This window comes from Triticum urartu, chromosome 7A (genome assembly GCF_056163025.1).
Source record: "Triticum urartu cultivar PI428250 chromosome 7A, HENAU_Tu73, whole genome shotgun sequence".
NCBI classification, from domain to species: Eukaryota; Viridiplantae; Streptophyta; class Magnoliopsida; order Poales; family Poaceae; genus Triticum; species Triticum urartu.
Window position 1 is genome coordinate 16584787 of NC_141879.1, and position 144179 is coordinate 16728965.

The 144179-nt window shown below is 45.3% G+C and overlaps 5 protein-coding genes and 2 pseudogenes across 7 annotated transcripts; 2 read left to right on the top strand and 5 right to left on the bottom strand.

Annotated features, from left to right (window-relative positions):
- The first annotated feature begins 17541 nt into the window (after positions 1-17541).
- LOC147956999 (uncharacterized) lies at positions 17542-18586 on the top strand (annotated as a pseudogene).
- Positions 18587-34106: 15520 nt separating this feature from the next.
- Positions 34107-43162, top strand: LOC147957000 (F-box protein At3g49450-like). The gene is made up of 3 exons (XM_087531539.1): positions 34107-34501; positions 42398-42404; positions 42740-43162. Exons 1-3 carry the CDS (start codon positions 34107-34109, stop codon positions 43160-43162), a joined length of 825 nt encoding a protein of 274 aa, XP_087387665.1.
- Positions 43163-67783: 24621 nt separating this feature from the next.
- On the bottom strand, positions 67784-68941 carry LOC125530606 (F-box protein At2g16450-like; annotated as a pseudogene).
- Positions 68942-71335: 2394 nt separating this feature from the next.
- On the bottom strand, positions 71336-85988 carry LOC147957001 (uncharacterized). Its single transcript, XM_087531540.1, has 5 exons — positions 82824-85988; positions 82573-82656; positions 82406-82463; positions 79646-82320; positions 71336-71932 (listed from the first exon to the last, which is right to left on the bottom strand). The coding sequence occupies exons 4-5, from the start codon at positions 81980-81982 to the stop codon at positions 71336-71338; spliced, it is 2934 nt and encodes a 977-aa protein (XP_087387666.1). The 5' UTR covers positions 81983-82320; positions 82406-82463; positions 82573-82656; positions 82824-85988.
- Positions 85989-86413: 425 nt separating this feature from the next.
- LOC125521380 (disease resistance protein RGA5-like) lies at positions 86414-95529 on the bottom strand. Of its 3 annotated transcripts, none has more exons than XM_087537998.1 (8): positions 95163-95529; positions 94628-94809; positions 94291-94549; positions 93533-93758; positions 93300-93423; positions 92732-92944; positions 91738-92651; positions 86414-88915 (listed from the first exon to the last, which is right to left on the bottom strand). In XM_087537998.1, the coding sequence occupies exons 2-8, from the start codon at positions 94790-94792 to the stop codon at positions 86884-86886; spliced, it is 3933 nt and encodes a 1310-aa protein (XP_087394124.1). In that variant the 5' UTR covers positions 94793-94809; positions 95163-95529; the 3' UTR covers positions 86414-86883. The 3 variants fall into 3 exon arrangements, with proteins under 3 accessions (XP_087394124.1, XP_087394123.1, XP_087394125.1); XM_087537997.1 differs by having other exon boundaries at positions 95225-95528; XM_087537999.1 differs by having other exon boundaries at positions 86431-88915; positions 93533-93755; positions 95225-95527.
- A 6065-nt stretch (positions 95530-101594) lies between these two features.
- LOC125523048 (uncharacterized) lies at positions 101595-102599 on the bottom strand. The gene has a single exon (XM_048688084.2). It carries the CDS (start codon positions 102582-102584, stop codon positions 101595-101597), a length of 990 nt encoding a protein of 329 aa, XP_048544041.2. The 5' UTR covers positions 102585-102599.
- Positions 102600-135286: 32687 nt separating this feature from the next.
- Positions 135287-138288, bottom strand: LOC125523979 (F-box protein At5g49610-like). Its single transcript, XM_048689052.2, has 2 exons — positions 138154-138288; positions 135287-138065 (listed from the first exon to the last, which is right to left on the bottom strand). Exon 2 carries the CDS (start codon positions 138017-138019, stop codon positions 136838-136840), a length of 1182 nt encoding a protein of 393 aa, XP_048545009.2. The 5' UTR covers positions 138020-138065; positions 138154-138288; the 3' UTR covers positions 135287-136837.
- Between the last annotated feature and the right edge of the window lie 5891 nt (positions 138289-144179).

A 144179-nucleotide genomic window follows, 5' to 3' on the forward strand; every position in this document is an offset into this window, starting at 1 on the left:
CTCGACCCATGAAGGGTGCACCATGATCGGCCTTTGCCCGGGTGTGCCCGAGCAGCTTAGGATCATGGAGACAAGCTATCGAATCCCATTATAGCTTGTGCTTATGAGACGAAAGTCCATGCAGTCTTTTTGTCTACATTGCTACTCTTATACCTTTCACATGAGGTTTGCATAACATGTACCACAGAATCATCAAATATTAAGCACTATTTCACGCACAATAAAAGGTGTCCTATCCCCGTACGGCACAGAATAGGGAGTGTTGATTGCAACTTGATGTAGCATCTTCACCCCCCCTCCCCCCCCCCCCATTGTACCATCATATAAGTATTTGTACAGAATTCCATCATATGCATAGTAATTTCGTCAATTCTATATGTGTGTGTTGAATGACGAGTATTATATATATATATATACATATATATATATATATATATGTATGTATGTATGTATGTATATAATGTATGTATCTTATATGCATATGTGACTTTAAATTTACATGTTTTCTTATTATAATACGATATATCAAATTACCAATATTCGGTTGTACTTCGGTTATCTGAACTCTTACTTACAAGGCACATGTAACTTAGTAGTACTTTTGAGTAAGGAAATATTGCCTACTAAACTTTTTATTATATAGTAGGTAAAAAAAATTTACCATGAAATTGTATACACACCAACTTAGACATTTATATGTATAATTAATTTAATATATTTTTTACAATGATTTTTTCATGTTTGAATTACTTTTAGCAAATTTCTTTGTATACAAAAAAACTATCCAAGCATGCCACTAAGATGATATGTTCTACCAAAATACGAGAAACAGAACAATTTGACTAGGATAAAAGTGTCGTGTAGTGATGAGTAAACATGCATTTATATATAACTAAAAACCGAGGATAGCAAGAAAGGACCTGGTTTGAAGAGCTAGCTTCAGCATCTGAAGCAGTTTTGGGTTTTTTCGTCAGTCTATCTTGTTGGAGACTTTTCTGTTTGTCCAACTTCTTTTGGTGACGGATGTACTCCATGTCATCGAGGATATATTCCATGTCATGGAAAGCGGATTTGAGACCCTTTACCATCCCCTCGAAGAATTCTCTATGATGAATGTCCTCTACTGCTTCTATGGTAAGTGCCAATTGAGGGAGAACCTCTGTCAATAGCTCATGAAGCGTCTTTTCTTTGTCATATCTGAAGTTAGCAATGGCTTTGTTCAGAAGCTTGGAGATGATAGGCGACATGATCCATCCTGCAATGGATATGCCCCATCCAATAGCTTCAACCGCCATTGAGGCTTTTCACTTTTTAGAGCTAGGAGGGAAGACATAGAAGAATTAGGCCATGCTGAGACAGCCAACCCACGAAATGGCTACGCATGTAATATGAGAACCGGGCCAACAATATTCAGAGTTGTGAGAAAAATTCGCCAATACGTAGGGATAAGCAACATCACATGTACATTAATTAGCTATAACCATAATGTAATAGATGTGGGAAAGTACTACCAACCCCGTGGAAGGAACTTAGACAAATTAAGCAAAGGAAGCAACTTGGCATGCACACAAAAAAATCAACTGAGATAGATGGATGCTTGAACTAATCACGGAGCATATTACAAACAGCTACATGCCACCTTGGTTTTTTGCGGTGCGTGATACGTCCAAAAACATCACCATAAAACGGAATAGAAGAATTCATGCATCAGACTGGCAGTGAACAGGCACAAGCATATTAGGACAAGAAGATGATTATATTACTGCTGGTGACTGCCTCGCACCTATTCACCATGAACACACTTTTCAAGACCGATAGCAAGAGAGACGAGGAAACCAACAGGCTACGAATGAAAATGAACCGAGTGTGTCACGAACGTACAGGGTTCGATAGACTAAATGAATTCGGATAGAAAAGAAAATACCTTAGCACTCCAATAACCTGAGAATCGTGGATGTCGGTGTGCTCTGTTCCGGCCTCCGGTAGTTTCCGGCGTGGGAGCTGGCTAATGAGAGGAGCAAGATTTCTACGGAGGAAACATTTCTGGAAAAGGCTGGGATCTGCCGCCCCGGCCGGCGGTGGTAGAATGAAGCAGTGGTTTTGGTACTATTATTGGTGCTTAGTTGGTGGAGCGAGACAAGCAAGGTAGGAGTTGGCCTGGGAATGGTTTCGGTTCTAAAATGGGTAGGCTTTGCTCGGGTAGTCGGGTGGGAAATAGGCTCGGTGTTTAGATCTGGAGTCATTGAGTTGTAGGGTTCCCACGCCCAAAAGTGATGGCCTTATTTTGTTTACTCAAAAGTGCTCTGCAAAGACTGCTTTTCATGTCATGATCATTTTTCATACCTGCTGAAATAAATTATGCATACCCTCCCGTCATAACAGACCAACTTGCAGGGAGCTTTAGGCTGGCAAAAAAACTTTGACTTACAAAACTGTTACAAAGGAAAATAATCCCACGAGGAAAATATGCCGAATATATATCCAAAACCGTGTGCTAACCACTAAGGTTTTGGTTGATAAATATGCAAGAAAGGGGGCCTTGGTCTAAACAATCTCTCCGTTGGAGAAAATGTACCAGGCGCAATACCTGTGTCCTGACACTTTAACACATAGGAGGGCTGGTTGCTAACATACTAACGACGGGTTTGGTTCGGCAAAAAAGGGGGCGGGTTCCAATTACATCGATTTCCAAAACCATAGCTGCCGTTTGTTTCGCACACGGCGTTTTCCGCAGCAGCGCTTTCTGATACATCGCTTCAGAAAATCTAAACCACCCCTTGCGGAGGGGATTAGAGAAACGGAACTCGGCCGCACCAACCGAAAAAAGAACGTATTGCGTAAAATTAATCACGACAAAACAAGAGCGTTTGCTGGGCCGTACCGAACACGTCGTAAGTATGAAGTACTTTAAAATAAAACAAATGGCAAACAGAGAAAAAATTCACAGCTTTCTAATCCGAAATCGCCGGTTCTTCTTGTATCTTCTATTTATATAGTTCTTTCCAATCACCCCAAATTTTATTTCTAGAACCATCTCGTACTACTAGAACTGATTAATTGAGTGTGTATAGTCTGAATGTCTCCACGAGCAATGTGGAATTCACCCGCTCCAGACTAGCCAACCACTCCTGCTTTTGGCCGGGTTGTGACTTTACTCGATTTGTGTGACTATTCTTGGAGATGTCTAATATAGTACTAGTAGTATGGCTATGTATATATACTAGTAGTACACACATACGAGGCGTCGACTTAGAAAATTTCCGCCCATGATCCACTAAGTTCACACACAACTATTCAAACAGCTACTACCTGCTTTTTTTAGAACGAAGGCTTAAGGGGAGCCCGACTTTAAATTAACAAAGCCATCAACCGGCCAGGGATTACACAAGGCCATCGTTACAACCACTAGACAGCTGCGAAAAGGAAAAGAAAAAAAGCAGCGGGTACATAGTGTTGCCGAAGCAGCTTACACCGAAGACTACAAGCCCTATAGGGATAAGCAAAATAAGCACTAGCTAGAAGTCGATGGAGTCCCCCAAGAGAAGTAGATCAAGCTGAACAAAACGGAGGGGTTCTTCATACGGAGACAAAGTCCAGCGATGGTCGCATCCTCATCTACACCGAAGGTGACACCTTGTTCGGTCCGCTCCTCTCCAATCCAGAAGGGACCCCTGCCCCTCGCCTTGGCTCGAAAGGCGCCGGACCGCTGGAAGATGGAGAAGCTCACCCTAGAGCCAGGATTGGACACGATGCCGGCCACCATGGGAGGTACTCAACCCGACACAGCGCTGCACGAGGATAACCTGACGAATTGCCACACCGCAGGTCTCCGCTACCACCACCAAGGGAAGAAAAAACTGCGCAAAGGCACTGACACTGAACAAACGAACAGCGAGCAGGATGAAGCAACCTTACAGGAAGCAGATCAAGCCCGTATGGCTAGGCTCCATGCCCACACCACCGCATCAAGTTGCTGCTAGCAAAAGAGGGGAGCCCTCTCCCCTCCCTGCCCAAGAATGGCGCCAACCGGCGAGCAAGCAAGCAAGGATCCGGCGAGCAAGCCAAAGCAGAGCAACACTGCTACATAAACAGAGCACCAAGCTTCATCTCCCTCGCTGCTGAGCAGCCAACCCGACACCCACCTCACAGCACTCTACACACTCCTACCATGCCCAAGACGACACCTTCAAGAAGGTGGCGACGCACGTTGTGCCGTTGCCGTCCAGTCTTGGAAAGACAAGGGTTTTCACCCGGGTCATGGAGTAGGAGGGAGAGGGAACGGACCTCGACGAAGCCTCCGAGGAGGAAAAAGGCACCTGTCTGTGTCGCCGACGCCGTGGCTGGAGACCCAGCCAAGAATTTCTCCCGGTCCAGTTCCGAAGCTCCAGGCAACCCCACCAACCACGGATCCGGCGTCTTGAGGCCGCCGGCGACCACATCCGGCGAGGAGGAGCGCTCTAAGGGGAAGTGGGAGCCGCCTTCAGATCCAGGCGCGAACAGTAGGGGGCAACACCCACGACGCCGCTCGCCGCAGAAACGGCGCCGCCGCACCACCCGAGGCCGCTGCCTCGGCGCCCGAAGCCCTCCGCGAGGAGCGAAGCAGCCAGATCCTCGCCGCCGCCGTCCTGGGCGACCACGCGGGCTTCGCCGGAAGCCTCCTCGGGCGGCGGCGAGGGAGGAGGATGGGGGGGGGGGAAGGGGGGCGGCGGCTAGGGTTTTCGTCACCACCCGAGTCACCCCGAGCGGAGCGACGCGGGGGCCGGTTCTACCGAGCGGAATAAATCTCTCCGTTTGCAGGTTACCTGGAAGGGCCTTTGCAAGGGCCAGCTACTACCTGCTACCACCTTGGGTGGTACTTTGCAGTGCATGATTCGTATAAACAATAATTTTGACCATGAAAGGCAACAAGAGCATTAGTACAAGGACATCATATATTATTGTTTGCGACTCACTCACACTTGTCACCATGATCATTTCAAGACGGACCAAATAGGAACAGTGTGCCAGGAACAAATTTTCAATTACACACTTCCAAGAACCAGTCGTCGCGGAGGATGAAGATCTCCGGGAGACTGCAGAGGCTGACAAGGGGAGAGGTGAACGGCATAGCCACGTCGGAGTTGCCTGAGGGCATGAGCTCGATGGCTCGCCTCTGGTGCTCCTAAGCGGGATGTGGCTCAATTGGGGAAAAGAACATACCTGGTTCCTAGTAGTCCAGACGTCTGGACTTCCCTCGATCGTGTTTTTTTTGGCAGGGTGATGACTTAAAAAGAAAGTACCGGCTAGCTAAATAGGATATCATCTGTAGACCGAAAGACCAAGGGGGTCTAGGGGTCGAGAATCTTGAAGTTAAGAACAGATGTCTTCTTAGTAAGTGGCTGTGGAAACTGTCTTCTGAGACTGATGCCACGTGGGCCCAAATCCTTCGTAGCAAGTACCTCCACACAAAAAAACTTTGTCCCAGGTTACAGTCAGGCCGGCCGATTCGCCTTTCTGGAGAGGACTGATGAATGTCAAACAGTCCTTTTTTAATAGGACAAAGTTCATTATTGGCAACGGTGCTAATACGCGTTTCTGGGAGGATAATTGGCTAGGAGAGACACCCTTGGCCATTCAATATCCGTCTTTATATCATATTGTTCAACGGCGTGAGGTGTTCGTTGCAATGGTATTTCAATCTATCCCCCTTAATATTCAATTCAGACGGTCGCTTGCGGGCAATCGTTGGGAAGCTTGGCTCCGTCTAGTTAGGAGACCGATGGAGGTTCAGCTTTCTCAACAACCCGATGAATTACGCTGGAAGCTGGTTAGGTCTGGAGTATTCATAGTTAAATCAATGTATATTGATGTTATTAATTTGTCCTCCATTCCTACCTCTAAGTATGTTTGGGATGTTAAAGTACCTTTGAAAATAAAAGTGTTTATGTGGTTTGTCCATAAACAAGTTATTTTAACCAAGGACAACTTGATAAAGCGTAATTGGACAAGACCTACTAGGTGTAGTTTCTGTGATGGGGATGAGACGATTAAACACCTCTTTTTTGATTGCCCGTTAGCCAAAGTTCTTTGATGGACGGTCCACATTGCTTTTAAGATTACTCCACCAAATTCTGTCAATGCGCTATTTGGGACATGGCTTAATGGGGTTGAGCCTGACTTAGCGAGACATATTCGTGTTGGAGTTTGCGCCTTGTTGTGGACTATCTGGAATTGCAGAAATGATTTGGTCTTTAACAGAATATCACGTATTCACTTTTTGCAGGTTATTTTCCGAGCCACGACACTGATCCGTTCGTGGTCGCTACTCACTCAGACGGAGGCCAGGGAGCATTTGGTTACTGGATCTGTCCGCTGGGAGATGGTAGCTCGGGATATCTTCAACCGGTTTGGATGGCGGTCATGTAATAGGATAGACAATTAGTTTACCTATCTATATTTAGCCAGCCGGCTGTGGCATTTTTTCTTGGCTAGTTGGTGTTTCTAGCCCTTTTAGCTCTAATAGGATAGACAATTAGTTTACCTATCTATATTTAGCCAGCCGGTTGTGGCATTTTTTCTTGGCTAGTTGGTGTTTCTAGCCCTTTTAGCTCTGTGTGAGCTTTCCTTTTTGTTTTGTCAGTTGGAGACTTTGGAACCTTGTTGGAACCTATTTATTTGGTTAATAAGATGTCCGTATGCATCACTCTAATGCAGAGGCCGGGGAGTCCCCCCTTTTCGAAAAAAAGTAGTCCAGACGTCTTGAGCGTAGCTGACTTGATGGCTGGTGGACCCGCCTCTAATCTTTGCCTGAAGCCCATCGTCACCTGACTGACTGACTCATCGGTTGTTAGCTGCTCTGTTTCAGCACTGCCTTGTTCTGCTTCAGGGAGCAGGCCCTTGACTCACAGTGTTCAATCTTGGATGAAGCATTTTGGCAGTGTCACAAGCTTAGAGGCGTCTCCTACTTTAGGGGAGAAAGTAGTGTTAAACACGTCAACATGTCACGCTACATGATAGGCGCATCTACTGGAGATAGTTATGTTGTTAGGGTCAAATGTGAGACACATTAGTCCCGGTTTGTAACAGAACCGGCACTAATGTGTCCATTAGTGCCGGTTCCAACGGCTAGGCGGGAGGATCTCTTTAGTACCAGTTCATGGCGAACCTTTAGCACCGGTTCGTGCAACGAACCGGTACTAAAGAGTGTGGTGGCAGGATGTAGTCAGAGTGGGGCCCCTCCAGCACCTTTAGTACCGGTCCGTGACACGTACCGGTACTAAAAGTCGTCCTATATAAACCTTTCGCCCACCCGCACTCTGTTCTTCCCCCTTTTCCCTCTCCCTCTCCTCAGTTCTTCCCTTCTCCTCTCGAGTTCATCACAAAATTTGCCCCAAATTTGTCAAGATTTGCAGGCCCCCATCCATTCAAATGATCACAAAGGTTAGCAACTTTGTCCTTTCATCTCTCATTGCTAGATTAGCTCTTGCATTGGTTTATATAGTGATTAATTGTGGGTTTTAGTAATTTGGGAGGAATTATATGTGGTAGTATTTGATTTATATGCAAACTGAGGTCAAAATAACACTTAGTTTGCATATGTAGGTGTGGTTTACTTAGTGCTTTCTAAATCTCCATCGTAACCACCGTCGATCGCCCGCATCATCCCGTCGCCGGCACCACCTTGTGGTGAGCCTCTTGTTCATGAAATTTTATATAAAAATTGATGTTTCTGTGATCTGGATATATAGTTACTCGTATAATTATCTTACCCGTACGTTGTTTGTTATACATAGTGCCATGGTTTTGATATCCGTCCCCGTCAGCCCTCGTCCTTGTTATGATTCGGATGTGGTATATTCTCTTTTAAAACTACTTGCATTTCGTGTTTATGACAAATTATGCCCATCAAGTTGACATAGATATTTTTTCTACGAGGTATGTGAACCGGAAATTCCAACCGACCCTATTGTCGAGAGGTTAAATTTAGTTGAAAGAGAAAACGAGTACTTGAAAGAAAAATTGAAAAGAATTGAGGGGGAGAAGATGGAATTGGAGTTGCATGTTGCCGATGTCGTCGATGATCACAAGATAAAGATGGAGAAAATGCGCTTGAAGATTAGAAAGATTAGAAAATATGCCATCGATAGTGAGGCTTGGTATCATTACGCTGTTGGATCAATTGTTACCTTAGTTGCGATCTTGATCGCATTTGTTGTTGCATTTAAATGCTTTAGCTAGAGAGTTATTTGTTTGTTGCATTTAAGTGTTGTATGAACTTTATGTATTGTATTAATTTGGTGTTTTCGGTGCTGTGTATTGAAGATGAGTCGGCAATGGATGTACGATGACCGATGCTCTCCCGAGTTCATTAATGGCGTGCATACTTTTCTGCTTGTGGCTGAGGAAAACAAGCGGGCGGATGGTTTTATGCCTTGTCCATGTGCTGGCCGTAAGAATGGTCATAATTACTCTACGTTAAGAACCATTCACGTCCACCTGTTTGAGTCCGGTTTCATGCCCCACTATAATGTTTGGACCAAGCACGGAGAAAGAGGGGTTGTGATGGAAGACAATGAAGAAGAAGAGGACGACGACAGCTATCCTGGCCATGGGTTCCCAGAATACGATGATACAACAATGGGGGAAGAAGCCGAGCCGGCAATGCGGGAAGAAGCTGAAGAAGAGGCATCAGATGAGCCCGTTGATGATCTAGGTCGGGCCATTGCCGATGCAAAGAGAAACCGTGCAAGTGATTTGGAGAAGAAGAAGTTGCAGCGCATGTTAGAGGATCACAAAAAAATGTTGTACCCGAATTGCGTAGGTGACAAGAAAAAGCTGGGCACCACACTGGAATTGCTGCAATGGAAGGCAGAGAATGGTGTATCTGACAAGGGATTTAGAAAGTTGCTGGTAATGATAAAGAATATGCTTCCAAAGGACAACGAATTGCTCGAGAGTACGTACGAAGCAAATAAGGCTGTCTGCCCTCTAGGGTTAGAGGTGCAGAAGATACATGCATGCCCTAATGATTGCATCCTCTACCGTGGTGAGTACGAGGATTTGAATGCTTGCCCGGTATGCGGTGCATTGCGCTATAAGATCAGCCGCGATGACCCTGCTGATGTCGAGGGCGAGCACCCCAGGAAGAAGATTCCTGCCAAGGTGATGTGGTATGCTCCTATAATACCACGGTTGAAACGTTTGTTCCAAAACAAAGAGCATGCCAAGGCGATGCGATGGCACAGAGAAGACCGTAAGAAAGACAGAAAGTTGAGAGTACCCGCTGACGGGTCGCAGTGGAGAAAAATCGAAAGAAAGTATGGGAAGGAGTTTGCAGATGACACAAGGAACGTATGGTTTGGTCTAACTGCAGATGGCATTAATCCTTTTGGGGAGCAGAGCAGCAACCATAGCACCTGGCCTGTGACTCTATGTTTGTATGACCTTCCTCCTTGGTTGTGCATGAAGCGGAAGTTCATTATGATGCCAGTGCTCATCCAAGGCCCTAAGCAACCCGGCAACGACATTGATGTGTACCTTAGGCCATTAGTTGAATAAATCTTACAACTGTGGAATGGAACAGGTGTACGTGTGTGGGATGAGCACATGGGGGAAAAATTTGACCTAAAGGCGTTGCTGTTCGTGACCATCAATGATTGGCCTGCTCTCAGTAACCTTTCAGGACAGACAAACAAGGGATACCGCGCAGGGGCGGAGCCAGGGTGAAAACTGAGAGGGGGCAAAGATGTATAGGAATTTTTTTAGGGAGATAGTGTAAGAACTAATGGCTAAATCATTTATAAAAACTAGCGACACAACTACACAAGCATACATATAGTGCCTAAGAAGAATAAAATATCATATATTTCCTTATAATATAATTTCATCACACATAATTACGATAAGCTCATCGCCAAAGTAAAAGTAAACTAATCATGACCTGGTAAATTGAGAAATATCAATATGCCATTTTTTAGTCTTGAATACAATTTATGGCATGCAATTTGTAAGAAGAAAACATGTAAAATTTAGTGAGAAATAATCTTGAGCGTATCACCTCATTCTGTTTCGTCCCACTCACGATTTTTTCCATGGAATTGTATAACTATCACCTCATTAGGGATAATATACAAAATTTTCTTTTCTACAAAGCAAAGGAAATATGTACTTCTCTTTCTTTTAGATGGATTCGTAGAAAGTTAGTTCAAATCAACAAAATTCATGGGTGTTGCCAGTTGTAGATTTTGCCAAAAAAATTCTCTTCATTTAGCTCCCCCTATCAATGGTGTTTTGGTCGACCAGGCGTCAACATAGTTGTTTTTCCTTATTTTCTCTTCATTTTTTTCTTTTAGTTTTTTACCTAGTTTCCCTTTTGATAAAACACACCACCATGTCTTTTTTTTCTTTTACCCGATCTATATGAAATCGCAGAAGCACCTTGCTTGAATCGTCAAAAGTAAAACTCACTGATTTCCAACATGAAAATTGGATAAGAACACTAATTTAAAAATTGGAACAGAAGATTGTAAAGATGAACTGAACCTAGGGCTAGGGCTGACCTTTGATCAATTAAAGGCGCAAGGAGCAAAGAACGGCCACCGGCTGGGCAGCGTGTACATACTTAGATCGACGGCGATTACCGGAGATCGAAGGCGAGCTGGCGAGGGCGCGTCACATCTTGTCTGGCCGACTGGGTGGAAGAGACAGGTCACAGGCGGCGGGTCGCGTCCGGACTCCGGCTCACGCGATTCACGAGCGGAAGGCGACGCTTCCGCGTACGGAGTTTTGCGAAGCCTGCCTGCTGGTAGTTCGTACGTGTCCAAGCCATATGGGCTGACTTGTTTCTCTTTTTCACATACGGGCTTTGTTTGGAAATAACCAGGAAAAATAAACGAGTGGGGGAAAAGAGTATGGGTTGAGTGGGGGCAAGGCCTTGTACTATGGGCCTAGTATTAAGGGGGGCAAAAATCGAGTGGGGGCATTAGCCCCCACTGAGCTCAACGTGCGTCCGCCCCTGATACCGTGCATGCACGCACTGTTTGGACGATACCGACAGTATATATTTGGCTACCTGGGACATCGTCGATTTCTTCCGAGCAGGCATCCCGTAAGAAAGAAAGGCAAGCATTTCAAAGGTGAGGCGGATCACCGGACGAAGCCTCGCCACCGTACTGGTGCTGATGTACATGATCTGGTCAAGGATTTGAAGGTGGTCTTTGGAAAGGGTCCTGGTGGACAACCTATTCCGAATGACGCTGATGGACGCGCTCCCATGTGGAAGAAGAAATCTATATTTTGGGACCTGCCCTATTGGAAAGACCTAGAGGTCCGCTCCGCAATCAACGTGATGCACGTGACGAAGAATCTTTGTGTGACCCTGCTTGTCTTCTTGGGCGTGTATGGAAAGACAAAAGATACACCTGAGGCATGGGAGGACCAGCAACGTATGCACGAAAAAGACGGCATACATCAGGGTCATGCAAGCTACGCTCTTACCAAAGAAGAGAAGGAAATCTTCTTTGAATGCCTGCTTAGTATGAAGGTACCGTCTGGCTTCTCGTCGAATATAAAGGGAATAATAAACATGGCAGAGAAAAAGTTCCAGAACCTAAAGTCTCATAACTGCCACATGACTATGACGCAACTGCTTCCGGTTGCATTGAGGGGGCTTCTACCGGAAAACGTTCGATTAGCCATTGTGAAGCTATGTGCATTTTTCAATGCAATCTCTCAGAAGGTAATCGATCCAGAAATCATACAAAGATTAGAGAATGATTTGGTGCAATGTCTTGTCAGTTTCGAGTTGGTGTTCCCACCATCCTTCTTCAATATCATGACACACGTCCTAGTTCACCTATGCGAAGAGATTAACGTTTTGGGTCCTGTATTTCTACACAATATGTTCCCCTTTGAGAGGTTCATGGGAGTCTTAAAGAAATATGTTCATAACCGTGGTAGGCCAGAAGGAAGCATCTCCAAGGGCCATGAAAATGAGGAGGTCATTGAGTTTTGTATTGACTTTATTCCTAACCTTAAGCCGATTGGTGTTCCTGAATCGCGGCATAAGGGCAGACTAGATGGAAAAGGCACGCTAGGAGGGGAACAAATAATATGTATGGACGGACATTCTCTCACTGAAGCACACTACACAGTTCTACAGAATTCCTCCTTGGTGGCTCCGTATATGGATGAACACAAGAATTTGCTACGCTCCAAACACCCGGAGTGGTCTGATGACTGGATTACACGTGAATAAACTAGGAGTTTCGCCAGCTGGTTGCAGACACGTACTATGCATGACGCCTCTATTGAAGATGACATGTACTTGCTGTCCCAGTTACGATGTTCGAATATAATGACTTTCAAAGGGTACGAGATAAATGGTAATACATTTTACACGATCGCCCAAGATAAGAAGAGCACCAACCAAAACAGTGGTGTCCGCTTTGATGCAGAAACATATTATGGTTATATACAGGACATATGGGAACTTGACTATCGACGTGGTTTGAAGGTCCCTTTGTTTCGGTGCAAATGGGTCAATATGACACGAGGCGAGGTAACGGAAGACCCGCAGTACGGAATGACAATAGTGGATCTCAACAATCTTGCGTATGCAGACGAACCATTCGTCCTAGCCAATGATGTGGCACAGGTTTTCTATGTGAAGGACATGTCTACCAAGCCGAGAAAAAGAAAAGATAAGGAAGCGAATGCATCGTACGATGAGCCAAAGCGGCACATAGTTCTTTCTGGGAAGAGAAACATTGTGGGAGTGGATGACAAGACAGGCATGTCAGAAGATTATGAAAAGTTTGATGATATTGCTCCATTCACAGTGAATATTGACCCGAGCATCCCGTTAAATGATGAAGATTTTCCATGGTTATGGCGCAAAGGGACACACGCGAAGAAAAAGTTTCACACCCAAAGATCTCGGATGTGATCGGCTTCACTATCATCACTTTCTTCTGTGTTTCACATCCAGGAGGGAATCTCTGTAATAGTTAGGGTAGTTATGTGTTTTGGCATTTGAAACGCGAAGAAATTTTATGTGCAAACAAATTCTTTCATGCCTTTACTGATTTTTAGAGTTAAGTTATTCACAAACTAGTGATTCACACTAATTGCAAATAATTCAAAATTTAAAATATTCAAATTTGAAAACTACGGGCACTAACAGAAAGTTTGTAATTTTTTGTACCTAAAGCAAAAATATTCGCAAATAAACTCTAAATACAGAAAAAAAAGCAACTCAAATAAATAAAGCAAAAAAATAAAAAAAGCCCGCCTACTGGGCCAGAGCGGCCTGCATACGACTAGAAACGCAACCTATTGTTGGGCCAGGATGCAGGCCCGCAATGGCCCAGTAGGCCCATAGGGCAGCATAGATCATGTAGGCCCAGTAGGCCTGCTTTGGAGAGGTGCTCGAGAGAGCTACTGCACAGGGGGTTATAAACCAGTGCGGACGCCCCTCGCCTAGCGAGGTGGGACTAAACTTGCCGCACCGTACCTGCGTCAGCGCACCCCCTTTAGTACCGGGTCGTGGCACCAACCGGTACTAAAGGGGGGGTCTTTAGTACCGGTTGGAGCCACCACCCAGTACTAAAGGCCTGCCCTTCCCGCCGCTTGGCATGGCCAAAACAGGCCTTTAGTACCGGTTGGTGGCTCCAACCGGTACTAAAGGTGCCTACTATATATACAATACTTTGAAAAATTTCATTCTCCCTCTGTTTCTTCTTCCGTTTCCCCATTGAAGCACCGCCCGCCCCGATCGATCGACGCCCCCGTCCCCGTCGTCGCCCCCGTCCCCATCACCGCCCTCGTCTCCGTCGCCGCCCCGAGCCCGTCCCCGTCGCGCCGTCCCCGCGTCATGCCCCGGCCGGTCGCCGCCCCCGGCCGTCGCCTCGCCGTCGCCGTCGCCCCGCTGTGAGCTCTCCCCCTCTAACCCCTCTGCCTTGCCCCCGGCGGCCACCATGGGCGCTGCCCCTCCCCGAGCCCATACACACACACACAAGCATGATGAACACACACACACACACGTATATATGTATGAATGCATGTATTTATTAGTATATACGTATTTTGTATGTTTAATTAGTTTAGATTTTTTAGATTATTATTTTTTCACTAGTATATATATATATATGAATGCATGTTAGATGGATATAATTAGTGTTTAATTAGTATATATGTAGGAATTTTTTAGTGTTTTTATATAATTAGTGTTTAGATTTTTTAGATTATTATTTTTTCACTAGTATATATGTATATATGTATGAATGCTCTGTTTTTTAATGGATGTATAGAAGTTGTTTTTTCTGTTTTTAGTGTTAGATGCTTAATTAGTATGAAATAGCATATAGAATTTTGACATATGCAATGATAGCATAATTAGTGTTACATTTGCATATAGTATTTGTTGTCGACGATGCCCGGCCCGCATCCTCGCCGTCGACCCGTTCGCGACGACGTCCTGCTTCAGAGGACCCATGTCCGGGACTGGGCTCCGCCGGGCTGGCACTGGGAGGTGCTGCCTGGAGGGGCATGCCGCTTGATGAGGAACCCGGCCCCGGGTCCCGTCGTCGACCCTGATCTCCTTTGGTGGCGTTCGCGTGGGCCACTTTCGGTGCGGAGGGAGCCGGCCCCGCTGGAGGTGGTACGTCGCCGTGTCAGGGAGGAGGACGAGCACGTCCATCGCTACATGGTTGCGTTAGAGGGCGGCATGTTCTCCAATACCTGGCAGTTTTTTTAGGGATCTCACTTGAGCTATGATCCTGTGAGGGTTCCTTCTCTTTGGGTGTCCACCGCCCGCGCCGCAGGAACCACGAGTGGCCTAGATTCTTCTATAGTATTCGATCTTTATTAGCTACCTAGCCAGTGATGTATTCGATATATAATATTCGAGACGATGTATTCAAGATTATATATTATTCGAGACGATGTATTCGAGATTATATCTATTATTCGAGACGATGTAATTTGAATACGAAATTGTTTTGTATTTCTTTTGGATTAGTTAAATAAAAGCTATGGCGGACAACACCGGCAGAGAGGGAGAAGAGACCCTGTTTGATATCATACGCCATCCTCGCGGGCCAGATGATGATCAGAATGAAGAAGATTATGACGGCTCCGAATTTCTAAACAACACCGGGGAGGGTGAAATGATATTCGATCGCGACGACCGAATTGATGAAGTCATGAACTATGATTCTGATGATGACGAAGAAAATGTTGATCTTGAAACAACAAAGACCGGCGAGGTATATATATTTATATAAGCAGGCATCTGGTGATCATCACATGTTTTAAATGACTTGAAGATATATTAACGAATTGATCTTTCTTCTTTCAGCCATCCGGATCGAGCAAATCTTCAGCAAACAAGAAATGAGGCCCGAACAAAAAGTTGAAGGAGGGCGTAAAGTACAATATCGAGGCCATCAAACCTAATGGCGAACCATTAGCGCCTAAGAAGATTGCGAACATGTTCATTCGTCAGTGCGGAGTTCTTGTGAAGGACCAACTCCCGATCTCCCTTGAAGCATGGAGAGAGCCAGCAAAGCCACGTCCAGATGTTACTTTTGTCGACGACAGAAAAAAAGGTCTGCTTTGGGAAACTCTCATGGAACATTTCACCCTACCAGATCATTTCACAGATGCAGATGTGGAGAAAGTTAAGGACGCTGCTCTTAGGAAGATGACGGTTGCATTCAACAACCACAAGAATCGTGTATGGGACAAGTACGTCAAGGGAGGAAGGAAGACTCCAGTATTCGAGGGAACACTAGAGAAGCAAAGTGCTCATTGGGATGATTTCGTGAAATTCAAGGATTCAGAATTAGCTAAGGTCGAGAATAAACAAGAAGAATGCCAAAAAAAGGATAAGTTCCATACGCTGGGGCCAGGTGGCTACGCGGTGGCAATGCCTAAGTGGGATAAGTCTGAGAAAGAGATGGAGGATGCAGGTGTCACTCCGGTTACTAGGAGCTGGGCCCCCAGGTGGAGGACTTGGTTCTATGCGCATGGGGGGGAGAGTTGGACCCGAAGACATGCAAAGTTTCGAAGAAGGCATGTCTGAAAGGAGCCGAAGATAAGCTACTTGTTGAAATAGAAGAGGCTCGATCGGGGGTGTTCCAGCCCAACAGAGAGAACGACGAGCTTACGCGTGCCCTGGGAAATCCTGAACACCCAGGAAGAACACAATGCTAGGGCGCTATTCCGTGGTTTGAGGGGTTTTCAGACTGGAATGCCGACTACAGAACCCGTGCGAGAAAGAAGATTGCGGAGGAGAAGAAGAGGAAGATGGAGGAGGAGCAGAGGAAGCTGGATTATGAACGCCTTCAAGGCCTAGAATCAGTGCACGCGGACTTGGCAGTCAAATTCCAGTGGCAGCAGGAGAAGATCGACTCACTTAGCCAGCAAAGGGGGTCTCAGAAGCTGCAGCAGCTAGCGGATGATCCAGCATTGGATAGCACCGCCCCATCCATGCCGAGAAGCAGCGTGGGTTCTGCCCCGGGCGACGCAATGCTGGATAGATACCCCGTGGATGACATCATGGAGAACACTAACTGCGAGCTACACTTCAAAATGAAGAATATATCCATGAAGGTGGCGGACGCCGTTGCTTTTACAATACCCCCCGAGGCAACCTTCCATTTCAACCGGATTCCAGCGGGCTATGCTCGTGTCTTGGTTGATGAGGTGGTGGACCCATATTTGGGGCTACAGCTTGACATTCCTAGAGGTGACGACGAGCACACATTGTTAGGGTATCATGTTTATCTCATGTAACCTTTTAGCTCTAATAGGATAGACAATTAGTTTACCTATCTATAGTTAGCCAGCCGGTTGTGGCATTTTTTCTTGGCTAGTTGGTGTTTCTAGCCCTTTTAGCTCTGTGTGAGCTTTCCTTTTTGTTTTGTCAGTTGGAGACTTTGAACCTTGTTGGAACCTATTTATTTGGTTAATAAGATGGCCGTATGCATCACTCTAATGCAGAGGCCGGGGAGTCCCCCCTTTTCGAAAAAAAAGTAGTCCAGACGTCTTGAGCGTAGCTGACTTGATGGCTGGTGGACCCGCCTCTAATCTTTGCCTGAAGCCCATCGTCACCTGGCTGACTGACTCATCGATTGTTGGCTGCTCTGTTTCAGCACTGCCTTGTTCTGCTTCAGGGAGCAGGCCCTTGACTCACAGTGTTCAATCTTGGATGAAGCATTTTGGCAGTGTCACAAGCTTAGAGGCGTCTTCTACTTTAGGGGAGAAAGTAGTGTTAAACACGTCAACATGTCACGCTACATGACAGGCGCATCTACTAGGAGATAGTTAGGTTGTTAGGGTATCATGTTTATCTCATGTAACCTTTTATCTCTATCTCCTTTCTTAATCTCCAAGTTTGTAATCTTAACCGCATGTATGTGCTGTTATGGGAGGTGCGCCCCATCTATTTAACACTAACCCATCGGCCTGAGCAAGGCAAGACGTTCCGCTAGTTCGCACATGGTAATCAGAGCCCCATCTCTTCCCATCTAATGAGATCCCATCTACCCAAGCCTAGCCATGTCTTCCTCCTCCCGCTCCTCCAAACCTACCGTCAATGGACAGGTCACCGAGAAGCTAACACGCACGAACTACGTGTTGTGGCGCACGCAGGTCACTCCCCATCTGTGTGGCGCCGGTGTCTTCGGCTACGTCGACGGCATCACGCCGGAGCCGGCCAGGCTTCATATCACCAAGGACAAGGATGCCAAAGAAAGCTCTTCGCCCAACCCTCTCCACCCAATCTGAGTCCGGGAGGATCAACAGGTGTTGGGCTACTTGCTGAGCACCCTCTCAAAGGAGGTGCTCGTCACGGTGACCACGGTCACCACGGTGCACACGCTCTGGACCACGTTGGCAGGTATGTTTTTGTCGCAGTCCATGAGCCGTGTGAACAACATCAGGACGACGCCCATCAACGCGCAGAAGGGCAACCAGATGGTTGTCGCCTACTTCGCCTCGCTCTACGGCCTCGCCGATAAGCTTGCACCTGCGGGAAAGGCCATCCAAGACGACGAGCTCATCTCCTACATCATCCACGGGCTCAACGTCGACTACCAGCCCCTCGTCTCCGCCCTCGACGCCCGTGTCACACCGGTCTCCCTTGACGAACTCTACGCCATGCTCAGCAACTTCGACCAGCGCATGGCCTAGTTCAACCACTCGGGCGGCGGCTTCCGCTCCTCTGTCAACGCCGCGGTGCGCGGCCGCGGTGGTGGATCATGTGGCTGTGGCTCTTCCCACAACAAGGGGAGATCTGGAGGACACGGTGGTGGCGGCAACAACGGCGGCGACAGCTCCAACGTCCACTCCAACGCATCCCGCGGTCGCTGTGGTGGCGGTCCAAATCGGTCCCGATCAGAGATGTCCCGCTGCCAAATTTGTGGTAAGCCCGGGCACACCGCGAAGGATAGCTGGTATCGTTATGATGAAGAAGATGATGACTCCCAAGATGAAGAAAAGGTGGCTGCCGCAGCTGATGGATCCTACGGCATCGACACAAATTGGTATGTTGATAGTGGTGCCACTAATCACATAACCAATGAACTTGGGAAGGTCACGATGAAGGAAAAGTACCGTGGCAAAGATCACATCCACACGGCAAGTGGAGAAGGTATGCAGATTAGTTACATTGGTCATTCCATTTTTCGTACCCCTCATCATCCAATTCATCTTAAGAGAATCTTTCATGTCCGTAGTGCTGCTAAAAGTCTTCTCTCCGTTCAAAGAATTGCCATTGATAATCATGTTTTCCTCGAATTTCATCCATACTTCTATTTGATCAAGGACCAGGCAACGAAGAAGCTTCTCTATCGAGGTAGTTGTGTTCGAGGGCTTTACCCGTTGATTCCGGAGCTTAGGAGACTCAATAAACAAGCCAATGGTGTTGTCAAAGTCTCGTCAACACGGTGGCACAATCGATTAGGACATGCTGCTTTTTCTTTAGTCGAAAGATTACTTAGGAAAAATAAACTCCCATTTATTGGTGAGCGCAATGTCGAAACTATTTGTGATTCAAGTCAATGTGCCAAAAGTCATCAATTACCATATCCAATATCTACTAGTGTTTCTACCAAACAACTTCAATTAAGTTTCTTTGATGTGTGGGGTCCTTCCCCTACTTCTGTTGGTAGACACGAGTATTATGTTAGCTTCATAGATGACTATAGAAAATTTGTATGGATTTACCTCCTCAAAAAGAGATCCGATGTATTTCAAGTTTTTCGAAACTTTCAAGCCTTGGTTGAACGAAAATTTGCTAGCAAAATTATTGCAGTGCAATCGGACTGGGGGGGAGTATGAAAAACTAAACTCCTTCATCCAAACACTTCGCATATCACACCATGTTTCGTGTCCTCATGCTCATCAACAGAATGGCTCTGTCGAACGTAAGCACAGGCACATTGTTGAGGTTGGGCTAGCTCTCTTGGCAGGGGCCTCCATGCCTCTCAAGTTTTGGGATGAGGGTTTTCTTACCGCTTTTCATATCATCAATATGCTTCCTAGTCGAGTCATCAACAATGAAACTCCGGTAGAAACACTTCTTCACACAAAACCAGACTACAAATCCCTTCGTGTTTTTGGGTGTGCTTGTTGGCCCAATCTTCGCCCGTACAATAAACGCAAAGTCATGCTCCTCTCCAAGCAATGTGTTTTTCTAGGGAATAGCCCTCAACGCAATGGTGTCAAGTGCTTAGATGTGTCCACTGGTCGCGTTTATATATCTCGTGACGTTGTTTTTGACAAAACAAAATTTCCATTCGCCACTCTACATCCAAACACCGACGCTCACCTTCGAGAAGAGATTCTCCTCCTACCCACTCATCTCACCAGTATTGATCAAGGGGGTCCGAATTATGATGATCAATCGTTGACTAATCCTGCTACTAATGGTGTGCATGAGTTTCCTAATGATGCTACAAGAGAGAACATCCAAAACAATGGTGAAATCAGTAAAAAAAACGCATCGGCTGACCCATGTTTCATGTGTCCGCATCTGGGAGGCAAATCCTCCTCGGGATCGGCTCTGTAGTAGTAGCCCAGTCGATCCTCCTCGGGGTCCGCGCCGGCAGGTGCGGTAGATGCGCCAGAGACAACGCCCGCCGACCGTGTCGCTATCTCCAGCCTAACGCGCGGCACACGTCTCCTCTCCAATGGTGGCGGCTCCGCACCAATCCTCGCCCAGCATGCGTCAGCACGCGGCTCATCGGGACGGCGAACGGTTCCGCGGCCAACCGCTTGTGTACAAGCGGCGTGACCCGGTTCGCCAACCTGGCGCGGGTCCCAGGCCTGACGCGGGATCCAGCGTGGACTCCAGCACGCCCACGCGCACGTCCACACGCCCGACCGGTGTCCGATTCGAGGCGAATATGCCATCATCAGCCAATGATGAGGCCCCGGGTGTTGGGTTTCGTAGTAATTTCAAAAAAATTCCTACGCACACGCAAGATCATGTGATGCATAGCAACGAGGGGAGAGTGTTGTCTACGTACCCAATGCAGACCGACTGCGGAAGCGCTGACACGACGTAGAGGAAGTAGTCGTACGTCTTCATGATCCAACCGATCAAGCACCAAAACTACGGCACCTCCGAGTTCAAGCACACGTTCAGCTCGATGACGATCCCCGGACTCCGATCCAGCAAAGTGTCGGGGAAGAGTTCCGTCAGCACGATGGCGTGGTGACGATCTTGATGAACTACAGCAGCAGGGCTTCGCCTAAACTCCGCTACAGAATTATCGAGGAATATGGTGGCAGGGGGCCCCGCACACGGCTAAGGAATAGATCACGTGGATCAACTTGTGTGTTTCTGGGGTGCCTCTGCCTCAGTATATAAAGGAGCCAAGGGGGAGGGGGGCGCCGGCCAAGGAGGAGGGCGCAGGAGGAGTCCTACTCCTTCCGGGAGTAGGACCCCCCCCCAATCCAATTTCAACTAGGATTCCCAAAGGGGGAAAGGGAGAGAGGGGGGCCGGCCACCTTCTCCTAGTCCTAATAGGACTAGGGGAGGGGGGAGGTGCGCAGCCACCTTGGGCTGCCCCTTTCTCCTTTCCACTAAGGCCCATGAAGGCCCATATGGCTCCCGGGGGGTTCCGATAACCTCCCGGTAACCCGGAAAAATCCCGATTTCACCCGGAACACTTCCGATATCCAAATATAGGCTTCCAATATATCAATCTTTACGTCTCGACCATTTCGAGACTCCTCGTCATGTCCGTGATCACATCCGGGACTCCAAACAACCTTCGGTACATCAAAATGCATAAACTCATAATATAACTGTCATCGTAACCTTAAGCGTGCGGACCCTACGGGTTCGAGAACAATGTAGACATGACCGAGACACGTCTCCGCTCAATAACCAATAGCGGGACCTGGATGCCCATATTGGCTCCTACATATTCTACGAAGATCTTTATCGGTCAGACCGCATAACAACATACATTGTTCCCTTTGTCATCGGTATGTTACTTGCCGGAGATTCGATCGTCGGTATCCAATACCTAGTTCAATCTCGTTATCGGCAAGTCTCTTTACTCGTTCCGTAATACATTATCTCACAACTAACATATTAGTTGTAATGCTTGCAAGGCTTATGTGATGTGTATTACCGAGAGGGCCCAGAGATACCTCTCCGACAATCGGAGTGACAAATCCTAATCTCGAAGTACGCCAACCCAACATCTACCTTTTGGAGACACCTGTAATGCTCCTTTATAATCACCCAGTTACGTTGTGACATTTGGTAGCACCCAAAGTGTTCCTCCGGCAAACGGGAGTTGCATAATCTCATAGTCATTGGAACATGTATAAGTCATGAAGAAAGCAATAGCAACATACTAAACGATCGGGTGCTAAGCTAATGGAATGGGTCATGTCAATCAGATCATTCAACTAATGATGTGACCTCGTTAATCAAATAACAACTCATTGTTCATGGTCAGGAAACATAACCATCTTTGATTAACGAGCTAGTCAAGTAGAGGCATACTAGTGACACTTTGTTTGTCTATGTATTCACACATGTATTATGTTTCCGGTTAATACAATTCTAGCATGAATAATAAACATTTATCATGATTATAAGGAAACAAATAATAACTTTATTATTGCCTCCAGGGCATATTTCCTTCAGTCTCCCACTTGCACTAGAGTCAATAATCTAGATTACACTGTAATGATTCTAACACCCATGGAGCCTTGGTGCTGATCATGTTTTGCTCGTGGAAGAGGCTTAGTCAACGGGTCTGCAACATTCAGATCCGTATGTATCTTGCAAATCTCTATGTCTCCCACTTGGACTAGATCCCGGATGGAGTTGAAGCGTCTCTTGATGTGTTTGGTCCTTTTGTGAAATCTGGATTCCTTTGCCAAGGCAATTGCACCAGTATTGTCACAAAAGATTTTCATTGGACCCGATGCATTAGGTATGACACCTAGATCGGATATGAACTCCTTCATCCAGACTCCTTCGTTCGCTGCTTCCGAAGCAGCTATGTACTCCGCTTCACATGTAGATCCCGCTACGACGCTTTGTTTAGAACTGCACCAACTGACAGCTCCACCGTTTAATGTAAATACGTATCCGGTTTGCGATTTAGAATCGTCCGGATCAGTGTCAAAGCTTGCATCAACGTAACCTTTTACGGTGAGCTCTTTGTCACCTCCATATACGAGAAACATATCCTTAGTCCTTTTCAGGTATTTCAGGATGTTCTTGACCGCTGTCCAGTGATCCACTCCTGGATTGCTTTGGTACCTCCCTGCTAAACTTATAGCAAGGCACACATCAGGTCTGGTACACAGCATTGCATACATGATAGATCCTATTGCTGATGCATAGGGAACATCTTTCATATTCTCTCTATCTTCTGCAGTGGTCGGGCATTGAGTTTTACTCAACTTCACACCTTGTAACACAGGCAAGAACCCTTTCTTTGCTTGATCCATTTTGAACTTCTTCAAAATTTTGTCAAGGTATGTGCTTTGTGAAAGTCCAATTAAGCGTCTTGATCTATCTCTATAGATCTTAATGCCTAATATGTAAGCAGCTTCACCGAGGTCTTTCATTCAAAAACTTTTATTCAAGTATCCCTTTATGCTATCCAAAAATTCTATATCATTTCCAATCAGCAATATGTCATCCACATATAATATCAGAAATTCTACAGAGCTCCCACTCACTTTCTTGTAAATACAGGCTTCTCCGAAAGTCTGTATAAAACCAAATGCTTTGATCAAACTATCAAAACGTTTATTCCAACTCCGAGAGGCTTGCACCAGTCCATAAATGGATCGCTGGAGCTTGCACACTTTGTTAGCTCCCTTTGGATCGACAAAACCTTCCGGTTGCATAATATACAACTCTTCTTCCAGAAATCCATTCAGGAATGCAGTTTTGACATCCATCTACCAAATTTCATAACCATAAAATGCGGCAATCGCTAACATGATTCGGACGGACTTAAGCATCGCTACGGGTGAGAAGGTCTCATCGTAGTCAATCCCTTGAACTTGCCGAAAACCTTTTGCGACAAGTCGAGCTTTGTAGACAGTAACATTACCATCAGCGTCAGTCTTCTTCTTAAAGATCCATTTATTCTCAATTGCTTGCCGATCATCGGGCAAGTCAACCAAAGTCCATACTTTGTTCTCATACATGGATCCCATCTCAGATTTCATGGCTTCAAGCCACTTTGCGGAATCTGGGCTCACCATCGCTTCTTCATAGTTCGTAGGTTCATCATGATCTAGTAGCATGACTTCCAGAACAGGATTACCGTACCACTCTGGTGCGGATCTTACTCTGGTTGATCTACGAGGTTCAGTAGTATCTTGATCTGAGGTTTCATGATCATTATCATTGGCTTCCTCACTAACTGGTGTAGGTGTCACTGAAACAGTTTTCTGTGGTGAACTACTTTCCAGTAAGGGAGCAGGTACAGTTACCTCATCAAGTTCTACTTTCCTCCCACTCACTTCTTTCGAGAGAAACTCCTTCTCTAGAAATGATCCATTCTTAGCAACGAATTTCTTGCCTTCGGATCTGTGATAGAAGGTGTACCCAACAGTTTCCTTTGGGTATCCTATGAAGACACATTTCTCCGATTTGGGTACGAGCTTATCAGGTTGAAGCTTTTCCACATAAGCATCGCAGCCCCAAACTTTAAGAAATGACAACTTTGGTTTCTTGCCAAACCACAGTTCATAAGGCGTCATCTCAACGGATTTTGATGGTGCCCTATTTAATGTGAATGCAGCTGTCTCTAGAGCATAACCCCAAAACGATAGCGGTAAATCAGTAAGAGACATCATAGATCGCACCATATCTAGTAAAGTATGATTACGACGTTCGGACACACCATTACGCTGTGGTGTTCCGGGTGGCGTGAGTTGCGAAACTATTCCACAGTTTTTCAAATGTACACCAAACTCGTAACTCAAATATTCTCCTCCACGATCAGATCGTAGAAACTTTATTTTCTTATTACGATGATTTTCAACTTCACTCTGAAATTCTTTGAACTTTTCAAATGTTTCAGATTTATGTTTCATTAAGTAGATATATCCATATCTGCTTAAATCATCTGTGAAGGTGAGAAAATAACGATATCCGCCACGAGCCTCAATATTCATCGGACCACATACATCGGTATGTATGATTTCCAACAAATCTGTTGCTCTCTCCATAGTACCGGATAACGGTGTTTTAGTCATCTTGCCCATGAGGCACGGTTCGCAAGTACCAAGTGATTCATAATCAAGTGGTTCCAAAAGTCCATCAGTATGGAGTTTCTTCATGCGCTTTACACCGATATGAACTAAACGACAGTGCCACAAATAAGTTGCACTTTCATTATCAACTCTGCATCTTTTGGCTTCAACATTATGAATATGTGTATTACTACTATCGAGATTCAATAAAAATAGACCACTCTTCAAGGGTGCATGACCATAAAAGATATTACTCATATAAATAGAACAACCATTATTCTCTGATTTAAATGAATAACCGTCTCGCATTAAACAAGATCCAGATATAATGTTCATGCTCAAAGCTGGCACCAAATAACAATTATTTAGGTCTAATATTAATCCCGAAGGTAGATGTAGAGGTAGCGTGCCGACCGTGATCACATCGACTTTGGAACCGTTTCCCACGCGCATCATCACCTCGTCCTTTGCCAGTGCCCGCTTACTCCGTAGTCCCTGTTTCGAGTTGCAAATATTAGCAACAGAACCAGTATCAAATACCCAGGTGCTACTGCGAGCTCTAGTAAGGTACACATCAATAACATGTATATCACATATACCTTTGTTCACCTTGCCATCCTTCTTATCCGCCAAATACTTGGGGCAGTTCCGCTTCCAGTGACCAGTCTGCTTGCAGTAGAAGCACTCAGTTTCAGGCTTAGGTCCAGACTTGGGTTTCTTCTCCTGAGCCGCAACTTGCTTGCCGTTCTTCTTGAAGTTCCCCTTCTTCTTCCCTTTGCCCTTTTTCTTGAAACTAGTGGTCTTGTTAACCATCAACACTTGATGCTCCTTCTTGATTTCTACCTCCGCAGCTTTCAGCATTGCGAAGAGCTCAGGAATAGTCTTGTTCATCCCTTGCATATTATAGTTCATCACGAAGCTCTTGTAGCTTGGTGGCAGTGATTGGAGAATTCTGTCAATGACGCAATCATCTGGAAGATTAACTCCCAATTGAATCAAGTGATTATTATACCCATACATTTTGAGTATATGCTCACTGACTGAACTGTTCTCCTCCATCTTGCAGCTATAGAACTTATTGGAGACTTCAAATCTCTCAATTCGGGCATTTGCTTGAAATATTAACTTCAACTCCTGGAACATCTCATATGCTCCATGACGTTCAAAACGTCGTTGAAGTCCCGATTCTAAGCCGTAAAGCATGGCACACTGAACTATCGAGTAGTCATCAACTTTGCTCTGCCAGACGTTCATAACATCTGGTGTTGCTCCAGCAGCAGGCCTGGCACCCAGCGGTGCTTCCAGGACGTAATTCTTCTGAGCAGCAATGAGGATAATCCTCAAGTTACGGACCCAGTCCGTGTAATTGCTACCATCATCTTTCAACTTTGCTTTCTCAAGGAACGCATTAAAATTCAACGGAACAACAGCACGAGCCATCTATCTACAATCAAAAAGCAAGATACTATCAGGGACTAAGTTCATGATAAATTTAAGTTCAATTAATCATATTACTTCAGAACTCCCACTTAGATAGACATCCCTCTAATCTTCTAAGTGATTACGTGATCCAAATCAACTAAACCATAACCGATCATCACGTGAGATGGAGTAGTTTTCAATGGTGAACATCATTATGTTGATCATATCTACTATATGATTCACGCTCGACCTTTCGGTCTCCGTGTTCCGAGGCCATATCTGCATATGCTAGGCTCGTCAAGTTTAACCTGAGTATTCTGCGTGTGCAAAACTGGCTTGCACCCGTTGTAGATGGACGTAGAGCTGATCACACCCGATCATCACGTGGTGTCTGGGCACGACGAACTTTGGCAACGGTGCATACTCAGGGAGAACACTTCTTGATAATTTAGTGAGAGATCATCTTATAATGCTACCGTCAATCAAAGCAAGATAAGATGCATAAAAGATAAACATCACATGCAATCAATTTAAGTGATATGATATGGCCATCATCTTCTTGTGCTTGTGATCTCCATCTCCGAAGCACCGTCATGATCACCATCGTCACCGGCGCGACACCTTGATCTCCATCGTAGCATCGTTGTCGTCTCGCCAATCTTATGCTTCCACGACTATCACTACCGTTTAGTAATAAAGTAAAGCATTACATCGCGATTGCATTGCATACAATAAAGCGACAACCATATGGCTCCTGCCAGTTGCCGATAACTCGGTTACAAAACATGATCATCTCATACAATAAAATTTAGCATCATGCCTTGACCATATCACATCACAACATGCCCTGCAAAAACAAGTTAGACGTCCTCTACTTTGTTGTTGCAAGTTTTACGTGGCTGCTACGGGCTAAAGTAAGAACCAATCTCACCTACGCATCAAAACCACAACGATAGTTTGTCAAATAGACTCCGTTTTAACCTTCGCAAGGACCGGGCGTAGCCACACTCTGTTCAACTAAAGTTGGAGAGACAGTCGCCCGCAAGCCATCTATGTGCAAAGCACGTCGAGGGAACCGGTCTCGCGTAAGCGTACGCGTAAGGTTGGTCCGGGTCGTCTCGTCCAACAATGCCGCCGAACCAAAGTATGACATGCTGGTAGGCAGTATGACTTATATCGCCCACAACTCACTTGTGTTCTACTCGTGCATATAACATCAACATAAATAACCTAGGCTCGGATGCCACTGTTGGGTTTCGTAGTAATTTCAAAAAATTTCCTACGCACACGCAAGATCATGTGATGCATAGCAACGAGGGGAGAGTGTTGTCTACGTACGCAACGCAGACCGACTGCGGAAGCGCTGACACAACGTAGAGGAAGTAGTCGTACGTCTTCACGATCCAGCACACCTCCGAGTTCGAGCACACGTTCAGCTCGATGACGATCCCCGGACTCCGATCCAGCAAAGTGTCGGGGAAGAGTTCCGTCAGCACGACGGCGTGGTGACGATCTTGATGAACTACAGCAGCAGGGCTTCGCCTAAACTCCGCTACAGTATTATCGAGGAATATGGTGGCAGGGGGCACCGCACACGGCTAAGGAATAGATCACGTGGATCAACATGTGTGTTTCTGGGGTGCCTCTGCCTCAGTATATAAAGGAGCCAAGGGGGAGGGGGGCGCCGGCCAAGGAGGAGGGCGCAGGAGGAGTCCTACTCCTTCCGGGAGTAGGACTCCCCCCCCCCCCCCAATCCTATTTCAACTAGGATTCCCAAAGGGGGAAAGGGAGAGAGGGGGGCCGGCCACCTTCTCCTAGTCCTAATAGGACTAGGGGAGGGGGAAGGTGCTCAGCCACCTTGGGCTGCCCCTTTCTCCTTTCCACTAAGGCCCATGAAGGCCCATATGGCTCCCGGGGGGTTCCGGTAACCTCCCGGTAACCCGGAAAAATCCCGATTTCACCCGGAACAGTTCCGATATCCAAATATAGGCTTCCAATATATCAATCTTTACGTCTCGACCATTTCGAGACTCCTCATCATGTCCGTGATCACATCCGGGACTCTGAACAACCTTCGGTACAACCTTAAGCGTGCGGACCCTACGGGTTCGAGAACAATGTAGACATGACCAAGACACGTCTCCGGTCAATAACCAATAGCGGGACCTGGATGCCCATATTGGCTCCTACATATTCTACGAAGATCTTTATCGGTCAGACTGCATAACAACATACATTGTTCCCTTTGTCATCGGTATGTTACTTGCCGGAGATTCGATCGTCGGTATCCAATACCTAGTTCAATCTCGTTATCGGCAAGTCTCTTTACTCGTTCCGTAATACATTATCTCACAACTAACATATTAGTTGTAATGCTTGCAAGGCTTATGTGATGTGTATTACCGAGAGGGCCCAGAGATACCTCTCCGACAATCGGAGTGACAAATCCTAATCTCGAAATACGCCAACCCAACATCTACCTTTTGGAGACACCTGTAATGCTCCTTTATAATCACCCAGTTACGTTGTGACGTTTGGTAGCACCCAAAGTGTTCCTCCGGCAAACGGGAGTTGCATAATCTCATAGTCATAGGAACATGTATAAGTCATGAAGAAAGCAATAGCAACATACTAAACGATCGGGTGCTAAGCTAATGGAATGGGTCATGTCAATCAGATCATTCAACTAATGATGTGACCTCGTTAATCAAATAACAACTCATTGTTCATGGTCAGGAAACATAACCATCTTTGATTAACGAGCTAGTCAAGTAGAGGCATACTAGTGACACTTTGTTTGTCTATGTATTCACACATGTATTATGTTTCCGGTTAATACAATTCTAGCATGAATAATAAACATTTATCATGATTATAAGGAAATAAATAATAACTTTATTATTGCCTCTAGGGCATATTTCCTTCACTGGGATCCTCTGCGCCAACTGGAGGCGCTGCTCGCCACCAAACTGCCATAGAAGTTCCGGTGGGAGCAGATTCTGCTGCAAGGGTTCCTGGTCCGGTATTCTCTATGGCTAGTGATCCGGCTGCCGCACTGTCACGACATACACGACTATAAAATGGGGTAATACATCCTATTAATTATAAACACATAACCAAATATGATATGGTTTGTTCTACAGGTGAACCAGGTGAACCACATAGACTTGAGGAAGCACTTGGTGATGAAAAGTGGAAGAATGCCATGAACGAAGAATACATGGCACTTAAGAAAAATAAAACTTGGCATTTAGTTCCCCCACAACAAGGTAAAAATTTAATTGATTGCAAGTGGGTATTTAGAATCAAAAGGAATCTGATGGAACTATTGATCGCGACAAAGCTAGGCTCGTTGCAAAGGGTTTTAAACCACGGTATGGCATAGATTATGAGGACACGTTCAGTCCGGTTGTTAAAGCTGCCACCATCCGTCTTTGTTTGTCTATTATTGTTTCCAGGGGATGGAGTCTCAGACAACTTGATGTACAGACCGTGTTTCTTCATGGTGTTCTGGAAGAGGAGGTATATATGAAACAACCTCTTGGGTTTGTAAGCAAAAGTGTACCCTCTTATGTCTGCAAATTGGACAAAGCACTCTACGGCTTGAAACAGGTGCCAAGAGCATGGTACTCTCGTCTCTGTCACAAAATGCAAACACTCGGTTTTGTTCCTTCGAAGTCTGATACCTCTTTGTTCATCTACAACAAGTCCAATACATGCATATTTGTCCTAATATACGTTGATGATATTATTGTGACAAGCTCATCTGATGAAGCCATCACAAGACTTTTGAAAGATTTGAGTGCAGATTTTGCCTTGAAGCATGTTGGAGACTTGCATTATTTTCTTGGGATTGAAGTAAAGAGGCACAAAGATGGACTTCATCTCTCTCAATAAAAGTATGCAATTGACTTGGTAAGAAAAGCTGGCATGCAAGGTTGTAAACCTACACCTACTCCACTATCCAGCTCAGAAAAATTATCTCTCACAGAAGGAACCCTCTTGACTCAAGAGGACAACAAAAAATACAAGAGCTTGGTAGGAGCTCTTCAATATCTCACTCTTACCAGGACTGATATTTATTTTGCTGTCAATAAAGTATGCCAGTTCCTTCATGCACCTACAACTGTTCATCTAACTGCTGCCAAACGGATAGTTCAATATGTCAAAAACACATTAAGCACGGGTCTAAATTCCAGCAAATCATCTTCTACACTTGTCAGTGCTTTCTCTGATTCTGATTGGGCAGGTTATCTTGATGATAGACGCTCCACTGGTGGTTTCGCTATTTTCTTTGGACCCAACTTGATATCATGGTGTGCTCGCAAACAAGCTACAGTCTCCAGGTCCAGTACAGAGGCAAAATATAAGGCTTTGGCAAATGCCACAGCTGAAATTATATGGGTTCAGTCCATGCTAAAGGAACTTGGTATAAAGAGTAAACAAGCTCCATGTCTGTGGTGTGATAACCTTGGTGCTACTTATCTTTGAGCTAATCCAGTGTTTCATGCCAGGACCAAACACATTGATATAGACTTCCACTTTGTGAGAGAAAGAGTTTCTCAAAAGCATCTTGACATTCGTTTTGTGCATTCCCGTGACCAAATTGCAGATGGGTTCACAAAGGCATTGCCTGTCAAGAGCTTTGAGAACTTGAAGTATAATGTCAACTTAATGCAGTTGTGATTAAGGGAGGGTGTTAAACATGTCAACATGTCATGCTACATGACAGGCTCATCTACTAGGAGATAGTTAGGTTGTTAGGGTATCATGTTTATCTCATGTAACCTCTTACCTCTATCTTCTTTGTTGATCTTCAAGCTTGTAATCTTAACCGCATGTATGCGCTGTTATGGGAGGTGCGCTCCATCTATTTAACACGAACCCGTCGGCCTGAGCAAGGCAAGACATTCCACTAGTTCGCACAAGTACCTCCTTCTAGCAGAATCTCCTGTCGTTCCCTTGTAGAGAAAAGAACTGTCAAGTTACAAAATAACAGATGAATTACAAGCTACTCCCGCCGTCTTATATTATGGAACAGAAAGTAGAATTGTCATCCTGTGCCAGAGTGTGTACTCCCTCCGTCCGGAAATACTTATCGTAAAAATGGATGTATGTAGAATTAAAATACGTTTAGATACATCTATTTCTCCGATAAGTATTTCTGGATGGAGGGAGTACAACATAAAGTAGATCTTAGCGACTATTTTGAATTAATTACAAGGAGAGGGGAGAAAGGGTGGTAGTATTTTGGTGACCACGAACAGGTTGTTAGGGTGGTTAGCATATTTTCCTCTTATCTTTCTATCCTCAAACAACCTCATGTAATCTTTCCCTATGGTTAGCTTGTATCTCATGACAGAGTCAATGTAAACATGCGGGCCGCCATGAATGGCAATTGAGACCCTTGATAACCTCTTTACAGGAAGGAGTAGAACACAAAGTAGAATTTTTTCATCCAGTGCAAGAGTGTGTACATAATAAAGTAGATCTTAGCGAGCCCTTTAGAATTAATTACAAGGAGAGGGGAGAAAGCATGCTAATATTTTGACAATAACACAAGGAAAAAAAATAAATGATTAAGGCAGATTCTACTTTCTCGATTTGCCCTGCATTTGAGAACTTCATTCCTCTCTGTAATTTGCTATGATCTTTCGATCACGGCGGGGTTCAATTCAAACATTCCCTTTTTCCATTCAAGTTGGCTAATAAAAGAGTTGATGCAGGCAGAGAGATACCCAGTATTATACACAATGGTTTTATGATTGGGACGGCATGCAGGTGAAGAGGTCAATATACTAGACTTGTTAATATAGACAGAGATAACCAGAGTGTTGTAGGATCATGCCATCCGTCGTAGGTTGCTTGGAGGACATGAAATTTTCACAGCCTGCAACTTTGCTTCAATGAAAAGCTATTAGAAATCTATCAAGATGACCCTGAAAAGCAATAAGCATGTAAGCAAACATAAAAAATGAAAGGACATTATCCACATGAGCATCATTGCATCGGCATAACTAAATAACCAACCTGTGAAGCATGCACTTCTGATATGTCCATCTTCAATGTGTGTTTTCATCCAACTAAATAACTGCTATGAAAAACTCATCTTTCTCAACATTTTTTGTGTAGCACTTGTATGTAAGACAAATGCTATAACCATTTGCAGCCGAAAAGAATGAATTCTCATGCGACTTCCATGACATTACACTCTGAAACGAGAAGAGCACCTAAAATTATATTATGCATTGTCAGTGTTGGCCAAGTCATTGACAATACTTATTCCAACTAAACAGACTCTAATTGTAATAGCTACAATCTTTAAAATAGATAAAACCATATGCAAAAGCAACTGTGGATGGCAGAGAAGTCCATCTGTCCATGGTTCAATGCTGACTATAAACATGTACCCCACATAATACTAGCCCATGTTGGCCCATCTCGGGCTCGACAAATGGTTTGCCGAGTCCCTGAAGGGCGGCCCTCGACAGAGTGGGCTTTGCCTGAAGGGTTCGAGTACTCTTAGCCGAGAACTACACTTGGCAAAGTCCATGTCAAGTGGGAAACGGCTTTCGCCGAGTTTTTCTGTTACTCAGCAAACTCGGAAATTCCATTAGTGAGAGGAGGCTCTGCAATACTGAAATAAATATTTGAAAAGGTCTTGTCACCTTAGTGTTAACATAAGCAGAGGTGGCCGGACAAGATCATGATAATGTCCATTAGGAAACCTACAACTATTGAAAAAGGCTTTCGCCCCGTTTTATATATAAAGCAAATAACCAGAGCCAAACGAGTTTTTACAAAGACACACCGCACCACACAACACAACAAAGAGTAGCACACGAAAGACGGAACATAGTATGAAAGGGAAACCTTCTTTTTTTGCGGGGAGAAAGGGAAGCCTTCAACCAGTAAGACTCGGCTACTTTTAAAACTAGATTGATCTACAATTTACATAATTGAGGCTAATCCTAGTCATTACTCTACACTTAGCAGCACGGCAGATTACTACCTCACATTGCTGACTAATAACCAAACAACTTGTGAGGACAGTTGATGAATAAAGCTTGCCTCCTGGACGGGAGCAGAAACACTGGAGCAAACCCACCTATATATTAATCAAGGTTTTGGTTACCGAATGAGGCAATTTTACCGAGGGGGACTGGTAAACATGGTTACCACGGTTACCAAGAAATACCCAGAATATTTTGAACAAATTTTATAGTTGATTTTTTATTCAAATAAGTGAAAGAACAAACATTCGAACCAGAGACCTCTCAAAAAAGGAACTAGGTTGCTACCAACACTTTAGAACCAAATCTCATGGCATTAATTGGATCCTATGTACTTTATTATAAATTGAGCATTTAAATTCAAAAGGTTAAAAAATGGTATTTTTTGCTCGGTACGGGGATTTACTGAGGGGCACGGAAATACGTGGTAGCCATGGGAAATCTCGAAATTTTGACTGGTAACGAAAACCTTGATATTAATACGATCCCAAAACCAGGCTACAGAGAGGACGATTTGGTTCTCAAGAAAAAGGTTCTTGCCGTCTCACACATCGCTACATGAAAATAGATGGTGAAAATAAATGGTTCAAATACGAAAGATAATCGATGCCTGAAATTTCAATAGGGAAATGGATGTTTAGTTTATGTGTGTAAGAAAAAGAGAGATAATCGCCAAAAATCAACTACACCGAGATTGTGCAACAACATAAAACTTTTGGGCCAACCCTCGTTCGTTCCCGTCTTGTTGTTCCACACCAATCGTCCTCCCAGAAGTGAAGCGCGGCTGGCCGCCGTCGCCGCCCTAATCCAAAATACCACCATAGGTAAGATCACCACCGATTACTTTCTGTTCGACTTTTCCCACACATATCGATGATTTCCTCTCTCTATTTGTAGATCCACCCGACACGTCCTAACCCTGTCTCCCGCTTCTGATCCATGGAGGAGGCGGAGAAGGAGATGTTCGAGAGGAACACCAAGTCTAGGCTGGAAAGCCATCCAGGGCCGACGGCGGAGGCGGCAGGCCTGCTCAGCGACGACCTCATACTCGAGATCCTCTCCCGCCTCCCGGCCATGTCCCTCTACCGCTTCAAGTGTGTCTGCGTGTCCTGGAGACACCTCATCGCCGACCCCTCCAACCGCAAGAAGCTGCCCCAGGCCATCGCTGGTTTTCTCTACATGAGAAGGAGCGGCCACTACTTCGCCAGTGTCTCCGGCGACGGCGCAATCCCGTTTGATCCTTCCCTTCCTTATCAGCAACATAGCAAGTACGATGGCATAGTCCAAGTGGACGCTCACAATGGCCTCCTTCTCTACTACCGCTACACCAATATGTGGATGCTACCTCTTGAGCATTGCGTTGGATTTCCCCGAAGAGGAGAGGATGATGCAGCAAAGTAGCGTAAGTATTTCCCTCAGTTTTTGAGAACCAAGATATATATCCAGTAGGAGGCCACGCTCGAGTCCCTCGTACCTACACAAAAACAATAGCTCCACGCAACCAACGCGATTAGGGGTTGTCAATCCCTTCACGGTTACTTACGGGGGTGAGATCTGATACAGATGAAAGATAATATTTTTGGTATTTTTGGTATAGAGATGCAAAGTGAAAAGTAAAAAGGCAAAGTAAAAAGCAAGCAAGATTAAAGTGATGGAGATTAATATGAGGAAAATAGACCCGGGGGCCATAGGTTTCACTAGTGGCTTCTCTCAAGAGCATAAGTATTCTACGCTGGGTGAACAAATTACTGTTGAGCAATTGACAGAATTGAGCATAGTTATGAGAATATCTAGATATGATCATGTATATAGGCATCATGTCCGAGACAAGTAGACCGACTCCTGCCTGCATTTACTACTATTACTCCACTCATCGACCGCTATCCAGCATGCATCTAGAGTATTGAGTTAAAAAAGAGTAACGCCGTAAGCAAGATGACATGATGTAGAGGGATAGTTTCATGCAATATGATAAAAACCCCATCTTGTTATCCTCGATGGCAACAATACTATACGTGCCTTGCTACCCTTTCTATCACTGGGTAAGGACACCGCAAGATTGAACCCAAAGCTAAGCACTTCTCCCATGGCAAGAAAAACCAATCTATCACTGGATAATTCGAAGAGACTTGTAAAGATAACCAATCATACATAAAAGAATTCAGAGAAGAATCAAATATTATTCATAGATAGACTTGATCATAAACCCACAATTCATCGATCTCAACAAACACACCGCAAAAAGAAGATTACATCGAATAGATCTCCACAAGAGGGGGAGAACATTGTATTGAGATCCAAAAAGAGAGAAGAAGCCATCTAGCTAATAACTATGGACCCGTAGGTCTGAGGTGAACTACTCACACTTCATCGGAGGTGCTAGGATGATGTAGAAGCCCTCCGTGATGATGGCCCTCTCCGGCGAAGCTCCGGAACAGGCCCCAAGATGGGATCTCGTGGATACATGAGGTTGCGGTGGTGGAATTAGGTTTTTGGCTCCGTATCGTTTGGGGGTACGTAGGTATATATAGGAGGAAGAAGTACGTCGGTGGAGCAACAGGGGGCCCACGAGGCAGGGGGGCGCGCCCCCACCCTCGTGACCGCCTGTTTTGTTCCTTGGAGTAGGGTCCAAGTCTCCTGGATCACGTTCGGTGAGAAAATCACGTTCCCGAAGGTTTCATTCCGTTTGGACTTCGTTTGATATTCTGTTTCTCCGAAACTCTGAAATAGACAAAAAAACAGCAATTCTACGCTGGGCCTCCGGTTAATAGGTTAGTCCCAAAAATAATATAAAAGTGGAAAATAAATCCCATTATAGTCCAAAACAGTAGATAATATAGCATGGAGCAATCAAAAATTATAGATATGTTGGAGACATATCAGGCATCCCCAAGCTTAATTCCTGCTCGTCCTCGAGTAGGTAAATGATAAAAAGAGAATTTTTTATGCGGAGTGCTACTTGGCATAATTTCAATTTAAATATTCTCAATTATGGTATGAATATTCAGATCCGAAAGATTCAAGACAAAAGTTCATACTGACATAAAAATAATAATACTTCAAGCATACTAGCAAAGCAATTATGTCATCTCAAAGTAACATGGCGAAAGAAAGTTTATCCCTACAAAATCATATAGTTTAGTCATGCTCCATTTTCGTCACACAAGAATGATCTCATCATGCACAACCCCGATGACAAGCCAAGCAATTGTTTCATACTTTAATAATCTCAAACTCATAAACTTTACGCAATACATGAGCGCGAGCCATGGACATAGCACTATGGGTGGAATAGAATATGATGATGGGGGTTATTTGGAGAAGACAAAAAGGAGAAAGTCTCACATCAACGAGGATAATAAACGGGCTATGGATATGCCCATCGATTGATGTTAATGCAAGGAGTAGGGATTGCCATGCAACGAATGCACTGGAGCTATAAATGTATGAAAGCTCAACAAAAGAAACTAAGTGGTGTGCATCCAACTTGCTTGCTCATGAAGACCTAGGGCATTTGAGGAAGCCCATCGATGGAATATAGAAGCCAAGTTCTATAATGAAAAATTCCCACTAGTATATGCGAGTGACAAAACAAGAGACTCTCTATATGTAGAACATGGTGCTACTTTGAAGCACAAGTGTGGTAAAGGATAGTAACGTTGTCCCTTCTCTCTTTTCCTCTCATTTTTTTATTCCTCACTTGGGACAATGCTCTAGAAAATGATGATCATCACACTTCTATTTATTTACAACTCAATGATTACAACTCGATACTAGAACAAAGTATGACTCCATATGAATGCCTTCGGCGGTGTACCGGGATATGCAATGAATCAAGAGTGACATGTATGAAAAATTATGAACGATGGCTTTGCCACGAATACTATGTCAACTACATGATCATGCTAAGCAATATGATAATGATGTATGTGTCATGATGAACGGAATGGTGGAAAGTTGCATGACAATATATCTCGGAATGGCTATGGAAATGCCATAATAGGTAGGTATGGTGGCTGTTTTGAGGAAGATATCAGGAGGTTTATGTGTGAAAGAGCGTATCATATCACGGGGTTTGGATGTACGGGCGAAGTTTGCACCAACTCTCAATGTGAGAAAGGGCAATGCACGGTACCGAAGAAGCTAGCAATGATGGAAGGGTGAGAGTGCGTATAATCCATGGACTCAACATTAGTCATGAAGAACTCATATACTTATTGCAAAAATCTACAAGCCATCAAAAACCAAAGCACTACGCGCATGCTCCTAGGGGGATAGATTGGTAGGAAAAGACCATCGCTCGTCCCCGACCGCCACTCATAAGGAGGACAATCAAACAACACCTCATGTTTCAAATTTGTTACATAACGTTTACCATACGTGCATGCTAGGAGACTTGCAAACTTCAACTCAAGCACTTCTCAAATTCACAATTACTCTACTAGCACGACTTTGATATTATCACCTCCATATCTCAAAACAATTATCAATCATCAAACTTTTCTTAGTATTCAACGCACTCAAAAGAAAGTTTTACAAATCTTGAACACCAAGCTTATTATTATTATTGAGCAAATGACCATTCTATTAAAGACTCTCAAAATAATCTAAGTGAAGCATGAGAGATCAATAGTTTCTTTAAAACGAATCCACCACCATGCTCTAAAAGATGTAAGTGAAGCACTAGAGCAAAATTATAAAGCTCAAAAGATATAAGTGAGGCACATAGAGTATTCTATCAGATTTCAATTCATGTATGGCTCTCTCAAAAGGTGTGTACAGCAAGGATGATTGTGGCACACTAACAAACAAAGACACAAATAATACAAGACGCTCCAAGCAAAACACATATCAAGTGGTGAATAATAATATAGCTCCAAGTAAAATTACCGATGGAAGTAGACGAAAGAGGGGATGCCTTCCGGGGCATCCCCAAGCTTTGACTTTTTGGTGTCCTTGGATTATCTTGGGGGTGCCATGGGCATCCCCAAGCTTAGGCTCTTGCCACTCCTTGTTCCATAATCCATCAAAAGAATTTACCCAAAACTTGAAAACTTCACAACACAAAACTCAACAGAAATCTCGTGAGCTCCGTTAGCGAAAGAAAACAAAAGACCACTTAAAGGTACTGCAATGAACTCATTCTTAATTTATATTGGTGTTAAACCTACTTTATTCCAACTTCTCTATGGATTATAAACTATTTTACTAGCCATAGTTTTATCAAAATAAGCAAACAACACATGAAAAACAGAATCTGTCAAAAACAGAACAGTCTGTAGTAATCTGTAACTAACGCAAACTTCTGGAACTCCACAAAATCTATCAAAATAGGAAGACCTAGAAAATTTGTTTAATGATCAGCAGCAATTGGAATCAGTATTTTATCACGTTCTGGTGATTTTTAACAATTGTTTTCGTGAACAGAAAGATTCTAGAAATTACAGCAAGATCAAATGACTATCATCCAAGAAGATCCTATAGGTCTAACTTGGCACAAACACTAATTAAAACACAAAACCACATCTAAACAGAAGGTAGATGGATTATTTATTCCTAAACAGAAGCAAAAACAAAAAAACTAAAATAAAATTGGGTTGCCTCCCAACAAGCGCTATCGTTTAACGCCCCTAGCTAGGCATAAAAGCAAGAATAGATCTAGGTATTGCCATCTTTGGTAGGCAATCCATAAGTGGCTCTCATGATATATTCGTATGGAAATTTTATTTTCTTTCTAGGAAAGTGTGTGCCCTTCTTTAATGGAAATTGAAATCTAATATTCCCTTCCTTCATATCAATAATTGCACCAACCGTTCTAAGGAAAGGTCTACCGAGAATAATAGGGCAAGAAGGATTGCAATCTATATCAAGAACGATAAAATCTACGGGCACATAATTCCTGTCTGCAACAATAAGAACATCATTAATTCTTCCCATAGGTTTCTTAATAGTGGACTCCACAAGATGCAAGTTTAGAGAGCAATCATCAAAATCATGGAAATCTAGCAAATCACACAAAGTTTTGGGAATAGTGGAGACACTAGCACCGAAATCACACAAAGCATAAAACTCATAATCTTTAATTTTGATTTTAATACTAGGTTCCCACTCATCATAAAGTTTTCTAGGGATAGAAACTTTCAACTCAAGTTTTTCTTCATAGGATTGCATCAAGGCATCAACGATATGTTCGGTAAAGGCTTTATTTTGACTATAAGCATGGGGAGAATTTAGCACGGATTGCAACAAGGAAATACAATCAATTAAAGAGCAACTTTCATATTTAAATTCCTTGAGATCCAATATAATGGGTTTAGCAACATCTAGATTTTTATTTCTTTCAATCCCATGTTTATCAATTTCATCATCAAGATCTAAATACTCCGAATTTTTGGAACGCCTTCTAGGTAAAGGAAGATCATAATCAGTTTCATCAAGATCCTTATTGCAAAACAAAGATTTAATAGGGGACACATCAATAACTTTTAGATCTTCATCTTGATTTTCATAGGAATTGGAATAACACGCTTTAATAAAGGCATCTTTGGAAGCACGCATCCTAGCGGTTCTTTCTTTGCACTCATCAATGGAAATTCTCATGGCTTTGAGAGACTCATTAATATCATGCTTAGGAGGAATAGATCTATGCTTTAAAGAATCAACCTCAAGAGAAATTCTATCAACGTTCCTAGCCAAATCATCAACTTTAAGCAATTTCTCTTCAAGCAAAGCATTAAAATTCTTTTGTGAATTCATAAACTCCTTAACACTATTCTCAAATTCAGAGGGCATCTTAAAATTTCCATAAGAGTTGTTGTAGGAATTTCCATAATTATTAGAAGGATTACTAGGATAAGGCCTAGGATTAAAATTCCCTCTATACGCGTTGTTACCAAAATTATTCCTACCAACAAAATTCACATCCATAGATTCATTATTATTTTCAATCAAAGTAGACAAAGGAATATCATTAGGATCAGAAGAAACACTCTTAGTAGCAAATAATTTCATAAGTTCATTCATCTTTCCACTCAAACATTGATTTCTTCTATCGCATGCACTTTTTATTAGTAGATATTTCAGTGTGCCATTGAGAATATTTAACCATTATATTATCTAGGAGTTTAGTAGCATCTCCTAAAGTGATTTCCATAAAAGTGCCTCCGCGGCCGAATCTAAAAGATTTCTAGAAGAAAAATTCAATCCGGCATAAAATTTTTGTATAATCATCCACAAGTTCAAACCATGAGTAGGGCAATTACGTAACATTAATTTCATTCTCTCCCAAGCTTGTGCAACATGTTCATGATCAAGTTGCTTAAAATTCATAATGTCGTTTCTAAGAGAGATGATCTTAGCGGGAGGAAAATACTTAGAGATAAAAGCATCTTTGCACTTGTTCCAAGAGTCAATACTATTTTTAGGCAAAGGAAAAAACCTAGCTTTAGCACGATCTCTAAGCGAAAAAGGAAATAGCTTCAATTTACAATATCATTATCGACATCTTTCTTCTTTTGCATATCACGTAAATCAACGAAGGTATTCAGATGAGTAGCGGCATCTTCACTAGGAAGGCCGGCAAATTGATCTTTCATAACAAGATTCAACAAAGCAGTATTGATTTCACAAGATTCAGTATTGGCAAGAGGAGCAATCGGAGTGCTAAGGAAATCATTATTGTTGGTATTGGTGAAGTCACACAATTTGGTAGTATCTTGAGCCGTCGCGACAAACAACCAATCCAACACACGAGCAAGCAAAAAGACGAACGGGAAAAAGGCAAACGGAAAATAGAGGGCGAATAAAACGGCAAGGGTGAATTGGGGGAGAGGAAAACGAGAGGCAAATGGCAACTAATGTAATGCGGGAGATAGGGATTGTGATGGGTACTTGGTATGTTGACTTTTGCGTAGACTCCCCTGCAACAGCGCCAGAAATGGCTCGTTGTCGGGAGTCAGATCTTGACTTGACTTCGCGTGAGCCTCGCCGGCAACGGCGCCGGAAATTCTTCTTGCTACCTCTCGAGCACTGCGTTGGATTTTCCCGAAGAGGAGAGGATGATGCGGCAAAGTAGCGTAAGTATTTCCCTCAGTTTTTGAGAACCAAGGTATCAATCAAGTAGGAGGCCACGCTCGAGTCCCTCGTACCTACACAAAAACAATAGCTCCACGCAACCAACGCGATTAGGGGTTGTCAATCCCTTCACGGTTACTTATGGGGGTGAGATCTGATAGAGATGAAAGATAATATTTTTGGTATTTTTGGTATATAGATGCAAAGTGAAAAGTAAAAAGGCAAAGTAAAAAAGCAAGAAAGATTAAAGTGATGGATATTAATATGAGGAAAATAGACCCGGGGGCCATAGGTTTCACTAGTGGCTTCTCTCAAGAGCATAAGTATTCTACGGTGGGTGAACAAATTACTATTGAGCAATTGACAGAATGGAGCATAGTTATGAGAATATCTAGATATGATCATGTATATAGGCATCACGTCTGAGATAAGTAGACCGACTCCTGCCTGCATCTACTACTATTACTCCACTCATCGACCGCTATCCAGCATGCATCTAGAGTATTAAGTTAAAAACAGAGTAACGCCTTAAGCAAGATGACATGATGTAGAGGGATAGTTTCATGCAATATGATACAAAAACCCATCTTGTTATCCTCGATGGCAACAATACTACACGTGCCTTTCTGCCCTTTCTGTCACTGGGTAAGGACACCGCAAGATTGAACCCAAAGCTAAGCACTCCTCCCATGGCAAGAAAAACCAATCTAGTAGGCCAAACCAAACTGATAATTCGAAAAGACTTGCAAAGATAACCAATCATACAAAAAAGAATTCAGAGAAGATTCAAATATTATTCATAGATAGACTTGATCATAAACCCACAATGCATCGGTGTCAACAAACACACCGCAAAAAGAAGATTACATCGAATAGATCTCCACAAGAGAGGGGGAGAACATTGTATTGAGATCCAAAAAGATAGAAGAAGCCATCTAGCTAATAACTATGGACCCATAGGTCTGAGGTGAACTACTCACACTTCATCGGAGGGGCTAGGATGATGTAGAAGCCCTTCGTGATGACGGCCCTCTCCGGCGGAGCTCCGGAACAGGCCCCAAGATGGGATCTCGTGGATATAGAAGGTTACGGCGGTGGAATTAGGTTTTTGGCTCCGTATCGTTTGGGGGTACGTAGGTATATATAGGAGGAAGAAGCACGCCGGTGGAGCAACAGGGGACCCACGAGGCAGGGGGGCGCGCCCCCCACCCTCGTGACCGCCTCTTTTGTTCCTTGGAGTAGGGTCCAAGTCTCCTGGATCACGTTCGGTGAGAAAATCACGTTCCCGAAGGTTTCATTCCGTTTGGACTCCGTTTGATATTATGTTTCTCCGAAACTCTGAAATAGGCAAAAAACAGCAATTCTGGGTTGGGCCTCCGGTTAATAGGTTAGTCCCAAAAATAATATAAAAGTGGAAAATAAAGCCCATTATAGTCTAAAACAGTAGATAATATAGCATGGAGCAATCAAAAATTATAGATATGTTGGAGACGTAATAGTGGACAGAGAACGATTTCCCTTTTGTGGTGTGCAATCCCACGACTGGAAGGTGGATGGAGCTGCCAACTCACCCGCATGCGGGGGTAGACAGATATAGTCATACGATAGTTCTGGCTTTTGATCCAGCAGTCTCATCCCATTTCCACATTCTTCGTTTTGAGGACAGGTTTCAGGAAAATTGCATCACAGGAGTCAACATCTACTCGTCGAGGACAGGAGCCTGGAGTCATATGGAAAGGGGGATACCAGAGAAATTTGATCCGTTCTTCTTGAGTAGATGGGTCTTTGTTAGTGGGATACTGTACCTGATGGCCAACCATGTCGATGTCAGCGATGACTATGTGTTGCTGGGGGTGGACATGGAAGGGAAAGTGGGGAAGACCATCCGTGTGACCTACGGTGAACGATTTGCTACACACTGAGCATTTGCTATGATTGGATGGTCGCAGGGCTGCTTACACTATGCTATAGCTTCCCTCGACGATAACAAGCAAATCTCTAGGATAGAACTCTGGTTCCTCCAGGATTGTGATAGTAAGGAATTGGTGTTGAAACATACTGCCAGCTTCAATATGTTTGTGAGCATGATCGGGCAAAACTATAAGGTGGCTGGGATTCATCCGGATTGCGATATCATTTTCATGTATTCATATGGAGTGGTACCTTCGTATCATACAATATGCGAAATCAGAAAGTTGGCTGCATATTTGATATCGCGAAAGGCTGTACACAACAGTTTCTAGCCTATGTTCGCTGATGCAGATGGGCAGTAGCTTTACCTTCAAGCCACGCCTATGCTACCTCCAAGAATTGGGTCTTCTGTCAGCTGAAGTATTCGTCCATTGATGCGTGTTTGCCAATACTACGTCGGTGTTTCCCCCAGAAGAAGAGGATGATGTAGCATAGCAACGGTAGGTATTTCCCTCAGTAATGAAACCAAGGTATCGAACAAGTAGTAGAACCAGGCAACAAAACGTAAACAACCCCTGCACACAAATAACAGCCACTCGCAACCCGACGTGTTAAAGGGGTTGTCAATCCCTTTCGCGTAACAGCGCCAGAAATTGGCACGGAGACGGGAAAAATTTGTAATAGATTGAAATAATAGATCACAAATAAAATAAAGTGCAGCAAGATAATTTTGTATTTTTGGGTTTAATATATCTGAATAAAATGCAAAGGAAAAGTAGATCGCAAGGCAAATATATGAAGAAGAAGACCTGGGGGCCGTAGGTTTCACTAGTGGCTTCTCTTGAGAAAAATAGCAAACGGTGGGTAAACAAATTACTGTTGGGCAATTGATAGAACTTCAAATAATTATGACAATATGTAGGAAATGATCATTACATAGGCATCACGTCCAAGATTAATAAACCAACTCCGGCCTGCATCTACTACTATTACTCCACACATCGACCGCTATCCAGCATGCATCTAGTGTATTAAGTTCATGGAAAAACGGAGTAATGCAATAAGAACGATGACATGATGTAGACGAGATCCATTTATCTATATGGCGTTAGATATAGATCTCATCTTTTTATCCTTGGTAGCAACGATACATACATGTCGGTTCCCCTTCTGTCACTAGGATCAAGCACCGTAAGATCGAACACACTACCGGGCACTTCTTCCCATTGCAAGATAAATAGATCAAGTTGGCCAAACAAAACCCAAATATCGGAGAAGAAATACGAGGCTATAAGAGATCATGCATATAAGATATCAAAGAAATTCAAATAACTTTCATGGATATAAAAAGATATGACTGATCATAAACTCAAAGTTCATCAGATCCCAACAAACACACCGCAAAAAGAGTTACATCATAGGGATCTCCAAGAGACCATTGTATTGAGAATCCGCGAGAGAGAGAGAGAGAGAGAGAGAGAGAGAAAAGCCATCTAGCTACTAACTACGGACCCGAAGGTCTACAAAGAACTACTCACGCACCATCGGAGAGGCACCAATGGAGGTGGTGAACCCCATCCGAGATGGTGTCTAGATTGGATCTGGTGGTTCTGGACTCTGCGGCGGCTGGATGAATATTTCGTCGAACGTCCTAGGGTTTCTGGAATATTTGGGTATTTATAGAGCAAAGAGGCGGTCCGGGGGGCACCCGAGGTGGACACAACCCACCAGGGCGCGCCTGGGCCTCCTGGCGCGCCCTGGTGGGTTGTGCCCCCCTCGGGGCAGCCCCCAGGTGCAACCAGGGCCCATTGCCTTTCTTCTGGCTCATAAAAAATCATCGTGGATTTTCGTGGCATTTGGACTCTGTTTGATATTGATTTTCTGCGATGTAAAAAAACATGAAAAAACAGCAACTCGCACTTGGCACTATGTCAATAGTTTAGTACCAAAAAATGATATAAAATGACTATAAAATGTTTATAAAACATCCAAGATTGATAATAAAACAACATGGAACAATAAAAAATTATAGATACGTTGGAGACGTATCAGCATCCCCAAGCTTAACTCCTACTCGTCCTCGGGTAGGTATGTGATAAAAAACAGAATTTTTGATGTGGAGTGTTGTTCATCTAGGCATATCATATTCTTTTCTTTATAGCATGGACATTTGGACTTTTATGTGATTCAAAGCAATAGTCTAGTTTTTTCATAATAATTTAGATACTCAAGCATATCAACAAGCAACCATGTTTTTCAAAATATCAATGCTAAAATAAGTTATTCCTAGCCCATCATGCTCAAACATTGATCCATTCATGAAACACACTCGAATATTAACTACACCCAATACTTGAGCACGATCTTATTGCCTCCTAGTTGGTGCTTTTGTAAGAGAAGATGGAGACTCAAATTCAAAAATAAAAATTGCATAAAGTAAAAGAAAGGACCTTCGCGGAGGGAAGTAGGGTTTTGTAGAGGTGCCAGAGCTCAAAGCAGAAAATTAGAGATAAAAACATTTTGGGAGGTGTATCCATCCCAAAATATACCAACAAAAACGACTCAAAGTTTCGAACACTTTACATGCTAAATATGCCATAGGCGGTTCCCAAACAGAAAATAAAGTTTATTCCTTTTCCCACCATTTGTTTCACTTTCCATGGCTAGCCGTATCCATGGGTGCCCTCCATACCAACACTTTCCAAGGAATTTATTATTAGACAACATAAAGTAAATATTTTTTTGCATTTCGGGACTGGGCATCCCTAAAACCTTTGCCTTACTCTCGTGCAATGACAAGCGAACAAACACTCATCTTGAGAATAACACATCCAGCATGCAAAATACTAGCCACCCGTTACCGTTTCGCGAGCGAAACAAACACATAAAAGAGAAGTTTATTTTGAAAATTAGAGATGGCACATGCAAATTTGCTTAGAACGGCAAAAGAATACCGCATATAGCTAGATATAGTGGACTCATGTGGACAAACTGGTTTAAAGGATTTTGGATGCACAAGTAGAGGTCATACTTGGTGCAAAATGAAGGCTAGCAAAAAGATTGAGAAGCGACCAACCAGGAAACGAAAAATCTCATAAGCAAACATTAAGCATAATTAACACCGAATAATGCACCACAAGTAGGATATAATTTTCATTGCATGATTATTGACTTTCGTGCATGCATAGGGAATCACAAACCTTACCAACAATATTCTTACTAGAGCACAATTACTCATGAACATAACTCACATATCACATCATCATATCTCAAAACTATTACTAAGAATCAAGTTTATTTTGTCCAAAGATCCTCATGACATTTTCTTTTTCTTTATCCTTCTTGGATATCTATCACTTTGGCACTAATTTTCATGTGTTGCTTTTCATAAGTTCAAACAAATATAAGTGAAGATCATGAGCATAACTAATTTTCTTTCTCTCAATATAATTTAAGTGAAGCAAGAGAGAATTTCTTAAAAAATTTACGAACTCTCAAACAGATCTAAGTGAAGCAAGAGAGAATTTCATCAAAAATAACAAAGCACACCATGCTCAAAAAGATATAAGTGAAGCACTAGAGCAAGTCCTAGCTCATAAAAGATTTAAGTGAAGCATAGAGAGCAATTCTAACAAGTCATGATATAATTTTAGATCTCTTAAGTAGGTGTGTCCAGCAAGGATTGATGACTTAAAACACAAAGTAAAACAAGCAAAGACACATATCATACAAGACGCTCCAAGCAAAACAAATATCATGTGACGAATAAAAATTAGCCTCGAGTGAAATACCGATAGTTGTTGGAAGAAAGCGGGGATGCCACTCGTGGGCATCCCCAAGCTTAGTTGGTTGCTCATTCTTGGATAATAGCTTGGGATGCCGGTGCATCCCCAAGCTTAGCCTCTTACATCATTCCTTCATCCATCGTAAGATAACCCAAAACTTGAAAACTTCAATCACACAAAACTCAACAAAACCTTCGTGAGATCCATTAGTGTAAGAAAAATAAATCACTACTATAAGTTCTGTATCAAACCAATTCATATTTTGTTTTTGTATTATATCTACTGTATTCCAACTTTTCTATGGCAAAAACTCATCAAAGAAAACCATAGAGCCATCAAAATAAGCACATAACACAAAGAAAACAGAATCTGTCAAAACAGAATAGTCTGTAGCAATCTGATTTGTTCGAATACTTCTTGAACTTCAAACATTCTGAAAAACTAGACAACCTGGATAATTTGTATATTGATCTACTGCAAAAATAATTAGCATTTTATCACATTCTGGTGAATTTAAATAATTTTTTTCATGAGCACAAAGTTTCTGTCTTTTTCAGCAAGATCAAACAACTATCACCCAAGAAGATCCTTCTACTTGGCACAAACACTAATTAAAACATAAAAAGCACAATCATAACAGTAGAATAATTGTGCTAACATACAAGAACAGAAAGTAAAAGGCAAAAATAAAATTTATTCATTGGGTTGCCTCTCAACAAGCGCTATAGTTTTACGCCCTTAGCTAGGCATAAAGCCAAGATCTAAGTTTTGTCATATTTGTTCTTCTTAATCTTCTTGGGGGTATTTTTATCTGGAGCCTTTGTAAACACAACGTAAAACATATTATCCATAGAAACCTTAGCAGTCCTTAGTTGATTTTCATCATAACCCCTTTGATTTCCCGCAACAATCCAAGAATAGTGTTGATTAACATTATTAAAAACTTGTTGGATTATTTCTTGAATGGGAACCTCCTTTTTAAGATTCTCATCAAAGATTTTATTGTCCCCAAGCGAATGCCTTAGTTCATAGTCACTATTGTAAAGAATTTCATCTATCACAGGCTTTTCACGATCCATACCATAAAAATCAAAGATTTCCCTAGCTTCCTGAATTATGTAGTCAAACTTGTTCATAAGAACGAGAGTGGCCAACTTTTTGGCTCTAGGGTTCTTTATTACGGGGAGCTCAAAAAACAATATTTGCAAAGTAGGATGAGTGCGGATAAATTTAATTTCAAGTTTCAAAACTAGTGCTGAAATAGCATCCGCATAAGATCTAGTAGTTTTAAGTATAGGAGCATCATCAAGACTCAGATTTCCAACACAATTGAAAAATTCTTGAATACGTTATTTTCCCATAACGTTCCCGTGCCCCAAGATAAAAAATTTAGCATCTAGATTGCTTGTATGTCCTATCTTATGAGTCAGGCCATCATATGTTGGTGTCATAGCGAAACCACTCATGATTGCAAGCAAAGGATAGATCTAACAAGAAAATGGCGAACAGAAAAAGAGAGGCGAATAAAACGGCATTTTTTTGTTAAGTGAGGGAAAATGGCAAATAATGTAAATTACGAGGAGATGAGATTTGTGATTAGGAACCTGGTTGTGTTGAAGATCCTCCCCGGCAACGGTGCCAGAAATTCCCTTGATGCATGTTTTCCAATACTATGTCGGTGTTTCCCCCAAGAGGAGAGGATGATGTAGCACAACAACTGTAGGTATTTCCCTCAGTAATGAAACCAAGGTACCGAACCACTAGGAGAACCAAGCAACAAAACGTAAACATCCCCTACACACAAATAACAGCCACTCGCAACCCGACGTGTTAAAGGGGGTAGCAATCCCTTTCGGGTAACGGCACCAGAAATTGGCACGGAGATGGGAGAAAATTGTAATAGATTGAAATAATAGATCGCAAATAAAATAAAGTGCAGAAAATTAATTATGACGATATCTAGGCAATGATCATTACATAGGCATCACGTCCAAGATTAGTAGACCAACTCTTGCCTGCATCTACTACTATTACTCCACACATCGACCGCTGTCCAGCATGCATCTAGTGTATTAAGTTCATGGAAAAACGGAGTAATGCAATAAGAACAATGACATGATGTAGACAAGATCCGTTTATCTATATGGTGGTTGATATAGATCTCATCTTTTTATCCTTAGTAGCAACGATACATACATGTCGGTTCCCCTTCCGTCACTGGGATCAAGCACCGTAAGATCGAACCCACTACCGGGCACCTCTTCCCATTGCAAGATAAATAGATCAAGTTGGCCAAACAAAACCCAAATATCGAAGAATAAATATGAGGCTATAAGAGATCATGCATATAATAGATCAAATAAACTCAAATAACTTTTATGGATATAAAAATATATGACTGATCACAAACTCAAAGTTCATCTCATCCCAACAAACACACCGCAAAAGATTTACATCATATGGATCTCCAAGAGACCATTGTATTGAGAATCAGCGAGAGAGAGAGAGAGAGAGAGAGAGAGAGAGAGAAAAGCCATCTAGCTACTAACTACGGACCAGAAGGTCTACAAAGAACTACTCACGCATCATCGGAGAGGCACCAATGGAGGTGATGAACCCCATCCGAGATGGTGTCTAGATTGGATCTGGTGGTTCTGGACAATCTACTGCTGTTGGATGAATATTTCGTCGACCGTCCTAGGGTTTCTGGAATATTTGGGTATTTATAGAGAAAAGAGGTGGTCTGGGGGGCACCCGAGGTGGGCACAACCCACCAGGGCACGCCTGGGCCTCCTGGCGCGCTCTGGTGGGTTGTGCCCCCCTCGGGGCACCCCCCAAGTGCAACCAGGGCCCATTTCCTTTCTTATGGCCCATAAAAAATCATCGTGGAGTTTTGTGGCATTTGGACTCCGTTTGATATTGATTTCCTGCGATGTAAAAAAACATGGAAAAAACAACAACCGGCACTTGTCACTATGTCAATGGGTTATTACCAAAAAATGATATAAAATGATTATAAAACATCCAAGATTGATAATAAAAAAGCATGGAATAATAAAAAAAATTATAGGTACGTTGGAGACGTATCATCCATTACTTTAAAATCTGCTTGAATCATGCCGCTCAATTTTGTGGTGCTTACACTCCTGCTTGCCTGGTCTTCAATTTAGAGCAAATGCCTAATAAACCTATAGATTAAGCATAATGTCATTTCGAAGAATATTGCTATTTTTGTTCTTATGTGCCTAGCACTGGCTGTTGCTGTTGACATGCTTGTATTTCTTCCATAATTATACTGTAAGTAGTCGTCAACCCGTGCATTTCCACGGGCTGGTGATTTAAAATTTTCTATTAATCTGTATTTTGAAAAACTATGCCTTTTTTATATATGGACCACTATACTTGATAGATATTCTAAGAATATACCTGTGGAGTCACAGTGATTTTCATCAAGATGTATGCATATAAGTTAAATGAAATCATCATGTAACATCACCAAACTAATATGCTAATTACACGAATCACGCTATATTGCTAAAAGTTCTCTAATATGAAGATACAATCATGTGTGAATAGTTTCCATAATCATTGTTTATTGGTCTCATTTGGGAAGGACATAGAGACGCCGAATATATTGCTTATTTTTCTGATGTATAGGGTATGACTTTTTATACTTGTAACTTCTCAAAGAAAATTGAACAATAAAAATTCTAGATATTCTTGCAATTTTATTTCCATTTCCCAAATTATTTCTCGTGTATGCTAATATATCTAGAATGATATCGTGAGGCAGCCTGCTACCTTATAATGGAACGGAGGGAGTATACCTCGTCTCAGAGCGGAATCGATGCAGAGCCTGCTACCTTAGCGGACGCACGTTGAGCTCAGTGGGGGCTAATGCCCCCACTCGATTTTTGCCCCCCTTAATACTAGGGCCATAGTATAAGGCCTTGCCCCCACTCAACCCATACTCTTTGCCCCAACTCGTTTATTTTTTTCTGGTTATTTTCCAAACAAAGCCCGTATGTGAAAAAGAGAAACAAGTCAGCCCATATGGCTTGGACACGTACGAACTACCAGCAGGCAGGCTTCGCAAAACTCCGTACGCGGAAGCGTCGCCTTCCGCTCGTGAATCGCGTGAGCCGGAGTCCGGACGCGAGCCGCCGCCTGTGACCTGTCTCTTCCGCCCAGTCGGCCAGACGAGATGTGACGCGCCCTCGCCAGCTCGCCTTCGATCTCCGGTAATCGCCGTCGATCTAAGTATGTACACGCTGCCCAGCCGGTGGCCGTTCTTTGCTCCTTGCGCCTTTAATTGATCAAAGGTCAGCCCTAGCCCTAGGTTCAGTTCATCTTTACAATCTTCTGTTCCAATTTTTAAATTAGTGTTCGTATCCAATTTTCATGTTGGAAATCAGTGAGTTTTACTTTTGACGATTCAAGCAAGGTGCTTCTGCGATTTCATATAGATCGGGTAAAGAAAAAAAAGACATGGTGGTGTGTTTTATCAAAAGGGAAACTAGGTCAAAAACTAAAAGAAAAAAATGAAGAGAAAATAAGGAAAAACAACTATGTTGACGCCTGGTCGACCAAAACACCATTGATACGGGGAGCTAAATGAAGAGATTTTTTTTGGCAAAATCTACAACTGGCAACACCCATGAATTTTGTTGATTTGAACTAACTTTCTACGAATCCATCTAAAAGAAAGAGAAGTACATATTTCCTTTGCTTTGTAGAAAAGAAAATTTTGGATATTATCCCTAATGAGGTGATATTTATACAATTCCATGGAAAAAATCGTGAGTGGGACAAAACAGAATGAGGTGATGTGCTCAAGATTATTTCTCACTAAATTTTACATGTTTTCTTCTTACAAATTGCATGCCATAAATTGTATTCAAGACTAAAAAATGGCATATTGATATTTCTCAATTTACCAGGTCATGATTAGTTTACTTTTACTTTGGCGATGAGCTTATCGTAATTATGTGTGATGAAATTATATTATAAGGAAATATATGATATTTTATTCTTCTTAGGCACTATATGTATGCTTGTGTAGTTGTGTCGCTAGTTTTTATAAATGATTTAGCCATTAGTTCTTACACTATCTCCCTAAAAAAATCCCTATACATCTTTGCCCCCTCTCAGTTTTCACCCTGGCTCCGCCCCTGGAGGAGGATCCAAAGAATCCAGTTAAAAAGCCAATGATCAAGGCTTATGCTCTTAAGAAGATGGTTGAGCTATGCAGGAGGTGGAAGAATGAGCTGAAATCATCGTTTGTCGACCAAGACAAGACTCCAGAATTTATCGGCCGATTTGAGAAGATCAAAGAGCAGTGGACCGCATTTGTCACCAAAAAGAAATCTGAGAGAGCAGTGAAGATGTCGGCGACAAAAAAGAAAAATGCTGCAAAGAAGAAGCATCACCATTGCACGGGGTCAGGTGGCTACCTGAAAGCCCGGCTGTTGTGGGACGAGGCTAGAATGACCTCATTGATAAAGGGATCGAACCTGATACGTGACGCTGGCCAGACCATTGCAGGACTTGGTTCTTTGGGGTTGGGGGAAAATTCGACCCTGTCATAGGGAAGTGCGTTTGGACCAACGAGCAGCTGAACACACTCATCGAGAAGCTTCAGGAGTATATCGAAAAAGCGCAGTAAGGGACGTTTGTTCCGGACAGAGAGAGCGACGAGCTCACAGAGGCCCTCAGGAATCCTGAGCACCCCGGGAGGACATGAGGCACGCCAGGATCCCTTTCGTGGAAGGCTGGATTTCCCAACGCAGGCAGTTACGAACGCCGTGAGAGGAAGAAGAAAAAGGAGTTGACCCAACTATAGGTGCTGCACGCAAGGGTACAAGCGCTAGAGGAACGAGACGCAGTTCACAGCATGCGACCTGCCGAAGCTACACCCGAAGCTACCCGCCATCTTGGCCGAGAAGCAGCGTGGCTTCCACGGAGCTGCTTCGGCAGCCTATCTTCACGGCTCCTGCTAGCTACCCCGTGGATGCTATCACGGAGTCTCAGCATTGCCAGCTTATGACGCAGTGGATGGAATCAAGGCGGCTGTTGGCTCTGTTGCACCTCCTGAACCTGGCGCAACTTTTCACTGCCAGCCGATTCCAGAAGGATATGCTAGGGTGATGGTGGATGAAATCACAGAAGGATTTGAGGACCTCCAGCTTGTCCACCCTACTGGTGACGGGGAGACTAGGCTGGGTTCTTGTCTGAAGACTCCATGCCTATGGAGGAAGGAGCTCACCAACCTTCCGAACTGGACGCCTCCGCCTCCTCCTCCTCCTCCGGCGAGTCAGGGCACTCTGCCTCCTCCTCTGCCTCCTCCTCCGGCGAGTGATCAGGGCACTCAGCCTCCTTCGGCGCGTGGCGGCACTCCGCCTCCTTCTCCGCCTGCGCCGGCGCGCCCGAGCAGCCAGCCTCCTCCTTCTCCGCCTCGTCAGCAAGGGCGGAAGAGACCCGCCGCCGCTCCAGCTGCTCCGGCGCATCGTAGTCCTTCTCCTCCGCCTCGTAAGCAAGCACGAAAGAAGACAGCCACAGCCGCTCCGTCTGCTCCGGCGTCTAGCAATACAGCCAGAGGCGGGAGGCAATACAGATACGGTCCATCTCTCAAGCCTCTAGAGAAGTTACCATATGAGAAGACCGAACAGGAAAACGCAGAGATCTGTCAAGCCCAAGTGAACGACTTCTTTTAAGTGGTGAAAGCAAAGAGACATCCACCTCCGGAAGAGAAGGTAGATCCGGTGAAAGCAAAGCGCACTATCGATGCCTTGAGGAAACTACCAAAGTCACCGCCGAAAACCAACTATGAGCGCGTTACTGAAAAGGTATATATCGAAGCGGAGCGGTCGGGAAGTACTAGAAGTGATCTAAGGTTAAAAGAACGACGAGCAGTTGGGAAAAAATTGCCCAGCTCGGCGAACAAGCGAACCAATCGTGCCCCCCGCTCAATGTGTCTAGCGACATCGTAGTTAATGCTCCAGGGATGGTGCCCGGTTATAAAAATCTTGGAGATTACCTGCGCGACGATGTACATTATGATTTCTTGGAGGTGGATGAACACAGATACGAGTACGGGAAGCCTCTCGTCAAAGATGAAAAATCTCTAACAACGATTATGCGAAGATTCCATGATTGGTACATGAAAACCTGCAGAGAGTCTGGGGGGACGAATACTTTGTATCTGAGAGTTAAAGAGGAGCACCTCCTCGTTGGAATTGATCTGTTGTATGTTCCATTTGAGGAGTTCTTCTAGTTCGTCAATCAAAAGGCCCTCGATAAATTAACGGTCACTTGCTACTGTCTGTAAGTACTACTTCTGTCATTAAGTCTCTATATATAGCTCAGCTCTTTCATTGCATGTATTTATAATTATCCTCACTATATTATGCAGATTGAAGATCGTCGATTGCAGAAAAGCAGAAATGTATGATATTGGTTCATTAACACAAATCTCATAGATGAATTTCAGGTTAAAAAGAGCGCCAAAGATGTCGAGGCCAACTTGCTCAAATCATTGCTAATAAATCAAAACAAAGATTTAATACTCTTTCCTTACAACTTCGAGTGAGTGTTACTGTCGTGTGCATATTCGGTTTCCCTTATTACTCGAGCGAGGTTATAGTAATGTAATTGATGACTTATGCATGCGTGCGCGGCTTCCACTATATTCTCCTGGAGATTAAGCTTGAGCAGGGACTAGTAACCGTCTTAGACTCGAGACGAAAAGATCCCGAGACCTATGCGGACATGACTAAAATTCTCAACAAGTTCAATCGATCATTATCGCACCATATCGGCAACTTTTTGTTCATTTCCTGATATCTCAAGTAATAATTATTTTCTTTGTCTTGCAGGGTTTGGAAAAAGTTCACCGCAGAAGCTCCGGGACTGCCGAAGGAGCTGCGATATAAATACCCGAAAGTAAGTACTACTAGCTAGCTAGTTCCGTGCATCTCCCGTTGATCGTAGCTACTTTCATCAATGCCATTTATAATGCTTCATTATCAGTTTGATTGACCTCTATTTCTCGTAAAGTGCTTGTGACAGGAACAAGGGAATGATTACTGTGGATATTACGTGTGCGAGTTCATCTACAACGCGACTTATAAAGATAAGCGGGGCTACTCTAAAAGACAATATGAGGTGCGTAAGCAATAATATTCACAATTTCATTTTAATACACCATCATTTCGGTTGAGTTTCATTCATATATATGTATTGACCCCCTTCTTCAAATTAGTTATGGTAGATGCGGAATGAACTCCTACCACAACATCGCATGAAAGCAATTCAAGAGGAATTGGCGGGATTCTTTCTTGACCACGTCATCAATAAAGCCGGAGAATACCATGTGGAACTTGAGTTCAAATGCTAGGGGATTGTAAGACATCTTACATATTGTATATGTATGTAGCCAGTAGCGTCAGATAGATAATACGAAAACTTGTTGTTCAACCAATCTCTCGGAGAAGGAGAGGTCGATCACTTCTCTCGGTATGCATGACGAACTTCTGTACTTAATGGTTTCCTTCATTTTCTTACTAGCTAGAGTGTCGAGGGCCTCTCTATACGTATAGTACGTAGCGTCGACCAAGCACGGAGATAAGAGAGGACACTTCTCTCTATTAATTAATTAGCTACCTGACACAATATATGAAACACCTTAACAAACCATACAAAACCCCCAAACCCACCCCACCCCCTTTCAGAAAAAAAAACAAAAACCCTAGCCCCTGAGCAGCTGACGCATGGATGCCTATTGGTCCTGGTTGGTGCCACAAACCGGGACTAAAGGGCCTCCTGCCTGGGCTCGCAGCACCGGCCACGTGGAGGCCCATCTGTCCCGGTTAGTATAAGAACCGGGACTAAAGTCCTAGGGCATTAGTAACGACCCTTTAGTCCCGGTTCCCCAACCGGGACAGATGGGCCTTATGAACCGGGACAAATGGCCCTTTTTCTGCTAGTGGGTGATTGTCATTTGATCTTGCTGTAAAAAACAGAAACTTTGCACGCACGAGATTAGTTTTCATAAATCACAGAAACGTGCTTTTCAGTTGATTTTTTTTGCAGTAGGTTAATCAAGAAATTACCCAGGACTTCCTAATTTGTTAGAACTTTTGGAGTTCCAGAAGTTTACGTTTGATACAGATTACTACAGACTGCTCTTTTTTTTTACAGATTCTGTTTTTCGCGTGTTGTTTGCTTATTTTGATGAATCTATGGCTAGTATCGGGGGGTATGAACCATAGGGAAGTTGGAATACAGTAGGTTTAACACCAACATAAATAAATAATGAGTTCAGTACAGTACCTTAATGTGGTGGTTTGTTTTATTTCGCTAACGGAGCTCATGAGATTTTCTGTTGAGTTTTGTGTTGTGAAGTTTTCATGTTTTTGGGTAAAGATTTGATGGATTATGGAACAAGGAGTAGCAAGAGACTAAGCTTGGGGATGCCCAAGGCACCCCGAGGTAAAATTCAAGGATAACCAAAAGCCTATGCTTGGGGATGCCCCGGAAAGCATCCTCTTTTGTCTTCGTCTATTGGTAACTTTACTTGATGCTATATTTTTATTCACCACATGATATGTGTTTTTCTTGGAGCGTCTTGTATGATTTGAGTCTTTGCTTTTTAGTTTACCACAATCATCCTTGCTGTACACACCTTTTGGGAGAGACACACATGAATTGGAATTTATTAGAATACTCTATGTGCTTCACTTATATCTTTTGAGCTAGATAATTTTGCTCTAGTGCTTCACTTATATCTTTTTAGAGCATGGTGGTAGTTTTATTTTATAGAAACAATTGATCTCTCATGCTTCACTTATATTATTTTGAGAGTCTTTTAAAACAGCATGGTAGTTTGCTTTGGCTATAAAATTAGTCCTAATATGATGAACATCCAAGATAGGTACAATAAAAACTATCATATGAAGTGCATTGAATACTATGAGAAGTTTGATTCTTTATGATTGTTTTGAGATATGAAGATGGTGATATTAGTGCTAGTTGAGTAGTTGTGAATTTGAGAAATACTTGTTCTAAAGTTTGTGATTCCCGTAGCATGCACGTATGGTGAACCGTTATGTGATGAAGTTGGAGCATGATTTATTTATTGATTGTCTTCCTTATGAGTGGCGGTCGGGGACGAGCGATGGTCTTTTCCTACCAATCTATCCCCCTAGGAGCATGCGCGTAATACTTCGTTTCGATAACTAATAGATTTTTGCAATAAGTATGTGAGTTCTCTATGAATAATGTTGAGTCCATGGATTATACGCACTCTCACCCTTCCACCATTGCTAGCCTCTCTAATACAGCGCACCTTTCGCCGGTATCATACACCCACCATATTCCTTCCTCAAAACAACCATGATACCTACCTATTATGGCATTTCTATAGCCATTCTGAGATATATTGCCATGCAACTTACCACTGTTACGTTTATTATGACGTGCTTCATCATTGTCATATTGCTTTGCATGATCATGTAGTTGACATTGTATTTGTGGCAAAGCCACCTTTATAATTCTTTAATACATGTCACTCTTGATTCATTGCATATCCCGGTACACCGTCGGAGGTATTCACATAGAGTCATATTTTTTCCAAGTATTGAGTTGTAAGTAAATAAAAGTGTGATGATCATCATTATTAGAGCATTGTCCCAGTGAGGAAAGGGTGATGGAGACTATGATTCCCCCACAAGTCGGGATGAGACTACGACTAAAAAATAAAAATAAAGAGAAAGAAAAGAGACCATAAAAAAGAAAAAGGCCCAAACAAAAAAATGAGAGAAAAAGAGAGAAGGGGCAATGCTACTATCCTTTTACCACACTTGTGCTTCAAAGTAGCACCATGATCTTCATAATAGAGAGTCTCCTATGTTGTCACTTTCATATACTAGTGGGAATTTTACATTATAGAACTTGGCTTGTATATTCCAATGATGGGCTTCCTCAAAATGCCCTAGGTCTTCGTGAGCAAGCAAGTTGGATGTACACCCACTTAGTTCCTTTTGTTGAGCTTTCATACACTTATAGCTCTAGTGCATCTGTTGCATGGCAATCCCTACTCACTCATATTAATATCTATCGATGGGCATCTCCATAGCCCATTGATACGCCTAGTTGATGTGAGACTATCTTCTCCTTTTTGTCTTCTCCACAACCACCATTCTATTCCACATATAGTGCTATGTCCATGGCTCATGCTCATGTATTGCGTGAATATTGAAAAAGTTTGAGAAGATCAAAAGTATGAAACAATTGCTTGGCTTGTAATCAGGGTTGTGCATGATTAAATACTTTGTGTGATGAAGATAGAGCATAGCCATACTATATGATTTTGTAGGGATAACTTTCTTTGGCCATGTTATTTTGAGAAGACATGATTGCTTTGTTAGTATGCTTGAAGTATTATTATTTTTATCTCAATATTAAACTTTTATCTTGAATCTTTCGGATCTGAACATTCATGCCACAATAAAAAAATTACATTGAGAAATATGCTAGGTAGCATTCCACATCAAAAATTTGGTTTTTATCATTTACCTACTCGAGGACGGAGCAGGAATTAAGCTTGGAGATGCTTGATACGTCTCCAACGTATCTATATTTTTTTATTGTTCCATGCTATTATATTATCTGTTTTGGATGTTTAATGAGCTTTATTATACACTTCTATATTATTTTTGGGACTAACCTACTAACCAAAGGCCCAGTGCAAATTGCTGTTTTTTGCCTATTTCAGTGTTTCACAGAAAAGGAATATCAAACGGAGTCCAAACGGAATGAAACCTTCGGGAGAGTTATTTTTGGAACAAACGCAATCCAGGAGATTTGGAGTGCACATCAAGAAAGAAACGAGGAGGCCACGAGGCAGGAGGGCGCGCCCCCACCCTCATGGGCCCCTCGTGGCTCCCTTGACTGACTTCATTTGCCTATATATATATACTCATATACCCCGAAAACATCCGAGAGCACCACGAAACCCTATTTCCACCGCCGCAACCTTCTGTACCCATGAGATCCCATCTTGGGGCCTTTTCCGGCGCTCCGCCGGAGGGGGAATCGATCACGGAGGGCTTCTACATCAACACCATAGCATCTCCGATGATGTGTGAGTAGTTTACCACAGACCTTCGAGTCCATAGTTATTAGCTAGATGGCTTCTTCTCTCTCTTTGGATCTCAATACAAAGTTCTTCTCGGTTCTCTTGGAGATCTATTCGATGTAATTCTTTTTGGGGTGTGTTTGTGGAGATCCGATGAATTGTGGGTTTATGATTAAGATTATCTATGAACAATATTTGAATCTCCTCTGAATTCTTTTATGTATGATTTGTTATCTTTGCAAGTCTCTTAGAATTGTCAGTTTGGTTTGGCCTACAAGATTGATCTTTCTTGCAATGGGAGAAGTGCTTAGCTTTGGTTTCAATCTTGCGTTGCTCGATCCCAGTGACAGAAAGGGAAATGACACGTATTGTATTGTTGCCATCGAGGATAAAAAGATGGGGTTTATATCATATTGCTTGAGTTTATCCCTCTACATCATGTCATCTTGCCTAATGCGTTACTCTGTTCTTACGAACTTAATACTCTAGATGTATGCTAGATAGCGGTGGATGTGTGGAGTAATAGTAGTAGATGCAGAATCATTTCGGTCTACTTGTCGCGGACGTGATGCCTATATACATGATCATGCCTAGATATTCTCATAACTATGCACTTTTCTATCAATTGCTCGACAGTAATTTATTCACCCACCGTAATACTTATGCTATCTTGAGAGAAGCCACTAGTGAAACCTATGGACCCCGGGTCTATTTTCCATCATATTAATCTCCCGCCAACGTGTGATTTCTAGCGCCGTTCTTTTATTTTGCAATCTTTACTTTCAATCTATATCATGAAAATACCAAAAATATTTACCTTATTATCTCTATCATATCTCACTTTTGCATGTGGCCGTGAAAGGATTGACAACACCTTTATCGCGTTGGTTGCAAGGTTCTTATTTGTTTGTGCAGGTACGAGAGATTTGCGTGTAGCCTCCTACTGGATTGATACCTTGGTTCTCCAAAACCGAGGGAAATACTTACACTATTTTGCTGCATCACCCTTTCCTCTTCAAGGTAAAACCAATGCATGCTCAAGAGGTAGCACATTACTCGATGAACCCAAACCGCCGAAAACCCCCAACTAATGAGCACCTGACGCAGGAAATCCCAGTTTACCCGGTCGTACGCCTTCTCGAAGTCTAGCTTCAACAAAATGGCCAGTTCCTTCGTGCATTTGAGCTCATGAGCTATCTCCTATAGGGCAAGCGGGCCCTCAAGTATGAACGCGGACTGGTTGCGATTGATCGTACGATGCGCTATAGGGCCTAGGTGCGTTGAAGACGCTTTCGCGCAAATTTTAAATGGAACGTTGATAAGCGCAATAGGGCGAAAAAGTCTAATGTTATCGGCCCCAGGGACCTTAGGAATAAGAGAAAGGACTCCAAAATTATGACGCGCTATGTCTACCATCCCATGCATGAACCCGTTACAAATCTTGAAGATTGGGCCTCTGAGGAGAGGCCAGAATCGCTTGAACATAGCCACCGGCCATCCGTCCGGACCCGGAGCCGTGTCCGATTTCATGCTCATCAGGTCATCATCAATTTCTTTAGGGAGGAAGGCGAGACCCGGCTCATCATTCTCGTAGTCCAGGACTCGTTGGGAGGCGTCCCACACGTCCGCGCGCAGGCCAGCTCGCTGCACCTCGCAGGACCCCATCAGATTGATGTAGAAATCATACACGTGGTGCGTGATCTCCTCTTGTCACAGCAACAACCCATGTTCTGACTGTAATATGAGGATCACACATTTCCTATGGCGCGCGTTAGCATAGGCATGAAAGTACTTAGTATTGGCGTTGCCTTTGAGTGTCCATTTCAGGCCACCGCGGCGTCACCAATACTCTTTCTCCGCATGCAGCAACGCCTCGACCTACCCCTCGAGAGCATAGCGATGTGCCCATTCCTGTTTTGAGAAAGAGTGCGCATCGGCCTCAACATCAATCCGCGCGATCTCCTCGATGAGCGCCGCCTTAAGCGCTTTGTCGTTCCTCCCTTGGTTTGTGCCCCATCCCTTGAGGCTTGCTCGAAGACGGCCCCCGACCGCGTTCTAGAACTCCATCAGACCCCTATGCGGACCTACCTGTCGCACGCAAGACCACCATCGCACCGTGAAGACGTCCTCGAAACCTGGCGTTTCCAACTAGGCCGTCTCGAAGAAAAAGTGCGGGCTATGCCATAGTCCATCCTCCCCAGAGGTGTACACCAGAGGAACGTGGTCAGACCCAATACGGGTTTCCGCCACCAAGGAGCAGAGGGGAAACAGGATTTCCCACTCCGGCGACATGAACACCCGATCCAACACCGAGCGGACCGGGTCTAGTTGTTTGTTCGTGCATGTGAATCTTGCTCCCGACCTCGCCACTTCACTAAGGGCCATTGAGGCGATGGCAGTATTGAATATGGCCGCCCGTGGCCAGTTAATATTGCTGTTGTTTTTGTCCACTCCTGAGCGGATCAGGTTGAAATCCCCTCCCACTAGGACAGGGATCGCAACCAAAGTCACAGCGGTGACCTTAGCTTGGAGTTCTCCCAAGAAAGAGATACCCAGTGTTGTACACTGGGTATCTTTGCTGCACAGTCGCGTATCAGTGCTTGTATTCCATAGTTATTATTGTTGTGAATCTTTGCTGCCGTTTCTTGTAGGAGAGGCCTTGTCTGGAGTGATCCTAAAAGCTGCCTGCATGAAAGCTCTCACAATCGCGTATCAGTGCTTGTATTCTCTTCCCGTTAAATTAGTTCAGCGCTATCTGCAAAAGGAGAGACAAAGTAGACCAGTTTGGATCCAAAAAACTGGAAAAACTATACAGTTTGGACCCAAGATTGTGTAGGATACTAGCTGGGATTCAGTACTCTGCTCACTGTGGCAAATGTTTAGGCTGCTGTTGGCATAAAAAACAGAGCACTCTGTTACTGAAAGTAGATTTTGAAAAAGCGTATCACAAAATTAAATGGCCTTTTGTGATACAAATGCCAAAATGGAAAGGCTTCCCTGATAAATGGATAGATTGGGTGATGAGTACTATTAGAGGTGGAAGTGTGTGTGTCAAGGTCAATGAAAATTATGGGCCTTATTTTCAGACCCATAAAGGGCTAAGACAAGGCGATTCTCTATCCCCCTAATGTTTAATCTAGCAGCTGATGCTCTAGCTATCCTGATGGATAATGCACGAAAAGTGGGGCTGATCAAAGGTCTGCTGGCTGATAAAATAGAGGGAGGGATTAATATGCTACAATATGCAGATGGCACTATTTTTCTGCTGCAAGATGATTATGATTGTGCCTGCAATTTAAAATACATACTATGTCTGTTTGAACAAATGTCTGGTTTGAAAATTAATTTTCACTAAAGTGAGATTTTCTTATTTGGGGCAGCTGAAGATAAAAAACAGGAATACTCCAGAATTTTCACATGCCGTGTGGGTGAACTACCAATGAAATATTTAGGCCTCCCAATTAACAAGAAAAGAATTAGGAATAAGGATTGGAAACCTTATGAAAATAAAATGGAAGGACAATGTGGGACTTGGCAAGGAAGGCTATTAGCTAGTGCTGGTAGACTGACCCTAATCCAATCCTCATTGACTGGGATTCCATACTTTGTGATGTCGTTCTATTGGTTACCAGTGGGAGTTGAAAGAAGAATGAACTTTTTCAGGGCTAGGCTGCTGTGGCAGGAAAGTAATGATAAGAAAAAATATCACTTGGTGAAATGGGAAGAGGTTTGTAAACCAAAAGATATGGGTGGTCTAGGTATTCCTAATTTAGCTCTTATGAATAAAGCTCTGTTGTGCAAATGGTGGTGGAAAATTTATAACACAGAAGGAGTGTGGCAGGGGATCCCGAGGAAAAAATATGTTAAAGATAATTGCCTTACAAGTGTGAAAAGTAAAAAAGGGGACTCACAATTTTGGGGGGAAATGCTGAAACACAAAAACCTTTTCTTCTCCTTATGTAAATTTGAAATTGGTAATGGGGAAAATACTAGATTCCAGGAAGATTGGTGGATTGGCCCCAAAGCTTTAAAAGATAGTTATCCACGCATTTATAATATATGCTTTGATAAAGAGAAATCAGTGGCCTGTGTTTTGAAAAAAGGAGTTGATAAAATTAGAGTGTGATACTTGATGAAGCCCAAGACAAGATTAAATGGACCCTATCTGGGGATGGAAAATACACTGTCAAAACGTGCTATAGATACATGATTCAAAATGGAATGCAATAGCCGTACAAATTTCTATGGAAAGTGAAAATGCCCCCTAGGGTTAACGTTTTTATATGGTTACTGCTAAGGAAAAGTATTCTTACCAAACAAAACTTGAAGAAAAGAGGTTGGCAGGGAGATACAAAATGCTCCTTTTGCGGGAGAGAGGAATACATTGAACATATATTTGTACACTGTTCAGTGGCTAAAATGCTATGGTCTATGGATGGTTATGAAATTCTCCTTTAATATACATGATGTTCCATATAGAATTAATGACATATTTGGCAGGTGGCTAGCTAAATTTGAGAAGAATGATAAGAACCTTATGACTGTTGGTATTTCGGCAATGCTTTGGACGATGTGGAAACTGAGAAACAGATCATTCTTTGATAATCACAAGGTTACTGATCCCTGTGTTCCTTTAAATCTGATTATTAAGAACTTGCATGAATGGTGTATGTTGCAGAAAAACCAAGAAAGAATAGATCGCATGAAGGAGGGCCTAAATCAAGTTGAGCAGGTGGCCACGGAGATCTTCAAGGCGACGCGTGGATGGGCGACTGGAGTTCCAAGACTTGGAGGCTCCTGAAGATCAAACTACGCTGAAGCTCATCTTCTCTGTGCTGCCTTTTTGCTCTTCTGTTTTTCTCCTTTCTGTTCCTTCCGGCGTGCGATCTGAACTTCTAGCCTTGATGGTTATGACTCCATTCCAGTTATGTAATAGCTAGTAGTAACTCGAAGACTAGTTATGTTGGGTTTCCTTATCGTTGCATGGCGTTAGGGTTTACCAATCCTGACAGGATGGTATGTGGCAGGGGGAGGGATGGATCCCTTCTCCAACGTATCATCGTCAGATTGCCCCTGTTGTGTTGTTAGTCCTGGAGCCTGTGAACGATTGATTTCTTTATGTGAAATCGGAGAGGCAAGCTCCCTTTTATCAAAGAAAAATATCATAAAGCAAAGTTTCAGTCTGTCTGTGAAAACCCCATTCAACTAGGTTAACAGTTTTAGTTTCAGGAAATTGCATGTCCTCCAAGCAACGTACAACAGAGTCCTGATCTCCACAACACTCTGGTTATCTCTGCATATATTAATCACTCTAGTGTATTTGACTTCCAAACCTGCATGCTAACCCAATCAGAAAACTATTGTGTACAACAACGGGCATCTCTGTCTGTTTCAACTGTTTTGCCGGTCACGCAAGCTGAATGGAAAAAGGGATGTTCTTATTCACAACTTTTATTTGTTTCAGACTTTTAGGCCATGATTGACCTGAACCCAGCCGTGAGATCACAACAAAGACAAGAAAAGAAGTACAAACAGAGCGACGAACTTAAATATACAACAAAGGGTACCAATTCTTGTCCAAACCCAGTTATGTAAACAGGATTAAAATGTTAGCTACCTGACTTATCAGTTAACACAAAAAGGTTTAGTTAGGTTAACTAAGCTAGCATGGCACTATGTACCAGACCAAACGCAACCTAAATCCTAGCATTCCTGAACCTCCAATCTCAAGATGATCAAAACATGACAAGGCAGAGCGACACTGGGGGCTGGCTGCTGGATCGAGCAGCTGCATCCGGACACGCGCTCCCGCGCTGACCTCGCCACATTCTGACTCACTGGGCGCGTGCGAGACCAGGCCACCATTCGCCGTGAGGCCATCCCGGATATTGTTGAGGAAGTTCCCGCCGACCACCCGGTCTGCCTCCTGTCGTCCGCACCCTCGAGTACCCCATTTCCGTCCGGCTCACCAGGTCTGAACCCCTGCCCCGCGTGGCAGATGCAGCCACTGTAGCCGCCAACAGTGCCGACAACGCTAGTGGCTACGGCAACGATGCCGCTGGCCATGGCCCTGGGCGCGGTCATCAACGACGCCGTGGCCGAAAGCGCCGCCGCACGGCTGCCACACATGATGGACGCGCCGACGGCATGGTGGTCGACTCGACCGGCTTGACACGCTCCGACAGCCGCCAGCGTGTCGACGGCAAGGCGGCCGACCCCGGCTGGCCTGCGTCCTGCGCCGCCACGATTGAGTTGGCGCCACCGCCCGTACAGGGGTCTGCCAGATGCATGGACGCATGGCCCACTCAGTCTGGGGCCCGCCTCCCTTGTCGAAGAGCCAAAAGAGGAAAGCGCGAGGGAAGAAAAAGTGTGCAAGGATTCAGGTCACGCTGGTAAAAGGTGCAGCCGCGGCGGATCCCAGGTCGACCGAGATGCCCACTCAAGAAATGGTGCAACCCAACTCGCCAGCTGGCTCCTGTCCATTGGCGCCAAACCACAACCCTCCTGCTGCCCGGCCTGTGGAGACCGAGTCTCGCATATCGCCGTGCGCGCAGGGGGACAACCCAACCGGGGCAGGGCCACCAACGACCAGTCCTCCATCAGTGAGATCCCAGATTCGCTATCGAGAAAAAGCAGTGATTTGCCCCCGTCAGCTCCTGCTGCTGTCGCAGACCCGGCTGACCTGCGCTCGAGCCCCACTTGTGCGACACGGTAAAGCGCGATGGAACTTTAAAATTCCACGCCCTCGAACCCTGCGTCCGCCAACGACGGCCCCGAAAAGGGCCGCCTTTCCCCCACGGCCCAGGAACCTAGGTGCATTCTGCAGAGGGCCCTGCCTACAGGTCGACAAGACATCACCCTAGTAACCAGTAGAAAGAAGTTTACTTTTCACCCTCAAATCCCCTCCAATGGAGCCATAACACCCTCAACTCGAATTTGGTATGATTTCAACCCTAAACATATCAAAACCGGGTTAATCTAGCCCTGAGTGGTTTCATGCCACATCAAAAGTGGTTTTGCAGGTGGTTTCAGCTATTTTGACAATAACTAAGCAATGGCGTGGCCAATCATCAATGCGCACTGTCCACGGGCGATACCGTCCTGCACGGCTTCTACCTGCAGCTCAATGAGCGAGAGGTCAACGACATAGTGGCCATGAATGGCGTCTTGGCCGTGAACCCCGAGACACGGTATGACCTGCAGTCCTGCACACCATGCGGACACCTGACTTCCTCAGCCTCACCGGGAACGAGGACTTGTTCTCACAGTCCGGCACGGCGGTAGACATTGTCGTCGCCTTGTCGACGTGTTCGACACTGGTATCCGCACAAAAAAAGATGTATCTGACACCGGTGCCTGAGGTGAGGGCGAGACCTGTGACGACACGGACCTCGGCGAGGTGTCATCAACGTGGAACTGTGGAAGAGCACGTGCATGGTACGGACAAGGTCTGTTGGCCAGGCGGCAGATTCATATTAGTGACTCGGACTTCCTCACCTTTATGGACGCCGCTGCGGCTCCGACGTGAGCTCACTCTCGCTTGGCGATGGCTCCTGTCGACTACACGCGGAACAACGGCGCCATCAACACATTCTCTGCGGTGGAGCATAACGTCCTGGTGTCATGCTGTGTCGGGAACGTCGGGCCTGGAGCTCGATAGTCTCCTACATGACGGCCTGGATCACCACCGTGGGCACGGACACCCTTGATCATAACTTCCCGGCATGCGTCATCCCTGCGACCGGAACCACACCGGCATGTCTGAGAAGCAGTGCCATCCGCGAGCTACAGCCACATGTCGTATAGGACGTGCAGACTGTACATGGCGCTGGACACAATCCAGGGCATCTACTTGCATGTAGTTCACGACGGCGCTAGTGCCATGCGCGCGACATGGAGGTGGACAGCCACAGCGACTTACTGAACATGCCGTGCGAGAGGAACGATGTACAGCGTTGGTGCGCTAGGGCACTTGTCTAGCTCGCCTTTATCACGATCTATGGTGGCAATCGGGCCAGCGGAGGAGGCAGTGATGGCAATGTACGCTAGAGGAAGCAATACAAGCAGGAGGACGAAGGTGAGGATGTCTTCGTGGAAGAGGTACGGAGTTAATTTCCCGAGCAACTGCCACCTCAACGCCATGTCACCAAAACATCAGTGCCTAATCACCACCATGCGCTGCAAAACCACTTTCGTTGTGGTATGAAACCACTCATGGCTTGATTAATCCGGTTTTGACATGTTTAGGGTTGAAATCATACCAAATTCGAGTTGAGGGGGTTATGGCTCCATTGGATGGGATTTGGGGGTGAAAAGTATACTTCTTTCTGACCAGTATGATTGAACCTTTCAATAAACTACCCAGATTGACAATCTGCACTAAGATTTAGGATAATCATAATAACTGACTGTTATGGAAAAGAAAGCTGATTACAATATAATTAAGCCCCGTGGAACTAATACATGTCCAGAACAACAGCCAGCAAGTTCTAGGTAAACAAGAACAAGAGTAACAATGTCCTTTGAAAATGACATTATGCTCAAGCTGTAGGCTTACCAGGCATTGGCTCTGAACTGCAAATCAAGTAAGCAGGAGTGTGAGTACCAGACAATTGAGTGGCATGATTCAAGCGGATTACATAGACAAATAATTCAGCCGACAGAGGAGCCAATTCTTGCACAAGGGTTGTTTGAACTTTGAAAGTAAGAAACTACTGCCCATCTGCATCTGCTAATGGCTCTAAGAAGAGAGGAACATAGGGTAGAAATCGTTGTGTGCTGTTCATGTTCTCAAGATTAAGAATACAACTAACTTTCTGATGTCGCATATCATACGTTGCCAAGGTAGCACCTCCATACGAAAACAAGAAAATGGTGTCGCAATCTGGATGAATCCCAACAACCCTGTACTTCATCCTAGTCATGCACAGAAGCATATCCATGCTGGCGGTATGCTTCAGGACGAATTCTTTATTGTTACAATCCTTGAGGCACCAAAGTGTTATCTCAGGAACTAAGCTTTCATAGGTAGCTACAGCATAGTGTAAGCATCCCTGCGACAATCCAATCATACAAAATCCCGAACAGTACGGCACACGGATAGTCTTCCACTCTTTCCCCTCCACGTCCACCCCCACCACCACATACTCGTTGCCGGTGCTGATGTCCTCCAGCTCGCCAATCACATACATCATACCGCCAACAAAGACACATTTACACCTGAAGAACGGCGCCGCTTTCTCAACCATCCCACTCCTGTCATATAATTTGCCAGATAGTCCTCCTCAAAATGAAGAACGTGGAAATGCGACGAGACTCTCAGATCAAAAGCCAGCGCTGGAGTATGGCTATATCTGATTGCCGGCGCCGAAGGCTTAGGGGGCAGCTCGAGCCACTTACTAGTGGCGGGATTGCACACCACAAAACGGCAATCATCCTCTGCCCAATCCCAAGGGGCCGCCTTCTTGGTGCAGCCGCGGTAGAGAACGTGACCGTTGCAAGTGTCCATGGGCCATGTCCTTGTACTTGTTAAGCTGCAGGTAAGGAAGGGAAAGGTCGAACGGAGCTGTGCCGCTGGAGACGCTGGCGAAGTGGTGGCGATACCCGCTGCCGTTGAAGGACGTGTAGAGGAAGCCGGCAAGGGTCTGGGGCATCTTCTTGCGGTTGGTGGGGTCGGCGATGAGGTCGCGCCAGAGTATGGAGACACACTTGAAGCGGTGGACGGATCTAGCGGGGAGGCAGGAGAGGATCTCCAGGATGAGGTCGTCGGTGAACAGCGCGGCCGCCTCCGCCCTTGCCACCGGATGGCTGCACAGTCCCGACTTGGCTTTCTTCTCGAGACTCCTCTCCATCTCCGTCTCCGCCTCCATGGAGCTGAATCTAGAGGGAGTAGGCGGGGGACACGGGGACAGGGATCTGCAATAGGAGAGAGGAAATCCTCGATCTGGCTAGGAAATCATCGACCATATAGTCGGTGGTTGCGATCTTCGCCGTGGTGAGTCAGGAAAGGTACCTTAGTTTAGGGCGGCTACGGTGGACGCTATACTTTTATTTTTATTTTTCGAGACTTGTACTGGATATATAAAGTCGTCTGATCTCGTGATCTAATCATACTTGTCCGTTGGACCTATATACGTACCCGTTGTCCTCCTCCTTCATTACTCCACGCTGCTATCTCTACCAGCACCTCTTATGCCCACGACAGTATCCCTCCCGCCATTGCCGCCGCTGGCCACATCCTCGGGCACCGGTGTCCACCGCGATGAGTGAGTTTCCCCGAAGGCGGCACAACTACAACCAGCGTCCCCGGGCGGCTGTCGTCCAAGGCAGGGTGGACGAACCCCCTCGATGCTGGTGTACCTCATGGACCTAGGGTGAACCCTAGGTGCCACCGCCAAGAGACTTGTCCTTCATACTTGTATACTTGTGCTGGGAGGACCCCTGCGTGAGATGGAGTCTTGGGAGGAGCTAGTTCAGTGCAGATTTCCAAGGCACCAACTTTCTTTTTAGAAGAATGCCGTTTTTTTTAAAAAACTTTCAATATATTCATCTTCAATCATGATAGTACAACGGAAACTAGAAATAATAAAAATTACATCCAGATCCGTAGACCACCTAACGACGACTACAAGCACTGAAGCGAGCCGAAGGCGCGCCGCTGTCATCGCCCCTCCCTCGCCGGAGCCGGGCAAACCTTGTTGTAGTAGACAGTTGGGAAGTCGTCGTGCTAAGGCCCCGTAGAACCAACGCACCAAAACAGCAACCGCCGCAGATGAAAAGTGTAGATAAAAAGGATCCAACCTAAAAACACACGAACGAAGACGAACGACGAACAGATCCGAGCAAATCCACCAAAGACAGATTTGCCGGAGACACAAATCCACACGCCCACCAACGATGCAAGACGCATCACCGGAACGGGGGCTAGGCGGGGAGACCTTTATTCCATCTTCAGGGAGCCACCACCGTCTCGCCTTCCTGAGCAGGACACAAACCCTAACAAAGCTCAAAAAAAGATCTAAAAACGGAGCCCTCCCAACGGCAAGGGCCGAGATCCACTCCGCCTCCATGGCCATAGGGCCACCGGAGACGGGATGGACCGGCGCCGGCGCCGGTGGGAGGCAGAAAGCTAGGGTTCTTCAATGGCGTCTTTTATTTCAGATGGCTAAAGATAGAGGGATACACAGGTTCGGCGGGGCTGCCGTCAACCAAACATAGCGTCCAACCTCTAAAGTTGTTGCCATCCTAGCCAATCTATGAGATACAAAATTTTGCTCACGCCGTTCATGGCATATTTCACATGCCTTAAAACTAAGCTTTCGAGAATTAAACTCCTTAACGATCATGCAGTAATCTCAAAACGCTTATCCCAAATTTATCTCCTTGACGCTCTCAGACAATCAGACGCGATCCAGATATTGCGTAGCATCAAGTCCCACTCAGCGCTAGCGCTTCTCTGGACGCTTGTGCTTCAAGGAGCTCCAGGTCAAGTACTCCATCGAGCACCATTGCCGATGCTCCCATATAGTTGCCTGGGGCCTCCCTGCAAATAACTGCCACTGCTCCCTTGTTTACAGTTTTTGCTACTGCACCATCCACATTGAGCTTGCTAGCATCATCTGGTGGCGGCACCCATCTCTAAATTGGAGCAGGTCTTTGGGAAGGAAATGATGAAGCAGCCCCCGCTTTCTTCTGCATAAAATCACAGCCACGAATTTCGTCCAAGTACCTTTGTATAAATAGGTGGGTGGAGAGCGGGCTCAGAAACTTGCTTTCATGAATGGCCTTCCTCCTCACCCACCAAAAAGCCTATAACGTGACTAGTACCTCAACGAACTGACCAGCCTTCATAGTGTTGCTGAGTGAAAACAACCACAGCTTTGCATCGCTCGTTTCATCAGAAGTGAGCGGGACAATAATACTCCCTCCGGTCTATTTTAGTGTGTATATAAGTTTTGTGCAAAGTCAAAGTATATTTACTTTGACCAAACTTATAGAAAAAAGTATCAACATTCACAATGTCAAATCAATATCATTAGATCCACTATGAAATGTAGTTTCATGATATATATATATATATTTGGTATCATAGATGTTGATATTTTTTAGTATAAATTTGGTCAAACTTTGCAAAATTTTACTTGGCAGAAATCTAATACACTGAGTAAGAAGGACCGGAGGGAGTAGCATCCTCACACGGAGACCAAACCGCCCGCGCCCTATTGCAGTCTAGTAGGCTATGCATCCACGAATACACTGTTGCGTTACACAAAGAGCATACCGCGGACGTCGACATACACCGGCGAACACATTCCCCACCTGTCTGTAGTGAAGAGCATGCGAGGCGGCACACAAAGATGCTTAATTTTGGTGGCAGTCGAACCTTCATAGTTTCCTCCAGCTTTGTTCTTGTGCAACAAAGCTTCTGTGTCGCCATTTAGCCAGCTCTCTCGCCTCTTTTTTGTATCAATTAAGAGCCTGTACGCAGATCGTATAGAAAACACACCCGTCCTCTCATACTGCCAAGCCCAGAAGTCCATCTGATCAGTGTGACTTAGGGGAATCTGTCTGACCACTTCGATATCCATAGGCAGAAGAAGCTGCTCCAGAACTTGCATGTTCCAAGATTTTGTAACCGGGGGAATCGGCTCTGAAACAGGTAATGGAGGATTATCCGAAAGCACGACCAAAGGGCGTAGATAGTGATCCCTTGGTACCCAGTTATCGTTCCATATGTTTGTGTCCTTCCCATCTCCTATGCGCTTGATCATTCCCGAGCAAAGAACATCCCTTCCTTCACAAATCAATCTCCATATTTGTGATGGACGATTATCCACATCAGCTGTAAGAACATCCTTGCACTAGTGCAGAACCAGGCAATAGCACCGGTTCGTAAGGCCCTTAGTGCCGATTACATAACCGACACTAAAGTGTGGTCACTAAAGGCCCCCCCCCCCCTTTAGTACCGGTTCAGCACGAACCGGTGCTAAAGGGCAACCACGTGGCACGAGCCAGCTCCGGGGGCCGGGAGCCCTTTAGTACCGGTCGGTAACACCAACCGGTACTAAAATGTTTGGGGGGTTTTTGGTTTTACGATTTCTTTTTCATTTAATTGTGTTTTTCATTTTAATTCTTTTTCGTTTGCTGGTATTTTACGATACTACACATTGTACACGTTATGCATATATATATATATATATATATATATATATATATATATATATATCATCAATGTCTCACAAACCACCATATTAATTCACACATACACACATGTATAGCTATATACAATTTCTCCTATATAGGCATGTTGCCTTCGGAGCCAGTGGCATTAGCCTATATTGGTGCCTTCGGAGCATGTTGACTTGGTCGATGGGGGCGGTAGCGGGTAATAGTATTCTCCCTTCGGATTTATGACATGGTCGAGCAAAAATCCCGCTATTTCCTCTTGAAGTGCTTCTACGCGCTCCGTTTCTAGGAGCTTGTCCCGCACCTTTGTGAACTGTTAAGAAGAAGATCAATATGCATGTGTATTAGTTGTGTGACTAGATATCGATAATGGTGTAAAAATTGTGAATAGTGTTCTGACAAGCGTACCCATTCCTGTCTTTGAGATCTGCTCCTTTCGGACGCCATCATGCGAATGTTCTCGCAAATGCAGAATGCACACAGATCAGTCCCCTGCGCCTGCTTCAGGGCCTTTACGAGAATGGAATTTGATCAGATAATAATTAATCAAGTATGATAATTAAAGAGATGGCAGCTAGCTAGCTAGCTAGTACTACTTAATTACTTACCTTGGGTCGAAACCATTTCAGCTTTTTTTTTCCATTCGCCTTTCGTGACGCTGATGAACCTTGCCCAAGCCTTGCCCGCCGACAAAGAAAATGAATAAAGGGGCTATTAATTAAATAGTTCATATCATGAAATAACGAACTAAATAGGCCGAGATATATAGTTAATAATGATTGAAATTACCTGTTGACTATCCCAAACAAGATGTTATAGTCACTTTCTTTTTTAAGTAGTGAGTCCAGTATTTCAACTGTTCCGTCGTCAACTTTAATGATACACAAGATCCAGTGAAATCTGCATGCACACACGTTTGCATGTCTTAATTAAGCGGGCATATGTAAGCAAAAACATGTAGCTAGCTAGTAGGCAAAAACAAAGAATTTGTAGTACAAGACAGTGTGACTCACTGGAAGTTGTAAGGAAATAGTATATCTTCATTGTATTTGAGGCGCTTCAAGAACTCTAGCATGCTGTCCTCTACATGCTTTTCATGATATAAATCTATTTTCCATGTGTATTCATTAACGGTGTTTGGGTCAATGAACCCAATGCCATAGCGTCCACCTTTTCTCATTTCATACATCTTCATCCTGCATAATACCACAGAAAAGAATATAGTGAGGATAATATTACAGGTAATGATTGATCAAAAGGATCACTACAGCTAGCTTGAGAGACTTAAATTACAGAAAGAAATCACTTACAGACAATAGCAACTGACGATAGATTTGTCGAGTGCGTCTTGATTGTATAACTGAAACAGTTCAGAATACTCAACGGCCACAGCTTTCTCATGGTAGTAATGATCATTCTTGACATACACCATGAGGGAATCTCGATCGGATCTCTTGGTAATGTCCATGTACCATTGATGCAATTCATACATTCTCGTTGGGAGCTTCTTGACATCTTCTGGCTTGACCAAAGGTTGGCCCCGGACATATTTCCGTTTTATTTCCTCCTCTGTAATCACAGGCATGTCCTCGATCTCGAGGAGTTGTCCAACAGTGATCTTGAGTTCTTCAGCCTGCATTATATGCTCCTGGGTTATTACCACATCGCCCACCTCGGAAACATAAACGGTTTGCCCACAATAATATTGGGCGTGCGTACTGTCATGTGTTGTTGGCGGCACAACAAGCGGTTCGATCGATTGCGCCTTCTGTTCTCCCAACTGGGTAACGGTTTTCCCGCATTTTTTGACAGCTGCTTGTTGTTTGCTCGAGCTCGAGCTCGCCTCCTTCTGTAGACGTTTTCGATTTAACATCCTGTTGTGGCGCTCATAGTCTGTGTCAACAGGCTTAGGAGCTGGTGGTTGAGCCATACGAATGAAGTGGTCAACTACTTCCACAGGCACTTTCTCCCTTGGCGGCGGTGGCGGTTTCGGTCTAAAATGGGCGTCGACTTCTGCCCGCACTATGGCATCGGTTTGCTCCTTGGTCCTGTCGTAAGCCCTCTCAGGAAGAGGAGTTTTAAGGTTTGGACCATATTTATATCGCTTGCCTCCGCCTGTACTTCCTGTACTATGACCTCGACTCGTACCGCTACGCACCATAGCTGTGGGTGTCTCTTCTGCGATTGCTGAGGCGGCAGAGATGGCTGACGGGGCTGAGTTGGACGAGGAGGAGTGGCCTGGGGTTGTGCCGGACCTGGAGGAGGAGTGGACGTCTGACGCTGTGTCAGACTTGGAGGAGGAGTGGCCTGACACTTTGCCGGACTTGGAGGAGGAGGAGGAGTGGCCTCACGCGTTGGTGGACTTGGAGGAGCTGGAGTCTGCTGAATCGGTGGCGGACTTCGACAAGGAGTCGGGTGACGCGGTGTCGGTGGCCTTCGAAAGATGATGCAATCCTTTCTCCATAGGATCATACGATGTTTGGCCTCTCCGAGTGTGTGCTCCTCGTCACCTCCAGGAATGTCAAGCTCTAGCCTCGAATATTGGTCCACCACCTCATCAACCAAGACACGAGCATAGCCTGCTGGAATCGGGTTGCAACGGAAGGTTGCATCGGGGGAATTTGTATAAGCAACGCCGTCCGCCACCTTCAAGGATATGTTCTTAATTTTGAAGTGTAGCTCGCAGTTAGTGTTATCCGTGATGTCATCCACGGGGTATCTATCCAGCATTGCGTCAAACGGGGCGGAACCCACACTGCTTCTCGGCATGGATGGGGTGGTGGTATCCAATGCTGGATCATCCGCTAGCTGCTGCAGCTGCTGAGACCCCCTTTGCTGGCTAAGTGAGTCGATCTGCTCCTGTTGCCGCTGGAATTTGACTGCCAAGTCCGCGTGCGCTGATTCTAGGCCTTGAAGGCGTTCATAGTCCAGCCTCCTCTTCTCCTCCTCCATCTTCCTCTGCTTCTCCTCCGCAATCTTCCTTCTCGCACGGGTTCGGTAGTCGGCGTTCCAGTCCGAAAACCCCTCATACCACGGAATAGCGCCCTTGCCTCGTGTTCTTCCCGGGTGTTCAGGATTTCCCAGGGCACGCGTAAGCTCGTCGTTCTCTCTGTTGGGCTGGAACACCCCCGTTCGAGCCTCTTCTATTGCAACAAGTATATTATCGCTGGCTCCGTTCAGACATGCCTTCGTCGAAACTGTGCCCGTCTTCGGGTCCAACTCCCCCCATGCGCATAGAACCAAGTCCTGCACCTGGGGGGGCAGCTCTTAGTAACCGGAGTGACACCTGCATCCTCCATCTCTTTCTCAGACTTATCCCACTTAGGCATTGCCACCACGTAGCCACCTGGCCCCAGCTTATGGAACTTATCCTTTTTTGGGCATTCTTCTTATTTATTCTCGACCGTTCCTTAGCTAATTCTGAATCCTTGAATTTCATGAAATCGTCCCAATGAGCACTTTGATTCTCTAGTGTTCCCTCGAATACTGGAGTCTTCCTTCCATCCTTGATGTACTTGTCCCATACTCTGTTCTTGTGGTTCTTGAATGCAACCGCCATCTTCCTAAGAGCGGCGTCCTTGACTTTCTCCACATCTGCATCTGTGAAATGATCTGGTAGGGTGAAATGTTCCATGAGAGTATCCCAAAGCAGTTTTTTTGTCTGTTGTCGACAAAACTAACATTTGGACGTGGCTTTGCTGGCTCTCTCCATTCTTGAAGGGAGATCAGGAGTAGGTCCTTCACAAGAACTCCGCACTGACGAACGAACTTGTCCGCAATCTTCTTAGGCGCTAATGGTTCGCCATTAGGTCTGATTGCCTCGATATTGTACTTTACGCCCTCCTTCAACTTTTTGTTCGGGCCTCGTTTCGTCCTGTTGTCTGAAGATTTGCTCGATCCGGATGGCTGAAAGAAGAAAGATCGATTCGTTAATATATCTTCAACTCATTTAAAACATGTGATGATCACCAGATTCCTGCTTATATAAATATATATACCTCGCCGGTGTTTGTTGTTTCAGGATCAACATGTTCTTCGTCATCGTCATAATCGTAGTTCATGACTTCATCAATTCGGTTGTCGCGATCGAATATCATATCACCCTCTCCAGTGTTGTTTAGAAATTTGGAGCCGTCATAATATTCTTCATTCTGATCATCATCTGGCCCGCGTATCATATCGAACATGGTATGTTCTCTCTCTCTGTCGGTATTGTCCGCCATAGCTTTTATTTAACTATGCCAAAAGAAATATAAAACAATTTAGTATTCAAATTACATCGTCTCGAATAATAGATATAATCTCGAATACATCGTCTCGAATAATAGATATAATCTCGAATACATCGTCTCGAATAATATATAATATTGAATAGTACATCACTGGCTAGGTAGCTAATTAAAGATCGAATACTACAGAAGAATCTAGGACACTCGCGGTTCCTGCGGCGCGGGCGGTGGACACCCAAAGAGAAGGAACCCTCACAGGATCATAGCTGAAGTGAGATCCCTGAAGAAACTGACAGGTATTGGAGAACCTGCCGCCCTCTAACGCAACCATGTAGCGATGGACGTGCTCGTCCTCCTCCCTGACACGGCGACGTACCACCTCCGGCGGGGCCGGCTCCCTCCGCACCGAAACTTGGCCCACGCGAACGACACCAAACGAGATCAGGGTCGACGACGGGACCTGGGGCCGGGTTCCTCATCAAGCGGCGCGCCCCTCCAGGCAGCAACTCCCAGTGCCAGCCCGGCGAAGCCCAGTCACGGACATGGGTCAGCCGGACGTCGTCGCGGACGGGTCGACGGTGAGGATGCGGGCCGGGCATGTCGAGAACAAATACTAGCTATATGCCCGCAAAAAGTAACATTTTTTAATGATTGGATTTTGATAACTAAAATTTCTAACATTTCTATATAACTAACATTTCTATAACATTTCTAACAATGCTATATATAACTAACATTTCTATAACATTTCTAATATTTCTATAACTTACAAAAAAAGAAAAATTTCTAACTTTTTTATAACTATTTCTATAACAAAAAAACAGAAAAATTTCTAACAATTCTAACTTTTTTATAACTATTTCTATAACTAAAAAACAGAAAAATTTCTAACAATTCTAACTTTTTTATAACTATTTCTATAACTAAAAAACAGAAAAATTTCTAACAATTCTAACATTTCTAACATTTCTAACTATTTTTAAAAAACAGAAAAATTTCTAACAATTTCTAAAAAACAGAAAAATGTGTGTGTGTGTGCGCTCACCGGCCGGCGAGGCGAGAGGCGACGGGGGGCGCGCGGCGACGGGGACGGCGACGGGCGCGGCGACGACGGGGATGACGACGACGGGCCGGGACGAGGCGGGGCGGCGACGACGACGGGGACGGGGACGACGCAGGACGGGCCGGGACGGGGCGGCGGTGACGACGGGGACGACGGGGACGACGCGGGACGGGCCGGGACGGGGCGGCGGTGACGACGGGGACGACGGGGACGGGACGACGGGGTGGTGACGACGGGGACGGGGCGGCGACGGGGGCGGCGACGGGCCGGGGCGGCGACGAGGGATATGGAGACGGCGGGGGCGGCGGGCGACGGTGCAGAGGAGAAGAAGCAGAGGGAGAGATGAGAAACTGACGAAATTTTGAAGTGTTTTCTTATATAGAACCCACCTTTAGTACCGGTTGGAGCCACCAACCGGTACTAAAGGTCTGTTTTGGCTAGCCCAAGCGGCGGGAAGCGACCCCCTTTAGTACCGGTTGGTGGCTCCAACCGGTACTAAAGGCCCCCCCCCTTTAGTATCGGTTGATGCCACGACCCGGTACAAAAGGGTGTGCGCTGCCAGGCGAGGGGCACAAAAGTTTAGTCCCACCTCGCTAGCCGAGGGGCACTCGCACCTGCTTATAAGCCCCGCCGTCGCTGCTGTCTCGAGCTCCTCTCTTAAGCAGGCCTTCTGGGCCTACCTCTTCCGTGATGCCCTGTTGGGCCTACTGGGCTAGCGGGCCTGCATCCTGGCCCTACTTGAATTTGGGTTTCTAGTCGTATGCAGGCTGCTGTGGCCCAGTAGGTGGGTTTTTTTTCTTATTTTTTTTGCTTTATTTATTTTTGTGAATAACTTAACTTTGAAAATAGATTTTTCAGTGATTCTTTTTTCTTATGTTTAATATTAGTGTGTTTTATCATTATATTCAATTTGGTAATGCTTAGGTTATTTAAAAAATGAAATGCCTTTGTAACGGATGAGTTTTCGTCCGAAACCCTGATGCTTCGAAACAGATTGTCCATTTTGTACACGAAGTGCATCCAGTTTTTGCGGTAACCCTCTCTACTTTTTTGCACATGCTATGTGGGTGAAATTATGATACCATGCCAACTTTCAATCTTTTCTGAGTTCATTTGAAATACTTTTCAATTTCAGGGTCATTTAGCTGGAAAAAATCAGTAAATGCATGAAAGAATTTGCTTGCACATAAAATTTCTTCGCGTTTCAAATGCCAAAACACATAACTAGCTACCCTAACTATTACAGAGATTCCCTCCTGGGTGTGAAACACAGAAGAAAGTGATGATAGTGAAGCCGATCACATCCCAGATCTTTGGGTGTGAAACTTTTTCTTCGCGTGTGTCCCTTTGCGCAAGATTGTTGAGATCCACTATTGTCATTCCGTATTGCGGGTCTTCGTTACCCCGCCTCGTGTCATATTGACCCATTTGCACCGAAACAAAGGGACCTTTAAACCACGTCGATAGTCAAGTTCCCATATGTCATGTATATAACCATAATATGTTTCCTTTCCCGTCTTGGTTTCTGCATCAAATCGGACACCACTCTTTTGGTTGGTGCTCTTCTTATCTTGAGCGATCCTGTAAAATGTATTACCATTTATCTCGTACCCTTTGAAAGTCATTATATTAGAAGATGGTAACTGGGACAGCAAGTACAGTTCATCTTCAATAGAGGCGTCATGCATGGTACGTGTCTGCAACCAGCTGGCGAAACTCCTGGTTTGTTCACGTGTAATCCAGTCATCAGACCGCTCCGGGTGTTTGGAGCGTAGCAAATTCTTGTGTTCATCCATATACGGAGCCACCAAGGCGGAATTCTGTAGAACTGTGTAGTGTGCTTCAGTGAGAGAATGTCCGTCCATACATATTATTTGTTCCCCTCCTAGCGTGCCTTTTCCATCCAGTCTGCCCTTATGCCGCGATTCAGGAACACCAATCGGCTTAAGGTCAGGAATAAAGTCAATACAAAACTCAATGACCTCCTCATTTTCATGGCCCTTGGAGATGCTTCCTTCTGGCCTAGCACGGTTATGAACGTATTTCTTTAAGACTCCCATGAACCTCTCAAAGGGGAACATATTGTGTAGAAATACAGGAGCCAAAACATTAATCTCTTCGCATAGGTGAACTAGGACGTGCGTCATGATGTTGAAGAAGGATGGTGGGAACACCAACTCGAAACTGACAAGACATTGCACCAAATCATTCTGTAACCTTGGTATGATTTCTGGATCGATTACCTTCTGAGAGATTGCATTGAGAAATGCACATAGCTTGACAATGGCTAATCGAACATTTTCCGGTAGAAGCCCCCTCAATGCAACCGGAAGCAGTTGCGTCATAATCACGTGGCAGTCATGAGACTTTAGGTTCTGGAACTTTTTCTCTGCCATGTTTATTATTCCCTTTATATTCGACGAGAAGCCAGACGGTACCTTAATACTGAGCAGGCATTCAAAGAAGATTTCCTTCTGTTCTTTGGTAAGAGCGTAGCTTGCATGACCCTGATGTATGCCGTCTTTTCCGTGCATACGTTGCTGGTCCTCCCGTGCCTCAGGTGTATCTTTTGTCTTCCCATACACACCCAAGAAGCCAAGCAGGGTCACACAAAGATTCTTCATCACGTGCATCACGTCGATTGCGGAGCGGACCTCTAGGTCTTTCCAATAGGGCAGGTCCCAAAATATAGATTTCTTCTTCCACATGGGTGCGCGTCCGTCAGCATCATTCGGAACAGGTTGTCCACCAGGACCCTTTCCAAAGACCACCTTCAAATCCTTGACCATATCATGTACATCAGCACCAGTACGGTGGCGAGGCTTCGTCCGGTGATCCGCCTCACCTTTGAAATGCTTGCCTTTCTTTCTTACGGGATGCCTGCTCGGAAGAAATCGATGATGTCCCAGGTACACATTCTTATTAGCCAAATATATACTGTCGGTATCGTCCAAACAGTGCGTGCATGCGCGGTATCCCTTGTTTGTCTGTCCTGAAAGGTTACTGAGAGCAGGCCAATCATTGATGGTCACGAACAGCAACGCCTTTAGGTCAAATTCTTCCCCCATGTGCTCATCCCACGCACGTACACCTGTTCCATTCCACAGTTGTAAGAATTCTTCAACTAATGGCCTTAGGTACACATCAATGTCGTTGCCGGGTTGCTTAGGGCCTTGGATGAGCACTGGCATCATAATGAACTTCCGCTTCATGCACAACCAAGGAGGAAGGTTATACAAACATAGAGTCACAGGCCAGGTGCTATGGTTGCTGCTTTGCTCCCCAAAAGGATTAATGCCATCTGCGCTTAGACCAAACCATACACTCCTTGCGTCATCTGCAAACTCCTTCCCGTACTTTCTTTCGATTTTTCTCCACTGCGACCCGTCAGCGGGTACTCTCAACTTTCCGTCTTTCTTATGGTCTTCTCTGTGCCATCGCATCGCCTTGGCATGCTCTTTGTTTTGGAACAAACGTTTCAACCGTGGTATTATAGGAGCATACCACATCACCTTGGCAGGAATCTTCTTCCTGGGGCGCTCGCCCTCGACATCACCAGGGTCATCGCGGCTGATCTTATAGCGCAATGCACCGCATACCGGGCAAGCGTTCAAAACCTCGTACTCACCGCGGTAGAGGATGCAATCATTAGGGCATGCATATATCTTCTGCACCTCTAACCCTAGAGGGCAGACAGCCTTCTTTGCTTCGTACGTACTCTCGGGCAATTCGTTGTCCTTTGGAAGCATATCCTTTATCATTACCAGCAACTTTCCAAATCCCTTGTCAGATACACCATTCTCTGCCTTCCATTGCAGCAATTCTAGTGTGGTGCCCAGCTTTTTCTTGTCACCTACGCAATTCGGGTACAACAATTTTTTGTGATCCTCTAACATGCGCTTCAACTTCTTCTTCTCCAAATCACTTGCGCAGTTTCTCTTTGCATCGGCAATGGCCCGACCTAGATCATCAACGGGCTCATCTGATGCCTCTTCTTCAGCTTCTTCCCGCATTGCCGGCTCAGCTTCTTCCCGCATTACCGGCTCATCTTCATCCCCCATTGTTGTATCATCGTATTCAGGGAACCCATGGCCAGGATAGCTGTCGTCGTCCTCTTCTTCTTCATTGTCTTCCATCATAACCCCTCTTTCTCCGTGCTTGGTCCAAACATTATAGTGGGGCATGAAACCGGACTTAAACAGGTGGACGTCAATGGTTCTTGACGAAGAGTAACTGTGACCATTCTTACATCCAACACATGGACAAGGCATAAAACCATCCGCCCGCTTGTTTGCCTCAGCCGCAAGCAGAAAAGTATGCACGCCCTCAACGAACTCGGGAGAGCATCGGTCATCGTACATCCATTGCCGGCTCATCTTCATTACACAACACCGAATAGACCAAATTAATACAAGTTCATACATAAAGTTCATACAACACTTAAATGCAACAAACAAATAACTCTCTAGCTAAAGCATTTAAATGCAACAACAAATGCGATCAAGATCGCAACTAAGGTAACAATTGATCCAACAGCATAATGATACCAAGCCTCACTATCGATGGCATATTTTCTAATCTTTCTAATCTTCAAGCGCATTTTCTCCATCTTAATCTTGTGATCATCGACGACATCGGCAACATGCAACTCCAATTCCATCTTCTCCCCCTCAATTCTTTTCAATTTTTCTTTCAAGTACTCGTTTTCTCTTTCAACTAAATTTAACCTCTCGACAATAGCGTCGGTTGGAATTTCCGGTTCACATACCTCCTAGAAAAAATATCTATGTCAACTTGATGGGCATAATTTGTCATAAACACGAAATGCAACTAGTTTTAAAAGAGAATATATATACCACATCCGAATCATAACAAGGACGAGGGCCGACGGGGACGGATATCAAAACCATGGCACTATATGTATAACAAACAACGTACGGGTAAGATAATTATACGAGTAACTATATATCCAAATCACACAAACATCAATTTTTATATAAAATTTCATGAACAAGAGGCTCACCACAAGGTGGTGCCCGCGACGGGACGGTGCGGGCGATCGACGGTGGTTATGACGGAGATTTAGAAGGCACTAAGTAAACCACACCTACATATGCAAACTAAGTGTTATTTTTGACCTCAAATTGCATATAAATCAAATGCTAGCACATATATATATTTCCTCCCAAATTACTAAACTCACAAATTAATCACTATATAAAGCATTGCAAGAGCTAATCTAGCAATGAGAGATGAAAGGACAAAGTTGCTAACCTTTGTGATCATTTGAATGGATGGGGGCCTTCAAATCTTGACAAATTTTGGGCAAAATGTGTGATGAGCTCGAGAGGAAGAGGGGAAGAACAGAGAGGAGAGGGGAAAGGGGAAGAACAGAGCGAGCTCGGGTGGACGAAGGGTTTATGTAGGACGACCTTTAGTACCGGTTCGTACCAAGAACCGGTACTAAAGGGGCTGGAGGGGCCCCAGTCTGACAACATCCTGCCACCACTCTCATTAGTACCGGCTCCTGGCACGAACCGGTGCTAAAGGTTCGCCACGAACCGGTACTAATGAGAGCGGCCCGGCTAGCCGTTGGAACCGGCACTAATGTATACATTAGTGCCGGCTCAAATACAAACCGGCACTAATGTGCTTCACGTTTGCCCTTTTTCTACTAGTGTTGTTAGGGAAATACACAGCTGTAAGAACATCCATATGGTCATGGGCACGTTTCATCTGTAGACACGGGCGACCGGACGGCAGCCGGGACGGGCTCACCGGTGTACCGCACCTTAAGACCGTCCTTCTCAAGATGCTGCGCCACTGCCGCTCGCCATGTCCATAGCACCCGCTGAGGTGAGCTCCTTGCATTCGCGTACGTGCATTAGCAACCAGCACATAATTCCCCCGTCCTTCTCCGAGGCGACACGGGGGAACCCTAGCCGCCCCCGCCGCCGGCCTTCCTCCACCCTCCCCTCCCCCTTGCCGCAGCCGAGAGCCACCGCTGGGCAAAGCCCAGGCAGTGCCGGCGGCGGCGGGGCTTCTCCCCTGGCGCGGCTTCCCTTCCGCCTCGCGGCAGCTTAGTCACTCCCGGTGGGCTTGGTGGCGTGACACTTCGAAGCTCCAGCGGCGGCTCGCTTTGCGGCGGGTTGGAAGACCTGTCCCCGTCTGGTGGTGCCGCCTAGACAGCAGCTGCGGCCTCGGGCTCTTGACCACATATTGGATCTGGGTGGTGTTCGGGTCTGGCCGTGGCTGCTTGTGAGGCGTCATGGCGGCGAGTCTCGCGGCCTCTGGGCATCGTGGAGGTGCTGATGGCGGCGTGTGCACATCCTGGTGGTGGCGGCGGCCGTGCACGGGAGTTGGATTCCTTCGAACAGATCTGGGTGAAAACTTACTTTCGGCTACTGCCAAGGCCGGCGGTGGCGGCGCTATCTGCATCGTTCCCTTCTTGAAAGCATCACCATGGAGAAGTTCAAGGCCACTCTCTGCTACCTCCGGGGGAAACCCTAGATCGGGTGATCAAATGACGGTAGCCCTCTGGTGTCGTTCCCCCCTTGGGGGTGTCACTCTTGGAGGTACACACATGATCGAGGGACCAGAGGACGGATTCTTTGATGAAGTGGTGCGTCATCTCACTCATTGATGGTGGCGGATCTCGGCGGCATGGCGCTATGGTGACTCGGCATCCGATGGCGGAGATAGACTCGCGCAGGGGGGTGACACGGTCTGGCGTCGACGGCAGCTAGACCGGGCAAGGTAGATGCAGCAGTACAACTCTGAAGAAGGATTGGTGGCGGGTGGCTGCGGCGGCCTCATACCAGGCAGGTGTCCTGGTTGAGGAGTGCGCCGGACCGGTGGGTGCCCCATACCCGGCAGTCGTCCTGGATGGGACCTCAGGTCTTAGATGTTAGGTTTGGCTGCGAGGTCTGTTTGGTATTAGGCCCAAACTAACAGCATCCCTTCGTCAACTGGATAGGAGTAGCGATAGATGTTGCCTAGACGGTGGCTTTAGTCTTACTGTTGTTTTACTTTATAAGGTCTTGTGTGAACCATTAATAAAGTGGCTGCATGCATCGTCGAGATGCAGAGGCCGGGGTCTTCCTCCTTTTCTAAAAAAACCACCTTCAGAATTCGAGCACTTAACGAATTTGGCTCTTGCACTAGCCACCATGCCTTTCGAGCCAAAAGGGCCAAGTTGAAAAGCTCCAAGTCTTTGAACTCTAGTCCCCTTTGTACTTTGGCATCATCATAGTGTCCAAAGATACCCAAGCTGTTTTCCATTCTCCTTTTTTACTCGCCCACCAAAATTTCCTTGATGTGATATGTTAACACAAACCTCGACGCAATTTGAAAACTGACATGGAAAAGGTAGGAATTGCTTGTACCATTGACATTATAAGGATTTCCTTGCCACTTCCCGCCAAGCATTTTTCAGTCCAACCTCGGACTCGTTTCCATACACGGTCTTTGAGATATCCAAAGACCCCATTCTTGCACCTGCCAATATTAGAAAGTAAACCGAGGTAGTCTCGGTCTGGACATTTAACCCTGATGATGATGTTTCTCATTCCCTCTGGGCAACCTTTCCCAAGGCGCCAACTAGTACTACAAATATCACACGAAAAATTGGGGGCCCTGTGCAGCCGAACACTGCCCTGTACAGGCCTCATGCTTGCAGTACCACCATCTTACCGCTATTTATTACAGGCTTGGGCCCAGTTCGGAAGAAACGCCAATTGCAGAATGAGGCAAAGCATTTTGCCCGCGTTTCCGGAAAAAAATTGGTTTACCTACAGGAACAAATAGATTGGACAAGCTTTCGCTTGACTAGATTCTTCTTAAAAAATAAGAGATAATAGACATTCCCTTTCAGGGTTAAAAAGAAAGAGATAATAGAGATTCTGCTTAAAAAAGAAGAGATAATAATAGAGATTCTGCTTGACGAGATTCTGTTTTATAAAACTTTTAAAAGAAAGAGACAAGGGAAATAGAGATTCAATTTCAGGGTTAAAAAGTTGCATCAATTCCCGTCCTATCCCAGTTATGTACAGAGGTTTAAGATGTTAACTATGCGTCCTACCAAGTAACACCAAGGGGTTGTTGGCAATAAGCCATGCCCGTGCCCGTCCGGTGGTCACCGGCGTCGGCGCGCCGGGGTCTGGTCCGTGATGGGTACGGGGGTGTGTGCTAGCCTAAGTCCGTGCTCGCGTTCATGGCGTGAAGAAGCTGCATGCACATGGGCTGTTGCGATCTGTTGGAGCTAGCAGCGTGGTGCGCGCGGCCAGAGCGAGCCGCTAGACGTGCGTGCACAGCGGAGGCTCGCGTGGGCGCTAGGTCCAGCAGCTTCAGAATCGGCCATAACGGCGAGCTACATGCATGCATGAGTAGCTGGATAAGGTTAGTTAGCTAGCTTAGTGCATGGGTTAGTGGCCGGTGTGGTGGCCGTGTGGTGTGTGTGCACCTGGGTATAAAAACCCCGCCTGTGTATTGATGTATTGCGCCGTTGTGTTGCCGAGCCACGGTGACGGTATGAGCCGAATCGGGTTATTTTCTCAGTAAAGTAAGGCCGTTCGTGCGGCCGAAGCGTCGTTCGTGTAATTTGTGTCCAGTGTGCTCCTCCTTCCACCTTTATCTGAGCGAGTGAGAGAAGAGATGAGCGGCGAGCTGGTCCGGGGTTTGTGCCAACAGGGGTAAAGGTTAAGTAAGCAAACATGGCATACTAGATCGAACGCAGCCTCCCTCAAAAGAAAAAAGATCAAACACAGCCTGAATCCTAGCATTCCGGAATCTCCACTCACAAGATAATCAGAAATTCAGAATACGACACATGAAGCATCCTGATGCAGGATTATTTTTTTCACCCAGGGAGATCATAATGAGTATTCATTCGTTGATCATCAGGATTACAGTCATTACAGACAGGCAGTTTATGAGAAGAAGAAAAAATCTAGTTCTTGATCCATAAACACCATTATCTTTCAAATACAGAACTGTTTTTCAAAAAGAAGATAAAAGAACCCTGCTGCCCATTACAGACGGTGCCCACATATATAGTTCCTTAATCATCTGACCAAGGAAGTTCATGAAAGAAGAAACTCCAGACGGCAGCTATTGCTCTACTAGAGACCTGGCTTCGATCCACATTACTCCAGCCGGTGCAGCTATTGCTCCAGTCGGTAAAGCTATTACTCCAGTCATTACAGACGGCAACCAACCCTGCTGCCCATTTTCACTTCTGTGGCAGAAAGATAGGCATACAGTAGGATGTGTGTGGGAATTTCATTCAGCTAAGCAGCCAAGATTACATACCAAATTAGTTCCAAAGATCGCAAGACTATTTGAGAAAATTAAATGCCTCCCATTTAAAGGAAGGGCGGTTTGGGTGCACCAGCAAGGCCTCCTTGAACACAGACTCGACAATGGAGGGCCCATGCACTCGGATCTCCTTGAGGTGTAACAGGTGTTCCATGCCGGCTGGTATACTGCCGCCCCACTGGTTCACATTGAGACAGAGTGTTCGTAAATTGGGCACAGCCCCTGCCTCGAACCCCAGGTAAGATGTAATGTCGTTCCAAGAAAGAAGATAAAAGAACTCCAGAACCGGGAATAGTCCTGTGCCCAATATAGCTCTTTCATTGGGTACTGCACCGACTATGAAGAATAGGTGGATGAGGGAGGGGAGTTCTCCAAGAATATGAACCTCCTCAGTTGACGCCTTTTTAACATACAACTCAAGGAAGCGCAGGCAATGGAGACCACTCGTCCATTCTGGAACTCCGCAGAACCGCCAACATGACAATCGAAGTTCCTCCATATATTCAAAAGGATTGGATAATGAGCCCAGCAGCTGGTTATTCTCATGCTCAAAATGTAAGCCAGATATGCTTAGACATTTGAGGTTACGGAGCTTTCCAATGGAGCAAACCAAAGCATCAATTTTTGGCGCCTCCAAATCATAAAGCATTTCCATACACAGTTCCCTCAGATTGGTCAGCTCGCCGATGCCCATAATGAACTTCAGCGAGCTCTTTTCCAGGCCAATACCTTGCAGAGTGCGCAGTGATTTCACATTCCCAATACCTTCAGGCAGGTCGGTATAGTCCGGAAGAACCAGATAGGATAGGCGGGGCAAATATACTATATCTGAGGGGATGCTCTTTTCCAGGCGAAGCCCATGTGATTTCATATTCCTAATACCTTGAGGCAGGTCTGTATAGTCTAGAGGAACCAGATTGGGCCTGGAAAGCAAATGCAAACCTAAGTAGATGCTCTTTACTAGTTCAGAATTTCCTATGCCCATCGTCTCCAAGTAAACAAGCTCACCAAGTTCAGTAGGGAGCACTATCTTCCCACGGAAACCAACTCTAACCATCAGATACCTCAGTTGACACAAATGGCTAATAGCAGTGAGGTCAACTACATCGTCCCAAATTTCAATGCTTAGCACCCTAAGATACTTGAACCACAAAAGAGGGGGTATGCGATCCTTGAACAATATAAATGATCGAACTTGTGATAGGCTAGACGAAATAGCAGTGTCATATGTTGCTCCACAAACAGCCATGGAGCTCAGGGATAACCGGCGAACCTTGTACTTGCAGCCATGCAAGAGTCTTGCCATGTCCTCAAAATTGTATGCCACACTTAAAAAATTATCTTCTATGCATTTGCTTAGGATCAAATCAAGCATCAGATCATGTACTGTGCAGGACAACACCTCTCCGTACTTAGTTTCTGATGGCTGAATCATACTTCTATTGACGAGCTCATTGAAATAACTCCTGCCAACATCCTCCAAATCTAGCCCATGCAAACAGCTGACAAAGCCTTCAGCTATCCATTTCTTAACCAGATCATCTCGCCATATGATGTGGTCCTCGGGATACATACCAAGGTAAAGAAAACATGCCCGGAGATGAAGAGGAAGATGCGTGTAGCTCAGGTTTAATATACTATTCATCTCTTTCAATGAAGGCTTTGTGGCAGATTGGGCACCCAAAGATTTCCTTATGCTCTCCCAGTGTTTCCATGATCTCGCTTGAGTAGCTAATAGGCTAGCTATAGTGATAATTGCAAGCGGCAATCCACCACACTTCTTTAGAATTGCTGATGTGATGTCTTTAAGATGGGGTGGACAAACAACTTCGGGCCCAAATACCCTATTGGAGAATAACATTTTTGAGTTCTCTTCATTGAGAGGCTTCATTGGGTAAATGCACTCACGGTAATTATGAGAGGCCATGCTAGCCACATCTTCCACTCGTGTCGTTACTATGACTCTGCTCCCATTTCCATTTTCTGGGAAGGCACAACTAATAGTTTTCCATGCTGATTGATCCCACAAGTCATCAACAACAATAAGGTACCTATTGAAATGTTTGCACATGTTATATCGTAGGAGAATATGACTGCAAGTTTAATACAGAAACATCATCAATTGAAGTGAACTAGATGTAAGCATATCCGTTGCTCATATAGCTAAATTAGCATAAAAAAAAGGGGCAGCCCGATGCATGTAGCTCCCGCTTGCGCAGTGTTCAGGAAAGGGTCCGACCAGGTCTGTAGTACGCAGCTTTCCCTACTTTTCTGTAAAAGGCTGTTTGCAGGACTTGAACCCGTGATCGTAAAAGGCAGCAGTTTTACCACTGGGAAATTAGCATGATCATATAATATTCAAGCGTGAATAATAATGCCTTGCCGAACATTTGGCCAGTGTATGCCTCTGATTCTTAGAGCATCTCCAGCCGCGCCCCCAACAAGGCCCTCCAGGCGACTTTTCGGCCGCCGGCGTCGAAAAATCGGCCCAGTCGTGCCCCAAGGGCCATTTTCGCCGGCTCGGGCCGAAATTGGCGCCGGCGGACCCAACCCGAACCCGGCGCGCTGGGGGGCGCTCGGGGGCGCCGGGCGAATCGTTTTTGGCGCGAAAGAGCCACGAGCCCTCCTTGCGAGCGACTCGTCTCTCTTCTCGCCGCTTCATCGTCCTCATCGCCTCATTTCCCGCGGCGAATCAATGCCAAAGCTGCCGCGCGCTGCCGCGCCGGTCAGCCTTCTCCATTGATGCCTCATGGGCGGCGCAGTGAAGACCGGACGACGCGCGTCCCCTCGCCCGCCACGCGTACGCGCGGCGCCCCCGCCTATATAAGCTGACCCCCAGCGTGTCGGTGACACGCACAGAGTCTCCACCGCCGACGCGCCATTTCTCCCCCTTCCTCCCTCTCCTCTCGCCGTCTCCAGTTCAAAGCATGGCCGAGCGCTTCCCAGGCGACGGCGCGGCGGCGAACGGATTCGGCCGCTGCCACCTTCACGAGGATGAAGCTCGGCTCCTCTTCGAGGCCGAGTACCCGGTCCTGCCGGACATGCGGGTGCCCGGGGCGTGGAGAATCAGCGCCGGCGGGGTCTCGGTGCCACCACCGCCCACCGGGGCGGCACGGCGTGCGGAGATCGCGCGTATCCGCGCCTCCCTGCCGCGGGCGGCGAGGGAAAGGCCACTGTACGTCCCCGACACCCCGCTCTGGGAGCCATACTCCCGCCGCCGCCACGCCCAGCAGCTCGAGGCCACCAATGGCGTTGTGCCCTCCGGAAGGCTCAACTCCGAGGGGCGACGCCGATGGTGGGGCGTGCCCGGCCGCACGCTGGAGGCCGTCCTCGAGTACATCGAGGGCGGAAACACGCCGAGGCTGGAGTACCCTGCTCCCCCGTCCTTCTCTCGCCGATGTGGGAGCTCGTGGACGCCGAGGTGCATCAAGCCCGGGGCGTCCTCCTCCTCGTCCGGCCGCTCGTCAGGCTCCCCCTGCCTCCACCCCGTCAAGCCGGAGCCCCAGGACACGCCTGTCAGCCGGCGCACCCACAGCTCCGGCGTCCGCATCGGCGACTCCACCCTCGCCTCTGGCCGCCTCGTCCTTGTCGCGCGCAAGCCGGAGCCAGGCCTCCCCGCGGAGTACGAGGAGATAGCCCAGCGCGGCTTCTCCGACGAGGAGGCCCTACAGTAGGCGCGGGACGACTACCTCCGCGACGAGATGGTCCGGCAGCGCCGAGCCCTGGAGGAGATAGCCGCTGGCAAACGTGGGCGTGAGGACGAGCACGGCGTCGTGATCCTCGACAGCGACGACGACGAGCACGCCCCCGGACTGTCCCACCCGCCGTGCCAACCGGGGGAGGGTTGCAGCAGGGATGGCAGCGGCAGCGGAGGCGATGACGACGACGACGGCGGCGGCGATGACGGCGGCGACACGTGGTTCTATAGCCTCCACGGCATGTAGAACTGCAAGGGCGGCGGGCGGTGTGGAGCGGCGAGGGAGACGGCGAGGAGCAGCCTAGTAGCATTTTTTTTTTCTTTCTTGTAAAATATTTCAAATATGAACGAAGTCGCCGAAGTTTGGTTGAATTTGCGCCGTGTTTGTGCCGGAATTTAAATTTTCAAAAAAACGTGGCCTCCGCAACTGAGGGGCATCACGCCCCCAGCACGCGGTTTAGCGCCGGTGCGCCCCCAGGGGCGATTTTTAGCGCCTCCTGAGGAGCCAACAGTTGGAGATGCTCTTAGCCCCCTATCATTTTTCTCCCATGAGACTTTTATTCGGCATCTCTCTTCCTCCTTCCCTACCTATCTGCCTACCCTTTTTTTTTGCGGGCCTATCTACCTATCCGCCTACCTACCTACAAGCCTCTTCTAATATGCATCTTAGCTATTTATTACACTGAATGGAAAAGGTACTCCCTCCGGATAGGTATATTAGTCGGCTCCCCACCATCACATAATCCTAATATATTAGTCGTCTCCCTACTTTATCTCTTGGTAACAGAACCATTCATTAGTCTCCTAATAATCAGCCTCATTCTCCTCTCACGACCTCTCCTAATAATCCTGTGTTCGTTGGCTGCGTGCAGGAGCCGAACCAATGGGGCATCAATTACAGGAGTTTATCACGAGAATTAATCAGCAGATTAACTCCACATGTTGGTCGCACCACTACTGCTCTCACGACTAATAAACCCACCCAGAGGGAGTACAAAACTTCAATAATTTTTTCCAAAGATGTGTTTCTACTGTAATATTTTTCTTTATAATTTTGAATCTCTATCACCAACGTACAAGCAAGAAAACAATCAAACTTCCCACATGCACTGACCAATTAGGTGCCAGCTCAAATTTAAGAGGAGTTGTCAAAGCAGTGACTACCAGAGTTACTACCTTGTCTTGGAGAGATACTCCCTTAGCTCTTCAATGATGTCATCAAGCTCGCGATCGTGAGAAGACTCCATCCGAAGTTTCAGTTGTAGGCGATTGAGAAGCACTCTCGTATCAGGCCTTTGTGAAACTGAAATGAATGCCACAGAATTGAATTGCCCCCTAATCTTGTCATATACCTGTTTGGCAAGTGTAGTTTTACCCAGACCTCCAAAACCCACAATAGACACAACCTTGAGTTTTTTCTGAGTACCCATCAACCAATTGGCAACCTCGTCCCTTGGGCCCTCAATGCCCACAAGGTTGGTTGCCTCCTGGTAGACCGCTGGGAGACGAGGGTCAACAGCCACATGCTCAAAGCTAGGCTTGCAATCATCAATCTTGTAACTCTCACGTCGACCTTTTGCTTCTACCACAAGAGTCCTAAGCTCTTCCATCTGGCTGGAAATTCGATGAAGCTCACACAGCCTCTTCTGAAGTTCAACAGCCTCCCCGATGAAGCTTGCCTCGGCATCCTCACCTCCAAATTGGTGCTTGAAGTCACTAAGGCAATTCTCCATGTCATACGAAATCTCCCTGACATCGTCCCTCCAATTTTTTACCACTGGAGTGAGCTCGTCCATGAGCTCCAACTGCTCAAGGGCAGCGTTTATGGTGCTCAACTCCTTATCAAGGAATGATGCCTGCTTCCTCAACTCTTTGCGCTTATTTTGCTCACCCCTCATGAACGTGGCAAGCTTACCACTAAGGGTGCTCATCACCTCCAGCGCACTCACGGTTGGTGCCTTCCCCTTCTGTTCTAGACTCATTTTACTATCTTCCTGCTCCACCTCCAGCGCAGATAGTTGCAGTTGGGATGGTGTAGCAGGATCGTCCATCAACTTCAATTCATTCGCCAGCTTGGAGACAAAGCTTACCTGCAAGAAAATTGAAAACAAGGTTAGGAGAAATCACTAAATAAATAATGGTCGATTGTATTACTGCTGAGTAATTGTACCTGCCCTTCTGTTGAGGTAGCTACATCACTTGTAATAGACCGGTTTGAAATTTCTGCTTCACCCAATATTCCACGGATGATAAATGATGTAGCAGGCCTATTCCCTGGGTGATAGTTCATGCATTTTATCCCTATCTCAGCACATACTTTTACTTGTTCCTGGGTTGTATGGCGCTTTGTTATCCTTAATGAGTCGGTCCACCTTTTAAGTACCTGTCCATTTGAAAAGCATGCGAGTTACAAAAAATGCATCATGCATTTTAGAATAAAAAGAGAGAACACACGGAGCCGTAGTGATTTATGAATGGAGACCAAATGCAAGGATATCTACATTCTCACTTGATGAATTTTTAGTGTAATTAATATTTCAATGCACATAATGACTATAGAAACTGGAACCACATTTATTTTATTTTTGTTTCTGGAAAGTCGGTACAAATACAATTCAAATCTTTCCGTTTGCAAATTCTACTGTTAATGACATTTCAGTTCAATAACATTATGGTTTGTGCTAAACATGTTGTCTACAGTGTTTTTCTTGGAACCTCATATATAATAATATAATTACCTCCTGGACACTGTAGCACTCCTTGTGACCCATAAGGATCTCCATGATTATAACACCTAAACTATATATGTCTGTCTTGAAGGTTATTTCTCCGCTAATTAAGAATTCTGGTGCCATATATCCCCTGCACACAATTTGGTGTAGTTTGTTCGATTAGTGAATAAAGTGTATGCAAAAAAAATTTGAAGATGATTGACAGAAATACTAAGTTTTAATGAGAGTTGCTAGCCTACATTGTCCCAAGCTTGTGATCAGTAATAGCCCAACTATGGCTTCCACTTAAGCATCGTGATAGACCGAAATCCGCAATTCTCGGCACCATGTTACCATCCAATAGTACATTTTGAGGTTTGAGATCCATGTGAATAATGCGCTGTTGGTGAAGATAATGTACGCCCTCACAGATCCCCTTGATTATTTGGTAACGTGTGGTCCACTGAGGTCGACAAGATGCATCTGCTAAGAGTATACAATATAAAAAATACTTAGTACTATATGCGGTGGAATAAGCAGTCCAATGAAACAAAAAGGGGCCTTCGTGAATGATTGCCCGATTTCGAAAGTTAATAAATATGCTAACAAGTTCAAAGGAATTCTCGAAACACCCATCTCATTGTCAAAACGTGGGTGTGACAATTGGGGGGGTGGGGGGGGGGGGGGGGGGGATAACTGGCACTTCATTTCGAAAATGAGATACTCTGATTTTTTTGGATGCTCGATTAAGCTCTATCCACAACAGAAAAATATACTTTGTTAGTGTGGTCTTCTCTCTGAGGCAAGAAGGATGAGAAATCACAATATGCCCAAACCGAAGTGTGCATGTTATGCAGCTGTATAAGAACAGAGCTGAAAACTACCATTTAGTGTGCAAAAGGAATTAACAAAGCTCAGAAGATTGGCAAACAATAAATACTCTGGACTGCAGCTGGTATACATTTGCTGCTACTATAGTAGAAATGCAAGGAAAGCTATAAGGCTAATCTGATTTTACCAGAGAGATAGTCAGCAAGGCACCCTTTGGGCATGTACTCGAAGCAGAGTAACCTATGCCGCAGATCTGCCAAGACACGCTTCCCGTCGTATGGCATTAGCACTTGCTGCGTCTGAGAGCAGTACCCGAGAAATCGCACGGTATTTTTGTGCTTGACCCCCGCGAGACAGGTGACCTCGCTCTCGAAATTCTTGTCCAGGATCTCGTACCTCTCGAAGAGCTGCTTCACGGCAACAGTGCGACCACTTGGAAGCACTCCCTGGAGCTCACATAGAATCAGTGTCAGCTAGATTGTCTCTGGTTAATTTAGTTCAGCCTTCAGGGTCTGCTTGCTTACCTTGTAAACAGCTCCAAACCCGCCCCTGCCAATTTCGTTATCTTCAGAGAAGTTTCCTGTGATGGACCTGAGCAACGAGAAAGGTAGATCGATTGGATCTGCGGTTTCTTCGAGCAACACTTTCTCCAGAGCAGCAAGTTGGCTGCTTTGGCCGTCCTCCATCATCTCGGTTGTAAGTTCTCCTGAAGCAAATAAGAAGAAATGGCTATTTTTGCAGAAAAAATTTACTAGTATATCTATCTGAACTCTGAAGTCGACTTTGATCTAAATATTCTGAAAGAGAGGACGGACTTGTTCTTTAGATTATATATAGCAACAAGAAAAGAGAATCTGTGTGAAACAAATTCCAGAAGTGATAATGATACATCTATCTGATGAAGTCTGAAAGAGACGTCGATGAAAAAAGTCTGAATCTGAAACAAACCGACGGACCTTTGTTCTCCATTACTATAGTATAGCAACCCAAAAAAGTATTGAAGAAAAGGGGATCCCCTGATTAGATTAGATCTACGGAGGATACGGATCTAGCACTAACCAACCAAAAACTAGGGGACGAGTCCCCATTTATCACCACCTTCTTGGATTGGCATACGGTACCTTCTCTGCCAGGGAAGCGGCGCCGGGGCCCGGAGGTCAAGCGTCAAAGGATGGCTGAGGTCGGGCCCGGGGCTCGCCGGAGAAGATGTTGCAGAGAAGGGTGGGGGTGGGTGCAGGCGGCTGGAGAAGCAGCTGACGGCAAGTGTGGAGGTGGAGACACCACCACGAATCTGCTATCTAGACGGCGGAGGGGAAGAAGGCTGCTTGGGTTTTTTAGACCACTCAAATGAGTCCAGTTGTAACGAGTTGATATTTTCAATGAACCTGCACTCTGGTCGCCTAGAAAATTCCTCCATCCAGCCGGTCCTCACTGGTGCCGTGTTCCTGGTATGGGCCGTGAGGGAGGGAGGGGGAAGCAGCCAGACACCACGAAAACTCCATGCCAAGGTTTTGGTTACCGAATGGGGCATTTTTACCGAGGGGGACCGGTAAATGTGGTTACCACGGTTACCATGAAATTTTAAGAAAATTTCGAACGGATTTCGAATGAAATTTATAATTGAATTTTGGATTTCAAATTATTTCGAAATAGATATAGATAGCACTTGAACTTATATTTATCATATAAGAGCTACTAGCTTAGTGGAACGTTGTCTACGCGCATGCTGTGAGGTGCTGCCACACTTTACTATACATTGAGCGTTTGAATTCAAAAAATCGAATTTTATTTGCTGGAAATGTCCATTTACCGAGGGGGATTGAAATATGCGGTAACCATGGTAAATCTCGAAATTTCGAGCGGTAACTAAAACCCATGCTCACCCGATTTCTTCAAGTCTTGACACTGATTCTGGTTTTTTGGAATTTGTCCTACCAAAAGATCAGGACTATCCCCATCCATCCACCCCGCTGGTTTTGGATAGGAATTCAGAGGACCAATTCCACTGCAAAGGTCTCTTTCTTGCTACCCTCAATTTGCAGCTATCTAATAAATGCATACTTACTCGCCCTGCATGGTATCTTCATCCTAGTCAAGTTGTTCTGTTTTCTCGATCCCTACTAATTTCGCAGAACGGATCATGCTCATGACGACCTATCTGGATAGTTAATTTTCTTTAATATAAAAAGGCTGTTTACCCAAAGTGTACCAAATTAAAGGTGGATTAAAAAAAGTCTAGCGATCGGTAAACTTTCGATTTGATAACCGGCTAGGTAATCGAATGATCGAGTGTGATTGACTAGAGGGAGGTGAATAGGAAATCTAAAACACTCCAAAAAAAGTTATGACCTTAGAGGTGATAGATCAACAAGAAGGTAACAACAAGAAGAAGCTTAACAACTGTCTAACCGGGCGAAACAGAGCACAGGACTTGGGATTCCTTTGACACTCTTCTGATTGATTTGGTTGGCACAACTTGACATATATATTTACATTCTCAGGCCAACTCTAGCCAATCCTCTATCCGGCATTAGAGGAGTAAAATTTTGTTTTTACTCCTATATGCCGCACCTAGCCGATCCCCTAAGCCGAATAGAGGAGGATACCTTTCACTCCCTCGCCGAAAATTCCCTGCAACCCGACTAAATATACACGGTGCTTGCTTGGCCGAGTAAGAGTTGCGCGCCCCTTTCTCCTGCCCTCGTGGCTCCGCCATTCCCGCCGCTGCCGCTCACACGCACCGCCATCGCCACCGATGACCGGCCCCGTTGCCGGAATGGATAGCCAAGAACCTTCCGCCACCTTGCCAACCACCACCTGCCGGCTTGTCGCAGTTGGAAACCACCCCCGCGCCACCGCCCATGCCGAAAAAAAGGTTGGGGATGAAAAAGCTCCACCGGCCACAAGCATTAGCTAGCTCCAACCGTGCCAAAGGCCTGCCTGAGTGGCAGCTGCCTCTCCGGCGAGGGGAGGCCACCCTTACGCCGCTCCTGCCGGCGCCAAGAGAGCTAGAACACTGACGGCAGCAACGCCGGCCCTCGCTGAGGAGGCCGCAAAGTAGAAGAAGAGGAAGGCCACTCCAGCGCCTCGTAAACCGTCTCCGGCCTTCCCTATGGCCACTGCTCCTACGCGCTCGGCCGTCACAGCCGGCAAGAAGGGTTGCGGCTGCCAAGTGCTCGACAAAATGCCAACAAGGTAAAAAAAACCATCTTTCACATGTCGTCCAACAAATTAGACGCTGATTGTTTGTGGCGGATGATGATGGAGTTTTTTCGCTGTGTTGTTGTAGTGTGGAGATGAACACTACCAAATTTTTAGCGTCTTTGGAGTCCTCGGTTACGATGGGGCTAGATGATCTCAACTATGATTCAATTTGGGAACATTCGGATGCCGTCGAAGAAGAGGAGGTGGTCGAAGAGGACATGGAAGAGGAGGCGGCCAAAGAGGAGGTGGCCAATGGAGACAAAGTTGAGGAGGTGACCAAAGCAAACACGAGGTCGTCAAGGTTACCAACTCACAACTACAATCAAGTTGAAGATGTTTTATGCTATGCTTGGATGAACATCTCCGTGGATGCCCCACAATTGGAACAGATCAAACCAAGGCTATGTTTTGGGAGAGAATTGTGGAGTACTACGACAACTCTGTGGAGGTGCAATCAAGCCGTGCGCAAGGTTCTCTTGGGCATCGTTGGGGCGCCATTCATGACCAATGCGACTGATGGTACGGTTGCATCAATCAAGTGAGTCATGCACCATCGAGCGGTGTGCAAGTCACAGAGTATGGACCGTACATCCAAGAACTCTTCAAGCATAGGAACAAGAAGTTTGGCCAAAAGCCCTTCACGTTGCATTGAAGAAATCTTCAAGCATAGAATGAGAAATGTAAGGCCAAGTTGGCAGCTGAAAGAGAAAGTTGAAGACGGAGGAGTGTAGACTTGCACTTGAGGAGGAGAGGATTCGTGATGCCATGAAAGCCGAAGATCGTGCTATCATGTTCATGAATCCAACCACAATGGATGAAACCGCAAGAAAGTATTGGGAGCTCACTCGTGGGGAGATCTCAACTGGGAGGCTATTTTCGGAATGGTGGCCGCGGTGGTGGTGGCGCCCGAGAGGATGGTGGTGGTGGTGGTGATGGTGGCGGCCGAGAAGATGGTGGTGGTGATGGTGGTTGCGGTCGAGAGAATGCCAGCGGTGATGGTGACCAACTGGATGGTGGTGGTAGTGGCGGTGTTGATTTTTCAGCGAGGACTTTGTTTTAGTTCCTACATGCCATTGGTTGGCTCCATCCACAACATACACATGTTATGTTTGTGGTGATTTTGGGTCAAACATTGTGTTTGAAGTGATGCCTTTTGGATGAACTATGCATGTTTCAATTTGGAAATCGTGATGATGAAACTATATGCTTGTTGCCGGTTATATTATGCATGTTTTAATTTGAATGTTTTTATGATATATATTGTGAAGTGTCTGAAGTTCATGCGGCTAGGACACAAAACCTATGCAATTTTTTTTATTCCACTAACTTTAGGGGATCGGCTAGGTGCGGCTAAAGGAGTAAAAGTTTACTCCGCTAACTTTACTCAGCCAAATCCTCGTCTATTTTTTTTTTTTTTTGGGGGGGGGGGGGGGGGGGGTCGGTTAGAGTTGGTCTACCTGTGTTTCCACAACAATGTATACGCCAAACCTGTGCCAAACAAATTTGGATAGACAATCTAAAAACAAGAAAGTAAAAGAGGAATATAATAAATAATCCCAGCATGATTTAGACTGTGTAAACATGTTAAGCAAAGTCTGTTGTGCTTTCTACAACAAATGAAACCAATCTGAGGAGTAATAATTAAAGCATAATAGTGCCCTACACCTTTGAGAGAAACTGCATGAATGTGTTTAGCTATGGACATCTCTACTATTTTTATCAAATGCAATTTTGGTTCCAGTTATAAACAAAGAGAAACATGTGGCTACCAATAAAAGGTGTGGCTTTAGAAGCAGTTGATTTGAGAGGAGGAGGTTTCAAGGCTTCGGTGGGTTCAGTCGCACCTTCAGTTTTTAGGTTTCTGACAAAAGGAATCATATCTACTTGAATTCACTCAGTTGATACCTAGACAGCATCGTAAGACAGGTGGAGAAACAATCAATTGATAAATAAAGTGCATTTCTTTTCAAGGCCCAAAATGAGGTCGAAAATTATAAGCTCACGGGACTGACAAGGTAAATGCATGAACAGTACTTCAGTCCTGAAACAAGCTGAATGAGGTTGCATTCACTATCTTGTGTGAAATTTTGGATACAGTTCTTAATATCTCACTAATGAACAACCCTTACGAACTTAACAAAGCAGATTAAAACTAACAGCCACACGTAGAACAAAAATTAAACTACAAACACACACTTCAGTCCTAGCTAGTTTAATCGCTGAAGACTGAGCTCAGACAGCACCTCAGTCCTGGTTTGCTCCACAGTGGGCCAAAGCACCTTCCATTGTTGCATGGATCAGATTACTTTGTAGAGCCTCCAGATAGTGCTTTGGACAAGACATGGCTATCGACTGAAAGGGTATGAAAGCCGCATGCACATTAAAACAAAAGAACTATCAGAGCCAGAGGGATCATCCAATGGCAAATCGTAGGCCTAAAAAAACCATCAGACAAACCACGCAGCACTGATTTTTTTCCTCTGCAAGTATCATCAAATGCGACTGAAACAACAGAACTAACAATGGGATCACAGATGTGGCGTTAGTCCTGCACACACACATTCCATATGCAAAAATAATTAAATTTGATCTAGGACCTCTCTGGCATATATGACTAGCAGAGAGGTTGTATGTATGGGCGATGGATATTACTCCAATCAGTGGTATCAAATAATATATGCATGCATGATGTAAAAAATACTGGCATACGCAACCAGGAATTGCACAATTGAATAAGTCCTAGCTAAAAGAAAACTATTCGACGTACAATAAACAGGAGTATTATACATTCAGAAAGACCCGATTAATGCACAGCAGAAAACTGAATCAATCTAGCCCATCATCTAAAGATTTCTTGCGACTGCCAAAATGGAAAACATGTTATGTTTGTGCTTGGCTAATTTTAATCATTAGTATGCTTAACTACATGCAGTTTTTTGGCAAAAAAATTAGAGGACACGAAGAAAAGATGCTAGCATATGATGCCAATTGTTACTAGTACACATGTACGTTGACAAGAGTGGAGCAGCTTCAGAAACAGAAACTTGGATTGGAATCTCTGGAATAGTCTGATCTCCTTCTGCCACACTACTACAACACCACCAAAATTAGAGCAGAAATGTAGATAATACAAAAGCAAAGGCGGTTCCAAAGCTGTGCCAGTATGGGGTATGGAGCTAGGCAATTTCCCTCCTCTCGAAGGAATGAACGATTCGTTGCCCATTGTCTTCATACTGTCTGAAGGGCCCTTGGCCTCAGGCTGCCTTTTTGCCTCTTTACTGAACCATGAAGCACTGGCAAAATGATGATTTATTTTGCTTTCCTAAGATAATTTTCACAACCTTGCAGGTTTCCATGGTAGTTCATGCAGATATCAGCAAGATACTAACATTATGATATTTACTTTTGACAGAATTTTTGAGTCTGATGATGATGTACACGGCGATTTTTCTTTCCTTGCCAGGTACAGTTTCGATGCATACAGCCACAAGGAACATCGACACTGCATTACCAGGGCTCCAATATATGGCTGCTACGAGCGCACAACGCTAAGCGTCTAAACCAACAGCCAAGCATGCTATATGTTATGGCCGCTACATATCAAACATAGTAAGTGCCATGTCCTGGCACCTGCCAAAATCCTATTTTTCATATGTGAAACACAAGCTTATATGATACGTACCATTGATTTATCACTTCACTAACATTAACAAAAAATGACCAAACAAATACACTCCCAGCAGGAAAATGTTTCATCAAAGCTTGCAGTGTTATTTTTTTTTGTTGACATTGATGCAATTTCTCTGTGATTAATAGATCCAAGGCTCTACTGAATTCATTAGCTACAGCAAAAATACATAAAAAGAGCCTGCTCAAAGGTCGACTAGACATCACACCAGTAACCAGTATGATTGAACCTTTTAATAAACTACCCAGGATGACAATCTGCACTAAGATTTAGGATAATCATAATAACTAACTGTTATGGAAAAGGCTGATTACAATATAATTAAGCCCCATGGAACTAATACATGTCCAGAACAACAGCCAGCAAGTGCTAGGTAAACAAGAACAAGAGTAGCAATGTACTTTGGAAATGACATTATGCTTAATCTGTAGGTTTACCAGGCATTGGCTCTGAACTGCAAATCAAGCAAGCAGAAGTGTGAGCACCAGCTAATTGAGTGGCATGATTCAAGCAGATTCCAAAGTACATAGGCATAAACTTCAGCCAACAGGAGGAGCCAATTCTTGCAAAAGGGTGGTTTGAACTTTCAAGGTAAGAAACTACTGCCCATCTGCATCTGCTAATGGCTCTGAGAACAGAGGAACATAGGGTAGAAAGCGTTGTGTGCTGTTCTCAAGATTAAGGATACAACCGACATTCTGATGTCGCATATCATACGCTGCCAAGGTAGCACCTCCATATGAAACAAAGAAAATGGTGTCGCAATCTGGATGAATCTCAACCACCTTGTACTTCATCCTAGTCATGCTCAGAAGCTTATCCATGCTGGCAGTATGCTTCAGGATGAATTCTTTACTATCACAATCCTTGAGGCACCAGAGTGTTATCTCAGGAACTGGGATTTCATTGTTAGCTACAGCATAGTGTAAGCATCCCTGCGATAATCCAATCGTACAAAATCTCGAACAGTACGGCACACGGATAGTCTTCCACTCTTTCCCCTCCACGTCCACCCCCACCAGCACATACTCGTTGCCGGTGTTGATGTCCGCCAGCTCGCCAATCACATACATGACACCGCCGGCAAAGACACATTTACTCCTGAAGTATGGCGGCACTTTTTCAACCATCCCACTATTCCCGCGTCTCCACCAGGCTCCTGTCCACGACGAGTAGATGCTCACTCCTGTCATATAATTTGCCAGATAGTCCTCCTCAAAATGAAGAACGTGGAAATGCGACGAGACTGCCGGATCAAAAGCCAGAGCTGCAGTAAGGCTATATCTGATTTCTGGGGCAGCAGGCTTAGTGGGCAGCTCGACCCACCTGGCAGTGGCGGGATTGCACACCACAAAACGGCCATCATCCTCTGCCCAATCCCAAGGGGCCACCTTGTTCTTGTTGCTGCCGCGGTAGAGGAGGAGGCCATTGCAGGCGTCGATCAGGGCCATGTCCTTGTACTTGCTAGGCTGCAGGTAGGGGAGGGAAGGGTCGAACGGGGCTGCGCTGCCGGAGACGCTGGCGAAGTGGTGGCGGTGGCCGTTGCGGTAGGACGTGTAGAGGAAGCCGGCGAGGGTCTGGGGCAGCATCTTGCGGTTGGCGGGGTCGGCGATGAGGTCGCGCCAGAGTATAGAGACACACTTGAAGCGGTGGAGGGATCTGGCGGGGAGGCGGGAGAGGATCTCCAGGATGAGGTCGTCGGTGAAGAGGCCGGCCGCCTCCGTTGTGGCCCTCGGATTGGTTTCCAGCCTAGACTTGGTGTTCCTCTCGAAGTTCTCCCCTGTATTCGCTCCCTCCAAACATATCGAAGAGAGGAAATCGTCGACGGCATAGTCGGTGGTGATCTTTGGGTGGAGAGTTGAGGAAGATAGTACGTATCTTGGATTTGGATTAGGGTGGCGACGGCGGCCAGCGAGGGAGGATTCGCTCCAGCGGATCCCTTTCCGTACTACTGGCGAAGGGTTTTGTTGAGTTGGCAAACAACAACAAAAAAAACTCCCGACATATCTCTTTTTCCTGTAATGTTTTGGTCCTATATAATATCTCTACTTTATATTAAAGGAGGATCTCCCCTCCTACGTAAATTTCTCCCCTCAACAGATCGATGATTTATTTGCTTCCTATGGTTTGTACACTAGATTTGCTTGTTATATCATGGAATGATGACCGCTGCATTTGTTTGGTTGGAATAAGTTGTGAAGAAGTCTCTGCTAATTCCACTCAATCACCATGAATCAGAGTACAAGCTTGGGTTGCAAGAGGAGGAACCAGAGGAAGGGAGGAGACAGAGGAGGAAGATGAGCTACAGGGAGAAAGAGGAACTCGCACGCGCCAACACTAGGCCGAAGCCCATCCGTCCAAGCCGCATCCTGCATAGATACTTCCCCTGGTATTTGTACTCACTTGTGGCATTGGGCTGGGCTGGATACTGGTTGGGGGCCCAGGTCACTGACATAATTTTTGGATCTATGGTATCATGGAACGATGTTTGTGTTGTTTCCAGATTCCAATTGTCTGTAAAACTAATATTGCGGACTGATAGACGCGGGTTCTGTTTATTGCTGGTTGTTGTGCTTCCATACACACAGCAGTTTTCTGATGATCTTGTTGCTCTGCGCCCTGATGTGTCTTCTTATAAATGTATAGAACAAAATATATCTGCTTCTATCAAAGGAAATCTGGAAGTTTTATTTCGCATGAACACAGTGCTCATTCAGTTGTATGTTGTTACATGGTCTACCAATATTGATAAAATAAAATCAAGAGGGCAATCCAACCAAATAAACAGTGCAGATCTTCTATCCTTTACAGGCAAGAGATTGCGCTACTACGTTAGCCTCCCCTCAGAAAGTGTTTACAGCTTATCTTATTCGCAAACATTCCCCAACTTCTGACGACCGTTCTGCAGTACAGAGTCTGGAACTCTGGATGACCTCGCCCGAAGAGCTGGTTGCGGCAAGGAGACATTGCCCTGGTGATGCACACCCTTAACAGCAGCCCTGCGCCCTCGGTGCTCTCACTGGGAACCTGCCTTTTCTTGTTCCCTTTGGGTTGCTTGCTTGTCTGAAATTTAAGAGCACTACAAGTTGTCAGGCAGCTTTAGCTCACCATATATCGATATGAATCTTTGCTTCTCCGATCGATCGCTTCCTTCTCCAAGTTACAGGCGGTAAACGAGCATGTACGTATGGTGGAGCCATCAAATGCCTGCAAAACAACACACATTTTAATAGCCCCAGTTGAAATGACACCAGGAATAAGCAACCATGTTTAAGATATATGGTCTAATATCTCAACATGTATTCTGCAAATACGGACAGTAGCAGAACTTCAGAAAGACCCATGAACATCCAGCAATCAAGGTTGCAAATACAACATCGCATATATAGCAAAACTTCAGTCAGCAAACATGGTTGCAGAAAACAATATAAGAACAAATATACAGGATGATAAGTTGGAGCATTATTTGGGTCTGCCAAGCATTCATGCTTCTTGCATCAGCAATTCAGCATATTTGTCCCCTGGAGCACACTTAGCCAGCTCGCCAGATGGATTTTAAGAGTTCAGTAGGGACAAATAGTTCAGGCATGCTAGGAATAGCCGGACAGTGGTGGTGGTGGCCATACCAGTAGTTTCAATAGGGAAGTGCATAGTTAACTAGTCAACAGGGAAGTGAGTTCAGATCTCAAGCGATGGTACCCATAAGGCAGCTAGATCAGAACGACCCAATGACCAAGCCATTTTTTTCTGACAAAAGGTAATATATCCACTTGGATTCGTTCAGTTGATACCAAGGCATCATCTTAGGACAGGTGCAGAAATAATCAATTGATAACTAAAGTTGCATTTTCACTAATTTACACAAGTTCTGTCAAAATGAGGTTGGAAAATTATAATCTGACAGGGCTCACAAGTTAAGGAAAATGCATTGACTATACTTCAGGGGTTGATACAAGGAGAAATAAAGTTGCACTCATTCTCTTACCGTGAGATAAGATGGCAAACAGAGTTGTTATGTTTTAGATGTGTATAGTTTCTTGTGTACATCCCCGTTGTATAAGGGGCTTTTCTGCACTTTACCACATCTGTATATGTACTGGCCTTTGGCCCTCAGTAATATCAGTTGCTCATTTATACAACATGGTATCAGATGCTAGGCTAGCCTCTCTCCCTCGCACGATGCAACTCCGTGCTTGTACCTAGTCTGCCTCGTCCACACCCACTGCCGGCCATCTCTCTGGCCGTCGCCGTTGCTCCCGGCCTGTCCTGCTTTCCGTCAGGTAGCCATCGCTCCCAGCCTACCCGCTTTCTCTCTGTCAGGCCGCCGCTGCCCCGAGTCCGTTCCGGCCGTCGCCGTCCTCGTCCCGTCCGGCTACCGCCGCCCCCCGGCCTCGCCGTCCCCAGCCGTCCAGGTGCTATCACCGCCTCGCCGTTCCCATCCAGTCCAGCTGCCGCCGCTACCCGGCCTCGCTGTGCCCAGCTCGTCCGGATCCTGCCGCCTCCCGGCCTGGCCGTCCCCGGCCCGTCTGGCTGCCTGGCTGGCCCTCAGCCTGGCTGACGCCGCCCCCCCTACTGGTTCTCGCTCGTGGCCCTTGTCAAAGCAGAAATCGTGTCCCCTTATTGTGGGATTCTCATCAATACGGGTATGGGTAACCCAACTGTGCCGTTTACACAACCCTTAGGAATAGGCGAGTTTTGAGGCGAGTGGGAAGGCGTTCGATATTCACTGCCTTTATAAGGGGATAAGAATTCGCCCTTGTCTACTCACGCCTTCTTCTTTCTCTCCTCAAGTCCCCATCTTTCTCCACCTTCGAAAAGCATCTGACCATGTCCGGATCCGGAGGTCAAGGCAAATGGACGGTCTCCTCCATCAAGGAGAAGGACATTACTGAGCTTCGGGCGGCTGGGTACTTGGCGAAGGAAATAGCCCACCGTTTTCCAGCTCAGGGGCAAGTCGTCCCCACGCCAAAGCCCAACGAGAGGGTGGTATTCATCCCTCATTTCTTCCGCGGGCTAGGGTTTCCACTCCATCCTTTTGTCCGTGGGCTGATGTATTATTACGGGATAGACTTCCATGATCTATCCCCGAACTATTTCCTCAACATCTCGGCGTTCATCGTCATGTGTGAGGCCTTCCTCCGCATCCAACCCCACTTCGGGCTGTGGCTCAAAGTCTTCAACGTGAAGCCGAAGGTAGTGGACGGCCAGCACGCAGAGTGCAGAGGAGCTATGGTGAGTAAGATGGCCAATGTCTCCTGGCCAAATGGCACTTTCGTGGAGACTATCAAGGAATGGCAAAAACAATGGTTCTACATCACAGAACCCCACGGCACAAACTGGGCCACGGCTGCCGAATTTAACTCAGGCGCTCCCATGCGACTCACCTCCTGGGGCAAGAAGAGCCCAAACTGGTGTTCGCCAGATGAGCTGATAGCGCTGCAGATGCACATTCAAAGCATGGTGGACAAGAATGTCAAACTTGTCGATGTAATCCAGGTGATGCTAGTTCGCTGCATTCTCCCGTGCCAGAGCCGAAGCCTCCTGCTATGGAAGTTCAATTCGAAGAAGCACCATACCCTGAAGAGGCTCTTCGATACCACTCACGAAGATGCCTGGAAATTGCTCTTCAAGGGCAACGAGATACCGCCAGCCACGGATTCGGACCGTGGACACGACATTAACCACCCCGCCAGCGAGGTGAGTTTCCAACACGTCCTCTACTTGCCTTCTCTAAGGAAGAGATCCGAACTTTTACCGTCATTGCTTTTTCAGGAATGGATGAAGAGGGCAAAGCAGATCCGGTGTCCGGCTCCGCTGCCCGAAGAACCAGTCATCCCGCATTTGGCGAAGATGCTGGTACCGGCGCCCTATAAGGCGCCGGAGAAGAAGGCCAAGGGGGTCCGGAGTGGCCCCCGTCGCAAGTGCGCTTCGGAGGTAACGTCCGAAGACGAGATCCGCTCCTCCGCCGCCAAGGATGACGGCGATGAGGAGGAGGAGGAGGACAACCATCCCCCTGACGAGGGAAGGAAGAAGAGGGCAGCCTCCACAAAACTGGAGGCGGGGACGCACAAAAAGGGGAAGGGCTCTTTTGCGGATAAATCCGCGTGGGTGCAAAGTGCTTCTTAAGTGCTATGACTCCCGCATACCCGTATGTCCAACCTCTCCATTTCAATGTATTGACATGGCTACTTATGCTGTTGCAGTCGGGCCCACGACAGTCCCCAGCGATCCTCATCAAGAGGTTCGTTGGACCCAAAAGAGATGGCCAGCGAGATGCCGCCAGCCGCTTACTTTCCCAAGGCCAAAGGGGACAACGAGGTGCTCTCCCAACGGACCTTCTCAGGCCGGGGAGAGGCTCAAGAAGCGCCCGAAGGCAAAGCCCCCGTCGCTGGACACCAGGGGGATCCAATTCCCCGAGAGACTGGGGAGGAGGGCCGTACTCAGTTCGGCCCTCAACCGGACTTGATTCCGGAGATCGATACGGCTCTGGAATCCGGCACGCAACCTTCTTCGAAAGAAGGGGGCATGCCTATTCCACTAGTGGCCCTTGTCCAACCAGGGGCACCTGATAATCTACTAGAAGCGCTGCAAAGTGCTTCCATTGCGGATGAACATCGCGTTCTTATGGGCACGGTGATTGAAAGGGTTCAGTCTGCCAAGAGCGGACTAACCGAAGCCTGCAGCACCCTGTTGACAGGTTTTGAGGTAAGTGACTCAAAAAGAGAAAATCCCCATATAAATAGTAGCCCCTGAGACACTGTCCGGTGTTCGGAAAGAAAAGCCGGATAGAGGATTATTCCTTTATTGCAGGGAACTAACTAAATTTGTCTGGAATGTATATGCAGGCGTCGCTGTTGGTCGTGGCCTAACATGTTGCCGATGTCTCCGAACTTAAGCGGAGGCTGGAGCGGGCCGAGGAGGAGCTCGGCCAGGTGAAGAGGTGGCTCCAGGAGAATCAAGGTATGTAACAACCCAAGAAGTACTCGGAAAGAGTAAGATGTTGTATATTGACCGAAGTGTCTTGATATGTATAGGAGCGACGATCGAGGTCGAGGCCCTGAAAAAGGCCCTGGGCGAAGCCGAGGGGAAGGCCGTCAAGGAGCAGGCTGCCTGTAAGAAGCTCAAGGCCCGGGTCAGCGAGGTCCAACAAGAGCTCCATGACGCGGTGAAGAAGTGCGAGACCTTGGGGCGTGACACGTCGGCTAAAGAGGCCGAACTCTCCAAGGCTCGTCAGAGCGCAGAGACGGCCCGGAACGAGGCTCAGGGCGCCCTCCAAGAGGTCTAGGAGGCGAGGAAGATTGCGGCGGGTAAGGCATTCAGTATGCAAAGCAAATATGCGAAGAGGAAGTATCTTTTACTAACCCGGATTCTGAGTTCTCCAGGGGCTTTTGCTGATTCGTCGCGACGTGTGTCCGACGCCGCGGAGTTCTTCCGAGCCGAAGAAGGGAGTTCTACGAGAAGCTATTATGTTTGCAATATCTTGTCCAGAGCATCCCGTGTCCTTCATGTTGAGGAACGTAGTAATTTCAAAAAAATTCCTACGCACACGCAAGATCATGGTGATGCATAGCAACGAGATGGGAGAGTGTTGTCTACGTACCCTCGTAGACCGAAGCGGAAGCGTTGACGCAACATAGAGGAAGTAGTCGTACGTCTTCCCGGTCCAACCTATCCAAGCACCGTTACTCCGGCACCTCCGAGTTCTTGACACACGTACATCTCGATGACGCACCCCGGGCTCCGATCCAGCAAAGCTTCGGGAGGAGTTTTGTCAGCACGACGGTGTGGTGACTATTTTGATGTTTAACCGTCACAGGGCTTCGCCTAAGCACCGCTATAATATGATCGAGGTGTAATATCGTGGAGGGGGGCACCGCACACGGCTAAGGAACGATCACGAAGATCAACTTCTGTGTCCTAGGGTGCCCCCTTGCCCCCGTATATAAAGGAGCCAAGGGGAGGGGGCGGCCGGCCAAGGAGGGGCGCGCCAGGGGGGAGTCCTACTCCCACCGGGAGTAGGACTCCCTTCTTTCCTAGTTGGAGAAGGAGAAGGGGGGAAAGAGGAGGAAGAGGGGAAGGAAAGGGGGGGGGGCACCGCCCCCCTTCCCTTGTCCTATTCAGACTAGGAAGGGGAGGGGCGCGTGGCCACCTCCTGCCTCCTTCTCTCTTCTCCCTCAAGGCCCATGTAGGCCCAATAACCCCCCGGGGGGTTCCGGTAACCCCCGGTACTCCGGTAAAATGCCGATTTCACCCGGAACGATTCCGATGTCCAAATATAGGCTTCCAATATATCGATCTTTATGTCTCAACCATTTCAAGACCCCTCGTCATGTCCGTGATCATATCCAGGACTCCGAACAACCTTCGGTACATCAAAATACATAAACTCGTAATGAAACTGTCATCGTAACTTTAAGCATGCGGACCCTACGGTTCGAGAACAATGTAGACATGACCGAGACACGTCTCCGGTCAATAACCAATAGCGGGACCCGGATGCCCATATTGGCTCCTACATATTCTACGAAGATCTTTATCGGTCAGACCGCATAACTACATACGTTGTTCCCTTTGTCATCGGTATGTTACTTGCCCGAGATTCGATCGTCGGTATCTCAATACCTAGTTCAATCTCGTTACCGGCAAGTCTCTTTACTCGTTCCGTAATACATCATCTCACAACTAACACATTAGTTGCAATGCTTGCAAGGCTTATGTGATGTGTATTACCGAGAGGGCCCAGAGATACCTCTCCGACATTTGGAGTGACAAATCCTAATCTCGAAATACGCCAACCCAACATGTACCTTTGGAGACACCTGTAGAGCTCCTTTATAATCACCCAGTTACGTTGTGACGTTTGGTAGCACACAAAGTGTTCCTCCGGTAAACGGGAGTTGCATAATCTCATAGTCATAGGAACATGTATAAGTCATGAAGAAAGTAATAGCAACATACTAAACGATCGGGTGCTAAGCTAATGGAATGGGTCATGTCAATCAGATCATTCAACTAATGATGTGATCCCGTTAATCAAATAACAACTCTTTGTCCATGGTTAGGAAACATAACCATCTTTGATTAACGAGCTAGTCAAGTAGAGGCATACTAGTGACACTATGTTTGTCTATGTATTCACACATGTATTATGTTTCCGGTTAATACAATTCTAGCATGAATAATAAACATTTATCATGATATAAGGAAATAAATAATAACTTTATTATTGCCTCTAGGGCATATTTCCTTCACTTCACCGATCAGCTGAAACAGATGGTGGAGCTGCATAGGGTGGCCGAACTAGCCATGAAGGATTTGATAATCCGGGTGTGGCCAGCCGAAGCTATGCCCGGCAGCTACTTCAGACTCATGAGGCGGATGGTGGACGCCTGTCCTCGGCTGGATATCGTCAAGCGGTCGGCCTATATTGAGGGTGCTCGTATGGCCTTCGCCCGTTGCAAGATGTGGTGGGCGAAGATGAACGCCGTCGAGCTGGCCCAAGGGCCTCCAAAGGGCAAGGAGCACCGCACACCCGAGCGCTATTTCGCGGATGTCCTGGAGGGGTCTCGCATGATAGCAGCACAGTGTGGGCAGGACATTATTTTCGAATGAATACATTCGTGTTGTCTTTGCCTTGTGTGATGAAACAAAGTCAGTTTGTAATATAATTTTTGTTATGTTTTAATTTTTTCCTCCTGTGCGGCCTTGTTATATGGAATCTGAGGGTTGGCCAGTTGTCGACTTCTGCCCCCATGTAGGTAGTACGGGGTGTTCGGGATGAAATCTAAACAATTTTGATCCAATTGTATGGTCCTTGAAGGAGTTGTTTAGTGCAACGAACCAGGCAATCGGACTATGCGGCTTAAACGCCCTCACTTGGCCATAGGAGTTTTACAATAAAACATAGGTGCAGCCCCTAGTTTTCGAACCAGAGTGCTATGAGCGTCTGATCAGGAAGTACCGATCCTTCGCGTAAAGCAGGAGAAATCTCCAACGATTTGTAACTTCCGAACAGCTGACCGGCTCTCGCTACATCATGACAGTCAGTTTTCGGCTTTCTCTACTAAAGTGCTCCTTTGGATAAACCAGCGCACAATCGTAGTAGTTCTCCCTTTACTACCTTAGCCGATATAGCGGAACGTAAGGTATCAAGCACAGGAGCCGGGCAACCCAACTATTGACGAAAGACATGATTCGGAGCCAATGCATATAGTGCTAAATTCAGGGTGCCGAACTATACTATAAAAGTGTTCGGACTTTGTTGCCGTATTATGGGGCGCCTGGAAGCCCCTGGCAAATATGAAACGTACCAAAGTGTACGGATGCTAGAAAATGAATTATTAACGAAAAACAGAAAGAAAGCAGAGGTGATATCTTGGGCCCTTAAACTTGAGCCATGAATTGTTTCCATTATAATTGGATTAATGCGTCAAAGTGCGTTAATGCAAATAGTGCGATAAGCAACCGACTATTTAACATGCCATGACCAGAGGCGAGCTGCGTGTGGGACCTAACAACAGGTAGAGTGGTCGTTAATTTGACCTCTCGGACTTCTCCTGTACGTCGGTGCTTCTTGCCATCCTGGTATTTTTATCCTTTTACAGGACTGATAATTAGGCCGTCCAAGAAGGCCTATGCAAGAGAAACCTGGAAAAGGAAAAAGGAAATAATGGAAGTATATGTGTGTTCGGGATCGGTCGAGCCGGACTGTGGATCACAAGCTTTCTGTGCCTCCGTCGATGCCCATGGAATTTTGAGTGCGTAATTATGTACGCATGGTACGAATGCCACTGCCTTATTGGGGCTGGGACGGAGGCCAAATTGCTAGTCGAGCTCTTGATGAGCCGCGCTATCCTGGTGCAGCATAGTCCGGACCCTCTTTACGATGTCCCGGGGCTCGGCAGCTGGATTGCGGTTCTGCTTCAGAAGGTTGCTCTGTACATCTACTGCTAGGGCGGCAGTGTGCTCCTCTGTTCGGAGGGAGCGTTCCGTGTTTCCGTTGACCGTTATGACGCCGCGTGGACCGGGCATCTTGAGCTTAAGATAAGCATAGTGTGGCACCGCATTGAACCAAGCAAATGTCGTCCGTCCGAGAAGTGCGTGATAACCACTGCGGAATGGGACGATGTTGAAGATTAACTCCTCGCTTCGGAAGTTGTCGGGGGATCCAAAGACAAGCTCCAGTGTGATTGGGCCCGTACAGCGGGCCTCTACACCTGGTATGACTCCTTTGAAGGTAGTCTTCGTTGGCTTGATCCTTGATGGATTAATGCCCATTTTGCGCACTGTGTCTTGATAGAGCAGATTGAGGATGCTACCACCGTCCATGAGGACTCTCGTTAGGTGGAATCCATCAATGATTGGGTCCAGGACTAGTGCGGCTGATCCGCCATGCCGGATACTGGTCGGATGATCCCGACGATCAAAAGTGATCGGGCATGATGACCATGGATTGAATTTGGGGGCAACTAGCTCTATCGCATAGACGTCCCTTAGTGCGTGTTTGCGCTCCCTTTCGGGGATGTGTGTGACGTATATCATGTTTAATGTTTTCACTTGAGGGGGAAACTTCTTTTGTCCCCCTGTGTTTGGTTGCCGGGCTCCTCGTCGTCATCCTCGCTTTGTGATCCCTTTTCCCTGTTCTCGGCGTTTAGTTTGCCGGCCTATTTAAAAAACCAACAGTCTTTGTTGGTATGATTGGCTGGTTTTTTTGGGGTGCCATGTATCTGGCACGGGCGATCGAGTACGCGGTCAAGGCTGGATGGTCCTTGATTGTTTCTCTTGTATGGTTTCTTCCGCTGGTTGGACTTGGAGCCACTGAATCCGGCGTTAACTGTAGTGTTGTCGGTGTTATCACCATAGCTTCGACGTTTTTGTCTGTTACGTCGGAGATTGCCGTTGTTATTCTTAGCCTCGGAGGGGCCTGCCTCGCTAGCTATGTTTTGGCTGCGAGCCAACCAAATATCCTCACCCGCGCATAAGTGGGTCATGAGTGCCGTGAGGGCTGCCATAGATTTTGGCTTTTTTGGCCGAGGTGGCGGGCGAGCCATTCGTCACAAATGCTATGTTTAAAGGCGGCTAAGGCTTCGGCATCCGAACAGTCGACGATTTGGTTCTTTTTAGTTAGGAACCTAGTCCAGAACTTCCTGGCTGACTCCCCGGGCTGTTGAACTATGTGACTTAAGTCATCGGCGTCTGGCGGCCGGACATATGTACCTTGGAAGTTGTCGAGAAAGGCTTCTTCCAGGTCCTCCCAGCTGCCAATAGAATTCTCCGACAGACTGTTTAGCCAGTGCCGGGCTGGCCCTTTAAGTTTTAGTGGGAGGTATTTGATGGCGTTAGGATCATCCCAGCGGGCCATGTGGATATGGAGAATAAAATCCTCTATCCATACCGCGGGATCGGTTGTTCCATCGTATGATTCGATGTTTACGGGTTTGAACCCTTATGGGAATTCATGATCCATTACTTCGTCAGTGAAGCAAAGAGGGTGCACGGTGCCTCTATATCGGGCCGCATCGCGACGTAGCTCTGATGGAGTCCGTCTGCGGCATTCAGCTCGGGCGTGACTAGGTTTTTCACGCCCGAATAGATAGCTGTCCCCGCGCCTTAAGTCACGTCCTCGCGATCCGTAGATCGATCTTGTGTGTTCCACTCTACTGTCCAGTTCTTGGCGGAGGTCATATGTATGGCCCCGAGCTATCTTATCCCTGCCTTTACGGTGGAGTGGGACAGTCTGGTTTTCGGCTCGGGTTGCAGTTTTACCCCGACCGCGCGGTGGCCGATCAGCCGTGTTGCGTGATGCTTGTGCGGGATCTGGTGCCTCATCGTCAAACTGAGGTAGTAATCTGCGCTTCGGGTAACATTTGGTTGGGCGTTGAAGGCCGTATTCCTCGGCTGCCAGGACATCGGTCCATCTGTCATTGAGCAGGTCTTGATCAGCTTGAAGCTGCTGCTGCTTCTTTTTTAGGCTCCTCGCAGTGGCTATTAGCTAAATCTTAAAGCGCTCCTGCTCCAGGGGCTCCTCAGGCACGATGAAGTCTTTGTTGCCAAGACTCACCTCCTCCTTGGAGGGCGGACGGTAACTAACGTCCTTCGAGTCTTCTTCTATGGCCTATTCGTCAGGGCTGACATGCCCTGATTCCCGGTTGTCTCGTTCGGCAGTTTGTTCATCGGGTTCTTCTGTGTCTTCGGCACCATCCGGAGTGTTGTCGTCTCCTATGCCGGTGTTGCTATCCCTGCTGCGGTGGGATTTAGAGCGGTGCCGCTGACGCCGGCGCTTTGGCTGTGTTTTAGGAGGGTCCTCCTTTGCTGGGTTCTCCTTGTCATCACCACTGAGTATCTACCATGTAGACGTCGTATGAGGAAGTGGCCGTCCATCATCCAGTGAATGGCGGGTTTTGGGCCTCCTCGTCTCCGGCATCGTCGTCCATACCATCGATGTCTTCGAAGTCATAGTCAAGCGTGCAGGTTAACTCTTCGACAGTGGCTATGAAGTGGGTGGTGGGTGGGAAGCAAAATTCTCCCCCATGATCAGCCTCCAGCTCGAACCGGACATAATTCGGCTGTGAGTCCCCTGCCAGGGATAGATTTCTTAACGAGTTTAGTACATCGCCCAAGGGCGAATGCTGGAAGATGTCTGTGGCGCTAAACTCAAAGATCGATAAGCGATCTAGTTCGGTATCCGCGGATGCACATGGCTCGGAATATATGACCAGAGACGAGTCCGGAGTTCCGGTGACAAAGACGCCGTGTGACTTTAGGTCTATGTTCGGGTCCAACGCCGTGGAATCTGCGGCCTCCACGGTGGGGTTGAGCCTCCCATCCTTGGACGGTGCAATATGCTCCGGATCTACGGCCGGAGCAGTTACATGAGCGATCTCCTGGATGCGGCCTGATGACAGATTTAGGTCATGTTCGTCGGGGTGACTAGGAGCGGTTGCCGCGGTCTCGAATCCGGCGAACACCAAATCTCCACGGATGTCCGCGACATAATTCAAGCTCCCAAATCTGACCTGATGTCCAGGGGCGTAGCTGTCGATCTGCTCTAGGTGGCCAGGCGAGTTGGCCCGTAGTACGGAGCCGCTGAACATGAAGATCTGTCTAGGGAGGAAGGTTTCCCCTTGGACAGCGTCACTATCGAATATTAAAGGGGCCATCGAACCTTTTGGAAACGACACAGTGGAACTCTCAATGAAAGCACCAATGTCGGTGTCAAAACCGGCGGATCTCGGGTAGGGGGTCCCGAACTGTGTGTCTAAGGTCAATTGTAACAGGAGACAGGGGACACAATGTTTACCCAGGTTCGGGCCCTCTCCATGGAGGTAATACCCTACTTCCTGCTTGATTGATCTTGATGAATATGAGTATTACAAGAGATGATCTACCACGAGATCGTAATGGCTAAACCCTAGAAGCCTAGCCTGTATGACTAAGGTAATGAATATTGCTACCTCTTGAGCACTGCGTTGGATTTCCTTGAAGAGGAAAGGGTGATGCAGTAGAGTAGAGTAAGTATTTCCCTCGGTTTTTTGAGAACCAAGGTACGCAAGTCCCTCGTACCTACACAAAACAAATAGCTCAGCGCAACCAACGCGATTAGGGGTTGTCAATCCCTTCACGGTCACTTACGAGAGTGAGATCTGATAGAGATGAAAGATAATATTTTTGGTATTTTTGGTATAAAGATGCAAAGTAAAATAAAAAGCAAAGTAAAAAGCAAAACAATAATAAAGTGATAGGAGATTGATATGATGAGAATAGACCTGGGGGCCATAGATTTCACTAGTGGCTTCTCTCAAGAGCATAAGTATTCTACGGTGGTTGAACAAATTACTGTTGAGTAATTGACAGAATTGAGCATAGTTATGAGAATATCTAGAGAATTAAGTTCAAGAAAACAGAGTAACGCCTTAAGCAAGATGACATGATGTAGAGGGATAAATTCATGCAATATGATAAAAACCCATCTTGTTATCCTCGATGGCAACAATACAATACGTGCCTTGCTGCCCCTACTATCACTGGGAAAGGACACCGCAAGATTGAACCCAAAGCTAAGCACTTCTCCCATTGCAAGAAAAACCAATCTAGTAGGCCAAACCAAACTGATAATTCGAAGAGACTTGCAAAGATAACCAATCATGCATAAAAGAATTCAGAGAAGATTCAAATATTGTTCATAGATAAACTTGATCATAAACCCACAATTCATCGGTCTTAACAAACACACCGCAAAAAGAAGATTACATCAAATAGATCTCCACGAGAGAGGGGGAGAACATTGTGTTGAGATCCAAAAAGAGAGAAGAAGCCATCTAGCTACTAACTATGGACCCGAAGGTCTGAGGTAAACTACTCACACTTCATCGGAAGGGCTATGGTGTTGATGTAGAAGCCCTTCGTGGTGGATTCCCCTTCCGTCGGAGTTCCGGAGCAGGCCCCAAGATGGGATCTCGTGGATACTGAAGGTTGCGGCGGTGGAACTCCGTATCTGATCGTTTGGGGGTACATAGGTATATATAGGAGGAAGGAGTACGTCGGTGGAGCAAAGGGGGGCCCACGAGGCAGGGGGCGCGCCCTATGGGGGGGCGCCCTCCACCCTCGTGGCCGCCTCCTTTCTTTCTTGACGGAGGGTCCAAGTCTCCTGGATCATATTCGGTAAGAAAATCACGTTCCCGAAGGTTTCATTCCGTTTGGACTCCGTTTGATATTCCGTTTCTTCGAAACACCGAAATAGGCAAAAAACAGCAATTCTGGGTTGGGCCTCCGGTTAATAGGTTAGTCCCAAAAGTAATATAAAAGTGGAAAATAAAGCCCAATATGGTCCAAAACAGTAGATAATATAGCATGGAGCAATCAAAAATTATAGATACGTTGGAGACGTATCAGGCATCCCCAAGCTTAATTCCTGCTCATCCTCGAGTAGGTAAATGATAAAAAAGAATTTTTGATGCGGAGTGCTACTTGGCATAATTTCAATGTAATTCTTCTTAATTGTGGCATGAATATTCAGATCCGAAAGATTCAAGACAAAAGTTCATATTGACATAAAAATAATAATACTTCAAGCATACTAACTAAGCAATCATGTCTTCTCAAAATAACATGGCCAAAGAAAGTTCATCCCTAGAAAATCATATAGTTTAGTCATGCTCCATTTTCGTCACACAAGAATGCTCTCATCATGCACAACCCCGATGACAAGCCAAGCAATTGTTTCATACTTTAGTAATCTCAAACTTATAAACCTTCACGCAATACATGAGCGTGAGCCATGGACATAGCACTATGGGTGGAATAGAAAATGATGATGGGGGCTATGTGGAGAAGACAAAAAAGGAGAAGGTCTCACATCAACGAGGCTAATCAATGGGCTATGGAGATGCCCATCGATTGATGTTAATGCAAGGAGTAGGGATTGACATGCAACGGATGCACTAGAGCTATAAATGTATGAAAGCTCAACAAAAGAAACTAAGTGGGTGTGCATCCAACTTGCTTGCTCACGAAGACCTAGGGCACTTGAGGAGGCCCATTGTTGGAATATACAAGCCAAGTTCTATAATGAAAAATTCCCACTAGTATATGAAAGTGACAAAACAAGAGACTCTCTATCATGAAGATTATGGTGCTACTTTGAAGCACAAGTGTGGAAAAGGATAGTAGCATTGTCCCTTCTCTCTTTTTCTCTCATTTTTTTATATATGGCCTTTCACTTTTTTTAAGGCCTTTCTCTTTTTTTTAATTCCTCACTTGGGGCAATGCTCTAGAAAATGATGATCATCACACCTCTATTTATTTACAACTCAATGATTAAAACTCGATACTAGAACAAAGTATGACTCTATATGAATGCCTCCGGTGGTGTACCGGGGTATGCAATGAACCAAGAGTGACATGTATGAAAAAACTATGAACGGTGGCTTTGCCACAAATACTATGTCAACTACATGATCATGCTAAGCAATATGACAATGATGAATGTGTCATGATGAAAGGTATGGTGGAAAGTTGCATGGCAATATATCTCGGAATGGCTATGGAAATGCCATAATAGGTAGGTATGGTGGCTTTTTTGAGGAAGATATAAGGAGGTTTATGTGTGAAAGAGCGTATCATATCATGGGGTTTGGATGCACCGGCGAAGTTTGCACCAACTCTCAATGTGAGAAAGGGCAATGCACGGTACCGAAGAGGCTAGCAATGATGGAAGGATGAGAGTGCGTATAATCCATGGACTCAACATTAGTCATAAAGAACTCATATACTTATTGCAAAAATCTACAAGCCATCAAAAACCAAAGTACTACGCGCATGCTCCTAGGGGGATAGATTGGTAGGAAAAGACCATCGCTCGTCCCCGACCGCCACTCATAAGGAGGACAATCAAATAACACCTCATGTTTCAAATTTGTTACATAACGTTTACCATACGTGCATGCTACGGGACTTGCAAACTTCAACACAAGCATTTCTCAAATTCACAACTACTCAACTAGCACGACTTTGATATTATCACCTCCATATCTCAAAACAATTATCAAGCATCAAACTTTTCTTAGTATTCAACGCACTCAAAAGAAAGTTTTACAAATCTTGAATACCAAGCATATTAAGATTTTTAAGAAAATTACCATGCTATTTAAGACTCTCAAAATAATCTAAGTGAAGCATGAGAGATCAATAGTTTCTATAAAAAAAATCCACCACCGTGCTCTAAAAGATATAAGTGAAGCACATAGAGTATTCTATCAAATTCCAATTCATGTATGGCTCTCTCAAAAGGTGTGTACAACAAGGATGATTGTGGTAAACTAAAAAGCAAAGACTCAAATCATACAAGACGCTCCAAGCAAAACACATATCATGTGGTGAATAAAAATATAGCTCCAAGTAAAGTTACCGATGGAAGTAGACGAAAGAGGGGATGCCTTCCGGGGCATCCCCAAGCATTGACTTTTTGGTGTCCTTAGATTATATTGGGGGTGCCATGGGCATCCACAAGCTTAGGCTCTTGCCACTCCTTGTTCCATAATCCATCAAAAAAATTCACCCAAAACTTGAAAACTTCACAACACAAAACTCAACAGAAATCTCGTGAGCTCCGTTAGCGAAAGAAAACAAAAGACCACTTCAAGGTACTGTAATGAAATCATCCTTTATTTATATTGGTGTTAAACCTACTGTATTCCAACTTCTATATGGTTTATAAACTATTTTTACTAGCCATAGATTCATCAAAATAAGCAAACAACACACGAAAAACAGAATCTGTCAAAAACAGAACAGTCTGTAGTAATCTGTAACTAACGCAAACTTCTGGAACTCAAAAACATCAGCCAAAATAAGACGACCTAGGCAGTTTGTTTATTTATCAGCAGCAATTGGAATCACTATTTTATCATGTTCTGGTGATTTTTAATAATTTTTTTCGTGAATAGAAAGTTTCTGGAAATTACAGCAAGATCAAATAACTATCATCCAAGAAGATCCTATAGGTTTAACTTCACAAACACTAATTAAAACATAAAACCACATCTAAATAGAAGGTCGATGGATTATTTATTCCTAAACAGAAACAAAAAACTAAAAATAAAATTGGGTTGCCTCCCAACAAGCGCTATCGTTTAACGCCCCTAGCTAGGCATAAAGCAAGGATAGATCCAGGTATTGCCATCTTTGGTAGGCAATCCCTAAGTGGCTCTCATAATAGATTCATATGGTAGTTTTATTTTCTTCCTAGGGAAGTGTTCCATGCCCTTCTTTAATGTAAATTGGAATCTAATATTCCCTTCCTTCATATCAATAATTGCACCAATCGTTCTAAGGAAAGGTCTACCAAGAATAATAGGGCAAGAAGGATTGCAATCTATATCAAGAACGATAAAATCTACGGGAACATAATTCCAATTTGCAACAATAAGAACATCATTAATTCTTCCCATAGGTTTCTTAATAGTGGAATCCGCAAGGTGCAAGTTTAGAGAGCAATCATCAAAATCTAGCAAATCACACAAAGTTTTGGGAATAGTGGAGACACTAGCACCCAAATCACATAAAGCATAAAATTCATGATCCTTAATCTTAATTTTAATAGTTGGTTCCCACTCATCATAAAGTTTTCTAGGGATAGAAACTTCCAACTCAAGTTTTTCTTCATAAGATTGCATCAAGGCATCAACGATATGTTTGGTAAACACTTTATTTTGACTATAAGCATGGGGAGAATTTAGCACGGATTGCAACAAGGAAATACAATCAATTAAAGAGCAACTTTCATAATTCAATTCCTTGAAATCCAAAATAGTGGGTTTAGCAACATCTAGGGTTTTATTCTTTTCAATCCCACTTTTATCAATTTCATCATCAAGATCTAAAAACTCCGAAGTTTTGGAACGCCTTCTAGGTAAAGGTGGATCATATTCAGTCTCATCAAGATTCATATTGCAAACCAACGATTTAATAGGGGATGCATCAATAACTTTTATATCTTCATCTTTATTTTAATAGGAATTGGAAGAACACGCTTTAATAAAGGCATCTTTCGTAGCACGCATCCTAGCGGTTCTTTCCTTGCACTCATCAATGGAAATTCTCATGGCTTTGAGAGACTCATTGATATCATGCTTAGGAGGAATAGATCTAAGCTTTAAAGAATCAACATCAAGAGAAATTCTATCAATGTTCCTAGCCAATTCATCAACTTTAAGCAATTTCTCTTCAAGCAAAGCATTGAAATTCTTTTGCGAATTCATAAACTCTTTAACACTATTCTCAAATTGAGAGGGCATCTTATTAAAATTTCCATAAGAGTTGTTGTAGGAATTTCCTTAATTATTAGAAGGATTATTAGGATAAGGCCGAGGATTAAAGTTCACTCTATACGTGTTGTTACCAAAATTATTCCTACCGACAAAATTCACATCCATAGATTCATTATTATTCTCAATCAAAGTAGACAAAGGCATATCATTAGGATCAGAAGAAACACTCTTAGTAGCAAATAATTTCATAAGTTCATCCATCTTTCCACTCAAAACATTGATTTCTTCTATTGCATGCACTTTTTTATTAGTAGATCTTTCAGTGTGCCATTGAGAATAATTAATCATAATATTATCTAGGAGTTTAGTAGCATCTCCTAAAGTGATTTCCATAAAAGTGCCTCCCGCGGCCGAATCTAATAGATTTCTAGAAGCAAAATTCAATCTGGCATAAAAAATTTGTATAATCATCCACAAATTCAAACCATGAGTAGGGCAATTACGTATCATTAATTTCATTCTCTCCCAAGCTTGTGCAACATGTTCATGATCAAGTTGCTTAAAATTCATAATATTGTTTCTAAGAGAGATGATCTTAGCGGGAAGAAAATACTTAGAGATAAAAGCATCTTTGCACTTGTTCCAAGAATCAATACTATTTTTAGGCAAAGACGAAAACCAAGCTTTAGCACGATCTCTAAGCGAAAAAAAGAATAGCTTCAATTTAACAATATCATTATCGACATCTTTCTTCTTTTGCATATCACATAAATCAACGAAGCTATTTAGATGAGTAGCGTCATCTTCACTAGGAAGGTCGGCGAATTGATCTTTCATAACAAGATTCAACAAAGCAGTATTGATTTCACAAGCTTCGGTATTGGTAAGAGGAGCAATCGGAGTGCTAAGGAAATCATTATTGTTGGTATTGGTAAAGTCACACAATTTGGTATTATCTTGAGCCATAGTGACAAACAAGCAAACCAACACACGAGCAAACAAAAGGCAAGCGAGAAAAAAAGCAAACGGAAAAGAGAGGGCGAATAAAACGGCAAGGGTGAAGTGGGGGAGAGGAAAACGAGAGGCAAATGGCAAATAATGTAATGCGAGAGATAAGGGATTGTGATGGGTACTTGGTATGTTGACTTTTGCGTAGACTCCCTGGCAACGGCGCCAGAAATCTTCCTGCTACCTCTTGAGCACTGCGTTGGACTTCCTTAAAGAGGAAAGGGTGATGCAGCAGACTAGAGTAAGTATTTCCCTCAGTTTTTGAGAACCAAGGTATCAATCCTGTAGGAGATTACACGCAAGTCCCTCGTACCTACACAAAACAAATAGCTCAACGCAACCAACGTGATTAGGGGTTGTCAATCCCTTCATAGTCACTTACGAGAGTGAGATCTGATAGAGATGATAGATAATATTTTTGGTATTTTTGGTATAAAGATTCAAAGTAAAATAAAAAGAAAAGTAAAAAGCAAAGTAAAAAAGCAAAACAATAATAAAGTGATAGGAGATTGATATGATGAGAATAGACCCGGGGGCCAAAGATTTCACTAGTGGCTTCTCTCAAGAGCATAAGTATTCTACGGTGTGTGAACAAATTACTGTTGAGCAATTGATAGAATTGAGCATAGTTATGAGAATATCTAGGCATGATCATGTATATAGGCATCACGTCCGAGACAAGTAGACCGACTCCTGCCTACATCTACTACTATTACTCCAATCATCGACCGCAAGATTGAGGGATAAATTCATGCAATATGATAAAAAAAACCATCTTGTTATCCTCGATGGCAACAATACAATACGTGCCTTGCTGCCCCTACTGTCACTGGGAATGGACACCGCAAGATTGAACCCAAAGCTAAGCACTTCTCCCATTGCAAGAAAAACCAATCTAGTAGGCCAAACCAAACTGATAATTCAAAGAGACATGCAAAGATAACCAATCATACATAAAAGAATTCATAGAAGATTCAAATAATCTTCATAGATAAACTTGATCATAAACCCACAATTCATCGGTTTGAACAAACACACCGCAGAAAGAAGATTACATCAAATAGATCTCCACGAGAGAGGGGGAGAACATTGTATTGAGATCCAAAAAGAGAGAAGAAGCCATCTAGCTACTAACTATGGACCCGAAGGTCTGAGGTAAACTACTCACACTTCATCGGAAGGGCTATGGTGTTGATGTAGAAGCCCTCCGTGGTGGATTCCCCTTCTGGTGGAGCTCCGGAACAGGCCCCAAGATGGGATCTCGTGGATACAGAAGGTTGCGGCGGTGGAATTAGGTGTTTGGCTCCGTATCTAATCGTTTGGGGGTACATAGGTATATATAGGAGGAAGGAGTACATCGGTGGAGCAAAGGGGGGCCCATGAGGCAGGGGGGGCGTGCCCTCCACCCTCGTGGCCGCCTCCTTTCTTTCTTGACGGAGGGTCCAAGTCTCCTGGATCATATTCGGTGAGAAAATCACGTTCCCGAAGGTTTCATTCCGTTTGGACTCCGTTTGATATTTCGTTTCTTCGAAACACTGAAATAGGCAAAAAAACAGCAATTCTGGGCTGGGCCTCCGGTTAATAGGTTAGTCCCAAAAGTAATATAAAAGTGGAAAATAAAGCCCAATATGGTCCAAAACAGTAGATAATATAGCATGGAGCAATCAAAAATTATAGATACGTTGGAGACGTGTCAAATATCTCCCCCTCCGGACTAAGTCCTCCGGTTTATATAGACACCGGGTGGATCTAGGGTTACACAAGATCGGTTACAAAGGAAAATAATCTACATATTTGGTCACCAAGCTTGCCTTCCACGCCAAGGAGAGTCCCATCCGGACACAGGTGCAGTCTTCGATCTTTGTATCTTCACAGCCCGTCAGTCCGGCCCATGGCTAACAGACCGGACGCCCAAGGATCCCTTAGTCCAGGACTCCCTCGGTCTGCTTAGACTCAATGGTGCAATGATGATGCTCGCGTTGCTGCTATTCTCACTTCGAGTGTCCTCCCTCAATTTGCTTCGGAGTTCATGGGCCTCGGCACTGTTGCAGCGATGTGGTCCTATCTTTGTCAGCGCTATCAGCCCTCTGGTGATGCTCTATACCTTTCTGTGGTGCGTCAGGAGCATGCTCTCCAGCAGGGTGACTCGTCTGTTGATGAGTTCTATTCCCAGTGCTCTGCCATCTGGCGTCAGCTTGACTCACTATGGACAGTTGTTTGTGGCACTTGCCGTTGCTGTCAGACTACGCGGTCTAACTTGGAGTTTGAGAGGGTTCATGAGTTCTTATCTCGTCTCCGCTCCGAGTTTGAGCCCCGACGTGCTCACTTGCTAGCCCGTGGTCGTGCTCCTATCTCGGAAGTGCTTGCCAAGCTTCGTGCTGAGGAGACCCGCCTTCGCTCTCTTAGGTTACTTGTGGTTCCTTTAGTGTTGGCCGCCCGAGCTCCTATGTCATCTGCTCGCCTCACCGCCCCACCACTTCTGCCTACTCCTTCAGGGGGGTGAGTCGCTCTCCTTATGCTGAGAAGAGTACGTTGCGTCATGACACCTTCTATGGTTACTGCTCCTGGTCAGGTCACCCAGAGTCTGGCTGTCGCGAGAAGAAGCAAGACCAGAGGCGCTCCTCTTCCAGCGGCACTCCAGCGTCTTCCTCGACTCCGTCACTCACTGACCAGGACATTGTACGCCTCAAGCATCTACTTGCCTCCTCCGGCTCTTCTTCGACTAGTTCAGCTGCTGCTGTGACTGCATCCACTTCTCCACCACCACAGGCATCTACACAGTCAGGTACATCTTCGTGGGTTCTGGATTCTGGAGCCTCCTTTCATATGTCTTCTGATTCTTCTGTGCTGTCTTCTCGCCGACCTCTTGATTCACCTGTTAATGTTCTTACCGCCGATGGCACACCTCTTCCTGTTGCTAGTCGTGGTCTTCTTTCTACTCCATCTTTTTCTGTTCCTAGTGTTTCACATGTTCCTCACCTTACCATGAATCTTTTTTCTGCTGCCCAACTCACTGATTCTGGTTGTCGTGTCATTCTTGATACCTATTCTTGCTCCATTCAGGATCGTCGCACCAAGGCTTTGGTTGGTGCTGGCCCCCGGCGCCGTGAGTCAGAGGGCATTTGGGAGGTTGACTGGCTTTGTGTTCCTTCTGCTACCACCACTTCTGCCAGCTCCCATGCTCTTGCTGCCTCTTCGCCTGCGTCATTCTAGCAGTGGCATCATCGCGTTGGTCACATTTGTGGTTCTCGTTTGTCTTCTCTAGTTCGTCAGGGCCTCTTAGGGCTATATCTGGAGATGTTTTTTTACCTTGTAATGGTTGCAGACTTGGCAAACAGACCCAGTTACCTTATCCTACCAGTGAGTCGGTATCTCAGCGTCCTTTTGACTTAGTTCATTCTGATGTCTGGGGTCCTGCTCCCTTTGATTCGAAAGGTGGTCATCGCTACTATATCTTGTTTATTGATGATTTCTCTCGCTACACTTGGTTCTATTTCATCAAATCTCGTAGCGAGGTTCTCTCTATATACAAACGTTTTGCTGCCATGGTTCACACCCAGTTTTCCACGTCCATTCGTACTTTTTGTGCTGACTCCGCTGGAATCTCCCAGTTGTTGCGTGGCTTTCTTGCGGAACAGGGTACTCTTACCCAGTTCTCATGTCCTGGTGCTCATGCTCAGAATGGCATTGCCGAACGTAACCATCGTCATCTACTTGAGACGGCTCGTGCGCTAATGATTGACGCTTCCCTTCAACCTCACTTTTGGGCTGAGGTTGTTTCTGCATCCACCTATCTCATCAACATACAACCATCAATTGCTCTGCGGGGTGATATTCCTATGGAGTGTCTCACTGGTCGTTCCCCTGACTACTCAGCTCTTCGTATGTTTGGATGTTTGTGCTATGTCCTTCTCGCCCCTCGAGAACGCACCAAACTGACTGCTCAGTCGGTTGAGTGTGTCTTCCTTGGCTATAGTGATGAGCACAAGGGCTATCGCTGTTGGGATCCTGTTGGTCGTCATTTGCGCATCTCGCGTGATGTGACTTTTGACGAGTCTCGCTCTTACTACCCACGTCCTTCTTCTTCGATCTTCTCTGTGGATGATATTTCTTTTCTTCTTCTCCCTGATACACCCTGTTATGTGCCTCACTTTTCACCTCCTCCTCCTGCACCTCTCCTTCCTTCTCCTTCACCACCGACCCCATCTTCCACATCCTCCTCCTCCACCTCTCCACCATCATCTCCAGTCAGTCACCCTCTCTCACTGTTTCCTCTCCACTATACCCATCGCCCTCGTTCTGAGGATGCTTCCCCTGACGCGCCTTCCACCTCTGGTGCACCTCCCTTCACGCCTGCCCCGGTTCATAACCTCTGTGCTCGGCCTCGCCCTCCGCCTGATCGCTACTCCAGTACAGTCTCTCTGTTATTGTTGACCCACTTCCTATCGGACTGTCATGACTCAGCCTGAATGGCAGCTTGCGATGGCCGAAGATCAGCTTGCTGCTCTTGAGCGCTCTGGCACATGGGATCTGGTTTCTCTCCCTTCCGGTGTTCGTCCCATCACCTGCAAGTGGGTCTACGAGATTAAGACTCGCTCTGATGGTTCTCTTGAGCGCTACAAAGCGCGTCTTGTGGCCCATGGTTTTCAGCAGGAGCAGGACGCTCCTGTGGCCCAGATGACCACTGTACGCACTCTTCTTGATGTTGCTTCTGTTCGTCATTGGTCTCTCTCTCAACTTGATGTTCAGAACGCCTTTCTCAACGACGAGTTGCGTGAGGAGGTTTATATGCAGCCACCACCGGGGTACTATGCTCCTGATGGCATGGTATGTAGACTTCGCCGCTCCCTCTATGGTCTTAAACAGGCCCCTCGTGCCTGGTTTGAGCGCTTCGCCTTTGTGGTGACTGCCGCTGGTTTCTTGCCCAGTGATCATGATCCCGCATTGTTTGTTCACACGTCTCCTCGTGGTCAGACTCTTCTCCTTCTCTATGTTGATGACATGATCATCATTGGTGACAACTCTGACTACATTGCCTTTGTAAAGGCTCGCCTTCGTGACCAAATTCTCATGACTGATCTTGGTCCACTTCGCTATTTTCTTGGGATTGAGATATCCTCGACCTCTGATGGCTTCTACATCTCCCAAGAAAAATGTATTCAGGATCTTCTTGCTCGCACTGCTCTCGGTGATGAGCGCACTGTTGTGACTCCTATGGAGCTCAACATTCAGTTTCGTGCCTCTGATGGTGACCCTCTTCCTAATCCCACTTGCTATCGTCACTTTGTTGGCAGTCTTGTCTATCTTGCTGTTATGCGTCCTGACATCTCCTATCTTGTCCACATCCTGAGTCAGTTTGTTTCAGCCCCCACCTTTGTCCACTATAGTCATCTCCTCTGTGTTCTACGATATCTTCGTGGCACGATCTCTCGTCGCCTTTTCTTTCCCCGCTCCAGCTCTCTTGAGCTTCAGACCTACTCTGATGCTACCTGGACTAGTGATCCCTCTGATCGACACTCGCTGTCTGCTTATTGTGTCTTTCTTGGTGGCTCTCTTATTGCCTGGAAGACAAAGAAACAGACTGCAGTTTCTCGCTCGACTACAGAGGCTGAGTTGCGAGCCATGGCTATGTTGACCACTGAGGTGATCTGGTTACGGTGGTTACTTGAGGATTTTGGTGTGTCTGCTACTACCTCGACTCCCTTACTATCAGACAGTACCGGTGCTAGCAATATTGCGCGCGACCCGGTGAAGCATGAGCTCACCAAGCACATCGGTGTGGATGCCCACTTTGTGCGTGCTTCTGTGCAGGATCAGACTCTCGCTTTTCACTATGTGCCCTCTGAGTTACAATTGGCGGACTTCTTCACGAAGGCACAGACTCAAGCGTGGCATGGCCTTTTCCTCTCCAAACTCAGTGTTGTTGATCCACCATGAGTTTGAGGGGGGGGGGGTGTTAGATGTGTATAGTTTCTTGTGTACATCCCCGTTGTATAAGGGGCTTTTCTGTACTTTACCACATCTGTATATATACTAGCCTTTGGCCCTCGGTATATGTACTGGCCTTTGACCCTTAGTAATCTCAGTTGCTCATTTATACCACAGAGAAGGAAGCTGAAGTTTCATCGAAAGCAAATGAAAATTCACACTACATATGTTTTAAATTGAAACTTCACACTACCTATGTTTTAAACAAAAGGCAGGGTGGAACAACTTTTGAGTTATAGTTTACAAACAAGAGGACCCATATAGCTTTGGAGAAGACATTTGCTGCCAACCGAAACATAAGAACTGCCAGAGGGAACAGTCATTGCCAAATCGTGGCTATGGTTGTTGCCTGTAGAAGTACTCCAGTAACCACTTCCGAATTTGAATTGAGCATCTTGTAGGCCAATAACAACCATTTGAAAAAGCATGCAACACTGGTTTTTTTTCAGTATATAAGCATCATCAAATGCGACTAGAACAATAGAGCTAACCATGGGATAAGGCACGTGAGATTAGTCCTACACCCCACGCATTCCACATGCAAAAATAATTAAATCTGGTCCAGGAACCCTCTGGCATATGACACTAGCCAGGAGAGATATTACTCCAATCAGTGATATCGAATAATATATGCATGCATGATATAAAATTACTGGCATACAGGACCATGAATTGCTCAACCGAACAAGTCTTAGCTGGAAGAAAAACCATTCGATATAGTATAATGAAAAGGAGTACTACACATTCAGGAAGACTTGTGATTAATGCACTGCAGGAAATCGAATAAACCTAAGACATCAGCTATTGATTTCTATATAAAGGGCATACTAATTAAGCCCCACCGTGTGTTGTACGCACTCGATTGGGATTGATTGGACCACCTTGATTTATCTGTTCTAGTCTCCTATGATCTTGGAAGTGTCATTAATTCTTGTACATAGAAGAGCTCGATCGTTTGATAGCATCTGATTCTCTCAAAGGAACTCGAAAAATTCTCCGGTAGTCTACTTAAAGGGAAACATATTCTTTATTGCATCATATTCAGAGGTGATAGCCGTTCATCGATCCTGCCCTAAGCATAGTCGGGATGACCTGACACTAGTGCAGAACCGGGCAATAGCACCGGTTCGTCAGGCTCTTTAGTGCCGGTTTAGTAACCGGCACTAAAGTGTGGGTACTAAAGCCCCCCCCCCCCTTAGTACCGGTTCAGTACGAACCGGTGCTAAAGGGAAACCACGTGGCACGAGACAGCTCCGGGGGCCGGGAGCCCTTTAGTACCGGTTGGTAACACCAACCGGTACTAAATGTTTGTGGGTTTTTGTTTTATTTTTTATTTTTCAATTAAATTTGTGTTATCAATTTAATTTAGGATTGTTTTACGTTATAATGAGTTGTAGTCGTCATCATCATCATCATCATCATCGCATATTAATAAATAAATAAACTCTAGCTAGCTAAAAATCATCGTAGTCGTCTAATTACCACTATTTAATCATCATAGTCATTACTGCTAGCTATTTAATCATCACCAACACTGGCTAGCTTAAAGAGGAAACATTCACTTTGTAACAGAAGCAAAGATATCATCGAGTTCAACATAATCATCACCAACATCGAAGTTCAGGACACGGACATGAGACAAGTACTAATTAAGAGCATGAACTAGTAGCTACTCCTGCTGCTCCCTCTCAGGTAGAATAGCATAGAACATGTATAGCTCTCCTGATTCATCATACTGGAGCATGCAGATGAATTTGTCTCCTAATCTTGGGTTGCACTTCTCCTTGCTGCCCCCTAGTACTTCTCTGCGATCGTTAACAATTTTGCTCCAATCTTTCACTATTAAGCATTCTTCGCTTTCAGAAATCCTGAACGCACTCATGTGCAATGTAGGATATCTTGGCCGTAAGCTAAGCATTGACATGTCACCTTTAGTCTCGAACCACTGAGGCACAACTGTCATCGGAAGTCCCTGTTGAAGAACATCGTATAGTAATTAATATACTAAGCAATGAAAGTTTAGCTTCAAAAATAATGTATGCAAAAGATGCACTAATTAAGGACAAATAGTTAAAATCTTACCATCTTTCGATTATAGATGTGACCGTAGTTCAATACGATCACCATTGGCTCTGTGCAGTCTACCATATTCCTGAAGGCTTGAAGCTAAGCAACGTGAGCATTGAGCCTCTTCTTCATCGTCTCTGCACTCAGGGCTTATAAACCGCTCCTAGTCCCTCTCTCTTCGCGAGGTGGGACTAAAAACAGCTTACTAAGAAACTGTAGTACTGGTTCATCCATGAACCGGTACTAAAGGTGCTCGTGGGGCCCCAGCCTTACCTGACACAACCTTATTAGTACCAGTTCGTTGCACGAACCGGTGCTAAAGGTTCGCCATGAACCGGTACTAAAGAGCTCCTCCCGCCTAGCAGTTGGAACCGGTACTAAAGAGCTCCTCCCGCCTAGCAGTTGAAACCGGTACTTAAGAGCTCCTCCCGCCTAGCAGTTGAATGGTGCATACTGAATGCACAAAAAGTTTGGAGTTGTAATAAGTTTAAAAAAATGGAATGCCTTTGTAACAGATGAGTTTAATTTCGTCATAAACCCGAATACTTCGAAAGAGATTGTCCAGTTTGTAAACGAAGTGCATCCAGTTTTTGCCGTAACCCTCTCTAATTTTTTTAACATAATATGTGGTTTATTTTTTCTTCTATTTATTTCTGAGTAGTTTTTTCTTTTCTGCTATATTTATTTTCTTCTATTTATTTCTGAGTAGTTTTTTTCTTTTCAGCTATAGTTTTTTTTTCTTTTTTACTATTTTTTCTTTGAATGGTGCATACTGAACGCAAAAAATATAAGAGCATTTAGATCATGATCTTATATTTCTTTACAGTCTAAATTGTCAATATGATCTTATAACATCAAAAATACTTTGATCATCAATGATCTTTGTGTGTACAATCTGAATTGTCAGTATGAGTCATCAACGATTTATAAACCGATGAAGACTCATATTGCGGCCACAAATTCTACACATAGAGTTCAATGAAGACCAAGTGCTTGTGATAGTTTGAGAAATAACATATTTAAGGTGGTAAAAGGCTTGTTTGGGGAGCGAGGTGGGACTAAAAACAGCTTGCCATAACCTCATTAGTACCGGTTCATGGTACGAACCGGCACTAAATGGTGATGATGGGGCCATAGCCTGACTGCAGGCTGACACAACCTCTTTAGTACCGGTTCGTGGCATGAACCGGTACTAAAGGTTCGCCACGAACCGGTGCTATTGATCGCCGCCACGAACCGGTGCTATTGTACACATTAGTGCCGGCTGAAATTCAAATCGGCACTATTGTGCTTCACATTTGACCCTGTTTCTACTAGTGTGAAGCCGGCTGCAGCAAGGGGCCATTGCCCGCCTAATGAGCCCTCAACAGCAGCCCTGCCTCCTAAGGAGCTTAGTAACGGATGATCGTCCTCCTTTACACAACTGAACAGCCGATTTGCACCTCAGCAGCAGCCCTACCTGCCTTACCTTCTTCCTTTCTCTGGATCGGTTGTCTGCTTTAGCTCTTCAAGTGACGGACAGTAATCCTGCACACATATCAAATGACTGCAAAATAATATTGTACATTTTAGTGATCCCAATTGAAATTAACACACAGAAACAACAGCAATGTTTGATAGAGGTACATAATATACAGTAACAAAACTGCAGAAAGGCCCGCAGTCAAGGTTGCAAAAATAACAAACATCACATAGTTGAAAGATGACGATTCGGCAAATCAGGGTTGCAAAAGCATCAGCAGAAAGACCAATGACCATTCAGCAAGCAGGGTTGCAAAAAAACTATATAAAAATATAAATATCTTAATAGACAAGATAGTTTTAATTGGAGCTTTATTTTGATCTGCCAAGCCTTCATACTTGTTGCATCAGAATATTTGTTTTGTCCCCCAGAGCACACTTAGCCAGCTTGGCGGATGCAAATTAACAGTACAGGAGGGCCAAGTAGTTTGGCAGGTAGCAGTGGTGGTGGTGATGGTGGCAGGTACTAGTAAGCAATAGCCGTCCATGAGAGTGGCCAAGCATGCTTCAACAGGGTAGTGAATTTAGATCTCAATTCTTGATGCAAACAATGGTAATCATCAGGCCGCTAGATCAAAATGCCCCAACGGGGAAGCCAAAATATTCAACTGCATACTTTAACATAAAACGAAACCATATCACAAATGTTTGGAAGAAATCATCAATCCCAGAGAGTTGCTACATGAGTCCACAAACAATTTCTTGAACTGGTAACTAGTGAATAATACTACGGAACAGAGCATAGTGTGCATTCACCAAAGCCTTCATACTTTTTGTATCTTCAGATATACTCACGCCGGAGCCCGCCTATCCAGTTTGGTTTGATAGAGATATTTTCAAATGACTGAGCAATTTTCTCTCAGGGGTAAATTGGATCATACATGATACATGCAAATACCAAATACTCCTTATTCCTTAAGCGAGTATCTTGAATCTAGTGAGGGTATTCGTCAGATCTGCCAAAGTCTAAATAACTTTTGTTTCTACACATCCATTCCCAGAGCCCATTTGCGCATGTTGGCGTTTTGTAATTCACTCCCGAGAGAAACCTAGCCAAGAAACCAACAAAGGCATCAAGCACAGTGGCCAAGTAGAACAAGTCGGCCAGCCCCCTCGCGTCGCCCCTGCTCAGGCGACTCGGGGGTCCAAACCCTAGCGCCGCCGCCTCCTTTTCCCCTCCCTTCCCCCTTGCCGCCGCCTGAGGCCGCCGCCGGGCAAGCCCGGGGCGCCGCCGAGGAAGGTGGCGGCGGGGCCCTGGCTGCCTTGCCTCTTCTGCGCGGGGCCGAGGTCCCCGGGGCGGCGGCCCTGTCGGAGAGATGTCACCGGCCCTGCGACAGGCGGTGGCGGTGGCGTGGGCCGGCGAACCTGGCCGTGTGGATGGCGGGTGAACCGGAGGACGGGTGGCGTGGTGCAGCGGCAGATCGGCAGCGCCAGATCTGGCCGCCCCTGCCTCCCCTGTTTGGCGAGCTCCTCCCCGGCCAGATCCGGCCTGCTCCTCTGCGGGCCACCAGGTCTCGTGCCGTTGGGGTATGGGTGGCGGGGATTCGTAGACCGGGAGAACTCCCAGGCCGGCCTCGCCGGTCTTGGCGGCGGCGACCCTCGAGGGCTTCGCTCCCCTCCTTGGAGGCGCTGTTCAGGTCAGATCCGCCGCCCCCTTCCCCTCTAGTCTCCCGGGTGAAAACCACAACTCTGTTGGGCGGCGGCGGCGCCCTTGGCGTCGTGTTCCTTCCTGAAGGCGCCGTCTTTGGGAGCTAGGTGGGCATTGGGCTTGCTCGGCGATGTGGTGGGTGTGCAGCGGCGGAGGTAGCTGGCCGCTACTGCTCTTCTCCGCCCGTTCCGGCATCTCTTTCTCATTCTTGTCCAGTCCATGGATTTGGTGGTGCTCTGCTCCAGGTCAGCGCTCCGTGGCTTGTCGGGTGCGCTCGGTTCCTTTTCCAGATGCAGCCTGCCGGTGTCCTTCCTCCCAGGTTCCAGGGTGAACCGCGACACTGTCAACGGTTCGGCGCCTTCGATCCAGGCGAGGAGGCAGGGGCTTTCTTTGACAGTGGAGCTGGGAGGTCATGGCATGTCGGGGCCGCTGGCGATTTGGCAATGGCGTGTCCTTCCTCACCGTCGGAAGTGCTACTCCTGTGCTGACATTCTCCTACTTCCTTGGTGACCCGTACGCGATTGAGGACCTACACATCTCCAAGCTGCGTGTCTCCATGTTCGATCTTATTTAGCTTGGTGTGTGTGAGGCTTGTGAGCTGCTGTCCAGCGTCTTTGTACCTTGTCGCTTTTCTGTTTTCTTGTGTTGGTTTCGCGCTTGTATTACTATTCCTGACCGGTTGATGGCTTTGTTAATTCAAAGCCGGGCTCCTCTAGAGCCCTCGTTCTAAAAAAAAAGCACAGTGGCCAAGCGGGATTCAACGCAGACGCGGATAAAGGTCTCCATTCTTGAGGATAATCATCAGCCTTGGGATCTCAGTGCACCCCCATACCTGAATAGCAAAGTGTCAAGTGCCTCGGATTAAGCATTTTTTATTGCTAAGTGCTTCTAACAGTTACAAGTGCCTGAATCAAAATAACAGAAGAATGGAGACGGAAAACACAAGGAATAAAGCCTGAAAGAGGAGTGAGAATAGCATCAAAAATTCCCCTAGACGGACGCATCATTCGCGTCTCTGATCTGAAATCGGGAACGCTGCAGAGTCTCTGTTTTGCTTGTCATCATATACTCATCATGCCACTAGAAAAAATACTAGAAACTGTAAGAGATCAAGAAATAATATAACCACACTGAAATGATTTCAGAGAAAACAAAAAACAAAGTAACAAACCCATGCTTACAGAACTACACCCATCGTAAAAAAAGGCGTACCCAGTGCTGAAAACTCCCATCATCTTAAGACAGGTTGGGAAATAACCAATTGATAAATAAAGTTGCTTTTTCACTAACTTACGCGCATGCATGGACCGGTGGCTGAAACAAAAAGAAATAATGTTGCATTCATTTTCTTACTGTGAAATTGCAGATAAAATTCTTAATATAGAACTTGTAAATGAAGTTGTTGTAAATTGCGGAGAATGAAACTTTAAGTTTCACCGAAAATGAATGAAATTTAATACTATATATGTTATAGACAAAAGGCATAGGGCCTGCTTTTTCATTAAAATTTGTGGTGCCCGATGAAAAGAAGATATAGTAGCTACTGGTGCCACCACCAATACACATATAGTACCTGTCAAGCAGTAATGAACAACCCCTACCAACTAATCAAAGCATATTAAAACTAACATCCACACATAGTAGAATAGAAATTCAACTACAAACAAACTTATTGTCTTCTTGTACCTAGTAAAATCTTGTTCGTTTCGCAAGTTTTATAAATGAAGACTGAGCTTAGATAGCACCTCCTCAATCCTGGTTTGCTCCACAGTAGACCAAAGGACCTTCGATTCCAGCATGGAGCAGATTATTTTGTAACCACTTCCAAATTTTAATTGAGCATCTTGTAGGCCTAAAAAACATCTGAAAAACCACAGATCACTGATTTTTTTCATCTATAAGCATCATCAAATGTGACTAGAGCAACAGAAGTAACCATGAGATCCGGGACCATTAGTTCTATGCCCAACACGTTCCACATGCCAAAATAATGGTCTAGGACCCCTCTGTAATATATGACTAGCACGGTGATATGGTATGATGGATATTACTATATGTACTATTGTAATAATTCATTTCAGGGTGAAGTGATTATAATACTATCACAAGACCACCATATTTCTTTTCCCAGAATTCCCTAGACAGATCAAGCGATGCAACGTGCTATTTATAGTTGTTTTTGGCAGGCTAATGCCATTTCACAACCTAGTATCGAATAAGATATACAACATGAATTGTTCAACTACACAAGTCCTAGCTAACAGAAAAACAATTCAACATACAATTAACAGTAGCATTACACACTCAATACTCATGATTAATGTACAACAGCAAATTGAATCGATCTAACCCAACAGCTAAAAATTTCTCGATACTGCCAACATGGAAAACATGTTATGTTCATGCTTGGCCACTGTTAACCATTAATTGGTATACTTAATTACATGCAGTTTTTGGCAGAATGGACAGAGGACACGAAGAAAAGAAGCTACCAAACGCTGTTGTTTGTTAGTTGTTACTAGTACGCACATACCTTGGGCAGCTTTGGAAAAAGAAACTGGGATTGATACCTCTGAAATAGTCTGATCTGTTTATGCTACACTGCTACTGGTGTACTGCACCCCCAAAATTAGAGAAGAAATGTAAATTATACAAGAGTATGCAGTTCTGAAGCTGCAACCACGCTTTGACAATTTTCCTCCTCTCTATGGAATGAACGATCCGCTTCAGGCAGCTTTTTGCCTCTTTACCGAACCATGAAGCACTGGCAACATGATGGTTTGCTTAGTTTTTCCTAAAGATAATTTTCACAACCTTGTAGGTTTCCATGGTTGGTGCAGATATTAGCATTATACTGACATTATGATTTTCATTTTTGACAGAATTTTGGAGTCTGACGATGTACATAACGATTTCTCTTCCTTGCCACGTATAGTTCGATGCATACAGCCACAAAGCACATTGACACTGCAATACCAGAGCTTCAATATATATGGCTGCTAAAAGCGCACAACGCTAAGCGTCCAAACCAACGGACAAGCCTATATGTTATGGTCACTACATTCCTAAAATAGTAAATGACATGTCCTGGCACCTGCCAAAATCCTATTTGGATATGCGAAACACAAGCTTATATGATACGTACCTTCGGTTTATCATCTGAAACAACAAAAATGGACGAAACGCACATACACCCAGTAGGAAAACTTTTCATGAAAGCTTCCAATGTTATTTATTTTTTACTGGCATTGATGCAATTTCTCTGGGATTAACAGAACCGAGGCTCTACTGAATTCATTAGCTACAGAAAACACATATAAAAGGAACTTGCTTAAAGGCAGTGTTTTACCAAAATACTGAATGAATAAGGTCAACTAGACATGGCACCGGTAACCACTAACCACTCTGATTGTAACTTTTTAGTAGTATACTGACAGGTTGACAATATGCACTAGGATTTAGGATAATCATAATAACTGATTGTTATCGAAAGAAGACTAATTACAGTATAATTTAGCCCCATGCAACAAATACATGTCCAGAACAACAACCAGTGCTAAGTAAACAAGAACATGGGTAACAATGTTCTTCGGAAATGACATTATGCTTAATCTATAGGTTTACCAGGCATTGCTCTGAACTGGAAATCAACCAAACAGGAGTGCAAGCACCAGCAAATTGGGCAGCATGATTCAAGCAGATTCAGAGGTACACAAACAAGTACTTCAACCGACAACAGATCCAATTTTTGGAGGAAGCACAAGGGTGGTTTAAAGGTCACACTACTGCCCATCAGCATCTGCTAATGACTCTAAAACAGAGGAACATAGGGTAGAAATCGCTGTCATTGTCCATTCTTTATCTCAACATTAAGGATACAACGAACTTTCTGATGTTGCATATCGTACGCTGCCAAGGCATCACCTTCCCATGAAACCAGGAAAATGGTGTCACAATCTGGATGAATCTCAGCCACACTGTACCACTTCCTAGTCATGCTCGTAAGCTTATCGATGCTGGCGGTATTCTTCAGGACCAATTCTTTACTGTCACAATCCTTGAGGCACCAGAATTCAATCTCATCAATGGAAGAAGCTATAGCAAAGTGTAAGCACCCCTGCGATGTTCCAAGCGTGCCAACTCTTGAACTGTGCGGCACACGGATAATCTTCCACACTTTCACCTCCATGTCCACACCCACCAGCACATTCTCTTCGTTAATGCCTTTATGAATGCCCATCAGGTACATCATGCCGCCGACAAATACACATCTAGTAAGATAGAACAACGCCACTTTCTCAACCATCCCACTATCCCTGCGAGTCCAGGCTCTTGTCCGCGACGAGTAGATGTTTACTGCTGTGATGTAAGATCCCTGAATGGTCTGCTCGAAGTGAAGAACGTAGAAATGGGATGAGACCGCGGGATCAAAAGCCAGACCTGCAATACAGCTAAATCTGTTTTCCGGTGACTGTGGTGAAGGGGGCAGCTCCACCCACCTCCCGGTGACCGGATTGCAGACGACAAAACGGAAATCGTCCTTTGCCCAATTGCAAGTGACCAACTTGTTATTGCTACCGCGATAGAGAAGGAGGCCATTGCAGGTGTCCACCTGGGTCATGTCCTTGTACTTGTCAGGTTGCAGGTAAGGGAGGCAAGGGTCGAACAGGGGTGCCCCACCGGAGACGCTGCCGAAGTGGTGGTGATGCCCGCTGTCATCGGTGGTGAAGTAGAGGAAGCCAGCGAGGGTTTGGGGGAGCTTCTTGCGGTTGGCGGGGTCGGCGATGAGTTTGCGCCAGGACACAGAGATGCACTTGAAGCGGTGGACAGATCTGGCCGGGAGGCGGGAGAGGATCTCTAGGATGATGTCGTCCGTGAATAGGCTGGCCGCCTCTGCCATCGCCTTCGGATCGTCATCCGACCTCAACTTGGTGTTCCTCTCGAAGACCTCACCCTTCTCCGCTTCCTTCATGGAGCTCGGCTTGGTGTTCATCTTGAAGATCTCCCCATTCTCTGCCTCCTCCATGGAGCGGAAGAGGAAGGACTAGGCAGGGGACATGGTCAGGTCAGATCTACAAATGGAGAGAGGAAATCATGGATCTGGATGAGGAAAATCAACCCGGTGGTGATGCTCCTGCTATGGTGTGTGGGAAAAAGTACCTTCGTTTGGTTTACGGCGGCGACTGGCGCCGGCGGCTAACGGGGATGTGACCGGCGGCGCTTCCCTTCTCGAAGGACAATGGGGAACAACTGCACGGCCGCTGGACCCCCTCTTTTCTAGACTAGACAAGAGGAAGAGGAAACGGGGATGCTTGGATTGCATAGTCGTACATATACAAATATAAAAATGGTATGTTTGTAAAGGAGTCACAACTTTCAGAATTTACCTTTTTTCAAACATGATTCTTCCTTTCTAGGCAAATAAGAAAGGAAAACTTTCACTTAGACCGACTGATTTCTAGCTAGCGCAAACCTCCCAGTGAGCTGTCCGATCAAGTTTGATCGTGCGGCGCTAGCGTCTCTCACGTGTCTATCGGGACCGTGTCGTTGGCTCGACCGCATCCCAACCAGGCGGTCTCTCACGCTCACCTACATCAAAGCAGAGGCGTCAGATCCAGCTGATGCGAGAGGCAATGCGGCGGCAAGCATCCAGAATGGCAAAGCCATGGCGACAACGGGAAGTGGAGGCGTGCATGGCGGCGATCGAGAGCATCGACTGAGGCACTGCGCTCAGGTATTTTTTACACCTGCCCCAAAATTGAGCTGAAATGCTAGGTTTCGGTACAAAATTAGGGGTATGCACGCGGGGGGGGGGGGGGGGGGGGGGGGGGGGCTCGACGAGCGGCGCTCTTGGGGCAGGGGGGGGAGGCTGACGGTGCGGTGATTGTAGGGCGGAAGGGCTTGTCAGGAAAGTTTAGGCTAGAGACGATTAGGCCGAAGGGGGGGTGCTGCATTCATGTGTGTGTGGTGCATTTGCTTCGATTTAGAACAGGGAATCCACAACCAGCGCAGCAATCCACTGCAACAGGGGCGTGTGATATGTGGTTTCACAGCAGCAGAATATTGTGTTCATTTTGAGAGCAGCAACAAGAATAGTGTTCTTTTTTGTTCACTTTCAGAGTAGCAGAAAGAATGTTGTTCTCCATACTGGGATTGGTGCTTCATTGCAGCACAGAGTAGGCCGGCCGGCAGACAAACATATGATCTTTATCGGAAAAAAAGAAAGGACAGACTTGTGATGTCATTCAGTTATGCTGATGCAATGACAAGATACGTGAACTTGTGAATAGGATTAGCGAACCACCACAGTTGGCATCCGAACCTCAGTTGGCGCAGCCACCACAGTTGGCATCCGAACCTCCGGAGCAGGCATGTCACAAGTATCTGGAAGATTCCTCACTTCTCCTTTCTTTTTGCAGAGAGATTCCTTACTCCTCCTGAAGACATCTCTTGAGCTTTAACCGTCCCCAAGTATCTGGAAGTTTGCTGCATAGTCCAAACAGTTTTTTTTTTCAGAGAACACATGATCTTCTTCTGTCGTAATAATATTTCTCAAGCCGGACGCGTGGTACCTGGAGTATGCGATGCTCTTCCCATCCACCTGAAAAGAGGTGTCCGTCTGCTTGCCTGCCTTGTTACACGAGTAGGAAAAAACAAAAATCACTATGCCAAGATTACTTACGATACTAGCTGGGATTCAATCCTCTTCTCATTGCCGCAAATGTTCAGACTGACAAATGAGTTGCTAGCTCTTTATGGATATAAAATGGTTGCAGATGTTGGCCAGTTGTTATAAAACTGCAGTGATCCAATGCAGATCAGGAAGCAAAGTTTCAGTCTGAAAATTGCATGTCCTCCAATCAACTTATGACGGATGGCACGATCCCTACAACACTCTGGTTATTTCTGTCTATATTAAGAAGTCTAGTGTATTGACTTCACCTGCATGCGGCCGCGAGCATAAAAACCATTGTGTACAACACTGGGTATCCCCCCGAACATTTGGGATTTAGTGCACATTTGCTAATGAACAGTGAAAAAATAGTGATTATTTGCTGCTAAATATCAGTCTTTCAATGGTGTGGCCCTCCCTGATGAGTATTAACAGCACTTGGCCCCGGTGATACATTTTTCCTGGCTCCGCCACTGCTTGCGAGGTACCGCTTTGATGCGCACAGCCACAAAGCACATCGACACTGCATTACCAGGGTCACAATATATGGCTGCCAAGACGCACAATGCTAAGCGTCTAAACCAACAGACAAGCCTATATGTTATGGTCAACCTGATAGGGAATCTCTGGGGGAAACACTAGATCTGGGTCTATCGGATCGGACGATGACAGTGCCTTCGGTATCGTTCTCCATCCTGGGGGCATCGTTTTGGAGCAAGTGCTGGTTGGAGGGGACAAGAGGAGGAGCGGTGATTCATCTGGTCCATTGATGACGGCGGATCTCGGCGGCGTGGCGCAGTGGAGACTCGGCGCCTGATGAGCGGAGATGGACTCGCGTAGGAGGGTGACGCTGCCTGGCGTCGTGGTGGCGTCGGCGGCAGCTAGACCGGGCAAGGTTGATGCAGCAATACAGCTCTGAAGATGGATTGGTGGCAGGTGGTTGCGGCGGCCTCATACCCGGCAGGCGTCCTGGTTGAGGAGCACGCCGGACTCGTGGGTGCCCATACCTGGCAGGCGTCCTGGTTGGGACCTCAAGTCTTAGATGTTAGGTTTGGCTGCGAGGTATGTTTGGTACTAGGCCCAGATTTTCAGCGCCCCTTCATCAACTGGATAGGGATAGCGACAAATGTTGGTTAATTGGGCGTAATTCGAATCTGAGCCCGAGCTCATCCGCACCCGCGCTCACGAAAAAAATCAAAATAAATACTAGAAAAAATCAAAAAATTCCAAAAAAAATTAGGTGGTAGACAATTTGATGCGTGAGGTACGCTCCAATTTTCAAAACATTTGGACTTTTGTGCATCTCTCAGCAAAAAAGACAAATCGGAGGTTTGTAAAAATGTGTACTGTTCATATACTGTTCTGGTCTGATTTGTCTTTTTTTCTGAGAGCTGCACAGAAGTCCAAGTGTTTTGAAAATTGGAGCGTACTTCACGCATCAAATTGTCTACCACCCTAATATTTTTTGGAATTTTTTGAATTTTTCTGAATTTTTTACGAATTTTTTCTTGACCGGGTGTAGATGCACCCGGACACCGAAACGCCTCAGTCGTTAGTTGGTGGCTTTTGTCTTATTGTTGTATGAATTTGTAAGGTCTTATGACAATAATTAATAAAATGGCCGTATGCATCGTCCAGATGCAGAGGCCGAGGGTCGTCCTCCTTTGTTATATATAGTTTGGGACACCTAGGTGCCCAGGCACCTTGCTTAGATGCCGTTAGATCTGTTATTAGGCATGACCCGTTAAGAAATAGGTGTATATTTTATGCATTTTATTTTCGTCGGTAAGAAAATTAGTTTCCATGTCTGTTTGTAATTCATACCCCATACCGTGCTAAGAAAATTAACTTTCCAAAGATGCATGCGAATTGAATACCTTGCTAAGAAATTTGCATGGCGTGGCATGTGCATTAATGGTCCATCGTTTTTGAAAAAACAAACAGAAATGATCCATGGTTTTGGAAAGGGTATTGCCTTCCAAAAATGGGGCTGTCATCAATGATTAATCGATTTTGGCAAAATTAAACCGAAATAATTTCCCGTCGGATATCTTTCAAAAATTTTGCGGCGCGTGTGTATTACGGAAACGGTATAACTAGGCAATGAAATACCTTCCAAAGATGCGCCTCTAATTAATGTACATTTTTTGAAATAATGAAACCGAAATGATTCCCGCACCCACTGGCATGTATGGCAGCTGTAACGTAAAATATAAAGGATCATTACGAATAATTGCAAAAATCATTAATTGTTGAATGTCACCCATTTTGCTAGTCTGGGTCATGTAGGTATATGTACATATAATTAGAAATAATTCGTAAGTAAGACTATCAAACTAGTTGGGTATGACGTAATACTTTGTAAACAGATTTTGCTTTGTTAAAGTTTCTTAAATATCTTTTCTGTTGCCTCATCATCCAGAAGGTTTAATCACATATTTATTCTTTTGATATCGACAAACATTGGGTATCGACAAACATGAGCAAGTTATGGCAACCGACATAACAACAGACAACAGGATGATACTCAGTCAAAACACATGTTTGCCATGCTACCTGGGAATTAAACTCATTAAACAGTTGGCAGAGAGGACAACACTAGAGTAACATGACCATTGCTTAGTGTTATGCAAAAAACAAAATGAATGGGAAATCATAAATATCTTGGCACTGTTATTATTAAGGACGAACAGTACATGCTTCATTAAGATGAAGGAAATTTTGGAAGAGAAGTATTACACTTGTACTGAAACGTATCAGGTATGTAAAGGAGGATCGCCACATGTGGAAGTGAAGCTGGCACTTCTTGCAGACTTTATTAATCTTTGACCTTGTCAAATTCTCTGGGTTTTGAGGACAACCAGTTCTGTAGTGTCCTTTCTCATGGCAGAATGAACATGTCCGTTTTGTACGTACACCACCTTCGGCAGCAGATTTGAGCCTTGCTGTCCTCGGACGTCCTCACTTCTTGCGTCAGTTAGGTGGAAGCACACCGGCATGCAGTTGAGCTTCCAAGATGTCCTCATCTTCCATTTCATTGGCGCACTCATCATCTGATTCCGTAGATAAATGTGTAGAAGTTGCATGGGCTTGAGGAATAGCCGTAGCATCTTCTTGGGTTGGCATCAAACGGATCTCCTGTAAAGCTTCAGTAATTTTCCTCATTGTAACATGGTACACATCAACTGATGCATCACCTTTGGACGATAGGTACACTAGTAGAAAATAGGGCTATGGTCAAGACCGGCTTAGCCCATTAGTCCCGGTTCAGTTTAGAACCGGGACCAATGTGGGCATTGGTCCCGGTTCGTGAGCCCAGGGGGCCGGCCGGGCCACGTGGGCCATTGGTCCCGGTTTGTCTGGAACTTTTGGTCCCGGTTGGTGGGACGAACCGGGACCAATGGGCCTCGCTCCTGGCCCACCACCATTGGTCCCGGTTGATGGCTTGAACCGGGACCAAAGGCTCCCCTTTAGTCCCGGTTCGTGCCACCAACCGGGACCAGTAGTGGTGCCTATATATACCCCCCTCGTGCCAGAGCAGAGCACAGTGCTCTGTTTTTTCTGGCCGAGGGGGAGAGGGCTTTGTGGTGCTCTAGCTCACCTCCTATGCACATGAGGTGTGAGATGGAATGCCCGAGCCACACTACTTAAGCTTTCTCCTCTCGAAGCTCGACCTCCAAGCTCCATTTTCCTCGAGATTTGTCTAGATTTAGCGGTCCGTCACGCCCCGTCCCCGTATTCACCGCCGTCGATCACCCGCGCCGATCTCATCACCGACACCACCGTGGTGAGCCTCTTGTTCTTATCTTCTTTTTGAAAGGAAAAATATTCTTACTTGTATGTTTAGATAGATACTTGTATCATTTTCTTACATTTATTATTGCATCTTATATAGTGCGATGGTTTTGGTATCCGCCCCCGTCGGCCCTCGTCCTGTCTATGATTCGGATTTGGTATGTATATTATCTTTATAACTATTGGTTCATTTATTGTTTATGAAAATTATGCCGACCAACGTGACATAGATTTTATTTATCTAGGATGTATGTGAATTGGAAATGCCAACCGACCCTATTGTCGAGAGGTTAAATTTAGTCAAAGAAGAAAACAATTTGTTGAAGGAAAAAATAAAAAAAATTGAGGAGGAGAAGATGATATTGGAGTTGCATGTTGCGGATGTCGTCGATGATCACAATATCAAGATGGATGCAATGCGCTTGAAGATTAGAAAGATTAGAAAATATACCATTCATACCGAGGCTTGGTATCATTATGTCGTTGGATCAATTGTTACCTTGGTTGCGATTATGATCGCATTTGTTTTCTCATTGAAATGTTTTACATAGTTTCAATGTATGGTTTAATTAATTAGATGCTCTGAAGAGCTATATGTTGTTAGATGAGAACTATGTATGCACTTTGGTTTTAATGTGATGATGAACTTCTATTAATTTGGACACTTAATTATATATAATTCACGCAGATGAACCGGCAATGGATGTACGGTGACAGA

Bases quoted from the DNA above. Each gene is read 5' to 3' on its own strand.
- LOC147957000 (XM_087531539.1), top strand. From the start codon at position 34,107: ATGGAGGAGGCGGAGAAGGAGATGTTCGAGAGGAACACCAAGTCTAGG.
- LOC147957001 (XM_087531540.1), bottom strand. From the start codon at position 81,982: ATGAACTTTATGTATGAACTTGTATTAATTTGGTCTATTCGGTGTTGT. The intron at 71,933-79,645 runs GTATTTCTACAC...GTTCTGCACTAG, and splicing joins AGATTAATGTTTTGGCTCCT to TGCAAGGATGTTCTTACAGC.
- LOC125521380 (XM_087537998.1), bottom strand. From the start codon at position 94,792: ATGATGGAGGACGGCCAAAGCAGCCAACTTGCTGCTCTGGAGAAAGTG. The intron at 93,424-93,532 runs GTAGGCTAGCAA...AATTGTGTGCAG, and splicing joins GATCACAAGCTTGGGACAAT to GGGATATATGGCACCAGAAT. The intron at 88,916-91,737 runs GTAGTAACTCTG...ACATTTCAATAG, and splicing joins GAGTATCTCTCCAAGACAAG to GTACCTTATTGTTGTTGATG.
- LOC125523048 (XM_048688084.2), bottom strand. From the start codon at position 102,584: ATGCTGCCCCAGACCCTCGCCGGCTTCCTCTACACGTCCTACCGCAAC.
- LOC125523979 (XM_048689052.2), bottom strand. From the start codon at position 138,019: ATGGAGGAGGCAGAGAATGGGGAGATCTTCAAGATGAACACCAAGCCG.